Below are 144,179 nucleotides of genomic sequence, written 5' to 3'. Positions count from 1 at the left end.
TGATGTTATTGTGGTAGATATCTAGCCTATTAGATAAAAAGACTATAGAGGTCATCATTACAACATAAATGTTTATTAGAAAAAATGAGATACCAGGAAATTTCTGCTTGACACAGAGAGATGAACAGATATTCTTCCAATAATATTCTTCATTATTTCGTTGGGCGCTCGTAACTCTTCAACCCCTCATCTGATCAGAGCGAAACTTGGCACACATATAAACCTATATGACATCTAATATGTCTGTAAAGCACGCTCTTATATTCCACCCCTGGTCGTCACAACGGTCCTTCAAAATTTAGCGAAAATATACTTTCAACTTGTGATATAAGCCGGGGTTTGGGCTGAAATTGACATATATGAACTATATTTGAGTGTTATTCTATTTTTAGGACGAGGGGAAGCTAGATTCTAAATATTTGAGGAGTAATGAATTTTCAAATCTCTTATCACTAACAACTTGGAAAATTTAGCCATCACATTTTTTAATAAGAAAAAATCAGCGCGAAATTATGTGTACTAGATGTAGAATTGCATTGCAAACATTTTTTAATCAGTACATATTTTTGATTAGAGCCATAGTTTTTGAGTAAAAAGCATTTTTGCTATTTTTGTACATTATTCAATTGAATCAAACAAAAACCATTAAAATTCCATATAGCTTACTTGACTTTCGGTGTACAAAATTGTACTTCTCACTTTTCTACTTAATTCTGTCAATTTGGAAACTTGCCATCTAATATTTTCGAAGTATTCGTCATCAATCAACTGTACAGAGTGATCAAATACCGGTATTTCACTTTTCAAGAAAAAAAAGTTGTATAAATTGAAAACATTGGTTTTGAAAGTCGCGCTACTCGTCTGCGTATGACATCCGACATCAAGTACCAACTGATAAAATGTCTGTAATTACATTCTTCTAATGTAACTTGATAATAGATAAAACTCAAATTTGGTCAATATTCTTGATTAATGTTCAGCTGCTGATCTATTATTTATCTAATCAGTGTTTTTATAATATGAAACGAGTTTGAGTTAGACTTCTGGTTCTGATTTTAATTTTCATTCCTGCTAAATCATGCTACTCTACTGCCATCTACTGCCAGCCACACCAAACACGACCAAACGATCAAACACTACGTCACTACGTGTATTGTGTATTGTGTTTACGGTTGTGTTTTCAAGTTCAAGGTAAGTTTATAATAATTATAATAATATCTATGTTGAATAGTCATTATATTCGAGTAAATAGGCCTATAGGTATTCTATTGAAGCTGATACAATTATATTAAAACGTAATTAAGTACTTTAATCTAAGTACATAATTAATTTATTGGTCTTGCACGTTTGAACATAAGATGTTGCTAAGAAAGGATTATTATTTAGAACCTTTTCTAAATTGTTGCCTCATTTTTTTATTACTTTAATAATAGGCTACCATACTCAAATAGTTTAGTTATTCAACAGTTGATTGGCCTCAGCTTCAATATCTTTTATTATAAAGAAATGTGTCAGGTTAGGCATAATAATTATGGTTAAATAGAATCAATTTCAGTGTTAGGAAGTGATATTTATCTTAGTAATCAGAATTTGAATAAGTTTTATCCTCCGGTGAAGTTGGGCTAAAAGTTACTTGAATAGTCACTTCAGAATAACCTTTAATTATCAATATTATTGGAGAAAAGCATAAGGTTATGTTGTTAGAAAAAGCCAAGGTAAGCTAAAGGTTAGTTTAGTATTAGTTGGGTACCGTATTTTGAATATTAGTTGAGTCGAATTAATTCTCAACTCATCCTTCAGCTTAACATAACCTTACGCATTTTTGCAATAATTTATTGTTGATTTAAGGTTAATATCACTTTTTGACACTCAAATTGATCAACAAGTGAATCAACAATTATTGTAAAAATGCGCAAGGTTATGTTATTAGGATAAGCTGAAGGATGAGTTTAGAATTAATTCGACTCAACTAATATTCAAAATACGGTATACCCAACTTATACTAAACTAGTCTAACCTAACACCTATATTTCTTTATATAAAAAATTGGTGGTGAGACCACTCAACTGTAGGATTACCAAAGGGGGGCTAAATTATCCTTTACTGGCCAGTTTAAAGTAAAATATGTAATTGCAATCAATTTAGAATCTTATTCAGATAATTAAACCACATAACTTACTTTTTTAACATAGGCCTACACTTTCAACTTAGGCCCTAGGCTATTATTTTTTAAATGGTCCAAGTTATTGAAATTATTACTTATAACTGCGCTTCAACTATTAGCAGGCTGCGCCATGCATGTGTTTTTCTGTAATGAGAAAAAAGTTAAATCTGTCCTTTATTAGGCGTTAGTTTATTTGACAGGGTGACTTACTTCAGTCCGGGAATTGTTCAGGATTTTTATACTGGCGTGAAATCAATTGGAAATTTCCAGGAATTTATAATTATAATTGAGCCTCCTGGAATGTAAGCAGAACTTGATCTTCCTTGAGTGTATTTTCCACAGAAAATGTGTAAATTTAAAAAATACACAATTCCATTCTTGCAATTTTTAAGTAGGCAGCATTACTTTTAAAACATTAAATTAGTGATAAAGATGTGAAATCACCTGAAAGGACATGTTTTGATGAAATTCTATGCTCTCTATTCGATTTATAGTAGCATAGCCACCTCTAACACAAGGCCCCGGCCTATGATATTGCAACGTCGCAGTGTGGGTCTAGAATCTAATACATGATTGGTGAAAAAGATCAGCTGGTATTTTTTTAAATCTTTTTCACCAATGAAGTATTAGATTCTAGGCCTACACTGCAACGTTGCAATATCGTAGGTCGGGGCCTTGTATTAGAGGTGGCTATGATATTAGTTTTGATAGATTTTTGACCATCAGCAAATCAACATATGTGTATGTAACATATTCAGCTCTGTATAAAAATTACTTAAGTAAACTAATTATTTTTCATTTTTCAGGTTTGCGAAAAACTGTGATTTAAGAGGCTGCTTTCAACTACAAGAAACAAAATTATGTCTACTTGAATTTGAATCATATTGCACTTAAATTTCAATCATACTGCACTTATAATAATGAAATTATCTTTTATTTGAAAAATCTATTTCTAATAGGTACTGTACATTTTACAATGTTTTGTAAATAAAGTTTTTTGTAATCATTATAAATGATCTTTGATTTCATTCAAATCTCAAATATTCCATCTATTATAAAGTTTTGAATTAATTAATATTATTATAATTTTTAATAATGACTAAAACTCATATAATTTCAATCCAAAATTGGAATATATTCAATATATAAAGCCAATTACTCCATAATAACTATATATTACATAACATTCATTATCTATTCATTTTCATACAGTACACAATTCCAATTGAATGCAGTAATTTTTTAATACAGTATTATGTTTTCAGTCAGTACAGAATAAGGAAATTGTTGAATCCTCAATTTCAAATATAACACTAACAAAAGTCTCAAACATTAAAAAATCACTGCATTCATTGCAATTGTGTAATGTATCCTATCCTATACGGTACTATTAAACGAGCAATTCATGTTTATATATTTTTATTATACCGGATCTCAAAATGGCTCTAATGATACTCAAGAAATTTGTATTATTATTATATTATAAGTTATAATAATATATAAAATTATATCGCACTAGGTCTCATCCCTGGGACAACTCGCTGAAGGACATGAAAAGGATAATAATTATTCATCATTGGAAAAAGCTGATAATTTCGTAGTCTGTGGATAATGGAAGTGAGCGAGTGAGTGTGTCTGTGGAAAATCAAAATATCTCATCCCCGAAATTCACAAGCTGACATATAGGCAGCTGTAAAATATAAGCTTGACCTAAAAGATAAAGAAACCTTAAGGGTTTGAAAGATAAAATTAATCATTATTAATAAAAAAAAACAATAATCATATTCAAAATAAAAACATATCTTTGCAATGTTTTTGAATTCATCAAAAAAGTTAAATTCTCATTTAGCCCATCAAATCTATTTTTTTTAAAAGATGCACTCAGCTGCTGGGGTGGGCTCTTTGCATGTTTATTATTTTGTTTAAAAAGTGGTGAGACCATTTTCAGTGTTCATAGGTTATAAATAACTGTGTTCCAGGGACATTTCAAGGCACATATAGAATTTTCTCAGGATGCCCGCCAACTTCTAGAGAGCATCCCTTGAAGACTTACTGAGAATGTCTTAAGAATGTTCCACAACACCCCTGGGATGTGCTCTGAGAATGTCCCTGGAACCTGCTAATTTTGGACATTCGCTCCTTCCAGGGACATCCCCAGGACATTCCAAGGTACATACAGAACGTTCTGGGTGTCCCTAAACTTCTTAGAGAACGTTCCTAGAAAATACTCAGAACATACTTGTGCTGTGTGGGCGTGCGTACAGATTTCGCGCCGCGAACATGAGCAATTCCACTTTTAATCAGCTGACGATATCTATATTTTTACAGAACGCTAAGATACAGAATATAAAAGCTTGACATCAGCTGATCAAAAGTGAATGCTCTGTCGTGGCGCGTAATCTGTACGCACCTTAACGTTGACCTCCTACAGACGGCGTTGTGTATAGTGAGGTCCCGTTATAATGGCAGTGGAGAAATCTGAGACAACTGGCCGATCCTCACTGCCTTGTCAACGCCTTCTTGACGGTAGCCGATGATACAGGTTTATTAATGAAATATTAATAATTATTGTTTTTCTCGATTAAAATAATCAATTATATTTTATTAAGCAATGAATATATTTTTCCATAATTGAATAATGAACTTTCATAATTAAGATAAAATATTTTGTTAATAATACATTGTTAAAAGCCGATCTGGCAATAGAGCAAAGCGAGAGAGAGATATCCGCTTTGTGATAGACAAGGATAGCAATAGCATTGCTATTCAAAAATTGCCATTATAACGTGGACCTCACTATAGGCGAGCGGTGGCAGAGTAGCTCTAATACCTAGTACACACGTTAGCCCAGTCGCTAGCCTAATGGCTTGCCAAGTCCACTGTCCGCGTTGGTCTTGCCATAAGAGCCAATGAGCCATCCACACTGCAATTTGACCAGTGTATCATCAAGGCCAGCGGTAGCAAGCGAGACGTAGGCCCGGTAGCACAAAAGCCGGTTCAATTTTAACCATGATTAATTTTACGAGAACCAATCAAGAAAGGCCTTTTTGAAAAGACTGCTTCTCTGTTAGTAGGTTTTTGTGGAATTAATCAGGATTAAAATCAAACTTCCATTCCCTCAATCTTCTATCCTTTTTTTGCACCACTTTCTTTTTATTTTGTTTTAACCCTTTCTATCCCACTGTTGTTCCTGAACAACATGACTTTCTATGATGTCTATTGGATCAGTGATTGAATGAATCTGCCATCTACTGGCCTGTTTGAAAGCTACATTAGTCTAGTTTAGTATTATACCACTAGAGAGCACTCAAATGCAGTCTAATTTCTGAAAAAGCAGCTGTCATATCCAATTGTACCAACACTTCAATGTGACAATTTTCTTCGGTTTTTATAATTTTTATAAAATTCTAAAGAACTGAAAATAAGAATAAAAAATATCCATATAATTGTTTATTATTTCATGATGAAATATCAGTCTAGGAATAGAAACTTGAACAAAAATATCATTTATATTCAAAATTTTTATGTCTGTTGTTTTAGAACACATTGGGCCGTTAGAGGAGTCACATGTGAGGAGACTTTGAGGTTATGTTATTGTGTTTCTCTCAGTTTTCAAACGCGTTCGTGGAGTTATTGTTTATTGAATTATTGTGGATGATTGTTTTTCGTTATAATGTACAAATCTTGGATAATGAAGATTTAGACAAACTCATGAACCTTCCTGAAGATGAGTTGAATAGTTTTTAGAAATCAAGATACCGGACAGTAATATTATTGCTGATCCTCTACAAGAGATGTACAGGTAAGATTCTCTCCATTTATTTTCAAAAGTCTGTTTCACATGTGCAATCTAAATCATTACCTGAGTCAGCAGTTCTGTATTACAGGACTCATTGGTATGAAAGCAAATAGCCTAAAGCTACGTTTACACTATATGTAGTTGCACACTATAGTACATTATACATTACATTATAGTAGTGTACACTATATGTAGCGGGGAGCTATATGAAATTTGAGCTACATATAGCTCTGCTATAAGGAGATCTATGCAATTTCATGTAGCAGAGCTACATATAGTTTGGAATAAACCACTATTCACTGCTTAGTTATCCCAACCAGATGCCAAAGAAGAATGTATTTCTTGCAGCAGCCACTGCTTTCAGCGAAGCTACTGTGATGCTTTCAGCACAGAGAAAGAGAGAAGATATTGGATAATTTTGTAAATTTTGGATAGCTCATTTTCTGCTATATAGCTGAGAAAATAGGCTCAACTGCTATATAGCATATCTCCAAAGTCACTCTTTGAACTTGTAGCAGAGCTTTATAGCTGAGCTACATGTAGCTCTGCTACATAGTGTAACCTAGCTTCATAATTCCCTTTTTCTCCAGACACTGGAAGAAATATTGGGCACGAACATGGGTATTTTGCAAAACAAGGTGCAAGCTGTGTAAGACTGTGTACACCAAGGTGTATTGCACAAAATGTGGAGTACGTCTTTGCTCAGTCCCAAACAGAATGTGCTTCAATGATTACCATAGATAAAATAAAAAAATCCAATAGGCTACAAGAAACAACTTGTTCTACAAAAATAGTAAATATGATAAGTAGTAGATGTAAGTAGATGTAGTAAAGTAGTAAATTTATAATATAATAAACCCCAATTTCCAGTTTTTAGTTTGTTTCATATTATGTAAGTATGTATCAGTTAGATTTAACATAATTTAATTTCTGTATTAATATTAGTTAATTCTATTTTAATCAATCTCTTTCACATGCTTTCCATTCACTATGCTTTTATTTATACCTTATGTGAACTGCTTCACAGCATACACTGTATGAATGTAGTATCATAATTATCTTCCATATCTTTCATTGTATTACCATTTTTTTCATTTCTTACACGTTCAATTTGTTGGTAAATATTAGTGAAGACTGATTTGGGCGTAATGCCTGTAGTCTTCCTTGTAAATTGTAAATAAATAACTAAATAAATACATCTTTTTATATGTACAATATTGTAATAAATGTCTAATACAAACAGTTTAATAATTATGGTGTTGTCATTGAACTATATCAGTCCAGAACCACAAATCTAACTCTCAATACATGATTTTACTTGTTTCTTTTACCACTGAACTATGCAGCATTGTCATGTATAATAGGCTACAATTACTTTTAGTGTATGTAATTTGCAATCCAGCCTCTTGTGTACCACACAACACATCAATTTGTATTTTCGAGTGATAAACAAGGATAGCATTGAATACATACTATGGATCATTAATGTGTAATCAAATACTGTCATTATAAAGGTGCGTACAGATTTACACGCCGCGAACATAAGCAATTCACTTTTAATCAGCTGACTATATCTGTATTTTTACAGAAACGTTAAGATACAGATATAAAAAGCTTGGCATCAGCTGATTAAAAGTGAATTGCTCATGTTTGCGGCGCGTAAATCTGTACGCACCGTAACATGGACCTCACTACAGACGGGCGGTGTGTATAGTGAGGTCCACGTTATAATGGCTGTGGAGAAAGATATGAGAACAACGTGGCCGATCCTCACTGTCTTGTCAAGGCCTTCTTGACGGTAGCCGATGATACAGGTTTATTAATGAAATATTAATAATTATTGTTCTTTCTCGATTAAAATAATCAATTATATTTTATTGAGCAATGAATATATTTTTCAATAATTGAATAATGAACTTTCATAATTAGGATAAAATATTTTGTTAATACTACATTGTTAAAAGCTGATCTGGCAATAGAGCAAAGCGAGAGAGAGATATCCGCTTTGTGATAGACAAGGATAGCAATACCATTGCTATTCAAAAATTGCTATTATAACATGGACCTCACTATAATAGGCGAGCGGTGGCAGAGTAGCTCTAATACCTAGTACACACGTTAGCCCAGTCGCTAGCCTAATGGCTTGCCAAGTCCACTGTCCGCGTTGGTCTTGCCATAAGAGCCAATGAGCCATCCACACTGCAATGTGACCAGTGTATCATCAAGGCCAGCGGTAGCAAGCGAGACGTAGGCCCGGTAGCACAAAAGCCGGTTCAATTTTAACCATGATTAATTTTACGAGAACCAATCAGAGAAGGCCTTTTTGAAAAGACTGCTTCTCTGTTAGTAGGTTTTTGTGGAATTAATCAGGATTAAAATCAAACTTCCATTCCCTCAATCTTCTATCCTTTTTTTGCACCACTTTCTTTTTATTTTGTTTTAATGTGTATTGTTGTTGTTGTTTGCATGTATTTTTTGACGTGACAACGTTTTATAAATTGGTTTGCCGGGAGACACTTCAAGAAACTGCGTTATGTTCCCACGTTATGCGCTCACAATGAGAGCGAGTGAGAGCGTTCGTTACGGTTCACGGTCGTCTGGAAAGAGCACGAATAGGAGCAGTGGCGAGCAATGCCGCACCAACCCGAAGGCATTCACCTGGAGAGAGAGAGTGAAACGGAGCAGTCAACCTGCGCAGGCGCCGCAAGCAATCTCCTGCGACTGCGCCACCAATTCAAAATGTCAAGTCAATGGTTGTCTCTCTCGCTCTTAGTTGGGCGCGGGCTAACCATGCCCGAGTGGAAGGGACGCGTGCCTCTCACTCACTCTCATTGTGAGTTATTATTTCATCCTTCTTCCTACTATCTTCTTCCTACGAATGAATATTCACATTTAAATTATTTTACCACTCAAAGTCGTTGTCACGTAAAACTTTCGCCCGTATACCGACTTTACAGGCAACCATGCAATTTTTTTAGATTAATTTTTATGCTCAGAAGGAACACATATTAAACATGAGTAGCTACTAACTTGTAAAAGTATAGAAAATCGTAAAAAAGAGGAGCGTTCTAATGCAACTGCATGAAAGAATTTGGAGAATAGAGATTGAATTTAAGTAATTCTTTGAAAATTTGAAACTGTAGAAATATTATGGAAAGTGGACGTTTTCAACAAATAGAAACGAGTTCCAATGCAACTACATGAATAAATTGGGACAATCTTTTTTTTTGTAAATGTCTGTATTAAACTTGTATGTGTGTAAATTTAACTGGCTTTTGTGCAACCGGCACATAGGATTTTATTTGCGGTATAGGATCTAAAAATATTATCTAAAATGGAAACAATAAGCTATAGAAGAAATACAATATACAAGTTACACTATACAAATTAGGCCTATAGCAACACAATACACAGAAAAAACAACTCAGCAGAACATCAAAAACTGGAAACATCACACATTGGTTGACAAGAGTGTGGATTTGCCAGTGCTTGTGTCTTTTTTTGTTGTTCATTTTTCCTTCGCCGCTCAATTTAAGGTTAAATTTTCTATTAGAATAAGTTGTAATTTTCAGTGATTTATTTATTCATATTGGTTGTCTATTCCATGTTGGAAGCCTCTTTCCGATTACAAAACATGCATGATAAACCTGCATGTCCTACCGTTGGTGGCCAGCCACATGTTGGACAAAAAATGAAGGCCAATGTGTGAATATATTATATATCAGGTGCTTTGCCAACGCTGGCCTTCATTAAACACTGGTCACATTAGTGCGCTACCAAAGGATAGCGCTATCTGCTTTGTTGGATGATAGACAAGGAAAGCAACACCGAGGATGTTCACTACCGTTTAAACATGCATGCTACTATAGTGAGGTCCACGTTATAATGACAGTATTTGTTCAACTTTGGTTTTGTTATCCTTGTCTATCATTCGACAAAGCCGGTGGTACTATCCTTTAGTAGGTTCACAACGATGCCAATTATGTTTTTGAGTGTAGAAATATAATTAATTAATGCAGAGAATCGGCATCGCTATTCTCCTATCTTTATCCACTGCCATTATAAAGTGGACCTTACTATAAGTAGTTTTGAATCGTTTTGCCATCACAGTGAAACCCTTTGAGCAAAACGTTTTTGCGGTTAGGTTTTTGTATTTTTTTTCCTCGCTGCTATATTAATTTGAGGTTGGATTATTTTTCTATCATTATAATTTTTAATGATTTGCTTATTGAGATTTGTTGTTCATGTTAGAAGCTCTTGCTGATGATGAACATGTGTGTAACTGTGTATGTCAGTGGCCAGTCTAATGTTAATCAAATACTGCTATTCAAGCCTCTCGTGCTCGTCAAGATTTGTACGCACTTGGCAAGAGTGTGGAAGCAAAAGCAAAAAGCTTATTTATGCCACGGTGCTAATACTATTATAATATTACTATTTATAACTACTATTAGCTCACAGGAGAAAACACGGCGTTTTCTTCTTCTGTGCTTATGCAGCATAGTCCACATGTTGGCCCTGCCTGGTCAGAGTAACTCAATGAGGGCAAACCACCCATCCACTCACTGGCGCTGGTCGTCATTGGCTTTCATTGGACCAACTTGTGGATAGCAAATTACATCTCACTTTCACTCTTCTCAGTGTCAGTATTCTCAGTTCTCACATGCAATGCATTAGACTTGCTGTGTACTGCGTCGATCATTCTAGTTATTATTTATTTCTGACGTTTTTATTTTGTATTTTATTTCTGTATCACTTTATTCTTTCTTAGAAAACGGGAAAATCATGAATATATCTTTTATTTAGATTTTAATTTTCCTGTTTCATTATTCAACTAAAAATTTTCGGTACGTTAAGTAAAATAATTATTGATTACTGTAGTAGTTATTTATATTTTGTCAAATGTGATGATTTTAAATCAAATTACTGTTTGCAATAGCCTGATTTTACTGCTTTTGTTTCTGAATGTCTTTTTAAGTCTGTTTTTATCTAAACTATTGATTAAAGTTCGTTGAGTTAACCTTCAATTTTTAAAAAATTGACAAAGCTTATAATTATTTGGTTAGTGAGTTACAGATATTTTGACTTGATAACAATATTATTAGACGTTATTTATAATATTAGATAGGCCTAACACCTAGCTATTTTTGTTGATGCTGTTATTGCAATATCAATGAAAAATATTTTTAATCAATAGCATGAAATAAGTTAATCTATGTTAAAATTTACCACGTGTAATGAAATAAATTAAATGATAAGTGATAGGCTATTTGTAGATTATTTGGTCTTGAACTAATTATAAGATCGTTCTTATTTTCATTCCAAGTGAACTACTATTTGTTCACTTTTTGACAAAATCAGCAAAGCTTCTCTTATGTAAAGCAGTGTTTTTAATAAGGGTATTTAAGGGTTAGTATTGATGATTTAAATCGAACAGGTTTTGAATAACCGGGCTCTAATTGTCTCTCAGTAATTATTGTCTCTGATAATTAATGTCTCTTAGTAAACCTATTATAGTCTCAGTAATTTCCATCTATGACCTGGGCAATCGTCTGAGGGATTTCGTTAGGAAGTAAAATAAAAAAGAGACTAATGATATTGCTGTAGGTAGCGGTTTCATGTTTTTCAGCCCAACCAACACTTCCAGTCCAGCATCCGGTATGAAACAGTCTCGAAATTGTTCCACAAGGTCAACTATATTATTCCTTTCTTGGGTCCGGTTGCACAAAAGCCTGTTGAATTTTAATATTAAATGCCACGACAATCAATCAGGAAAAGAATTTTTGAAGAGAAAGCTTCTCTGATTGGCTCTCGTTGCATTTAATTTTTTACTTTTTTTTTACTTCCTAGGTCCTCCCGACGGTCGTGTGTCCGTGGAGTCGTCATAGTTGTCCCGGGTTAGTCCAGGTGTGTAGCAGTGTGTTCCCCAACATACTCTGCTATGTCAGAGTATTGAGTATTTCAGAGTATTTCAATCAAGGTTGAAATTTAATTCAAATTTTATACAATCGAGTATAAAGACAAGCAATCAACGTGCGTTTTTCGGAGAATTCCAGATCAACGGCTAAACTCTTAGAAGTGAAAACAAATGTCAAGTTGAGTATAGGATATATTAATGTCCAGTGCCTGCACACGAAGTTTAATCTTGTTGACCTGTTTGTTTGTTCTGTTTGCTATTATTATTATGTGCATAAGTGAGCATTGGCTGAAGTCTGAGGAGATACCATTCTACAGCTCCATAGGTGATCTGGTATTGGCTAACTCTTTATGCCGCACAGCGCATTGTCATGGTGGTGTTGCTATCTACGTCAATAAGGAACTGAATTTCAAAGAGTTAAATCTACAAGCTTTTTGTAGGGAGTTCGTAATTGAAATTACTGGCATAGTTCTGACTCACCATAGTACTATTGTTTTGGTTGTGTACCATACTGGAAATGAACTTGAAGAGTTCTTGAGTCGGTTGGATGACTGTCTTGCTTATATAGCAAATTTTAACATACAGATTATTGAGGGTGGTGATTTTAATATTCATTTCAATCAGTCTACCAGCGCAGTACAGACTTTGCTCCGGAGTTTCAACCTATATTTTTGCAATAGACTCCCAACTAGAGGTCCAAATTGCATCGACAATGTTGCAACTAATCTAAGCAGTGGTGCTTTTGATGTCAGTGTGGTGAATTCCCAGGTTGCGGATCATCTTGCCATTGTTGTGAAACTGCTTGTTGGTAGCCTACTCAGGTCGAGAAAGTCACTGATTGGCATGCTGATTATGAGCTCTGTTACAGAAAAATCAATCTAGGTGTTGTTCATCATTTCATTCAGATTTTAAAAAATGAGATTGTGCCCATTTTACATGATGACCAGGTGTCTACTGTAAAAATTGATAAATTTTTCTTTGAAATTATCAGTGTTTTTGATTCTATTTTTCCAGTCAAGTCAAGAAGTGGCCGGATGAGTTCTCATGCCCACACCAGGAGAACTAGAAGGAAAAATGTTGGAGACTGGTTCTCACATGAATTGAACGTGTTCAGGTTTGCTGTATCTCTTCTGTACCAGAACTATGAGTCAACTCAGGACAGGATGGCTAAAGAAGTAGCATTTAGCAGGTATTTAAGGGCACGGAAGCTTCTCAATCAGGAGGTGGACCGAGCAGTTAAGAGGAATAATGCTGATGCTATACTTGACACACAGAACCCATGTAAATCGGCTTGGAAGCTTATTAACAAGTGCAGAGCGTCTACACAGCCTCAATGTGATTTCAGTCCAGATGTTATGAACATTCACTATCTGAACGTGGAGGCCATTCTTCAACAGATTCCAGTGACTCAGCCGAATGGTGTTGGAGATATAGAAGCACAACCCGCTGTTTTATCTGTATGGAGGAGAGTCTCAAGGAATGATGTATTGAAAATAGTGACTGCTTTTAAAAATTCACCTTCTCAGGACCAATTCATCTATGGCACCTCATCTTGCCAGTGTCTTTAGTCAATGTCTTAAACTGGGCTACTTTCCGAATTGTTTGAGGTTGGGTAAAACTGTACCTATATACAAAAAGGGAGATGAGAAGGACAAGAATAACTTCCGACCAATTACTGTTACCCCCTTATTCGGAAAAATCTTAGAGGTTGCCATGAAGGATCAGCTAATGGACCATCTGGAGAGGAATAGTCTGCTGTCTGATAGACAACATGGCTTTAGAAAGTCCAAATCCACACAAACCGCCTTGCTAGCCCTGATCAATGAAGTCATTGATGCATTTGAGAGTGGAGATTCTGTGGCAGTGAGACTGTGTGACCTGTCACGTGCTTTTGACTGTGTGTTTCATAAGCTTCTCCTTGGAAAGTTGAGTCTGTATGGTATAACAGACATTGTTGCTGACACTTTCAAGTCCTATCTGTCTGACAGAAGGCAGATATTGAATGTTCGGGGTGCATCATCTGGCGAGCTGCATGTTCGGCATGGGGTACCGCAGGGCTCTGTGTTGGGGCCGGTCCTGTTCATCCTGCATATGAACGATTTGAGAGTCGGCGGAAGTGAGCTGCTGTTTGTGGACGACACAACCCTTGTTGGCAGAGGATCCTCGCCTGCAGCTGCCACCCTTGAGTTGGAGGAGTCGTTCGCTTGTGCAGAACACTGGTTTCAGGAGAACAAGCTGTTGCTCAACATCAGCAAGATACAGAATATCATGTGCACTCTGAGAAACCACATTCATTGGATGAACCGGTGAAGCTTCTGGGATTTAACATCGATCCAAAGTTAATATGGAGTGTTCATGTGGATGCTGTATGCAGAAGATTGTCTCGTGTGATCTACCTGCTGAGAAGACTGAGGTGCTTGCTGATGGAGGAGCATGCTGATGGAGGAGCATTTGATTATGGCCTATTATTCACTGTTCCACAGTCACATCTATGGAATACTGCTGTGGGGACACTCTTCACACTGTGAGAGTATTCTTCTGCTGCAGAAGAAGGCAGTTCGGATATTTTCATCCAGTGGTCATCTGGAGCACTGTAGGCCACTCTTCGCCAGACTCGGGATTCTCACAGTTTTTAGCCAGTTTATCTTTGCTTTCCTGGTTGGTATTAGGAATACCAATCTGACAGTGAATTTGAGGGGGTTGCAGAGTGCCTACTCACTTCGAAATGCTCTCAACTTTAATGGTTCCTCGATGTAGGCTAAGTAAGGCTCAAAACTGTTATCTGAATATCGCTATTAAAATGTTTAATATGCTACCTCCATCTGTGCGTCATTTGAGTGACAGTGAGTTTAAGAGGAGACTCAAGTCCTGGCTGTGTGCCAGACCATACTACTCCTTGAGTGAATTCAGGAGTCTATAGTTGACATTTAGCGGCCATCACCGTTTTTAGCCATCCATGCCATCATGTTTTATTTTTTGACGTGACAGTGTTGTCAAAAACTTTTGTTTGAAATTGTATATTGACGTGATGACCTACCCAGCTCATCTGGCTGGTTAATGGTCCTACAAATGAAGATTGAAGATTGAGTGTTAATTAGACATGGGCAAATTGAGTAGTCTCTCACGAAGGAGCCTATGGAAACTCCCGATCTCCATCTCACGAATGCTTGTGGTAGTTTGTTGAAGATCTTCAGAATAAGCATGAGGTAACAGTCATGCGTCCTTGAAAGTCTGAAGTAAGCCAGGTCAACAGTATCTCACCTACTTGCCTTTATCAGCTTATAATCAGTGACAGAAAAATAAATGTCTTGCTGTAATTTTTCTCTTGTAAAGGGTGCAGAGGAAACTAATGTTTTTTGAACCACTAGTACTCGGCGATGGGAGGGGGTATTGACCTGGAACAAATGTTTGCAGACGGCCCATACTATGTCATTTCAGTCTCTATGGAGCTTTGAAACGTATAACATCATGTGTTCACTGTCAAGCAGTTTTTTTAGAAACAACAAATTTGTAGTCACAGTGCAACATCTACCGAACCAGTAAAATTGTTGGGGTTTTGGCTTGACAGGAAATTGAAATGGGACTCGCACATTTCAAAGACATGCTTTCAAAGACCTGAATGTACCTCGAAGCAGAATCACAGCAACTCGAAAAAGTTTTGAAATATCAGCACTGCGACTGTAAAATAAACTCCCTAAATATATAAATATTGGGAAGCCAGAAAGTTCAAACAAATATTGAAGGATTACAACGGCCATTATACACATTGGCAGAACTAGTGGATGAGCCCTTATACTCCAACATGAACTGCCGCCATTCCAGAGTTTAATGAGGGGTGACCCCCTGAACTCACTGACACAGTCTATCCGGTTGTCCCGGTCAAGGACTTAGAATTCAAGTATCAAGTAAGTAAGTCTTTTCCTTTCAATATTTTAGAGTTGGACGTCAAGTTGCAGTGCTTGATCGAAATACTGTACTCCGATGGGTTGCAGCGTTTAGAAGTAATGGTTCTGTGATGAAAAAGCTACCACCCAGTCTTCCCAGTTCAGTTCGTACTCCGGAAAATGTGGATCGAGTCAGAATATTGACGGAAGAATAAAACGTTGCACTGTGACTACAGATTCATTGTTTCTAAAAAAAACTTCTCTACAGCGAACACACGATGTTGTAAGTTTCAACGCTCCATAGCGACTGAAATGGCATGGTATAGGCCGCACATTTGTTCACTTCAATACCCTCTCCCGTCGCCGAGTACTAGCGGTTCGAAAAACATGCGTTTCCTCTCCACCACACTATATTCGCTAGATTGTACTAACTAATTTACTGTTGATATTATAAATTGATTATTCACGAAAACAGATAGGCTTACCTGCTATGAAATGATATAAAAGAAAACCCCAATTTAAGTTATAGTCAAAAGCAATTTTCATTATAGTAGCCTACCCCACTATGAAAATATGAAATTATATTTCAACATGTGACGTTTCTCATTATAAATGAAATAATTCTTATGGTATTATTTGACTTGAATTTCTAAGAAGAAAGTCTTTTTTCTTTTTTTTTAGATTAAAATGGACTTCTCGCGGCAAAAAGATGAAATCGAAGTTATTGAAAGTATATTTGACGCCGAAGAACTGAGTACATTCGTTGTGCAATCTCAACACTATTTGAAATTCAATGCTTTCCAAACAGCTCCTCAACCAGTTACTCTATCGTTTAAAAAACTGGAAAGCAACAGTGAGTCATAATAATTATTAAGTTTTGTATTTCTTGAGAAATGATTTTTATTTGTTTCAGTTTTTTACCTTTCATTTAATTTTAAGTTTTTTGCTTGTGCCCACCTATCTCTCAACTTACAGGGCTTCAACCAATCAAAAGAGCCTCATTATTGGGGGACATCTTGAATATTAGGGAATTTTCAGCTGTTACAATGTCGATCAATCGCCTGGTTTCATTGTTTTTAGACACAAACTTATTAAGCATGTGCCAAGCAAGTTGAATTATTCGTTAGTAACTCACTCTTTCATTCATTTATTTCTCTTGTAGGCAATCCACATACTTTGAGACAGAATTGTTCTCTACTAGATAACAGGATTACACCAATTTCTACATTCTAAACACAGATTGCATCAATTCTACATAAAATTAGTTGACTTGTTGGATTAAGCAATACGTGTTATATTGAATCTTATTTATTATTTTTAATCTTTATAGCATGGATATAATTGGTTATATTCCTCTTTTAAAATGTTGATGTATAGTGGAATAATAATTTTAGAAAATAATTCTGCAACTTTGTAGGCTGCCAGATAGTTTTCAGTGAATTGTGATGAAGGCTTGAATACTCTTTATAATCTCGATTCACATTTTTCCAGATGCGTGTGGAAGTACTGAAGTTGAAAGAAGTCTATCTGTTTCTTATCTTCCTCCAATTGAACTAGATCTTGAGTTGCCAAAAGATTATCCTTCCAAGTCACCGCCTTGCTACAGTATTTCTTGTATGTGGCTGTCATCTGAGGATGTGAGTTGCACCATTTGTTTTCGACTATTTTATTTGTAGGAGATTGATCTTCCTGATTATTATGTTACACAACTCAGTGAAAGACTTTGTTATTTTGACACAGAATTTATTGGACAATAGACATACAAGACCGAACAAAACAGTTACGCATTCCCGACGCCCTTTCATGTCACATGACATTGTCTATCCAGGGCTACCAACACAACACTGCCCTCCCCTTACAAAGGGTAGGGGAAAATCCTATAACTCATACAATAGTACATAAATAAAGCTTACAAACTATATTCAACAATAATTTGAATCAGAGTATCGTCTGGGCACCCTGATTTTCCTTTCTGACCGTCTCATTTGTAATGCTTCCTGAACCGGCTCAATATCATTTCTATCCCTCCCCCATTTCATCATGCCCAACTTCAGGAATTTGTGCGGCCAATGCAGCACTTAGCTTGGCGTTTGAGTAAAACTCACGAATCTGATTGACATGTACTTTGAAGATTTTATGGTTCTCATCTTTGACCATATATACAAAATTACTGATCTTACTTACTATCCTTCCTAATACAAAACGAACCCCAGAAACATCATCCTTCTTATTTGGATTAATCATCCATACTATTTCATCAACATGAAATTCTTTGACACAGTTGAAAGAAGTTTTTACAGATTCATTTTTCTCAAAATCATCCTTGAAAGTAACTTTTTTTTTGTAAATTGGACAAAGGCATTGTAGGTACAAAATTTAATAGTACTGACATAGGCGATTCACCTGTCACTGAGGAAGAAGTACTCCTGTATGCAAATAAATACTTTTGCTAGTTTAGAATAACACTGTTTTGAAATCACTTCGATCTCTCAAGAGGAAACACTCTATCCACTTGGAGTATGAATCACGAACTACAAGGTATTTAGCACTACGAAAATAAAATAAATCAATGTGAACCCTTTCCCAAGGAAACCGAGCAGGTGGCCAAGGATTGCGGTACTTATTGCTTGACCGGTTTCTAGTAGACTGGCAAATTTCACAAGACATAATATTGTGATAGATATCATTATCTAGACCTGGCCACCATACGTAAGACCTAGCAAATAACTTACGTACAACCCCCACATGACCTGAGTGGATTATATCCAAAACCTTTTCCTCAAATTTCTTGGTATTACTAATCTTTTACAAAATACAAACAACCCTTAACTACAGACAGCAAAAACTTTTTATGGTCATAGACTTATTGTTTATTATCAATTACATTTGGAAAACCATACAATATATATTCAATTACTTTGCTCAAAATTTCGTCTTTACGTGATAATTCACACACTTCAGTTACATTAATTAATGGAGTTTACTAATAGGTAAACATTACAGCATGCTCTTCAATACAAGAATTGGATGATAAACGAGAGAAAACATCAGCATGAGGAATTAAAACACCTTTTTTGTGAACAATACGATACTGATAAGCTTAAAGAGTTATCGCCCACCTTATCAATATAGCTGAAGCTATTACAGGTATTTTCTTACTCTCACCGAATATTGTTTTTAAGGGCAGGTGATCACTGCAAAATGTAAAATTTCTTCCCCATAAATATTTATCGAATTTCTGAACCCCGAAAATTATTGCAAGAGCCTCCTTATCCAATTAAGAATAATTATTTTGTGCTGGAGATAAGGTCGCGGACTCAAAAGCAATGGGGTGTTCTTCACCATCAATAAATTTGACTTAGAATAGCGCCCACTCCGAACGAGCTTGAGTCTACTGACAAAACTAGATCTTTACTGGGATCATATATTGTAAGTATTGATGCTTCAGACAAAGCAGTTTAACATTTAAAAAAAGCCAACATACAATCAGAAGACCGAACCCAAGGCTCATCTTTACACATCAGCTTATTTAATGGCTCTAAGATATCCGGACACATATGTACAAAATTTCTATAATAATTAAACATAGATACAAATGCTTTCAGTTGTGTCGAGTTTTCAGGTTTCAGGACAATATTTTTTCAACCTTAGCAGAACTTGGAACTCTACATTTGGCTGACAATTCTTGGCTTTGAAAGACTAACGATTTTACAAAAAATTCTGACTTGTCTACATTTAATTTGACATTGTATTCTTCCAAACGACCCATGACTTTATGCAAAGTTACTTTACATGACTCAAAATATTTACATCCGATCAAAATATCGTCCAGATATGGAGCAACATGATCAATCCCTACCAGAATAGATTCTATGACTGATTGAAAAAATGCACAAGCAGATGACTGTCCAAAACATAGGCGGTTATATATGTTTAGCCCCTTAATAGTATTAACAACTAATAAATGTTTACTTGATTCATGAACTTCTAATTGCAGGTATGCTTCTGTCAAATCGAGTCTACAAAATATATCACATCCGGGAAAACAATAGAAAATATCATCTGGAATAGGCATAGAATGTTGGTCAACAGCTAAATACTTATTTAATGTAACCTTAGAATCTGCTCACATCCTAATCTTACCATTGGGTTCTGGTACAATAACCATAGGACTCGCCCAATCAGACGTTTGCACCTTGCTTATGATACCTCTGGATTCTAACCTATTCAACTTATTGCTGACTCCATCTCGCAAGGCATACGGCACAGTATATGCTTTATTAAATACAGGTTGTATATCATCTGCCTTCAAATCTAGACTTACTTTGAAATTTGAAACAGGTTTATCATGCATGATCTTTGGGTAAAACCTATCTGGATGGGGGCATGGAATGGTCAAGAGAGAACAATACCCTTCCTCCAACACTGGTTGTATGGGAAACAATAACTGTCAACGCATGTCAATGCTCAACCAATTTAAACAATAGATTTCTTAATGCCCCCATCCAGATAGGTTTAGCAGCATAAAATATATTTTCAAAACATTCTCCAAAATCCACTACTCTGGTCCGCAACTTACAACTCGACATAATATGTATCGTTTGAAAAATATCAATTAGCACAAGGAAATCAGTTCTTTAATAATATTAGAATAGACTCAACATTGTATTCCATAATGATTGAATTCAACTAATTTTCTAAATGTAATAGGAATGACTTGAAAATTCTGTTTTGAAACAATATGTACATCTCTGATAACCTGATACGAGGTATAAAATCGTTATATTTTATTATACTAAAATCATTTATTGCGTGAAACACACCATTCAATTGCAGGGTTTGGTTTTTACCACACGACGAACATAATATCCTTTGATTCGCAATTCGATTGTACATCAATAAAAACGAGGTATATGCCTTCACGGTTTAGATCTTTGTCGCATCTTGATAAGCTCTTCAGGAACTCCATATTACACCAAAAGTTACAGAGTATAGACTGTCTAATACTTAAATATTATAACTTTGACGGACATGTACAGAACACGGAAATGGGAATCATATTTAATTATATGGGGGAAAGCCCCTGTTTTCATGGAAAATGACAGTTTATTCTAACTTAATATTCGATTTACAGTTGCAGTCAATCTGTGAACAGTTGGATCAGATGTGGAGTAACAACACCGAAGTTCTGTTCCAATGGGCTCAGTTCTTGAAAGATGACGCATTGAATTTACTGACAAACAACTTTCAATATGCTGTCAAGCCGCAGCCAGAAAAGGTGGAAGATTTGCAAAACGATCAAAAACAATCTTCTCCTGTAACTGAAAATAGCAAGTTGGAAGTCAACAATAATAGAAAATCTGATCCTAGAACCTTCAAAAGAAACTCTTTAGTATTCTATAACAAGAAATTTGATGGGCAAATTTGCAACCTAGATGGAGATGTGCAGGGACCAGAAAACAGTCGCCGATGGTACAGAAAGTCGCCGAGATGGACGCGACGGCCCAAGAGGGATGCAAGTGTCGCATCCACCTCGGCAAATGTCGTCAGTGTTCCGTCCAACCAAACAAGGCTGTGCAATCAGCAAGCTATGCAAGCTCACCAATCCAATGGCTCAGTCAAGCAAGCTCAATCAAGACTTGATGAATCTAAGATTAAGAAGTGCTCTGAAAACTACAACGAAAAGTACCTGATAAAACATTTAGAAAGTTATAATGTTGAGAGAGAATTGTCTGAGTTTAGAAAAACATATTTCACGTGCTACATTTGTTTCGAGGTTAGTACATTTTTATTTCAACATCTTTTTTATAAAGAATTGGAAAGTTTCTCATGTATGGGCTAAAATAGCTGCAATTTTATGAACCTGTAGCTGAATTTATTGTAACTAGTGAATTCTATTTTTAGGCCCGGTTACACAAAATCATGTTGAATCAAGATTAAATTCTAAGAGAACCAGAGACAGTTGTTTTCTTAAAAAGAAGGCTTCCCTGATTGGTTCTCGTGAATTTTAATCGGAATAAAAAGTTAACAGTCGTTTGTGCAACCAGGTTTTAGTCTTAAAGTTACATAATACGGTCTCTTTGTCCTTGTATCTTTTCAACCACTGCGAATAACTTTATAAAATGCCGGGAAATTCACAACTTGATATATATCCCTACATTAAGGATCCTTATAAGATAAGCTTGACATTTTTATCCTAAGACATTCTTACGTTTTGGAAAATGACTGGATAACAAAATTGAAATCATCCATTGTTTCCGGCGATTTTAATAGATGTGGCTTGAGCTTCATAAAATTTGAATCAGTCTTGAGTCAATTCATTTTATTGTCCAGTAATTCAATTCCTGAACTCAGATTAGTAAACATAAAAAAGCTCTTTTGAAGTTCAGATCAACTACTTCTTGGGGTGGGAAGTGATGTACTCTAGAATCTCATCAGTTATTCAGATGATGCAGTGATTGCATCGTTCAACTGCGTTATTATTTTAAATTATTTGTCAGTTTTATTTCATTAGAAAATGTGTGTGCACATAAATTACTGAATGCAATGTAGTAAGAAAGAGAATAGAAGTAGAAATTACTACAGATAAAGTAAGAATTCTAATCAGAATGTTTAACCCCAATATATTAGAAAAATTGAATTGTAATTTAAAGATTAATCAATCTCAGATCACGAACGTAGATTATCACTTGTAACATGTAATAAACACCGAACATCCATAACAAATTATTTTTCATTTCAAATAAGGTTAGAAGTTGTGCATTCAATTTTATGCATTAAAAGTAATTTGGTTATAGGCCAGGCTTGGTAGTTTATAAATGAAATAAATTTATAAATAAAATATTTTATTACAATTGTCAATGTGAGTTGAATTGATTCATAGTTTCCAAAAGGTTAACAAACTCTTAGAAAAAATCTTTTGGAAGTTGTGACACATTTATCTTAAAAATTGATGCTTTATTTTGGTTTATTCGGTGCCTTTTATTGATGATTCATGTTCTATTTCAGGATAAATTTGGTCTAAGCTGTGTCAGGTTTCAACCTTGCCGCCATGTATACTGTCGGGATTGCATCCGATCCTATCTGCAGACACGGATTGCCGAAGGATCAGTGCAGATGATCAAGTGTCCCAACACCGACTGTGATAGTATCATACTACCCGTGCAGGTACATACATTAGGCTGGCCACTAACGACACAACATGCATGATGAACATGTTTGAACATGCATGTTCGTCATGCATGTTTATTTATTCATTCATTTATTTATACATTGAAACATACACTATCATTCTCAACTATGAATGATTGGGAAAGGAACAACAGGCTTGAAGCCCAAAACTGTTCCTTTCCCAAATTTAGATAGAAATTGTTTGTGGCCATTTTAACAGTTTATTTATTTCAATAGGTCTATTGTAAAGTTCAATATTACAAATAATTACCAGTACCCCCACTACAAAAATAAGGGTACGATAGTCTGTTCAAACTTTAGCTTGCAGTATTGCCTTATGGGTTTCAGTGCTGCCAGATTTCATAGAATCCAGAGAGCCTGTGAGCTTATTGTATGAGAGAAAAAGAGAGCGTATGCCTTTTTGATAGAATCTGCATAAAACCGGTGGCAACAGTTGTTCCCAATTTTTTATTGAAATAAAAATAATATTGACCTTAAAGCCCCGTGCTGCAAACTATGGTTTGCACAAACTATAGTAGTAGCATATGTAATTAACAATCATAATTCATTCATATGATGGAAGGAATCCACTTCCATTTTATATTGTAATTACAGTAGAACCTCGCTTACCCTACTTATTAATTAATCCGTCCATTTCGTCGGGTCAATATAAGCGGAGAGATCATAGGATAATCCAATCTAACCAACCAAGCTATCAAATTCTAATGTTTTTGACATTTCCTGTGCATCATTCCGTTGATGATAATCTGGTATCTGATGATACATTCTGTACCTCAGAAGTCGCACTTTGTACAAAATCATGTTTTTAGTGAGTCTTATTAAGAGTTTTTTCAACTCTATAGATCCAAGATAACGCAAATCCTCTACAGTTGATAGTTTTCAAGAAAGCTAGAGTTGACGTCTAATCAGTATTAAAACTTAAGTTGAATCATAAAAATTTAACGAGACTATTATATGGCCAGTGACTACCCGCTGATCAACATCTACCGCTTTTCTCATTGGTTTCACTAGGTGTCGAAATTTACAGGTCAGCCTATAAATGGGATTGGCCAAGCCAAGCCATACGTTGGGCTGGGTCTGTCACAGCAATAACCCAGTTGTCGTTCAACCATGGAAAACGCTACCTAAATTCTGTGAGATATTACTTTCAACATGAAGAGGAGAAACCCATTTCTCCTTCCACAGTTTGTAGCGTAGACACAGACAGACATCCTGCGCACAATTGGATGCGCCGTGTCATTTTGCTTCATGTTCTTGTGATGAAAACATCTCTGTAACATACACAAACCAATATACCTGCTGACCAGTAAACGACTTGGAACATTGCCAGCAATAGCTGGAGGGGAGTGTTGGAGCGTCGCGTTGCAAAGCTCTATCACACAGACACAAAAGAAGGAGAATGCTGCTAGGTATTGGGTGTGATTAGTGGAGGATAGAGCATCGGACCTCTCCGTCTTCGAGAAAGAGCCGTGTTAAAAGTAATTTCTCACGGACTTTAGAGACAAAGCTGACAGAGTAGTTGACCATAGTTGTGCACATGCGTAGTAACCATCTTTGAACAAGACTGATCCACGATCCGAGAAAACTGTGAAATATTCACAAAAAGAACGACGCGTGGATGTTTACTTAGGCTGTCCACCAACGGTAGAACATGCATGATACACAGTCGTCATACATTGTTTTGTCATCACAGGAAAACGCTTCAAGAAACATTTTTTAAGGTTAGTTTTTTGTATCTCCGGTTTTTGTTTTGTTTATTTCTCTGCTCTATTTGAGGTAAAATTTTCCTGTGGTTTATTGATTTTTATTGGTTGTTTATTTCATGTTAGTTAGAAGTCTCTCGCTGATGATGAAACATATATTGATGAACATGTGTATGTGCATGATAAACATCCATGTTCTACAGATAGTGGCCAGCCTTAGTGGATTGTGCTAGGCTGGATGCAGATTGCAGTGCAGCATTGCCAATAAAACATCCCACGGCGTGGTTTGGATGTAGTTTGCGGCGGGCCATAATCACATGTATAAATTATTAGTGAATGCTACCGAGAGTTTGTTGTTTTAGGTTTGTAAAATGGTGGTTAAGGATAGTTATCCGTTGATTAATGATGTCTTCGGCTTCTCTCATCGGTTACGCTAGATGTCGTTAGGTTTAGATTTGTGAATGCAACCCGTATTGTTTTAATTATTTACTCCATGGTGCTACAGCCCATCCAGGGCCTTGGCCTCCTCTAGAATGCATCTAAAATAGGCTGTCAAACTTCATCATTGATTTCCTTACAACAAGGTATGGAAATATAATGGTATGGAAATACTACTCCTCTCTGTCGACAGCCTTGCGTCTCCAACCCCTAACGCCTATTTTCCGAAGACCATCTTCTACATCCTTTCAGCCTTCTTCCACCTGGGTTTTCTCTGAAGACTCTTTTAACGGCTCTTGAATCGCTCATTCTTTCGACATGACCTAACCAGCTCAAGCGTCTCACTTTTATCTCATGTAAAATAGGTGGCTTTCTGTACAGGTCACGCAGCCCTTGATTCAAACATATTGTTTTAGGTTCGTGAAATAGTTGGCAAGGAAGAGTTTTCCAAGTACGACCAGCTGTTGCTGACTGCGATGCTGGATACGCAGAGCGACATGGTGCGCTGTCCGCGAATCGCCTGCCAGTACCCGGTCACCAAGGAGCCCGACGAGAAGATGGCGCTGTGTCCCGGCTGCAGCTACGCCTTCTGTGTTCAATGCAAGATGGGCTACCATGGTGTCGAGCCTTGTCGATTCAAGCATCGTAAGTACCTCCAACTATAGTGAGGTTCACGTTATAATGACAGTGCAGAAAGATATAACAACGTTGCCGATCCTCTGTCTTGTCAATGCCATCTATAGACGGTAGCTGATACAGGTTCATTGATGTAATATTAACTGTTCATTCTCGTTTAAAATAATCAATTATATTTTATTAAGCGAAAAATTATATTTTTCAATAATTTTATAATTGAGATAAAATATTTTGTTAATTATCAATTCTACATTGTTAAGATGCGAACTGGCAACAGAGCAAAGCGAGAAAGAGATAGAGCTATCCGCTCTGTTGAATGATAGACAAGGATAGCAATATCATTGCTAATCAAACACTGCTATTATTACATGAACCTTTGTTCTATACAGGGTGTCGAGCCCTGTCGCTTAAAACATCTTAAGTACCTCCCTTCGACTAGTGGTTCTATATAGGGTGTCCCACGAAAGGTGTAACATCCGAACACCATAGATTCTACATGAAATTTGCAACAAAAATTTCCAGTAAAATTTTCGTATTACCTTGTTACCTTACTTTTCGAGATTTATCTATTTTTTGGGAAAACCTCAATAACTAGAAAACTCTGTCAAAATCTAATTATGAAGATAAGGTTGGGAAGTTGAAGAAATTTCCTTGATCCGTATAATTTGACGTTTTTAAACTTCCTATGTGCATTTAAAATTTAAAAAAGTACATTAGTTGAGTTCAAAGACAAATTTCAAACATTTTGAACGCTCATGTAGATTTTACGTGAAAATTTACAACTAACATCAGTAAAATTTTCTTTTATCGACCTTACTTTTCGAGATATTTCGGTTTTTAGATATTTTCGAAAAACGTCAATATCTAGAAAACTATCAGTCAACATCTAATTCGAAGGATATGGCTGAAAAGAAATTTCCAATAACTTTTAAATAATTTGTTCCTTTGACGTTTCTGAACTTTTTATGTGCGTTCAGAATTTAAAAAAGTACATTAGTCGAGTTCAAAACCAAATTCTATATAGTTTGAACGCTCATAAAAAGTTCAAAAACGTCATGCCAAGGATCAAAATATTAGTTATGGATCATATTATAAATTTCTTATTCTTTCCAACCATATCATTAGAATTAGTGTAAAACTGATAGTTTTCTAATTATTTACCGTTATTCAAAAATATCGAAAAATGTATGTATCTCGAAGGTCGCTTTATGAAAATTTAGCTAGACATTTTTTGTTACAAACTTCATGTATAATCTAATGTCTTCGGCTGTTACACCTTTCGCGAGACACTCTGTATTTGTATTTAGGAATCTGCACCTTCCTCAGAGTGATATACTTAAACATGAAAATAGTAGGCTACTACAAATTTGGAAAATTTGAAAAAAACTGATTATTGAAAATTTTGAATATGAGTTCTACTACTTTTTTCTCCGAGTTCTATTTTAGTTTAGCCCTGGTTCAGTTTGCCCACTGAAATTGTACGCCAAAAAGGTGAAGTAGATTTATCTTCAGATTCATATCAACTGGGTTTCAAATAATAGTTGTTTGTATCGGTTAGTTGATGTATGAAATATATATATATATTTTACAGATGAGAAGGAAGCCTTATTGAAGGAGTATCTGAATGGTGATGAAGAGGTCAGACGGAAAATGGAACAGAAATATGGGAAAACAAGACTTGGTAACTTGGTCCAAACATCGTTGTCTGAAAAATGGATTGACAACAATAGTAAAAACTGTCCTAACTGTAATGCGTCGATTGAGGTAAGTAATAGTCAATTATGTTTATTGATTAAATCTAGTTATTTATTTATTCATCTTTTTCATTATTTGATTTATTTGATTTTACATTCCATTTATTCGCATTTTATACAAAGGTAATATAGACTACATTATTTATTAGTTTTGTACTATTGCAGAACCAGGTTTCCATCCAAGCCACTACTAAATCCTATGCTATAGTGAGGTCCATGTTATAATGGCAAGTAGAGAAAGATAGGGGAACAGCGTTGCCGATTCTCTGCCTTGTCACTGCCTTCTATAGAGGATAGCCGATACCAGTATATCTGATGTAATATTAATTGTTCATTCTTGTTTGTAATGATCAATTATATTTTATTCATCAAGAAAGATATTTTTCAATGATCAAATAAGCAGCGTTGCAGAGCTAGAAAAGCTTAGCGGTATATGCTCTGTTGAATGATAGTCAAGGATAGCAACATCAATTTTAATCAAATACAGTCATTATGTCGTGGACCTCACTATATAATATCTAATTGCTAAATGCAATTGGAATCTTGAAGTTTTATGGATAACATGATAACTCTAATTCTGAACAATTATCGGCACCATTTTTATAATTATTGTAGAGCCTGATTTAAATTGAACTTGCTAACATGGAATTGAATTCCATATACAATTAATTGTCAATTTCTAATTGTTCTCAAGTTCTCAAAATACCTGTTATGCGCAACTACTCTTCCTCGACTCAAATCGTAACTGCAGTGGAGGATACTCGACTCTAGTCGAGGTTTCTCGACTTTACGACTTTCTTGGTCATTGTCACTACTTCGGTTCCATGCTACTTCATTTTTACCTCACATTATTAAAAATATGAGATCAAATCCATCATTTCTGGGCATGTAACAAATTTTATAATAATTATTGTGAATATATTGTCTTATCCAATTCTTAAGTGTTATCTAAAATGATAAAACATAACCTCACTTTCATTGAAAATGCACGGTAGGCCTACTACGCAACTCAAGTCGAGGCTCGCCTCGAGTCAGTCTCACAGTCGGTCGTGAAGTCGCGGAGACTAGAGTCGACTGTTCTGAGTGTCACCATTTGAAAACACATAATGCGTCGAGAAGAGACTAGAGTCGGAGTCTCTTCTCGACTTGAGTCGCGTAAGTGTGAGTTGAGCCTTATAGTCACCGTATGTCAGTCACGATAATGTGTTTCAAATAGTGTAATGGAGTCTCAGTTGTTACCGTCAGGACCCTTTCTAATTATACGTGTTATCTTTACCAATCGTGTCCTATCATTTCGACGTAATTTATTAAATAAATTTTGATGTTTTATTTACAGAAATCGGAAGGATGCAACAAAATGCTGTGCTGGCGCTGCAGTACCTATTTCTGTTGGAATTGCCTTACTCGGTTGGATGTGAAAGCACCATATGCTCACTATTACGACAGAAATTCTCCCTGCTACAACAGGCTGTTCGAAGGTGCTCCTAATGAAGACGACGATGAAGTTTTTGTAGTTCTTGATGGTTTCGACGACGAAGAAGAAGATGATGAAGACTTTTTTGATGATTATGATGATATTCTTGAAGATTAATTTAATCCTTTAATCCAAATCAACCACAAATAAATTATTCAATTCGCTGTCATAATAATGGCCTTAGCATAGTTTGTTTTATAGTTATCGTAATTTGTTTTTACTATTCCTCATTTTATCTGAAATGGCTAGTTGTGTCATAAACAAGAAGTTTTTGTTATTCAACTCATTTTTGAAGCTGATAAGTATTCAACAGTATTTTTTATTTGAAGCCAATAAATATTCAGCTGTATTGCTATCTTGAAATTCGAGAGAGAATTACTAACGTTTATTTATCTTTTATCCATTAATTGTTCCATTTTTTACATCGTTATTTTACCACTTTCAAAATACACGTGTTTTAGAATTCACATTATGTTCAGTAAAATGTATTTCATTCCTAAAATTATTTGTTGAAATTAAATACTTGTTTTCGAAGACAATCCATGTCTCTTGTTTTTCCTATTGTGTTTTTTAATCTAGTTATCCAAATTTCTGACTACATAAACAGAAAAGATGTGCTCTCCAATTAATTCTACTCAGTCAGGGACACCAGTAGATTCTCTTATAATGTTAACACAGACAAGATCAACCTGAGCGTGTAGATTTGAATTGAAATCTTTAATTTCAAAAAATGAACCGGAGCGGGAAGATTTGAATTGAAATTATATTCTTAAGAATATAAACCAAAAATATTACAATACGAACTCGAAACCCAGTGCTTGAAGTACTCAAGTAGAGCTAGTTTAGTACTCGAAGCTCCAAATCATGAAAATGCTCAACATGTCAGGCCAAAATTATAATGCCACTTGCCGAGTCACTCGCCAAATGGCCAACACGAGCAGTTCGCCATCCACACTACAACGTGATCAGAAGACGAGCGCCCCATCAAGATGTAGATGCTCAGTGGTAGGGAGCCACTTGACAAAACTCTGAGCGAAGGCGAGCTGTGGCATAGATTATGTTCATGGGAGGTTGCGGTGCATGTACGACTTCGACCAAAGACAGTGAAATGCGTTCGGTGGGAGCTTTTGTCAGTTCAGGTACCGGTCGCTATCTTGGAACAGAGTTGAGTGGTGCATGCTCACTTGCACCGCTCGAAAAGTATGTTCCACAAAACCGGTACCTGGATCAACGCTTCTTATTGGTCGAGAGTTAAAGCGTTAGTTGTCTCCTGTTCTGTTAGGTTATGTCTTCACATCCAGAATTTATAGACTAAAAAAGGATGAGTATTTTACTCCATTGATAGAATTAATTACAGAATAGTCGAAAAGCAAGAAATTCATTCATTATTGGCTGGTAAGATTATTATTTTTTAGCTTTATCTATACTAAGATGTATCTATACTAGATAGATAGATTTATCTATACTAAGATCTTTATCTACTATACTAAGATGTGTTTATGTTATCTATTAGTTGTAATCCTATATATTTTTTTATTTATTCCTAGGCCAGGATCTATCCAAATAAATGTCTTGTAGTAGACATAAATCAAGAAACTTCAATTATTAACATTTTGCTAATATTCCATAAAACGTGTTATTCATTAACACTAATTGCATAGAAAAAGTATTTGATGGCAGCACGAGCCGTCATTAATTATTAGAAAAACTTTAAAGTGAAAAAATGATTAGCCTAGTGCTTTTATAAGAACTAATAAATACTCCAGCTTTGTTGTGATAAGATAACATATGTCTAAAATGGTAGTATTCACCTGATGTAGCCAACATTACATTTTTGATAAGGTCTGTTGCAACCTACATAAAAATAATATTGACTTGGACAAGCTTGTATAATAAATTTAAAAAAATAATATTTTTTCAAATTATAAATATTAATAATTATTACCGTATTGATTTAATAATAATAAATAATAACTGGAATGATTATACTGATCACCTTTATTATTTCAAAAGTGCGCGCCAAAAACTGTGAACCAGAATTCGATTTTCGTTCGGAGGGAGCAAGTTAGTAGTGATGCACCAGTCACGTGGTTTCTGGTTACAGATCACTTGCTCGAAGCCGTACATGCACCGCAACCTCCCATGGACACAATCATAGTTAAGTACCCATCCATACTCTCGCGCTCATCATCATTTATACGCACTCGGCAAGAGTGTGGCGCCGGCATAAAATTTGATAATATATATGCTTCATGGTTTGGTTGGTACGTGAGAGTGAGATCCCAGGGCACAGAATGGAAACTTGTAATCAGTCGCCTATCTAACCAATGCTTTTTACATGACGCCAATACTAAACACGTCACTTGACCTTGCGAAGTTCCAATCCTGGTCTTCTAATTGGCTCGTGGCTGTTAATGAGATCAACTGATCCGGATCATTAAAGTGATCCGAACCTACCATCAATACTATTACAATGCGGCGCTTCCTAACAAGATGGCGGATTTTAGCGTCAGGGTACTAGCCAAGTTTTCATACTGTATGTATACTGTGCCCAGGGTTCCAGTTTGTGGAGTTTCCACAAATAATGTGAAAAAGGTCGAGTAATAATTTACGTTACAAGTTGCAGTAGAAGTGAGAGATAGTCAAACATATTAGCTTTCAGCATTTGAAATTAAGCCTGAGGCCCAATTCACACTAAAGTGACGTGGCAGAGCGCCACTTCTGTTTGCATTGTACCATATGTTTATATGAGAGTGGCGTGGAAATGGCAAAACGTCAGTGCCACCTGTCATCCCACTGCCACTTCAGTGTGAATTGGGCCTTGGGGTCCACATCAAGAGATTGGGTACTTGCCAACAGTCTGCAGATAGTGACATGAGGACAAAATAATTAACTAATATAATATTGTTTTAACATGTTACTTTAATTATTTGTTTTCTAAAGGAAGAACAACTAGAAGTTCTGTAAAAATAACATATCACCATTCAAATAAAAACGTAGCATTGTAATAAATTATGATTACTCAAGTATGAAAGCACTAACAAAATCAGCTAAAATACACAAGGTAATAAAATAAAAAGATCAAATCACAGGATCAACAAACAACAGAATACTACTGGGAATTCTCTAATCACAAATTAAAAGATGAAAAAGAAATTACAATTTTGATACTGTTCAAAAGATTGAAAATCTCACTAAAAAAAGTAGATCTCATCTACCGCTTCTTTTAGCTCTCATTTCCTTTTCTTTTTCAAACTGTCTTAAATCTGCTCTCTGCAAAAAGTCTTGTCTCTCCAAATATCTGAAAAAATAGAATACAAAATGATTAGAGCTTTCAATAACCTAGAGCAGTTGAAATAGTTTTACAAAGTTGAGGTACAATTTTCTAAGAACGACAGAACATTTTCATCCATCATTTGCGTTGACGATAATTCAGTTGAAGCATAGCAGTACTGTTCTATCTTTGTCTATATTATGATGCCAATATGATAAACAATAGTGTAATGTTTCTATGTGTAATATTTATGCTATTGTTTCTCTATGATCATACTTTCTAGAGAATATGCTTCCAATAATTTTTGCTGTAATGAAGGAAAGCAAGAACGATGAAGCAAGTATCAGAAGGATAACTTTCGAAGGAACACGATGGACTCGAAACAATTTTTTACAACTAAAATGAGAGAAGCAAGTGGACTTACAAATAGAAAAAGCTTGTAACTTGAAAACATCTACACTTGCCGATTTCTCATCAACACGAAATCATCCCGATTCTAGCCTGATGTCATGGGGGTTGAAATAACATGTTGTCAAATGAAACAACTCTCACCAAAGGTGTCGGTACAGAATAAATACAGAATGGAAAGTATCAATCAATCGCCTATCCAACCAATGCTTTTTATTACATGTCGTCAATACTTGAGTGGTGCACCAAGACCACGTCACATGACTGTGCCATCTTGTTAGAAATTACAATTTCCGCTATCCGGGTCTTTTGATTGGCTCGCGGCAGTGAACGAGATCAATTGATCCGGATCCGAACCTTCCATCAATACTATTACAATGCTGAACTTTCTTTCAAGATGGCGTATTTTTGCGACAGGATACTAGCCAACTTTCCGTTCTGTGGTGTCGGTCTGTTATCGGCCGACATAGTTCTATTCTATTCCGATAGCATACACAGTCATCCCGAATTCTACAAACATAATATACAGAAAAATGATTCATTTATAGTATTTCTTCTAATTTACATGACATTTATTGACAATCTATTTTATTTCTATGGTAGAAGAAAATCGATCCACATACCCGTCTTTTCCTTTATTAAAGGTTTTCAGATCGTCTTCAATTCCTTCTTCTTTTTTGAAGCTGTCCCAGTCGAGCTTTGACTTTTCCAGCATGCTGAGTTTGTTCTTCTTGCCCAGCTGACCGACAAAGGCACTGAGGGCGCCCCCCATTCCACCTCCCCTACCTCCCCCCCTACCACGCCCAGTCCCCCTCATTCCCGTCCCCAGACTGCCCCCACTGCCTGCTGCCACCGGCACTTCTTTTTCAACTCTGCAAAATTAACACAAAACATAAATTTCTTAAAAAACAAAATATAAGCTGCACAAAGTAAAAAGTTGGCATATGAAGTGTAATGTTAGGAAAGCGAAACGTTGCGACAGGTCATTTATGTTCGAAATTTCAAGCCGATTTTTGTTAACTCAAGCAGATTACTGTCGACTACTGTCTATTATTACTGTTTTGGCCGGATTGATTGAGTACTTTATTTATGTAGATTACAATATATACTGGCTTATACACTTATATACAATAGCTTACAATACAGCAAAATTATAGATGAATTTACATAATATAGACTAAGAAAATAATTATTGAACTGTATATGATATGAAAAAGCAATTTGTAATATAATAACTGTAGATAATTATATTGTTATGCATCTACATAAATTGGCGGAGCTTTGGACATATCAATGTCCATTCTTCGGAAAGAATATTAAAAATATCCTCCCCACTAACTCTCTACCGGATGAGAGTGTAAGTATGGCACAGTATGAGAGACTACCATCGTCACATTTATTTATAATTTTTACAAAGAAGCACTGATGGGAGAGAAAAACTAAGGATACTCATTGTACTATTTCTCTCCCAAATTTAGATAACATTTTAAAAGTCCGAAATAGGGTTATGATTTCACTTGAAACATAGCTTCACTAAAAAGAATTACTAGGACTATCGGCTTGAGTTAACATTGAAATTTAGAACATAAACGCCCTATGCCATGGAATATCTTCTTATGCTAAATTTTCTCTACGATATTATTTACAATATCAGAAATAACTATACAGATTATACAAGTTTTCAGCATATCTAAAAGGATATTGTGGTGATTAATCAACTCATATACTAGAGTAGGCCTATAAAATATGTAATGACAGTACACGAAATAATGTAAAAATGTCGTGAGTAGTTGTGATGATAAGAAATAAATTGATAGAAAATAGTATTGGATGAATGAGCTCACATTATTATTCCATGGGATATTTACTGTAAGATTAATAAAAACAAAATATAAAACTTGTAGTAAGCAACCCTTATTTAAAACTTTGAAACAATTCAACGACTAGTTTCGACCTACTTTGGACATTTTTAAGTTAAAATGAAAATGGCCAGAGTAGGTCGATACTAGTCGTTGAATTGTTTTAAAGTTTGAAAAGTTTTAAATAAAAGGGTACTACAAGTTTTATATTGTTTTTATTAATTTGAATAAAGTAGCCCATATAAGTGAAGTGATTCTACTGTACGATGTCTTCGTGAGTTAAAGTAAATTTGTATGGCTTTTGTTGGTGGGGAGTCCGTTGCAGGAAGGTCCACCTCGCCTAAATACATCTTTTAAGCCGTCAATGAGCCTCACGACTGTCATACTTCAGCCGGGACGACAGTTTAACGTGCTCATCCGATAAGACGGGAGTGCTAGGCAAGCTCTCTATCCACTAGACCACTCCACTTCATGTGTTTATTATCTATCTTTGAGCAACGGTTTTGTCTTTTCTTGCGAGTGCTAACTTATAATTAAAGGAAGTAGATTTTAGAGTTCTGGTTAAACTGTCTATGATGCAGTGCCTTTCTAACAACGTTCGTGATAGTAAGATTTCTATTTCTTTTGTTGTGATTGTGGTTGTTTGTTGAAAGTTTTCTGTATTTTTGTGCAGTCTGCTGAGAGTAGAGCTGCCTTGCGTCCAGCACACCAAACTCCTGGCAAAACTAGTCTGATGGCTTCTTGTTGGTATTTTCCTTCTGACTACCCTCGTATAATATCAAGTCACAATGGACTTACAAAAAGTTGGAGATTCTAAGATAACTTTTGTTAAATATTATTTTACTTACTTAATTTTCTCACCAGCAAACTCAAATATTTGTGTAACGGTCACTTTATTCTCTTTCTCATTTGTCTGAAGTGTTTTAGAAGAACCAATTGTTCCGTTTGTTGTTTCATTGCTTTTAATGTCTGGAATGTTGGACGACTGAGTTCTACTCGAAGACGCTATTCTTCCTCCAGTATCTTTCAAGAAATCTGCAAAATGACAACTCAAGATCAGATGTTTATAAAAAATACATCAACCCCAAAGTACATGGGAAAACCACTACCGGTAGACGAGCAATCTATTACACAGCAAGAAATTCCAGTTACACAGCGAGAAGTGGGCAATTTTCTCCTGTTATACATAACTTAAATTACTTCTAAACTTTCATTGAAGATTCGGAGATTGGAAAATATCTCTTAAATTTAGAAGGAAACTTATTTGTGTACAAATCAACTTATATCAATTTCAACAAAGATTTCTTATCACGCCAAATAACGAATGATAATATTAAAGATAGTGGCCTAATAATAAATTATTACAGCATAACGGATTGTCTAGCAATTCATGAAATTCCTATGATCATACATTCTTAAATTTACATTTAGTTCTCAATTTCATGTTTTAGCAGCTTCTAAAAAATGTACTTAAGCTCAAAGAATAAAATCATGCTTACCTTCCCACAGAGCATCAGCTTTTTTCTTTTCTTCTTCTACCGATAACTTTTTTTCTTCTGGTTCTTCTGGGCTTTCATTTTTTTCAGAACTCTCCTCAACTATTTTTCTTTTTCTGCTCTTTCTAGAAATCATTGAATGGCATTAATATGTTATATATTTTTTCAAATAAATTTTTGTTATCATAGATCAAATTGCAATAATTTATTATCTATTTGGATTTGTAGGCAGTTCATCACAAACCAGTCTGTCTTCCAAAATAAATTTATAGTTCAACGAGTGAATGGTTCAACGTGTCAAACACAAGAACGATTGATCAAATACTAGGAATATCCACAATCCCGTAGAAGCTCTTCCCGATAAGGTAAACTTTGACAGGGAGTTCTTGAACATATTCATCCATTTTATTTTATTTATTTGCAATACAAATGTAACTAAGTAATGTAATAACATTGGTAGATAAAATAATAAGGTAGTCCTTGTGCTATTTTTCTTCCAAAAGTTATAAGTGATGACAAAGTCCAAGATAGGGTTAGAATTTCACGTGTACATTTTTTATAAAATTTTAGTCCAAAATAAAAATGAACTATAAATTTTGAATTTAGATTTTTTATTGAGCGCTCCTTTACTGAGAACGGCAAGAGTTGAACATAGTATCAAGAAAACTAAATTAAATACTTATGATCACAGGCCTACTATTAATTAAAATATTTTACTTGAAATTACCTTTTAGCTCCGGGTTTTCGAGCAACTTTCTTTTTATTATTGGTTTCAGATTCGATTTCTTCATCCTGAGCAGCATTTTTATCTTCGTCATCTCCAGATTCGTCTTCTTCAGATACCTCACAGTGTTCTTCGTCTAGAACATCAGATGAATTAATAACCAAGAATTATAAAAAACAGCCCGTTCACCAAATACGGTACAATATTGACAGACACCAAATCCAACTGTTTAAATCATGTCAGTTTCAAAATCATAAACCAGAACTTTGAACAACTCAAAACATTCTTGCCTTTTTTGTTTAAATAATATATAAAACAGTAATTAACATTATTATAAAAATATTTTTATAAAATTGATAAAAAATACATGCTTATGCCTCATCTGACATGATTTTTCATTATGAAAAATTATTAGAACCTTATAAATTTCTCAAATGTAGCCTACATTAACGTTCCTACATTTAATTGAGAACGATTTGATAATAGCCTACAATAATAATTAGGCTAACCATAGGTTGAGATTATAAAACAAACATTACTGTAAATATTCTGGTGAATTTTTTTTTTAATAATCAGTCATAATTAATCAGTTATCAATAGAAAAAAATAATAGAGCTTATTACAGCTTATTATTTTAGAGCTTTTAGGGGTATGATAACATTGGATGCACATATGTGCAAGAGCATGCGATACCATGCGTGCAGATGAGAAACAAAATCTGGAAAGAGCCATAGGAACACTCACACTGAACACGTGCACTTGCTGGTGGCAAGACAAGTCAAACCGTCTTTCTAAGACTCTTTCTAGATTTTGTTTCTAATCTGCACGCGTGGTCAAGCATACGTGCACTTGCACATACGTGCATCCAATGAAATCATACCCTATATTGACACCCACACCCTTCTAACTCACCTGATGGCTTATATTCAAGATCACTCTCGTCACTATCTGATGGCAGATCTTGTTCATTCATGGTATATCTGAAATGAAAATGACATGGGTTTATTGATATTTCATTTCCTCTTTCATCTTTGAGCCACATGTGGCCTTAAAAACAGACATTCCCACAAAGGGCTGTGATTTTGGCTAAATGATTGCACATATAATAGAGGACAGTCCAAGCGAGCAACAATATTTAATTTGCAGACTTGAATGTTATCCAATCCAAATATCAAAAGTTGTGATCCAGGCCAGGTCTCCTGGATAGGTCGTGTCGAAGTAGTCAAATAATGAAAGAAATACATAGAGTGTATGCAGCGTCACATCCCAGTAAAAATATTGAAATTTTGCACATTCTGAATTTAAAGAAGATAGTTATAAGCCATTTTTAGATCTGAAGGAAGATTCCTCAACTCAGGAAGCTTGAGGGCATTGATTGGTTGATTGGTATGACGTCTTTGGTCTCACAAGGCGGGAGTACATGTTGGACAGCTGTTGGTGGGTTATGTTCATGTCTTCGACTGTGTATTCCCACGGACAATGAGAAAGTTTCAAGGAACTTTGAAAGGAAAACTCAACCTGTAACTGGAATTAGGCCTTGGCTTGAACCTGGTTGTTCTGCTTCACCATAAGCATAAAACATCAGCTACACCTAAAGAGAAAACTCACTGGTTGAAAAAGTATCTAAAACAAAAGAAAATCTACAGGACTCATGTAAGACTGGCTAAGAAGGAACACACATCAAAGATAATCTTGAGAAGTTTGATAGGTCAAAGATCAACTTTTCAAACAAAAGCGTGTTGCAAGTAAGCTTGTATCAACTGTAGGGCGGTCTGGTAAATCACCAACAGCCATCGTCCCAAGAGAACACAAATGGGATCACCACTCACCCCTGATGACTTCAACAACTATTTCGACAGTGCAGTTGATGACATAACTTAGTCAAGGAGCAGCCAAACTGTGGCTGCGATCTAGTGGACAATCGTGGTCAGGTGCAGCAGCAGATGGAGGATTGGGAACCAGTAAATGCAAAACGGGTTACCAACATTACTTCAGTCCAGGTCACAGGACATTCATGTACTCTCCACATTTGGGCTGAAGGCAACAGCAAAACAAATTATAGCTGAATCAATGGCCAATAACAGTGTTTTGAGGTTTCAAAAGAGAGACTAATAATCCTGCTAACTTTAGGCCGATTTCAATTTTGTTACCATTTTCTCAAAGGTGTTTGAAACAGAGATGAAGGTACAGATGACTCAATTTTTCGAGGGAGACAGCCTGATATCTCCATCGCAGCATCGATTCAGAAATAAACGATCCAAAAAAGTGCTCTATTGGCATTGGCCGCCAACATCCAGAGCGCTTTTGAGGACGGAAAATCCCTTGTCCTCACATTAAGGTGCGTATAGATATATGCGCTACGAACACGCTCAGATCATGAACGTTACGCGAAGGTGCGTACCGACTTACGCTTTGCTCTGCAAACGAACGTTACACGAGCAGATCACAAGATGATCGCAGGTTGAGCAAGAGCAGAACGCGAACAGAGCGCGAGCTTGGCAAGTTCCTAGGATCATCTTGCGATCTGCTCGTGCAACGTTCGTTTGCGGAGCAGAGCGTAAGTCTGTACGCACCTCAATGCGACCTCAGTAAAGCCATAGACTGTGTACCCCGTGAAATATTGGTTGGTGAACTCAAGAGATACATGGCTTGAGTGGCACGGTTCTCACGACAGTGGCATCGTACTTGGAGAATTGGATGCAGGTGTTCCAACCGAGAGGTGCAAATTCTCAATTGAAAGGTGCGGTGCTTGGATGCCATAAGGATCGCTTCTTGGCCCTCTTTTGTTTCTCATGAACGACTCTAACAGCAGTCAGGTTGCAGTATTCATTGCAGATGACATCACCTTGATTTCAAGAGCCACCATGGAACTAGCAAGGGAGGAGTCTGTCAGACTCATTGAGGCGGCTAAGTTATGGTTATTCGGAAACAAACTGAACTGAAACAATGAGTTTAAAAGAGTTATCCTGGTTTGCTCATTGAAGAGAACAGAATCTTTAGAACCAGTTAAGCCGCTGGGATTCTAAATGGACGAGAGGTCAAGCTCAAGTCATCATGTGCACCATGATGTTCTACAAGTTGTAGACCTTCTCAAAAAATGAAGAACTTGGTTGATCACAGCACCCTCATTATGGCCTTATAGAGCAACATAATTTAATGTTACTATTGTTGGGTACGACAGCCGTCTAGTATGTGCTGCTCCAACAGAAGATTGCTCTAAGGATAGTGCCTTTGCAGACTAGGAATCATTGCCGGCAACTCTTCTGGAGTCATGAAATTCTCACATTGCACAGTAAATTATACAATGTGCTCGCTATTGTAGGTGATGAAAAACCTGGAGCAGCTGAAGGAAATGTTTGTTTTTGGATCAAGTGGATTAATGATGTGTGAGATTCTGGTAGGGAAGGTGCAGCCTACCCGGTTCAAACCCAGTCAAAAACAATATTTTTTACCAAGAATGTAAAACATATTCAAGTAGTTTTGTAATTTAAACCTATTCTGCAGTACAAGTTATACAATCTCATAGTTAAAATAAGATGTTGTACTTGATTCACAAAAACTTGACACTTTAAATTGACATAACCTCACTTTTGATGACACATGTTGGTTGATTTAACATCTAGAACAAAGATAAGCGTTTGTAATCTGTAAGATTATTATTACAATATTTGTCGAATAGCTAGTTATTTGAATTAAAAAGTTACAGTTAGCTGTTAGCAATACTGAGTATAACCTTACAAATTACACAATCATAATAATAATAGTGGTTACTAGAATCTCCAATTTGAAAATAAAATACTTCATATTAAGGAATAGTTGATTCATCAATTCGACATTGAAAACTTACCAACTATTATAGTTTTGCGTGATAGAAAATTGAATTAATAATTAACTAAATTGTTTTTAACTTCTTTCGTGCAATTCTTGAATTTTAACGAATCAGGACAGAACAGGAGACAGGCACAGGACTAAAATCTAAACTTCTTTAGATTTTGATCTTCCGGTTGAAGCTGATGTTGAAAATAGGTGGGACCGCAACAAACAACGACAAGTTGACGACAATGCGAGACAAGCTGGGACTATTCATAATTCAGTCTTTGGAATATTACGACAAAGTGGGATAAAGGTAATTTATTTACACAAATAAATTGTCCCAGTCTGTCGCTGCACGCACACAATAAACTGGGGCTTCAGAAATGTGACTCTTTCTAATCGTATTCCAAAACTATCCGTGTGTGAGGGACGTTTCCTCAACAGACTATAGTGTGGTCCACGTTATAATGGCAAAGATAAAGATAGAAGAATAGCGATACCGATTCTCTGCATTAATTAATTATATTTCTACACTGTCAAAAACATAATTGTCATCGTTGTGGACCTAGAAAAGGAAAGTATCACCCGCTTTGTCGAATGATAGACAAGGATAGCTAAACTAAAGTTGATCAAATACTGTCATTATAACGTGGACCTCACTATAGCTTGATAGGAGCATGAAAGATGAAGCATTCAACAATTAAAACATATGATCACTTGAATAAAATCAGTGAAGACTTCGATTTGACATTATACAATCATTCATCACGATTTATTCATGTGGAAGCTTCTTGATTATAGCACACTTGTTGGGTCAACCTCTATTCATAGCCGGAATATCAACAAAATCTGCAAGATTTCCATTTTTCATGAATCCATAATGAATTTTTGTAAAAATTGTCAGAAATTGAAATAACCCTCAGGAATGATAGTACTTGACGAGAGGAACAATAACATGTCATCACATTGGCGAAATTCACTCCTATATTTTGAGTTATGAGCATTTGAAGATGAGTGATTTTCCTGATCTGTGAGTGGAGGAATGATTCTATGTTTCAATGAATAACTCACCCTGTATTGTAGCGAAACGTCTCATATTATAGCACAACACTTGTTAGGTCAACCTCTTTCCATAGCCCGAATATCAACCAAATCTACATTTTTCATGAATCATGGATTTTTGCAGAAATGGTCAAAAATTAAAATTTCTCCAGCTCTCAGGAATGATAGTACTCAGGGATTCAATCATCTACACTCCCGTAAGGCCCATGGACACAGCTCCCTAAAAATTCCAAAATTTAGCTTCCACCCCCCTTTCATAAATTGTGAAACCAAGAAGATTTCTTCGGTAGTCATTTTGAGCACTGCTGACCTTTTCTGGGACGGCCAGAAGATTTAAGACCACCCCCACATGACTTTCTGTGGGCACCCCCGATTTCCTTTAAATCCAAATTCGAATACTATAACATACTCTTGGGCCATCAAGATGTCTTCAGTCCATTTCTCAGCAGATTTCCCTCACTTTACAGTCTTTCAGATTTTAATAACAAGGAACTTCCCCTTCTTTGAATGTTCTTTTCGATTAGTAGTTACAGAGCTAAAAACTAGTTGTTGATTAATGCAATGAATTATTGAAAGAGTGAGGGGCGCCTGCGGAAATAGAGTTAGACTAGCAATCGATACAGGAGTGCTTTGCTGGTTGCATGCTAGATGTTTTGAAGGCAGTTGTCGTCCAACTTCACCCCAAGTCAGTGGTGCTCTGCTATCTTCATCTTCATATAAGGTTAGAATTACACGTAAACAAAACATTACAGGAAACAGACGATGTCTTGCTTTCATTTGTGTATTATTTTTTATGAGATACAGTTCTAGTAACTTCTTCCAATTATTTTGGTAACAAAATTCGTACAATAAATATTTTATACTCTTAGATTAATTTATTTGTAGCTTAAGACCTGCAAAGCAGATTTTGTTCTAAAAATAACTAAACTTCACCACTTTCATCAAATAATATGAAAGCAGAACATAACTAATAAATATTTTCCAACAAAATAAATTGCTCAAATAAATTGAAATTGCAATCAATTATACTGAGAACAATATAAATATGTCAGGCACATACTAAAAATAAAGTTTATGAGCTCACTCTCATTAACTTTGTTTATTAATTTACATTAACCATGCACGAATCAAATACATGATTAGAAAATGTGTCTCAGTGGAAATTATGATGAAGTAATGTGGTATCATATTCTAAGCCAAAAATCATATATTTTTCTATCTCAATAAATTCGATTACTCTGTGATCAGAGCCTTCCCGATTATTTTCTTAGGTGAATACATTTTCGGGTAAATTTTCACTAATAGATATTTCGCTGATGAGCGCTGATGGAGCTTTTGAAGTAAATATTATTTTTACGTTAGTTGTGAATAGTTTATTCTCATTTGATGACATTTTTTGTGTTTTCTTTCAAACTATAATATTATTCCTAAAGTATAAAAAATGCTGGTTTTATGGAAAACTTGATGTTGAATAGAGTAAGATTTTTTTATAGGTTCAGTAGCTACTAGCTTAATTGAGATATCAAAACCCATTTCATTCAGATCACTTGTTGATGAGCTCAAATTCTAAACTTAAACCGCCCCCCTCCAAACACCAAGACGAATTCCACTATTCTCTTGAAAGGCGAAACCTAGCAAGAAATTCTGCAGTTAAAAGTGAAAATTCTCGGAAAATCTTTGTTGGAAACTTGGAATGGATGATACTGTGAGCTTATAGAAATAAGCTAATAAACTATCATGCGATAAACTAAAAAAATTACCTTTCCCTACAGCCGTTTAAGATACAAAATCTGTATAGGCCTAATTCTCAGTGTAACTACTTCTCCTGTCATTTTGAATGTAGACTACCAGTGAGTATAGAATGTAGACAACACGGTTTTTTGTTGTAGCTTGGAAAAACGTGCTCATGTGTGAATCGATCTTAAGGTCAATCTCCTCATGAAAAGTGCGTGCATTGCGTTAATCGTGCTGTTCTGGTTTTAAATTTCAACCGAGTTTATAATATTGTTGCCAACAGAAAAAGGCATTCTGCAATCTGAACCCAACTTTGACTTGTGTCAACATTGTAGAGGAACATTTTCTAAAACGTTTCAGGCGCTATGCTATATATGCTGTATATGACGTTTTGCGAAAATAACTAGAAGTGACTGAACTGTTAATAAACAGTTCAGTGTCTTATTCATGATAATTTCTCACTCAACTTTTAGTATTAGGTTATAATAATAACAATCAAGAGTAAACGAAGCTTGATCCTGGGGAAAAAGGTCAGAAACTGCTGAGCTGGAAGAGGATAGCGCTATTAGCTTTGTCGAATGATAGACAAGGATAGCAATACACCAAATCTATCATTATAACGTGGTACTTACTATAGTACTTACCTAGTACATCTCTGTCTGGTGTACTATAACGATAACTGCTGTATGGTATAAGCTACACTTTTTATATAAAGATACTAAGGCCCGGTTGCACAAAAGCCGATTAAATTTTAATCATGATTAATTTCACGTCCTTTCAAAAAAGCCTTCTCCGATTGGTTCTGGTGAAATTAGTCACGGTTAAAATTTAACCGGTTTTTGTGCAACCAGGCCTAAGATACTTTGTAGTTTGAGGGCCATATGCATCACCTAAATTTAACGCTAAACCACGTTTACTTGTAGATATGGTTGCATTTATCATAATGTGTTTCATACGGGGTTTGAATGAACAGCTAACATTTCTTCGTTTAAACTGAGTATCTCCATCTCCATAGTCCATACGGGCCTAACTGTGTAGTTTTAGCTGGTAGTTTGCCAAGCATGCCAAGGTGCGTATAAAAGTGCGTATTCGTAAGTAATGAGAAGAAAACTAAGAAGAAGTTGTCTATCGATCGCTGAGTCCCTACTGGCGACTGACACACAAATCATGCCAGCTGAGAGCTGAAAACTACGCACCACGCACCTAATCAATGGGCTAACTGCCATTGTGACGAAAACTTCGTTTTTGCAGTTCACTTATATAGTGAGGTCCACGTTTGAATGGCAGTATTTGATTAAAATTGGTGTTACTATCCTTGTCTATCATTCGACAAAGCAGATAGCGCTATCCTTTTATAGATCCACATGGTTGTTTGATCGTTTTTCAAAACGTAGAAGTATAATTGATTTACAAAATATTTAATTCAATTTTGAAAATGATTACTTAGGCCCATATTCAGATACTCGGTTTGAACGGAGAAATGTCTGCTGTTGGTTTTTTAAACCCCGAATGAAACACATTATGATAAATGCAACCTTATCTATAAGTAAACGTGGTTTAGCGTTAAACGTAGATGGTGCATATGGCCCTAAACCATTGAAAAAAATATTTTCTTGACGAGGGAAATATAATTGATTATTTGAAACAAGAATGAACAGTTGATATCACTTCAGATGTACTGGTGTCAGTGATATACCTATATAGAAAGCAGTGACAAGGCAGTGAATTGGCAAGGCTGTACTCCTATTTTTCTCCACTGCCATTTTAACGTGGACTTGACTATAGGTTCATGAATTGGCTCCGTGAACTTGTAGTGCACAAGTCCGAAAAAAATTGACACGTAGCTCAATGAGCTTTCACGGAGCTCCATGAATTACAAGAAAATAGCAGTGACGTTTCCAGATAATGGCCATTTTCATACTTGCCGATTTCTCGACGACACAGCACGGCACGACAGGACAGGAAGCTCTCCGATTGGCTGATTGGGTTGGCGTATTGAAACTCAGCCAATTGAAGAAGAAGAAGAAGAATAAGAAGAAGAAGAAGAAGAAGAAGAAGAAGAAGAAGAAGAAGAAGAAGAAGAGAAGAAGAAGAAGAAGAAGAAGAAGAAGAAGAAAAGAAGAAGAAGAGAAGAAGAAGAAGAAGAAGAAGAAGAAGAAGAAGAAGAAGAAGAAGAAGAAAGGAGAATGCTGATTGGGTTGGCGTATTGTCAGCCAATTGGAGAGCTTCCTGTCCTGTCGTGCCGTGTCGTCGAGAAATTGGTAAGTTTGAAAACGGCAATTCTCTGTCTTTCGAGAAACTGAGATGCCCTGATAGAATGGTTCATTTTTAAAACTGGTTAAAATCATAGTCGGAATTGTAAATTAGGTGTACTATTTTTGAACGGAATGTATTACTCTTATTCGAAACTAGAAAAAAATCATGTTTAGATGTTTATAGTCTGTGGGATGTTCACCAGTCCAAGAGGTTCACTACAGTATAGATAGATATGAGAAAATATAAGGGCAAGACTGTTGTGTGAGAGAAATTTATCTGGTTGATGTTTCTCCATTATTCTTGTAATTTCCTTTAATTACTTCAATTTCGGCTCCTCCTTTGCGCCCTATATTCGCATCAAGGCAGGAAATCGGCTCTTATCAAAACATGCAGATTCTTTGGTCTGATTATCTGATGAAGAAATATTATCATACAGTGAAGAACAACTCTATCTTTTGTTGTGTGGTAAGGGGGGTTGTGAATATACAAGTTTGAGAGGCCTATATAAAATAAGGGTCAATTATTGAGGTATTTTCAGGCTGGGTCGTGTTGAAAAAGGAAAACGTGTTTGTTTTATCCTTTCCACAACTTCCCAGTTTACTAGTGAGGGAGTTTACCCGTTTACTCACTGCTCACAACTTACTATTCTCTCTCTCTCTCTCTCTCTGTCTCTCTCTATGGCACACACTCTTTATCTCTTCTCCTCTTTCTTTCTCTATCACTCTCTCTTTCTCTCTCTGGTACACACTCATTCTCTCTTTCTCTCTCTTTCTTCCTGGCTCGCACACGCTCTTTCAATCTCTCTCTCACTTTCCTCTCTTTTGCTTTCTACTTTAACTACCCCCTCAATCACCTCCTCTCAATTCATCAGTTTTCGACCGAGTAGTTTACTGGAAAGCGTTTCTGTTGAAGAATCTTGACTGGACATGCAATGGGTTAAAGTCATGTAATGCATCATGTAGAGTTTTAGAGCATTCTAGAATTAAGTAGAGCATCATACCATATTCCTGGTAGAGTTCTTTGGGCAAGTACTAACTATCTTGTGAACTTTCCCAATGAAAACGTTCATGGTAGAGTAGAGTCATTGTAGAGTACGGTACCAATTTTTAGTAGAATAGGAGTGGGATAGCATCGTGGGATAGTACTCTACCACTTGCCTTCCCCCACCACCGCTTCCCACTCTACTCTACCACTAATATGCTAATGAAAACAGTATGCAGCTAGTAGACTAGAGTCGTGCCGTAGGCTATCAAGTTTAAAAAGTATTGTTATTCATCAAAAAGTATTAATTTATTGAATTTATTAAAAAGAGCTAATTTATTAAAAAGTATTGACATTGTAAGGTTAGTCCTGTTCACTAGACAACACACTTTACCTACTATCCTCAATTGTAGTGAAAACAGTTAGTTACTCGACCAAGTAAGTAGAGTAGAGTTTGCTCAGTAGAGTTAGTATGCCACTTACTCAACCACTAACTCTACTTGTGAAAACCAGGCTATAGTCAGAGTAATCACGTCGATAAAACAGTAGAGTTGAAACACTTGTTAAAATCGTAAATTTATCCTGGTGGCAGATTGATGTTATTTAGATAGCATAATAAGACGATATCCAGCTAAAATCATGTATGTATCCTGATGGAAGATAGGGCCCAGATGTTATATTTGAATTTAAAAATAAGATGATACTATGGCTACATCTGGACATACATACATATTGAAATCTGGACATTTTTCCAGTTGAAATGATTCTCTATACTTGAAAAAAGTGAAATTTCCACATGGATCTGGCTGACAGACTATTTTTCTCATTTCAGATCGAAGAAGTGTACGGTATACATTGTATGGAAAAATCCTCAACACAAATGAACATGAGTAAAGTAGGATGTAACTGTACAAATCTATTAACCTTCCTATTTTTCAGGAGAGTAGCCCCAATCTTCAGGGAAACATTCTTTAATATTGATTTACAAATTACTTCTAGGAAAACTAAATTATTTTTGAGGACCTATCAGGAATCGGGATTAGACAATTCGGAAATTGAAAGTTGGGCAGGGTAAAAGTGGAGATAACAATGATAAAACTGATATTGAAGGAAAAAGAAGTATACTCGAAAAATAATAGGATGTGAAGATAATAATGCCTACTGCAGTCAGAAAATAAAATGATAGAAGAATCAGACCTTCATGTAGAAAAATTTGAAAGGCCAGTGAACAGTAGATGTTTTTCCTGTCGAAGGTTGTAGAGAGAGAAAAATTGATTCCAATTGTTCTGTCAGCAATGATATCGTGACATCTGAATTGATGATTCATTCTAGAACTGATTCATACATTCAGCAATCTATACAACATTGATATGTTGACCTTGAAACGATTGTCATAGACCTAGTGTTGGAGGAGAATTAAGGCTTCGTGTTCAACGGCGACATCGTTCGCTCTATAATATTCTCCTATTTGCCATTTTTTTTTTCAAATATAATATTCAATCTCTAACTATAATTACTTGTAACAGTTATAAAACTGTGGATAATTTTATTGGAATCAGTTGTAGTGTAAGTAAGAATTAGGTACTTAGAATATTACGCACATAGCAACAGATGGACGAAGAAAAAATCAAATGTCTGCATAAAGAGGTGAGAAGAATAAGCAGACAGACGGTCGTCTTTGTAAGTTGCAACCAATGATCTATAATTATATACTAAATAATATAATAACTCTTAGTATATATAGATCATTGGTTGCAACACTCGAACACCTGGAGAAAATTTTTCCTCAGTCTGTCTGCAAACGTCTGTCTTTAGGCCTGTATTATTTTGGTATAATTCGATTAACTCACTATAAGAGCCAGCTGCAATGAGAATGATAACTAGTTTTTTTTTAGATTTTATGACCACAAGAATCACTGTAGTCTCTTTCTTTGTTTATTCGCTTCAATTCTCTTCTTTTATTCCCATCACCTTTTCATTCTGTCAGATCTTTCTTTTCTCAATTCATCTAGGTTTCATTTTTTCTTAACTAGGTTTACTATACACTGAATCAATTTATCGATTAAGGCCTTCAGTTTCAATTTTATTCTCAAGCAAAAACTTTCAAATAGAGTAAAGCTGGTTACATACACACATCGATTTTTGAACGTTCAATTTTTTGCTTTCCTTATGAATTCTAGCAGATTAAACGGAACTTGACAAATATAAAAATTTGGAAAGGAAACAGTTTTGGGCTAGACCTGTTGATCCTTTTCTAATCATGTATTTGATGTGTGTGTTGTTAAATGTGAAAATAAATAAAATGAAATGTGAAATATCATCTGTTTAATCTGATCGTACGTCGAAAAATCGATGTGTGTATGTAACTGACTTTGAGGTAAAACAGAATCAGCTACTGACTTAGTGATTAACGATTTGGGGAGGGTGGATTTAGTGATTTATGATAGTTTGTCTACTAGAGGGACCACTCCATCAGGAAAGGCTCAAAGTTGAACACATCCGGGTGAGACATGTGAGGAAGATGGGAGAAGCTGCTGTCACTCCATCTGAAAACAGGCAATTGGTTATAGGTGCCAGTTGTGGGCCCAGCCACAGCCACAAACTGCAGTTTCGCCAACAATTCGCGATTAGTCAACTTGGCGTCGATTGCGCCATGCGCCGAACGCTTGTTCACTCCAACACCATCCTCCGGATTCAAATCCTCCCTACCAGCTATTGCTCCTCTACCACTGTAGGCCGGAAGACAGTTACAAACTGCCAGAGAATCGTTCCTGAAATCGTTGGATCTCATCAGTTTCATAAAACTTTCCATATCGGTAACTGTTTCATGATCACGTTTGAAAATCTTCGCTCTGGGGGTTTCAGTGTAGGAGTACCATGGTCCATCGGGACCTAACATCTTCTCATTATAACCACCAATCCTACGTATCTCTTCAGTGTATGGAACATTGTAGCTACTCCAGTACCCTCTCTCATTCAGTACGTCTGTGACGTCCATCCTAACTATCTTCCCAGGCATCTGTTCACTGATCCACAACGCCCCCGCTGGTAGTTTTTCACCTGGTTTGAGTTTATTGTAGTCGAAAACCATCCATTGATTGTTGCTGGTACCACTGTTGAATCGAGAAAACACCTCATGCCAGGTTTCACCATCTGTCGCCAGTCTGTTGGCAATCATAGCTCGCAAACCTTGCCAGACAATCTTCCCAATATCACTTGTAATTTCTTTAAACAGCGCTTTGTTGTGGACTGTGTTTGTTGTTTCAGTGACCGCTAACCCAGATGATGTCAGGTAGAAATCGTCGACAGACCATACCACTCCAGGATAGGATGACATGCTAACTTGAGATCCTGGAACTATAGTTGTGTCATTTTTAGAAATCGAGTACGGAAAAACGTACTTTTTCAGTATTCTCAACATTGCACTGTATTGAATCCAGGTATTTTGTCCAAAATAAACATCTTTGTTCCCTGGCATTAATTTGATGAGCGCAGAACAATGATCGGAATCTCCTGTAACAAATAGAAATGAATGATCTTGATTGACAAAAAATGTTGATCTTTTTTCCGATGGAAATTCTATGGATATGGAATTTTATTCCCTTTTTTGAAAAACTAGCAAGTCGATGGAAACAATAGAAAAAAAATTCACATAGGTTATTGTGATACAGAGTCTTATGGAATGACGTTTTCTTTTTGTTCAAAACGTTTATTACGGTCATTTACGGTATATGTAATATGGTAATATGTACGGTAATTTAAAAGAAAACATCAATTGCTATGAAAGCCGTCTGGTGGTAACGCTCTACAACTTTTCAAGTTTTCAACTTCCCAATATGTAATTTAAAAGAAAACATCAATTACCATGAAAGCTGGTAACGCTCTTCAACTTTCAAGTTTGCAATGTGCAAAATAATATATTCTATAATTATTTTCAATGTTTGTAATGATCCAACTGCTGGTTTAGGTCAAATGATATAGACTCTTCACTTTATCTATTCAAATGTGCCATCGATCACTTTTTCTCAATTTATAACATTTTACTGTACATTATGCTGATCTAAGAGAACTTGAAGGGTATTATTACTTATTTTATCTAGAAAGCTTGCAGTAAAAGAGCGTATAATTTTGTAGGATGGGAACCATTCTTCTGCAAATTATATAGACGTGACCAGCAGTATTTCACGTTTTTTTCCAACATTACCAACATATCATGAAATATGAAAGTTACATTCATAGGACTGCTATCCTTAGATTTTGAGCAAACTTTAATTGTTCCGGTAGGCTGGAAACGGTGATGGTTGCCAGCCAATTGGAATGTATTCCAATTTACAAGGATAAGCCGATGAATATAATAATTTCTTCACAAGGATACTTTTCATTCAAGAACTATTGAAAAAGAGTGAATAATAGAATGAGCTAAATAAATAATATAAAAATAAACTCACCAGTTGTTGACGGTCCGGTTTCTGTTGTATTTGAATAGATGATACTCTGTATATCTGGCAACTCATAGAAGAGATTCATCATCCAAATATCATCAACAAGCAACTTTGGAAGGTGATCTGGGCGTTTTTTATTGTATGCCAATGTTATTCCTGCTAGTTGAAAGTGGATGAGTTTCAACTGGTACCAGTAAGAATCGCGGGATGAGTTCCATGTCGTCCATAACCTATTCTCCCTCAAGAATCCCTTGATAAGAGAGCAGTTGTGAGATTTGCAGAAGGGTCCAACCACATTGAACCAATGACTGTAGATCAAGTTTCTAGTTAGCTTTCCTTCCAAGTAACCTGCGTGGAAAGCTTGAGTTTCGGCACTATAGAAGGCGTTTGTTTCAATTTCTAGATTACCGAAACCTGTTCTGTTTATACTGTCATTGAAATAACCCTTCGCGATCCAATTATCTCCAAGAATTGGAGAAAAAAGGTTTTCCTTCGATGAATAATAATATATTTGACAATTTATACCACAAACATTCATGAAAATGAATAGTGGGACCAAAATATTCAACGACATGCTATCTATAGTACACTCTGTAATGACGACCGCAAATTTTGACGGAACACTTAGCTATCAAAACTCTGGAACCGTAACTAATGGAGCAAAAGGATATTTCACACTCTACTCACTCACTTCAATAATGTGTGTGCCAGTTTGAAGAATTCAGGTGGAAAACTTTAATCTCTTGATAGGACAGAATGATACAAAACAATACTAATGAGATGATGCTACAGAATTTAGGTACCGGTTTACCTTTGTAGATATAGCTATGATATATATATATACACGTATACGATACACCTATAAATACCTATATCTCTAATACACTCTGATGAAAAATAATTAACTCCTATCAACACCTATGGTCAGAGGGCGATGACATCGATCATTTTTATGAATTCAATTAAGTTAACGTTCTGAACTCATTCCTTTATCATTGAATTCTTTTGATCTACGTATATAAAGGCTGTTTTATTCAATTTCTTGAAAATTTCTCCTTTATAGTTGCGTGAGATAGACATAATACTTGAAAGCTCAAACTTAGAAGCAATTCGTTGAACTAACAGGAAACTAAAAATGAAATCACAAATCACCATCCAAGAGGCTGAGGACAGCCTGAAAAGCTATATCTTTCAGTATGTAAGAAAATTGTGATGGAGATACTATTTTAGCTACAACAATAACAATATTGCACATCAATTCGTGAGATTGACTAAGGCTTGTGTTTTGGCATGACCTTATTCTTCAGGTTTATTTTAGGCCTAATAATTTAGAAACGGGGATCAGTTGCGTGGGGGTGGGCTGATCCACCCTCTCCCTCCCAGTACACTCAAGGGTTGTGCTCCATGGCGCTTATAGGGGATGTCGCGGAAGTTTTCATGTTCTCTGATCTTTCAGGGTTTCTCCCTCACTCCAACATTCTCTTGGTTCTCCTCTATAGTTTCGTATTCGGCTTTCAATCTATTTCTACTCGAAACAGTCATGTCTACGGCCACAGGCTTCTTCTCCGCTGAGCATTGTTTCATTCGTCATTGATATGTTTGCAAATGCCTGTTGTGTTTTGCTCCTGGATCTTAGCTATCTTTAGTTTTGTATCATCTGGAGAATACGGCTTGAAAATGTGTTTGGAAGCGAGTGATATATGTGACTAGATTGAATTGTTTGTGGTTGATCGTAATAGAATGTCTGTTTTGATTGTTGGATAACAGAGGGTAACTAGATGATATTTCCAGTTCTCTTTTAGTAGTTTTGATAATACAGTACAGTATTATGTTCTCATAGACATCAAAATTGGATCACTGAAAATTATGCAAATTTGACAGATTATACGATTAATTTTTCCTACGTCTTTACACAGTGAAATATTTTTGCAAATCTCTGCTAATCTTCTTCAGAAGTTTTCCAATAACGTGTCCATGAAGTGTGATTGACCCGTGCTTTGCACTGGGGAAGATTTTGTGTTCTAAAATGCACAATCTCCTTATGTCCGGGGAACATAAACATTAAAATCGTTATTCATTATTTTGTCCAAATCACGTGGATAATCGTCATCAGATTTGAATATTCAAAAAGATGAGTTTGATTGGTCTCGAACTTGCAACTTTTGATTCATAATCCTCGCGTTCTACCAATAAAAAATTCAGTTCATCCAGTTTTGATTTATTTTTTATAGACTGGAAAAAATAGCCACCGAGTTCGCAACTCAGATAGAAATGTTTTGCCGCCTTTCGAACGCTTCAAGTTCTCGACTTGGAAACTAATCTCGATCCGAAAAACACACATTTGCCGCCCTTTAGTGATGTCCACCTTATATTGTCAGTATTTGATTAATATTGGCGTTGCAATATTAATTCGTCAAAGCAGACAGCGCTTTCCTTTTCTAGCTCTGAGACTTCGCCCGATCGTTTATAACAAAGTAGAAATATAATTGATTAAGCAAGTATATAGTCTCAATCAATCATTGACAAATATTTTTTCTTTACGTATGGAATATTATTGATTATTTGAGACCAGAATGAACAGTTGATATTACATGAGATATACTGTTATCAGCTATCCTCTATTTTGTTGTTTCAGAGGCCAGCTGGTGACACAATGACTCACGACATGAACACCACGCTACGGAGTGAGCTTGCTGCTCTCCAATATAAACGAGATCGACTGCTTGCTGAGGTACCCAATGCTTTTTCATAGATTTCATTCCAAATAAAACTACTTTCATTCACTTTATTGTACAATTCTCACAAAACAATAATAAAATAGAAAACAATCGAGAGCGCTCCTCTTTAGTCTAGGCCTGCTACGATAATTTACAATATTAATATATTATTATCAATAAAAACCCTTAAGGTCAAGCCACATGAAGCGTTTTTTTCGAGGCGTTTATGCACTGGCGGCGGAAGATTTGGCAGAGCAGGAAGCCCTGATTGGCTGATTTTCAGCTGATTCCCGAACGCCAACCCAATCAGCCAATCGGAGAGCTTCCTGCCCTGCCGACTAGTCCTCCGCCAGTGCAAAAACGCTTCTTGTGGCTTGGCCCTCGATCTGTTGAGAAACTATAATTTTATGTGAATCACAAGGTATTTTATTAAATTTTTATTGAAATGTTCAATGTTTTGTGATTGAAGTAATATTATAGTATTTGAATTATATCTCCTAGGTTCTATAGAGGACTTCTCAATAATATACTTTTATCAATTAATTAATCAGTTGATTGTAATTTTAAATATAGCTTGATATAATTATTGCAATGCGAATTTCTGTGGATGCATTTTATGTAGTTTGGTGAGAAAATTAGAATTGAAAACAATATTGAACAAATAAATTATACGATGTAAAAAATCTTGGACAGGATATCAACACCTAGATCTAATGCAATTACCTACTTCTTCTATCTATGAGATGTTTCTCTTCAAAGTTTACTCTTCTGACTTGTGTGCTTGCTTATTCTGCAATCCTTCGTAATTCATCTAGTACTTCAAATCTTTTTTTAACACCTGGTCCTATCGGTTTCTTTTTTCCATCCTTTCCCTTATCATTCTTCCCCCATCTCATCCTTTCATATCTACCGTCTATTTACTTATCCTGATACCTTTTTCACCTTCTCAAGGATTGAAGGTTTTCCTAGTACATGGATATCAATAGTTGGAAAACCCCTTCAATCTTTCATCCTTTTTTTGCACCACTTTCTTTTTATTTTGTTTTAATGTGTATTGGTGTTGTTTGCTTTTGTTAATTTCTGTATGAAACTTGTATGTGTGTGTAAAAAGAAATAAATTTAAAAAAAATCACTTTATCTATAGATATTTGAAAAAAATATATAAATGTTATGGTGTTAAGGCTGTGCAAAGGATAAAAATAAACTTTCCACTGGTGATATTTTTCAAAGTTTTTCTATTTGTATACTATCAAGCTATCAAAATGAGAATGTTTTCTCAGGAAAACATTTTTTTCCGATCATTACTTTTTGAGATATGAGCGCCTAAAGTTTAAATTTTTGGGACAGAAAATTTCAAGTTCGGTATGGGATAAATCCATGAGATTTAGAGGATAGATTCTTCATGTTATTGTTGATCTAATAGAACAAAGATTTTTTGAAAATATCAATTTTTGAGAAAGTTATTCAATTTACCAAAAATGACCGGAAATAACTCAACTAAAAGTTATTTTTGGTAATTTTTAGTAAATTGAATAACTTTCTCAAAAAATGATATTTTCAGAATATTTTTGTTTTATTAGATCAACAATACCATGAAGAGTCTATCCTCTAAATCTCGGTATGGTTGGAAAGCTATCCAACGATGAAGACTTTCAAATGTGGAAATTTAAAATTAAAATTTTGTTCGACTCTCAAGGACTTAGTGATATTGTTAATGGAAAAGAATTAAAACCAAACGACCCTAGTAAAGAAAAAGAACTTTCTATTTTCAATTTGAAGGACGCTAAAGCCGCAAGAAAATAATAATAACTACAATTGACTCAAAACCTTTGAATCACATTTTGAACTGTGAAACTTCATGTGAAATGTTTAAAAAACTGTGTCAAATCTACGAACGTGATGAAAAACAACAGAAATTTTCTCTAATGCAGGACTTTTTCAATTTTACACTAGAGGCTAATGAAGACATTGCTAGTTTCTTCAGCCGTCTGGAAAATTTGACCCATAAATTGAAATCTGTTGGACACGAAATCGATGACGAGATGGTTATTGGCAAAATATTCAGCTCCCTGCCCAGGAAATACACCCACTTTCAAACTTCGTGGGAAGCAACCGCAATTTGTGACAGAAATCTCACAAACCTAACCTCCCGGTTGGTGAATGAAGAACGCAGACTATCTACTGATAAAGGTGATTCTGTGCAACCAGTGGTATTCAAAACATCGGAAATCCAGTGCTACAGATGCAAAAATTATGGACATATTTCCCGTGAATGCAGAAATAAAATGAAACAGAAAAGTGGTCTATTCTGTAGTATTTGCAAGAAGAATAATCATGAAGACAAAGACTGTTACTTTCGTAAAAAACAGAATGATAAGAAGAAGAACCAAGTATCCTTTTTAACTACTAATTCTAATGTAAAATACTATGACACTTTCGTAATTGACTCAGGGTCTACTTCACATATGGTAAAATCTAAATCACTATTTGATAGTTCCATTCCAATTAGTTGTAAAGTAGGAGTAGCCAAGGAAAATGAATCAATGTTTGCTCTTGAGGTAGGAAACATCAAATCAGACAAATGCAACTTAAATAATGTTTTATATGTTCCAGAACTTTCTAAAAATTTGTTATCTGTAAGTGCTATCACTGAGAACGATGGTAAGGTCTTATTTAGTGGAAATAGGGTTGAGGTGTTGAAAGACAATGAAGTCATTATGGAAGGCATGAAAAATTCGAATGGTTTGTTTGAAGTTGACTTGAAAATGCATAATTCAAATTCAGTCCATCATGTAATGACTAGCACTATTTCACCCAAGTCTAATGAGTCTAATGAAGTAGAATTATGGCACAGGAAGCTAGGCCACCTTGGTGTAGATAACATGAAAAAGCTCATAAATCTTAGTGAGGGAATGAATATTAAAACTAAAATTGATGACTTTTCCAAAAACCCATGTGAAATATGCTTGTCTGCTCGCCAAACAAGGCAACCTTTTAAAACAGTCAGGGAAAGGGCAACAAGACCCCTTGAAATAGTACATACTGATGTTTGTGGGCCTATTACCCCGGTAAGTTGGGACAATAAAAGATACATGGTTACTTTTCTAGATGATTTCACACATTTTGTCATGGTATTTCTTATTCAAAATAAAAGTGAGGTATTTGATATAATGAAACAATTTGTAGCTGAAGTAGAGGCAAAATGGCATTCTAAAATTTCAAAATTTCGGTGTGATAATGGTGGGGAATATTCTAGTAATAAAATCAAGGATTGGTGTCAAAATAGAGGGATTTTCATGGATTTCACCATTCCATACACTCCAGAATTAAATGGAAAGGCAGAAAGAATCAATAGGACATTGCTAGAAAAGGTTGGGGCACTTTTGTTTGATTCAGGATTGAAAAAGGAAATGTGGGGTGAGGCTGTAAGGACAGCAGCTTATATTGTTAATAGAAGCCCCAACATGTACTCTTGATTGTACTCCAGCTGAAAAGTGGTACGGTAAAAAACCAGATCTATCAAGACTACAGATTTTTGGAAGTATAGCATACAGTCATGTTGCAGGTAATCTTAAGAAACTTGACAGTAGAACCAAGAATATAACGTTTGTAGGATATTTGCAAAATGGTTATCGGTTGTGGGATGCTGATAAGAGGAAAATAATTGTTTCTAGGGATGTAATTTTTTCAAATGTTGAGCAATCTAACCAAGGTGAAAAGTATTCTGACCCCAAAGTATTCAAGATAAATCAAGGCTTTGACATTGAGGGAATCGCAAAAGGTAATGATCCAAACAATGTATTTGAAGAAATTGAAAATGATGGAGTACAAGAAACTGAAATAAATGAAGTTGAAGAAATTGAAAATAATGAAGTAGAAGAAACTGATACAAGTGAAGCTGAGGGTATTGAGATTGAAACAAATGATATTGAAGATGGAATCAATGAAGTAGAAGTAAATGAAGAAAGTGGAGAAGAAATGATGGATGAAAATAATGAAATAAGAGGGAGAGAGAAAAGAGTGATTAAAAAACCAGTGTGGTTGAAAGACTATGAAACCAGTTATCTTAGTCTACAAGTAGATGAGCCTCTTACATTTTCTGAAGCTATGAAATCAAACAATTCTGTAAAGTGGTTGGAGGCAGTAAAAACTGAACTAAATGCTTTGAAAGAGAATAATATTTGGACAGAGGTAGATACTGTACCAGAAAACAAAGAAATTATTGATAGCAAATGGGTATTTAAAATTAAAAATGATGAGAAGGATAACATTCAGTACAAGGCTAGATTAGTTGCTAGGGGGTTTCAACAAAAGGATAGCATAGATTTAAATGACATTTATGCCCCTGTGGCCAAATTGCCAACTTTTCGGATTTTCATGAGTGTTGCAAATAAATTAGGGTTTCCTGTATATCAGATGGATGTGAAAAATGCTTTCCTTAATGGTGATATCAAAGAAGACGTTTATATGTCATTACCAGAGGGAGTAGAAGGATTTAGGAATAAGGTTTGTAAACTTAAGAAGTCAATTTATGGTCTGAAGAAATCTCCAAAAGATTGGAATTCTAAATTTGATTCTGTAATGAAAATGAACAATTTTACTAGGTCTAAAAATGATTATTGCTTGTATTCTAAAATTGTGGAGGGTAAAAAGGTATTTCTATTATTGTATGTAGATGACTTACTTATTTTTGGTTCAGATGAGAATGATGTTTCAAGATTGAAATCAGTCTTACAAGAAAATTTCAAGATGAAAGACTTGGGCTTAGTTTCTAATTTCTTGGGAATTAATGTCAAACAAGATATTGAGAAGGGGGTAACTGTTATTAGTCAGAAGGAGTATCTCAAACATGTATTGGAAAAGTTCAACATGCAGGATTGTAAGCCAATGGACACTCCCATGGATAAAAATTTCAACTTTGAATTATTGACTAGAGATAAGTCAGAGTCTGTAGAAATAGAAAAGAAATGTCGTAGACTAATTGGTTGTCTTATGTATGCTGTTGTAGGATCTAGACCTGATTTGTGTTGTACTGTATCTTTCTTGAGTCGATTCCAAAGTTGTGCCAGTGAAATGTTGTATAAAAATTTAAAACGTGTATTGAGATATGTAAAATGTACTTTAGATTTAGAGCTAGTATATAAGAGAGAATTGAATGATGATATGATTGTAGGCTATGTAGATGCAAACTGGGGTGGTGATTTAGAGAGAAGATCAACCTCAGGTTATTGCTTCAAGGTTTTTGGTAATACTATTTCTTGGTGTACCAAGAAGCAACAGAGTGTTTCATTATCTAGCACAGAAGCTGAGTATGTTGCTTTGAGCCAAGCTGCAAGCGAGGCTTGTTGGATAAAAGGAATTTTAATTGATTTTTGTGTTGTTGAAAATAAGAAAACTTGTATTTTGTTGTTTGAAGACAATCAGTCTGCTATCAAAATAGCTCATAATCCTGAGCATCATAAAAAAATGAAACATGTAGATATATAAGGTATCATTTTGTAAGAGAGAAAATTTCTGAAGGTGTTATTCAAGTTGAGTATTTAAAATCCTCAGATCAGATTGCTGACATTTTCACAAAACCCTTGGGAAAGGAACTTTTTGTCAAGTTTAGAAATAATATTTTTTAATAATTAAGATGTTTTTGAACTATCTTAATTTTCCTATAACTTACTTTGTTTTTTGATTGATAAATTTTTTTGGGTTATTTCATTGAGGGGGCGTGTTGTTTGACAATGAAATAGACTAAATAATCATATGTGTGATTGGCAAGGCACTGGTGACTCTGTACTGAACTCTGTCTCTGTGAAGTGTGTGTAACATGCCTTAAGTAAAACGTTTGAGTTCAATGTATTGGTTTGACTTTAAAGTAAAAATAAAATCAGTAATAATGTTCAAATAATCGTAATATTTTATTTCTTCACCGATATAACCTTCAACAATGGATTTATCCCATACCGAACTTGAAATTTTCTGTCCCAAAAATTTAAACTTTAGGCGCTCATATCTCAAAAAGTAATGATCGGAAAAAAATGTTTTCCTGAGAAAACTTTCTCATTTTGATAGCTTGATAGTATACAAATAGAAAAACTTTGAAAAATATCACCAGTAGAAAGTTTATTTTTAGCCTTTCCACAGCCTTAAGTGATATATAAAACCCATATTGTTCAAGTGCATTTGTGAAGATCTCGCAATGTCTTTTTGGTATAAGCATGGACTTTTTCATAATACATTCTTTGTTAGATAGGTACAATATATTCTAGTCTCTATTCAATTGATTTAATGTTGATTAACAGCTGCAGGACATGAAGAGTCAGCTACGCAGCCGAGACCAGCGGACAGCCGAGCTGCAGGTGGAGACAGAGCAGCTCAAAGAGCAGGCAGCAAGACAGAATGCCATCATTGCATCACTCCGCCAACGCATTCAGGTGTGTTCATCCATACTTAACTAAATCTCAATCAATTTTGCCTCCAGTAATGAAATACTTGTTGAAAACTCTATTATAGACTCCTCATTCAATTCATCACTTTTTGGTATTCAGCTGTATTCATCCTAAACTACTTAATCTTAATCTCATTTGATTTACTCTCCAATAACGAAATACTTGTTGAAAAATCAATAATATTATCGACTCCTAATTCATCATTCGATTCATCAATTTAATGCATTTTGTGCCTGAGAATCAGTTTCATAGCCTGTTGGACTTCATCAGAAGATCTCCTAGTAATTCACATATTTCTTATTGCGGCATTTCGATTGGTGAGGGAGTTTCATCAACCCTTCTAATGGACTTTTGTCAAAAGTTAAATTCATCGAAAATTATAGTCCAAAAACGTTAGTGAGTATTATCAGCCCTTTCTGATGAAGATTTTTCAGGTTGAAGAAGCTTATTATTTCCTGAGATGAAAATAAATATTTAAAAGATCCACTAACAATATAAACGAAAATTAATGACTAGGGGCCGGTTTATGAGCTCCGGGTTAATAGTCCAGGATTAATAACCGATTTTTGCGCTGTAGTCTAAAAATCGGCTTTATGAGCCGCGAGCTAAAGTTGAGCCGTTCTAAAAATAATATGTGCTTACGCCCTGTTCCATAAGCCTATTTTTTAGTCCTGGTCTACGTTAGGCGGCGTACCAAGAAATCCGCGGACTATGAAAACTCGAGCTCATAAACCGGCCCTAGGTCATCAACTTGTCGTTTATTAGGCTTACAGAAATTCAGTGATTGAATTATATTTATTGATAGGCCTATAGTCTCGTCAGTATTATAGAAATACTGGTAACGAATTCAATCATTGAAAAATATATTCCCTTGGAGAGTTAAATATAACTGATTATTCTATAAACAAGATAGAACAGTATGTTAATCAGATAACGCTGTCTTCCTATCTTTTTCCTACTTTCCTCTGGCACTGCCATTATAATGTGGACCTCACTAAAGGGATGAACAAAACTGTATAATTTGAAATTTCACCGAATTCACAAAAGTAAATGCACCATTTTCAATTCAATTCATTTTATTAATGACTGTATTTTTTACAATTTCAGCGATGTGTGAATGATTGAAATAAATAGTGATTAAATGGAATTGAATAAATTAATTTATGGTGATTGTGGAGGTAGGAGCTGGAGGAATCGGAGCGGTCTTTGAACAGCTTGCATGGGAGGTCAGAGATGGCTCTCAATACACTACAACGAGACCACCGTTACCAGGAGGAGAGGTCACGTGACCTTGAACGCAAAGTGGCGAGGCTTGAGTTGGACTGCAGTGCCGAACAACAGGGCAAAGTAAGCGCCATCTTATTTAAATTTTATTTATCTCGTTACTCAACAATGCATTTCACTGTATTTATTAGGCTATGATAAACACTCAAGAGTTTTATATTGCTATAAATAGATTGGGAATCAGGATTAGGGCCGAGACTAAAGAGGTCAAAACAGTCTATTTCTTGCAGATCAGGATAGAAGCGTTATCTAATTTTGCGCTTGCAAGGGCCAAGACACACGAGGCGTTTTTTCAGACGAGTCGACATGGCACGACAGGACAGGAAGCACTCCGAGTGGGTGATTCTCGATATCGTATGCAAACTCAACCATCCAGCCGTAGAGATTCTGTCGTGCCATGACGAATCGTCTGAAAAAACGCCTCGTGTGTTTTGGCCCTTGCGAGCGCAAAGGATAGATAACGCTTCCACCCAGATCTGCAAAAAATAGACTGTTTGATCAGATAAAAAAATTTTGTGTGGCACAAATAACAAAAAGTAGAAATACTGGACAATATTTCAAATACCTGTCAGCGGTGTGAGGCCGAACGAGCCACCCGTGCAATCGCAGCTATTTTTCACGCCACTTGAAGTCTCTGCTCGAATTCAACATTTTTTAATGTAATTTGAGTAGGATTTGTCACAAAAGCTTTTTTCAGGCTTTAGCAGACGCGTTTTCAAGTCACTCGCTGCGTTTATTTCCACGCTGAGAAAAACAACTGAGTGGTGGAAGGAATACATAGCCAACTAAAATACTATAGGGCACCAAAAACAAATTTGTCCACTTGTCTGAACATAGCGTGAATACAAACTGTGTTTGAACCTGAAAAACGCTGGCACACTATCCCTCTACCGTAATTTAGAATTTATAGCTTCTACAGAACTTATTGGAATTTATAAAACTTCTTCACATTTCAGTTGTTCACCTATCTACTCCATTTAACATCTTCCAACACTTAAATCCCCTCTGTTCTCAAAACTCAAATACATGTGATGACTTCTCGATTTAGTCTATAATTTCTCAAATACGATTGGAAAAGGTTTAGATTAATGATTAATCACTTGATTTGTTTTTATTGATAATTTACTTTCAATTTCCTTCTCATACTATTTTATTGTAGCATGCATATTACCAATTAGGGCGAAAAACATCAAGAAGAATAGTCCTTTATCTTATTATTTTTGGCCTCGTATTCCCTGTAAAACAATCAAACATTTATTTTTATCCTGGTGCCAATATTAAATATTTGCAATAGAAATTTTCTCAAAATTAGGTTATTGTAATAAGAATCATATTTGGAGAATTCTGGAAAAGTTCAAAAGCATACTCTATACGGTTATTTCAGAGACGGCATGTGGCCCATCTCTCGATCTCTGAATGGAAAATTTAATTTGGTTAGAGCAAAAAAAAATAATAATAATTCAAATTTCAACAGCAGCTATAGTTCCAAGTTACATAAATCAATCAAGCTTCAGGAACACTATGAGTTACGTTAAGAGCGTTAATACTTCTTCTAGAAAGGATATCTCTCCTATTCAAGTCTTTGGTATATTCGTGCCGTAGAAATGAGTGCACATTCCCTCAAGAACACCTGAATTTTTACTTCCATGATCACTTCATCTGAAATATTGAGAAAATAATTGTTCTCTGAGAGAGAGGCTGTAACATTTCCTAACCCCGTTTGATGGTTTATCTACTCTTACTTTATACAAATTCTACGATACTAAACGCATTTTTTAAATGTTGAAAGAAATATTTTAATATTAATTTTACTCTATAATTTGTTTTCAATAGGTACTGTATTCCCTAGTAATACTCAGTAATCCTGGTCCTTACTCACTTGCTGAGTGTTTTGTGGTGTTCTGTTGAGGGAGTCTTGGCTAGAGAGTGGGCTGTCTCAAAGCAATGTTTCTTTGAAATGTAAGATTATACAATTCTGACGTGTCACATGCTGTGCGAGCACTGCTCGATTATACAGCTTTATGTGACAAAAATTAAACTAAACTAATGCTCACTATTATTTAGAACAGTAATAAGAATCAGAATTCTAGAATTTAGAACTTCTGATAACAGCAAGACTATATACTGCTGAAGAATCTACATAAAACACTTGAAAAAACAACAAGAATCACAAAACCTTCACGCTAGATGAATGAACTGATCATTATGACAGCAAGTTAATCAATCAATAATTAGGATAAGTAGTTGAAAATATTGGATTCATCAAATTCTTACACTGTATATTCAATGGCGTCTGCTTCATCTCTGTTTTCATCTTGATTTATTAGATGTAATACTCCACCTGAAAGTTATATGGAAATCTCAAAAATCAAATAATTCATCAATACTATCAAGCATGAATGGACCAATAAGGAATTTCCAACCACTGGTTTTAGTTTCATTATTGTATTCTACCTACAATTAGATTGTAAATTGATAAATGATAGATTGAATAAATGAATTTACTCACTAAATTTAATATATTGGTCCATTTGATCTGGTCTGCAGTAGTGAATGCTTCTGATCTTCACACTATCATCATTGCCATTCATTGAATATTTCCAGACACTTATCCCATCATAATGTTCGACTTTCCTTATTGGTTTTCGTCCAATCAACTCTGTTACAATTCTTGAAAACTTTTTCGTGCTCTGTTAGGAAATGATATAAGTTTTAAGTTGTCTTCTTCTCTCAATTTTAGCTCAAATTCGAATTCTACATTAAATCTACACATATAAGTACAAAGCTACTTTTATCGTGAAATCATAAATTGAACCAGAAAAAGTATTAGATTGAACAGTATATCATCGATATAGAATTATATAACACTAGCAGGTAACTCGTGCTTTTTGCACTGGGGAAAATTTCACATGTGAAAAATGAAAATAAGCTATATATTGGAATAATATGCTTTGATTTTCATCAAATATTAGTCCTATATATGCAATAATCGGATATAAATCATTTTTATTCCTAAAATGTATGAATTCAGGGCTACTTATTTCTATTTATAAAATAGAATTATTATAGTAGCCTATCCTTCTTTGAAATTAATAAAATAATAGGTTGTTATAATTTGTATTTTTAATCTATTAGCTTATTAATTTCAAAAAAGGGTACTATGATTCTATTTTATAAACATTTTTATTCCGTTTGCATTTACCTATTCTCACTGTTTCTTTTCCACTTATTTACTTTCTTTATTTATTGAAAAAAGTAATTGTCGCCACCACCCGTTCATTCTTTATCTACGGCAGGGGTCTCCAACCTTTTTTATCCAAGGGCCACATTGTTAATTCTTGGGAGGCTTAGAGGACCAATAGCAAGGATGTACGTGGAATTTGACTTGTGGGGACACACACGACGGGGGATTTGGGGGGTGTAAAATTATTATATTTCCATTAAAATAATCTGAGGAGTTTTAAGTACGTTTAATTAAAACACAAAAAGAAACAAACCAATTCATTTCATTTTAATACAAAGTCCAATTTATTGTGTGTAAAAAGGTCATAAGAAAACTTGAAAACATACGAATTTACAAAAAGTTACCAAGCTAAAAGAGAATACTTATTTTTGATGAGAAGATTGCATTTGTTTTCCACTTAAAATGTCCGCCCATTTAGGATCAAACTTTGTGGTTCCGATCATTAAAATTTATTACAAATGTTCATCTGACAAAGAAGCTCTGTATTTGGATTTACCAAACATTATTTTTGAAAATTTCTGCTCACACTTATAGGTAGATCCAAAAAGCTGCTTGTTTACAGCTAATTTTACACTAATTAAGAAATTTATTTATTTATTTACATACAAAATAATACAAATTACATACAAATGGAGTGGCTAGTAAGAGAAGAGTATTGAACTCATATTTGTTGTCAAAAATGTGAATGAATAATATTTTTTTAAAATCTGTTGCTATAACTCTCGGCGGGCCGGACAAAATCCATCCGCGGGCCGGATGTGGCCCGCGGGCCGTAGGTTGGAGAGCCCTGATCTACGGTATACATAGTTTTCTACTTTTGGCCAAGCATTTATTTTAAGATGGAAAACCCATTTGAATACGTACATTTTCAATCTCACAATCCCAGAATTCGTGTCTGGTAACAGTGAAATACTCTGCTAGAATTGGAATGTCATAGTTCTTGAACTCATTGTTTTTATTCCGTACCAGTAATAGCTTGGGATCAACTGTCCATAGTTGACACTCTGGCAGAAGTGTGCTTGTATGAAGTCGGTCATCATTCAAGATTCTGATACATCTTTAGGAACAAATTAGGATAACAATTTTGTTATTGGAAAAAAGTTTTTGAAATTCTAATAGAAGAATGTGAGGTTTATTATGTGTAATTTGAAGAAATATATTGTAGTATCACAGTGAACCAAATCATATACCGGTAAGCTATGTTGAAATACAACTATAAGTGAAACTTTCAAAGGACTTTGAAATAGTGAATAATCAATACACAAAACATCTACCGGACCAAAATATCACCTCTTAACTCCCATAAAACGATTTTCTCCATTTTAACTTCTACATAGTTTATGAACTTCAATTTTAATTTGTTTATTAATTACATGATCAATCAATCAATCAAGTTTTATTGAACAAAATATTTACATTGGAGGTCCCACTACACCCGAAGATTTTCCAGTAGGTGCCTTCATAGTAAATCATAGAATGGTACATTACAAAGGAATAAATTAACAAATTTGATAAAAGGAAGAGAAAAACATTTTTTGCATGCAAAGGGAAGTTGGGAACTAAGAAGAGGATGTAAAGGAAGGATCGTGGTGAGGAAGGTAAACTTATCTAGGAACTAGAATAATTAAATTTAAGAAAATAAATTATATAAACTACTCAAGTAGAAGAAAAATATCAATTAAATCAAATCATAAATCATGAAAGATGAGTATTCACTATTTATGAGAACAAAAATTATACATGGGGGAAAAATTGAGGAATGAAAGTTAAATTTCAAGAAATAATTATAAGTGGTCGCTGTGGCTGGCGGCAGTGACTCAATAAAATTAATGTACCAGCAAAATCTCTGCTAGCTGTTTCTTTATATGAGGTTATTTTTATTTATTATAAGAACATCACTTTTTGATAATTTGATTGTTTTACTGATAACTCACGTGGCTTCATCTCCTTGAGAGCCTATCTCATCATACCAAGTTTGACCTATTCTTAGGACACCTCCATTGGTTCCAATCTCTGAGACACGGAAATCTTGTTTCTCAAGCCATTCTGCAATATCTATATAGTAGTAGCTCCACTTCTCATTTGGCAAATGAACGTTATGTTCTTCATTCAAGAAGACAGTTTCGAACATACTGCAAAAAATCACATAATTTATCACAAGCTATGCCAGCAGTGCCATTTTGTAAGAAAATATGTTATATATCAAGTTTGTGTTTGTGGCAATACAAATTTTTCCTCACTTTAGAAATTAATGACAGGATATTTAAATATTAATTTAGGGGAATCATGAAAAAGTTATAGGTAATTAACTCAAGAGTTTCTATCTAAGGGTAGGTATCTACCTTTTTGTGTATTGAGCCGTTCTCATACATCTCACACTTTCTCATTTTTTACTTTCCTTGCCCTATTACCTACCATAGGTAAGGAAAGTATTGCTTTAAAAAAAATTAAGGTACCCTAATTTCAAGTTTTCTATACGTTTCAAGGTCCCCTGAGTCCAAAAACATGATTTTTGGGTGTGTGTGTGTGTGTGTGTGTGTGTGTGTGTGTGTGTGTGTGTGTGTGTGTATGTCTGTGAACACGATAACTCCATTCCTAATCAACCGATTGACTCGAAATTCTAAACTTATTATCCATGTCCTTATACCATGAGGATCCGACAATAAGAAATTCAATAAAATTGAATTCAAAATGGCGGATAATTACTAAAAAACCATGTTTTAACGGTTTTCTCTAAAACGGCTCTAACGATTTTCTTCAAATTTATACCATGGATAGCTATTTATAAGCTCTATCAACTGAAATGAGTCTCATTTCTTGGAAAATTTTAGGAGCTCCGTAATATTCTTGAGAAAAATGGCGGATAATGACTAAAAAAACATGTTATTCACGGTTTTATCGAAAGCGGCTCTAAAGATTTTCTTCAAATTTATACCATATGGATAGCTATTTATAAGCCCTATCAACTGACACGAATCTCATTTCTGGGAAAATCGCAGGAGCTCCGTAATATTCTTGAGAAAAATGGCGGACAATTACTAAAAAACCATGTTTTTCACGATTTTCTCAAAAATAACTTGACCGATTTTTTTTCAAATTCATACTCTGTATAGTTATTCATCAGCTCTATCAACTGGCATGAGTCTCCTTTCTGGGAAACTAATGGGGGTCCACCCCATCCTTGAGAAATGAACTTAGTAACCTCCTTCTCATGCATGAGGTAGGTAGGTAGCGCAGTTCATAAAAAGAACACATAGTCGAGTTATGTCATCTGTAGAACAGCTGTTTAGACGACTTTGAAAAAATGACGACTAAAAAATCATCGAATTTAGTAATTTACACAAAGGAAAAAGTACTCTGAAAACAATTATATTATATACACATAATATACAGAAGTCTGATCGTAGTTTCAAATATGAGCAAGGAAAGTTGTGTGAGTGTACCATACCAGATTTTTTGGAAAGCAATACTTTCCTTACCTATGGTAGTAGGGCAAGGAAAGTAAAAATTCGTTTGCACCATGTCTCATCTTTGGGAGAAAACTCCCTGAACGACATTAAAGGGATAATTCATCCTTGGCTGAAACAGCTATGGATAATAATACAATAAGGTGATTGAGCGAGTGAGTACCGTATGTGAAATATCAAAATATCGCATCCCCAAAATTCATAACATGACATATCGATATCGCCAGCTGTGGAATTTAATCACGATCATTTTAGAGAATTCTGTTATATATAATTAAATTATAAATAAACAGAACACAATTTATAAATTTTTAATAAAATAGAAATAACGAGCGAAGCTTGGTACCCCGATATTAACAGTGATATTGATATTAACATTTAATGGACATGACTTTACATTACAATCATAGTCATGCCTTCCAAAAAAAGTAGAATTGTTTCTTACATTAAAATGTATACATTATAAATACTTATCCCACGGATGGATGGGTTATTAAATGTTCACATGAAACTCTGGCGAGAGTTGGGTAAGAGAATGCCAATTTTACTCATTTATCCCAATAGTTATTAACTAATTTGCTCTCAGATAAGTGGAACATACGTTTCATCACCAGTTAATAGATCCAAAACATTGATAACTCGTCAATTATATTGATAAATTGATATAAAATCGACTCTTCAATTTTTCAAGTTTGGGCTGGAATAGCTTACACAGTTGGCTAACAGATAGCGTTGTTGATTTCTTAGTGTCTCAAGGTCTATAAATACAGGCACAGAATTACAAGGCACAGAATTATAGGAGTTTTCTCTGATACAGGTCATGATACTCGTGTTCCTTATGGAGCGGCCATTATGTGGGGTCTTTATTGCGGTACATTTGAAATATTCCAATCTGCTCATAACAAAATAATGCATTATGCTTTTTAAAAACAATAATCTGGTTCAGATAATATGTAAATTCGGGTTTTTGATTTTTTAATAATGAAATTTCAATAATAAATGGTTTATAATTCATTATTTTCTTATTAAAGATTGTTCTTATTCTTGTAACTTGTTATGTTTCATAAGGAATTGGGACAAAAGTCAAACCTCAAAAAGAATTTAAAGTCCCCAATCTGAAAATAAACAATTCAGTTCCTAGTTGGAATCTAAATAATAGACCTATTATTATTCTGTAAGAAGAATTTATTTTACAATTCAAAGCCAAACATTATTCCTTGAACAATATAGCAAAATAACACATAATGTTGTTTAATCTATAATGATAACAGCTGATGAATTTGAAAATTGGTGAACTAGAACCCCATAAAATGGCGATTTTGCAATGCATCACGCGATTGTGTCATGACCTGTATTTATATTTGGAGTGTCTAAAGATATATGGTGTAGACTACAAGCTGTCTGAACAGTGTGGACAATGATGATGATTTTACTTTCCTTGCCCTATCACCATAGGTAAGGAAAGTATTGCTTTCCGAAAAAAATTGGTACCCCAATTTCTATACGTTTCAATGTCCCCTGAGTTCGAAAAAGTGTTTTTTTGAGTATTGGTCTGTATGTGTGTGTGGGTGTGTATAAGTTGTTATGTGTGTCTGTGTAAACGATATATTTCTTCTCCTAATTAATGGGATCACTTGAAATTTGGAACTTGTCCTTACAATATAAGGATCCGAAACGAAAAATTTCGATCAAATGTAATTCAAGATGGCAAAAATGTTGTCAAAGACAGGGTTTTTCGCGATTTTCTCTCAACGATTTTGATAAAATTTATACCTAAAATAGTCATTATGATAAGCTCTATCAACTGCCACAAGTAAAAACATTTATCTGTAAAAATTTCAGGAGCTCCGCTCCATCTATGCAAAGTTTGATTTTAGATTTCCAATTATCAGGCTACAGATACAATTTAAACAAAAAAATTCAAGTGGAAAAGATTCAGCATGAAAACCTCTACAATTCATGTTCATTAACATTAAACCTAAAATTGAAAATAAGCTCGAAATTCGAGAAAATTTGATTATTCAATAATTGCAAACTGTTGATTCAATTAAATCATTCACTATGAAGAGATAGCAGACCTCGTGTCTCCAGCGTTATTGTCCTGTCACCAGCTGGCTTAGATCTTTGAATAGCAGACTTGAGATGCGCGTGAACACTAGCGTCAGGTGATCAATTTTCATAACAGCAAGGAAAGTTGTGTGAGTGTGCCACACCAGATTTTTAATAATAATTATTATTATGTATTCAGACTTGGATGCATAATTACCTCAACTTGTGATTTGTGGGACCATCATTAGGAAAATAATATTCCATGCTTCCTTCTGAAAATCAATAAGGAATGACAGATACTCAACATTAAGAATAATTGTTGAACAGGTTAATAAATTATTCATAATTATGTACACAATTTTTTTCCTAAAAGAATATCATCGCATATCCTTTTTCTAGAATTTATTATTCAATCATAAAAAATAGATATATTTTTGTCGGATTAATATAATAATTATTGATCACTTTTAATAAGAATGAACAGTTAATATTACATCAGATATACCGGTATCGGCTATTCGGTATTCAGAAGGCAGTGGCAAGGCAGAGAATCGGCAACACTGTTCCCCTATCTTTCTCCACTGACAATATAACGTGGACCTCACTATAGCAAATGATTTTTGGATAGTAGCACCCATCGAATTTTCTTCTAGCTGTTTTCCCCGTTGTCAATATTTGCATTAGTAGAAGTCAAAGATGGCTGTCAGAATTAATTTGGATTCTTGTTCAATAATTATTATAATCTAGCAGGTAGCCCGTGCTCCAAAAGGGTCTAATTGGAAACTTGACAAACTGAAAACTTGACGAAATAAAACCTTGAAGAATTAAAAATAGGCCTATAACCATCCTTGGTAAATCAAGAATCTATATGCAAAATTTCAAGTTGATCAGTTCGTCAGACGTGGTGATGCGTCATTCGTGAATTTCCTATCCTATATTTTTGTATAAGCCGATTATTTTCTTTATTATATTAGAGATTATTCATTTTAGAAGTTATGTAATATATTCATTTATAAATGGATGCAAATATATAATTATTTATTCCCGCCTAGTCTACAATAATAATAATAATAATAATAATAATTAGTACTAGACTAATTCGTTCTATTACAGACTGAATCCAACTATATTTGGATGAGCCTAAAATTAACATAAGCCAAAATTCACAAGAAAACATTTAATGCTTCACCATTCGCTAAGAAACCTAATGAATTATTCTATCAAATACATTATCTCACCATATTTCAGTTGTTTTAAATCGTTCAATTGCAAATACTTGACTTCTCTCAAAACAGCAGTCACTGGTGTGTGTAGTACGGCTGAATCCAAAGCCGGCAAGTTGAATTTTCGCACCACTTCTATCCCATCAAAGTAGTAAAGTTTATAGATTCCATAGTTACCTTGCATTACATTGACAACTCTATAGAAACTGAAGGAAGGTGAAACCTGTTCAGGAAAAAATATGAAAATTATCGATTATTCTAGATTAAATTTTTATCATACTGCAAATAAATCACTGAAACGGGCAGTACCGTGATAATAGGTAATTGTAATCGGGAATGAAGAGAAAATTTAGAATATAAATGCAAAATTTTAAAGGTAGGATGAAATAAAATTAGTTTTGACATCGTTTGAGTTTGAAGGAGATAGATCTTCATTCATTATTTTCTCTCGGTACAGCTTCTAGCATATGCTCGTTCATATATTCACGTTTTTTTATTCTTTATATTCATATTCTTCTTATTAAAATTGTCATTCTAAATTAAGAGCTTTTTGACCGAGCGAAGTGAGGTCTAAGATTCAAGTCGACGGTTTGGCATTTCTCTTAATGTTTAAATGTTTAAAATGTTTAAATGTTTAAATGTTTAAATGCTTGAATGTTTAAATGTTTATATGTTGCACGTTTACGGCGAAACGCGGTAATAGGATTTTCATGAAATTTGACAGGTATGTTCTTTTTTTAATTGCGCGTCGACGTATACGGTATACAAGGTTTTTGGAAATTTTGCATTTCAAGGATGATATAAAAGGAAAAACGAGCCTCCTTCATACGCCAATATTAGAGTAAAAATCACACTATAGAATTATTCATCATAAATTAGCTGACAAGTGATTACACAGATGTGAAGAGAAGCCAGTCTATTGCTGTATTTCCATGAGGTCTATAGTTTCAATCAGGTACTTGTGGATGAGAATACTGCGTGAGGTCTACTGTTCACAGAACTACTAGTAGAATTAGATTAAATTTTACGTACGGTACTATTCATTCCACGATCCCCCAGCTTCAATCCATGCCAGTACTTGAGGAGTGTATATAATATATGATATGAGGAGTATATGTAGGATATGATAAAATCAGCTCCTGCTCTTCTAAATGATGTTGTTTCCCGCAGTGCTGATTTCAAGTCCAGGCATCCAGCTCTAGCAGCATAAAGAATTGCATATTCACCGGAAACTTGAATCTTTTCGTTTATCAGGTTGATTGTATTAAATCCTACTACACTCCTCAAGTACCAGGTACTGGCATGTAGATTAACTTCATTTTTCAAAGTGTAACTTCTGTATTTTAACAAAGAATTTACTAAATTATAGAATCATAAGAATAATCCTAAACAGGTTCTTAAAAGCAAAACGTCTCACCCCATCCTTATTGACACATTTCCAAACTTCTCTGTCAGTTAATACAAAATAATTGTAGAACTCTTCATTTTTCAGTTCAATAAGTTTATCAGAGCATAATAATGCTATTCCAGTTCGGAATTCATCTTTGTATTGGTTCCCCATGAGTCGTGTGCATCTTCAAAAACAAATGAATTCGTGTTCAATTCAAATTAAAATTCATTGACCACAAATTCAATTTCCAGATAGATGACAACACAACGTGATTCAGTAATATTCAGTATATTTAGTCCATGACTGGCAGTCGCCAGACAGACCTCGTCAAAATATAAAACAATTAATACACAAATAACTATAGATATATATGCAGATAGGTTGTTTTGTGTGGCTCTGTAGATGGACTGCAATACTAAATCATGAAGCAATCTCAAACTGGTTCACAAGTCCACTGGTTTCATCATCTCTCAGTGAGTACAAAGGGTAGTTGATGAGTTTCTCACGTACCAGCCTACAAAACTTCCCATACTCCAGCTCACGAACACAAATCGGCAGTCTACTGTTAAAAAAATGTTATCGTCCGTAAGGGATAGCATTCATGTGCTTTCGATAGTCTGGAGTAGGGCAATGTTGTCCCGTCTCCTGGTATTGTAGCTGGCCCCTCTCCTGGTAGGCATGAACCTCACTCCTTAGGAGGCGTAGGGAGCTATACATGCACTGACTGTACATTGTCAGTATTTTCAAACGTTTGAAGATTGGCCGGCAGTGCTCCAGGTAACTATAACGTGTATAACAACATGACAACGTATTGAGTTATCAATGTAATAATGGCACAATCTTCTAGAAAATCTTTCAAAACTGTTGAGTTTTATGTTATTCTTAAAAATGACAATAATTCACAAAACATTTTCAATTCTTAGGTAATTTCCGAATTTATTCAATTGACTTCTGAAAACAATGTTACATTTTTATGCTACAATAGTGATCAACATATATTATCTTACTAAAATTTACCAATCTTATTTGAAAATTACAATTCTAATTCAGACTTACTTTGCCGTATCTCCTTTACTTCCTATAGATTTCTTCCAAGCTCTGCCAACTCGAAAAGTTGTTGCGAACTTGTTGAAAGAGATTTTCTCTCCAAATAGAAAATTTTTTGGAAGTTTGTAATCAATTTCGCCGTTAAATTCCTCAGAGTCGATTGTTTTTGTAGAAGAGGTCGACTTACCAAGCAATGCCATAAAATTCATAGCAGCTATCCTATATTCACATATTGCAAAACAACATATACAAATATACTCAACTCAAATCAAAAGCACACACATTACTACAATACAATTTAACATAACATAGCATACGGTAGGCCTACAGTAAAACATCAAACATACAACAGAAATCAATTTTATTCAAGAGCATGTAGTCGAGGCTAATATATACTGTTTATAATTTAATACTGTGCAACGGATAATTCGATCAACTCAAATGAAAAAAAAAACACAATAAACTGAACTGTTTAAGCAAACAAAATAGTAATAAGCATGACAATAGTCTCATGTAACCTACATTAAAAACATGAAAATATACGATAACATTCATATAAAAAACTGGTGGCGGTTGCACAACAGCCGGTTAAATTTTTTACCGTGATTAATTCCACGAGAACCAATCAGAGAAGCCGTCTTTTCAAAAATGCCTTCTCTGATTGGTTCTTGTGAAATTAATCACGGTTATATTTAACCAACTTTTGTGCAACCGGGCCTTAGACTTAAGAACTATTTAACATGGTCAAAAATATAATTCAAAAAACTAATAAATATGTCAGTTACATATCAAGATAATATGAAGATAATTTATTATGAATTTGTGAATAATAAATTGCAGACCATCATTTAATATAAAATTGAAATTTAATATGGTGTCTTGATAAAAATACGACTTGAACATGATTGTAGACGAATATAGACTATTATGCAACTTTATTTATAAAACTATTCAAGTGTAATATTTCTATGGTATGCACTTTTTCTATTAAAGTGATTCCTTTGAAAAATACAGATTCTCTTGCATTTTGATTTTTTTCAATAATTGATAATGCAGAATCATTTCGAGGACAATATTTGGGTTTCACATACCGTGAAATAATATTGATGAAATTTTGACGAATAATTATTCAGATTTAAAACAAAACTTGAATTGGGAAAAATGAATTTCGTATTGATTTGGTGATGTGCTCTAAAGAAGCAGTACATACCGTATTATACTGCTAATGAATAATACGTATCTTATTCAGAAAAAATGCTTAATATTGATGTTTCAGTTCCAATAGATCTATTACCAGTACCTACTCACCCTTCTATAATAACAAACAGTATTAATATGATGGTGCATAACACTGTTAATATCAAACTCATTATATTTCATATAATATAATAAACGAATGAACTATATAATAATATTATAGAGAAGATGTAAGTCGTTATAGGCGTTCTAAGAAAAGAATGATACATACTGATCGAAGTATTCAGTATGGATAACTTATCAATAGTTCAAACCGGTAACGATTAAATTGAGTTCAATAATTCTCGACAACTGATGTCATGTGAATTATCGTTTAAACACCGCAGTATCAATTAATTAGTGAATTATGAACACATAAGAGAATCAATAAGTTTTAGAATTGGAACTTGTCAGCAAATAGAGAAGTTACTCATTGACATAATTGTTTACATACTTTATTAATACTACCATATCATACGTAGTTTGGAATTAATGAATAAAAATTGACAAATTGGTACTCGTTCATAATGAAGTAAATTTCCAAGCAGACAGGATATCATTCACATACGCGGTGTATACCTAAGTGTAACTTACTTATATGTTCAGACTATATCATGTAATTTGATGTATCCTTACAAAAATGAATTAAGTTGGATCAGTCATCCAGCACAACTAAAATTATTGTTACGTAATATTAAAATGTTAATATTTGAATATATTTATTTATTGCCACACTCAATGAACACTATACTGTACATTTTGTATCGGCCACGTCAAAATACAAGATATTCATAGTCAATAATACCATAGAGAAATATAGCGCTTACGCTATTGTTTCTCTATGATAATACGGTACTCTACAATCATAGAGACAACACATCACAATAAAATATCAAAAATTACATACAAATCCAAGTCAAAATCACGATTGAAATATATATCTATTTTTTATTCTTTTTTTACAATGAAGCACAGATTGAATAGAATTATTATAAAATCCTATAATATACAACGAAGAATATTGAAAAGAAAGAATGAACAGTAGCTGTGTCTGGTTCATAACTTGGAATGCAAGAATCAACGAAAGAGTCAACAATGCAAGAGGGACGAAACAAGAGTCACAGAGATGCAGTATTCTCTGAGATTATATTTTATTAATGTTGAATTAATTATTCAAAAACACTCTTTTATTAAACATAATATGTTTTGATTTAATCCAAATAAGGAGCGAAACTTTCATAATGAGAGTCGAATGTTGTATTTCAAGCCTGTGTGTTTGAAACTGTATTTCAATTGTATTAAATTATGGTTATATCTTGTTTTATACTTGCAAATAATAGGTATTAAATTTATGATTTTAATTGAATGTTATGAAATTGTAATAGTCTTTGCATACTTTGCATATTGATGGTTTTTTTTTGTTTTTTAATGTTTATAGGAGGTGGCACGCAAAGCGATGTCAGACTTTGTGCGACGCCTGGGTAGCGCCCTAGGCGCTAAAGATGTATCTCCCGAGTCCATGGCACAGGACGCCCTTGTGCACAAAGCGTCTGAACTTGTTCAGGTAAAATAAAACTCAGCTTTAAACAGAGCATAATATAGACTCAATAGTGAGATAGCCTAATCCTAATGAAATATGGGGTTGTCAACTAAGGCCTTCAATGATATTCAGTATATAATAGTGGACTACAGCTGTTAATAAAGCGCGGCCAGAGTCGCCGCTTGGAAATTGGACCTCAAAAAATTCAAAAACTTTATTTTTAGTTTGAAAATAATGAATAATTTGCTTGAAAATGATTGCAGGAGACATCTCTGCTACGGAGCAGATCTGCTAATATGGTGGACACCCTGTCGAAAGTGGAGGTGGAGCTGAGAAGTTGTCGCGATGCTCTGGAGAGAGCGCTCACCGAACGAGAGACCTTCCAGAGGCAGGCCGCATCGCATATGATGGAGATTGACAGGCTCAGACAGGTAGGTTCAAAAATGACAGTTGAATATAAAACAAATCTGGAGGCTCAGACATCAGGTAGGTTCAAAACAACAGTTGAATAGAAAAAAATGAAAAAAAATCTTCTCAGGTAGGCTTAGTAGTACTACTGAAGAATTGAAATTGATCTGGAAATAATAGTCAATAATAATTGACGGAATTTTGTCTATACGATAAAAGCTACTAGACTTTTATATTAACTATACCGTATGTATAAACAATATAAACTATACTGTAATAACGTATGTAATAATTATCTTCTGACATGAGGAATTTATTTATATATTCATCAAGAAACCCACAAATAATAAAATACAATAAGATTGGGAGAGGACTGTTTCTCTCCAAATCAAGTACTCCTTGTGCTGAAGATGGAAACCAGTGCCTTTGTTCGGGTACAGAATTTGAATAAAGTACGATAACTGACTATTAAAATTATTGTAAACGTTTATAGACCATCTAGCTTTATGCAATCAAACGGTACCGGTAGTTGAAAAAGTTGAAGAATTTGTGAAAACAATCCTATGAGTTTGATAATTAATGGTTTTAGTATCAAAAATGAAGCTCGATAGAAAGGTGACAATATTTGCCAACTATTTCATGATAAAGTGCGTATTCTTTCATATAATACAGCATAGATTCAAAGTGGGTAGCATATAGGTAGCCTACAACATTAATTGCCCTAGGTCTACAACAAAAAGTTGAAAGCAAAAATCCACTTTCAATAGAAAAACTCACTCCATAATAAAAATAAATATAAGCTAACCCTGTGTGTTGGAGAAAATTATTTGTAGCAAACTGTTTAAAAATTTGATTCGAGTAGATTTGGTAAGAGTTTTATAAAATCCTATATTTTATTCTATTTTACATTTCTCCACTATTATATTATTTTGGGAACAAAAAGGAATGAAATGGCATGTCTTCAAAATTTTCCTTCCAATTATAGGAGAAAGAAACATTGGAGATTCAGCAGAGAGCAGCTGAAAGAGAACTACAAGAACTGCGTGATAAGCTGGCTTCAGTCAACAGAAGTCTGGGAACTGCCACTGGGACACTCACGGCTCAAGAGGCCACAATATCTACTCTTAGAGGTAGGTATAAATAAATAAATATAATTTTATTGACATCACATTCATAGAACAAAAGACAACGTCAATACAAAAAAAATACAACATACTAATAAAAGTAAGATATCACTGCTTACAGCATGAGCTGTGACCCTTGCGGAGCCCGGGTTACCTGCTGATAGTATTAGATACGAATATTAATCATTAATCCTGTACAGTAATTAAAATATTTATAACAATAATTCACTCATAAAAAATAGTGTCTGATTCCGGATCCACACTATCGCACAATGCGTACAAATGATGACGAGCGTCATAGAGATGGCTGCTTTGCCAGCGCTCGGGCCAGTCGCCTCTATTGGCCTTCGCTTGCCATTGCTCCGTTTTTTGTCGAGCGAAAACGAGTAGCTAGTTAGTCGAGCATCCACAAAAAATAGTAAAATTGCAGTGTGGATGGCAAGACCAACGTGGCCAAGCTGGACCAACGTGTGGACTAGGCATTATTATATGCTACATGCAATACAAATTACTCAACAAAAGGTACCATACCTTTCACCACAAAACAATGGAAAGATTTCATTATTATAAGAGATCCTCTCTTAAGTCTGATAACAGAACATTAATCATCAACGATGCTGTACTCAGCATGTTTTTGCTTGACATGAATTTGAAAACATGGAACTTATTTTTAAAAAATTTATATTTTTAATAAATTAGAAAATAAAAGGGGAAATTTTGTATCTGTTATCGCTAGCTCTATTAAAAATCGTATCAAAATAATAATTTTTTATTGTCAAAATTAATACATGTTACAATTCATAGTAGATATAGTATAAAATCATTCTATTAATTCCTTAGAAATAATTAAAAGTCTTTAAATTAAATTTATTTTGAGAAAAACAAAGTAAGCTTCCCATTTTCTCAAAGGTGTTTGAAACAGAGATGAAGGTACAAATGACTGAATTTTTCGAGGGAGGCAGCCTGATATCACCATCGCAGCATGGATTCAGAAATCAACGATCTACAAAAAGTGCTCTATTGGCATTGACCGCCAACATCCAGAGTGCTTTTGAGGGTGACAAATCCCTTGCCCTCACATTATGCGAACTCAGCAAAGCCATTGACTGTGTCCCCCATAAAATATTGGTTGGTGAACTCAAGAGATATTGCTTGTGAGGCACTGTTCTCACGAAAGTGGCATCGTACTTGGAGAATCGGAGGCAGGTGGACAACTGAGAGGTGTAAATTCTCAATTGAAAGGTGCAGTGATTGGATGCCATAAGGATCGCTTCTTGGCCCTCTTTTGTTTCTCATGAACGACTCTACCAGCAGTCAGGTTGCAGTATTCATTGCAGATGACATCACCTTGATTTCAAGAGCCACCATGGAACTAGCGAGGGAGGAGTCTGTCAGACTCATTGAGGCATCAATGGTGATAAGTCATTAAATTAAATTTATTTTGAGAAAAACAAAGTAAGCACATATATTGTCGACAATTGTTCGTGTTGTTAATCTAGCCAAGACAGAAGTTTCTCATACCTTATGAAATCCATTCAATAATTGCATTCATCAGTGAGAAAAAATTGATATACAACAGATTTGTTTTTTACGATTACAGACGATCTGAAACAACGAGAAGAGAAGGGAAACAGACTACAAAACGAGCTGAGGCATTTGATAGAGTCTCTGGCGATTCTGTTGAGTACGCCGGTCAGATTTGTAGAGTCCCATGAGTCCTGTGTAAAGGAGAGGATACGAGAAATCATTTGTGAAAATCAGGATAAATCAGCGGTAATTCATAAAAACTCCATTAAAACTATTCTAGTTACTACTACTATTATAGTTGTATTTCATCTTATCATAGTTAGGCTACTATTCTTGAAATTTTCACTCTAGCACACAACATGATCATAAGCCCAAACATACTACTGTATTGTACATTTCTATAGGCAAACGATAAACATATCAAATCAGAAAGCTCGATTAATGAATAAAATATTTTTCAAATTGTAAGTTACTGATAATAAGGCTACTAGCTATTTCATTTTTGTGTTTGGGAGAATTTGCACATCTTTAAATTAAGTGTGAATTCATAATATCATTACAAAACAACAAAATATTCAAAGTCCCAGGATCAGAGAAAAGAAAAACGTATTTAATTAGGAATATTAAATACAATTGAAATTTAACAGACGTTTGTGCAACCGGGCCCTGTATAGTTTTTACACTTAACAGAGATTTTGTAGAATTTCTCCATTTTAAGGTGAAATAAAAGCGATATTGTCAGTTCCACATAATTTAATGATACCACATAACTTAAATATAAGTGGAACCATTTAATTATGTGGAACTGGTAATACCCTATCGCTTTTATTTCACCTTAGTATAGTTTTCAATAGTATATATTATTTTATTGAATAGTTGTTCTCATGTTCACAAAATTAATAGAGTTATTATAGTAAATGAATTTATTTGAATAATCATGAATTATTTTTGCAGCAAGTTGAAAACCTGAAAGACAAAATAGCCAGTCTGAACTCCCAACTGAACCGCAATCTGGAATCTGCGGATATGATGACCTTGAAGCTTCGGAACCTTGAGGAAGACAAGGCAGTTCTGGAGTCGCGCCTTGGCAAAGCGGAAGTGGAGCTGACCGCCTGTGACGTCACCAAGGAGAGTCTGCGTAGAGATAAGTCCATTGTAAGTACTGTAAAACGATGCAAATACCTATAGTTTGTTTTTGTTTACGGATGATGCCCACATGAGCGTTTTGCTTGTGCGTGTGTAAAGGGAAGTGCCTGGGTGATTTATGAGATGATCAAACGTCCATGCCTATTCGATGCGATTCGGCGGGATTCGAACCCGCGACCAGGTAGCACTAGCAGACTAAAGGGTGCAACGCCTTGGTCGTCTCGATTATCCGGCCGGCCAAAGGATATGTAATGAGGTCCACGTTATGATGGAAGTATTTGATTAACATTGGTGTTGCTATATCCTTGTCTATCACTCGACAAAGCAGATAGCTCTATGTATTTCTACCTCTTAAAAGTTTTCAATAATGTGGAAATATATAATTCATTAGAAAGAAATTCAACCTCAATAACTATGGAAATGTATTACTAAATTATTGCAAAATATATTATCTTGACAAATAAAATATAATTGATTGTTTTCAACAAGAATTAATAGTTAATATTACATCAGATATACTGTACCAGTATCTATATAGTATAAATGAAGTAATGAGAACACTGAGATGTTGTCAGAAATATCCAGTGACAAGATCCCAGTGTTTTCATTATGGATAGATATCACAACATCTCATCAACAACAGAATCTAAAGTTAAATGAAGCAACTTTTCACTCCGGATAGGATTACAGTGTAAATAAAAAAAAGAACATAAAGAAGATACAAAGTAAATCACTTTACAATATTGTAAATATTTCAGTCTCTATCTAGACTCTATAGATTCTGCAGTCTAGACGGATTGAGAGACGTGACTCAGCCACTGAACTACGTATTTCCAATAATCTAAGTTAAGTTTCCTTCATGTTTTTAATCTTCACAGTATCATCTGAATTGTCGTATCGGAAGCATAATAGTTATGGTACCGGTATTGAGAATTTATATTACAATTTATTTTATACAGTTCAATCTGAATTCTATAGAATGAACAAGTACAATTGCAAATATATTAGTAGGCCTACTGCTCTTTTGTTGAATCCAATTTTGTATTGAACTGATGAATTGTGAGCCAAAATTGCTGGGAAAATCGTTAAAAATAATTTATGAACATTATCTAGATCTTATATTATCTCATCATTAGTATAGATCTACTGCACACCCTGAATATAGGGTTTTAGGGCTGAATATAGGGTTGGATAAAGGATTGTTCAATCCAATCTCATTTGTTCATTTCAACTTATAAGGAAATCCAATTTGGAATTGAATTCAATTGTATTTGAAAATACTTGAATGTTTACCTGTAGAGTCTTAGTATACTACTCGATTTTCTTTCATGAAAAACGACTCTGTTATGATCCTTTTGATTTAATAATGAATTTAGGTCAAACAAAGACTTGATGGAAAGTTATATCAAGAAAGGCTATAACGCTATGCTGAAGGGTGCAGCATAGATAATTTTTAGCTATGATATAAATATTTTTTTCAAAAAATGAAGGGGTTGTGGATTGCTTCTAGACTATGATTAATTGTTTTTTGGTAAAACGCAATTATAAAGTTCTAACTCTTTATCCAAAACTAGCATCATAGCATGGGGATAAAAGTGTGCAGTAAATTTATTGAAACGTGTGATACACTTTTGTCTGGTGTTTTATATTTATTGTAATCATTGTTATGTAAAAAGTATTGCTACACTATTTTGTCTGGTGTAGGCTATGTGTATCCATTGAAATCGTTGTCATGTAAAAAGTATTGTGAGTGGTGTGTGAAAGTATTGTTACACTATTTTGTCTGGTGTCTGTGTATTTTTTGTAATCGTTGTTATGTAAAAAGTATTATGTGAGTGGTGTGTGATGTTTGTAAAATATTTAAAAGTAGTTTTGTTGTAATTGTTTTGTGTGGCATGCTTACTTTGTTGCATGTACAGATCTGTTGTGTATGCTACGGCACCATACCACGTCTGCGCCGTGAGAGGTCTTGCTGTGATATACCCGTCAGAGAAGTAAGACTATAAAATAGCAAATGTATAGTGAGGTACACGTTATAATGGCAGTGTTTGATTAGCAATTGTATTGCTATCCTTGTCTATCAGTTAACAAAGCGGACAGCGCTATCTCTTTCTCGATTTGCTCTGTTGCCAGATCGTTTTTTAACAATGTATAATTAATAGTTAATCAAAAAATATTTCATCTTAATCATCAAAAAATCATTATGAAATTATTGAAAAATATAATTTTTTGTGTGATAAAATATAATTGATTATTTTAAACGAGAATGAACAGTTAATATTACATCAATAAACCTGTACCAGCTACCGTCTATAGAGGGCATTGACAAGACAGAGGTTCGGCAACGTTGTTCGCCTATCGTTCTCCACTGCCATTATAACGTGGACCTTACTATAGAAAGAAAACTGTCATTAGCTGCTTAATTCTAGAGCACAAATTTTTAAGAAAAAGAACTTTTAAAACAAACATTTATTTATTATTTAATCCAATATCAAAATTTATCATGATCCTCGGTAGCTTTCTACTTTGTATACGGTACGGTTTCATTTAATTGATGGGACTTTTTTCTAAGGCAAAGAAACCAATTTAGCAGTAAAGTAAAGTATAGATGAAGTGTCATCAACATATGGATTCTGCTATTAAATGGATGGCTATTAATAGGTTCTACTAATAAAATTACTGTAGTTGAATAATTTACTATCCGATTTAAGGTAGGCGCACACAGATCGTCATCGGACGGACGGCACGCATCGGACGGATCGTACTTTTTTTGGGTGCTGCGCACACTTGTCGTCATCGGAGCATTGGCATATTTTAGTGCATTGCGACGTATGTCGAGTCGTGTGCGAATTAAGATTCAACAAACAAATATTACAGAATATAAGTCTCCTATTCAATCATTCCTGCTTTCAATATTAGCTCAACTATTTGCTCTGTTGGTTTTATCTTTCTAATAAAATAGGCTACTTATTGTCGATATGCTTTTACATTACTGTAGGCTATTTGTCTGTAAAACTGGTAAAATGTTTACCGAGATTAATATTTTATTATTGCCTAGCTAAATTAATTCTATTTTATGAAATCACTTTACTTATAAAAGTTTAAAAGTTTTCAAAATGTTTTAATTAAAAAGGGTACCTACTACAAGTTTTATATTGTTTTTATTTTGTTCAAGGAGGCAATAAGGCTTATAAGAAATCATATTCCTCCATAGAGAAAAAAACGAATAATTTATTGAAAAAATGATAATATATTGAATTTTGATTTTCGGTTCATTTTGAGTTTAAGCCACCAGCTAATTAGATTCAGTTTAAGCTTTGACTGTGCAAACGGCCCTAAATCTATCAATGAGGTATTAGTTCATCATTAAACTTTGACATTATTTTAACTTATGTTATTTTCAATTTGTAGTCGGCTGTTGTTTACAATCTGCAAAGAAGAGTTAGAAACCTGAGAGATCAGCTGCAGAGGAGAGATTTGCACCTGGATCTTCTGAGGAGGAAGCTCACCCTGCATGAGGACAGCACAAGGATGAGATCTCTGCTGGAAGCTGAGAAGGATGAAGCCAACCAAAGGTAACTTTATAATATTTCAATTTTAATTTATTCCAGACAACTTATATGTATAACATAAGTATTCCAAGTCTAGTATGAGCTGTATGATAATGATGTTGGTGCTAGAGATGAAGAGTGAGTTACATTACAACACTTATATCATTAATGAAATTTAACATAATCATTAAGTCTAGTTAGTAATCATCAAGTTAATAAGTCTAGTAGTCCAGTCAAGGAAAGGTTATAGAGGGAAAAGTTGGGAAGACAATTTTCGACCCCATAGTTCTGTTGAGGGTAGTAAAGAGGTAAACATATCAAAAGTCCCCACCCCTAGACACTGTGATAAGGGGGTGGGGGTGGTTTAAAGGTGCCATTTTTTGGTTTATCGCATGAAACTCAAAAACTATGTACCCTAAGGACTTGACTGTCATATAATAAATTAAAGCTTACATAATTTCCTACAATATACATTATAGAACTTTTTCTATATCTCCTCTAGTTTTCGAGATATCCGCCATTGAACGTGTGACATCTTTGAAAAAAAGCACCAATTTTTTTATATTTTTGCTCTTATAACTTTTTAAAAATCGATGGAAAAAATCCATGTTGATTATGAGCTTATATAGAGCATTAAATTCTCTCCAATTTGATGTATAATTTCACACTTTTATGGATTTTTCTTCACCTTTTGCAGCAGCTTTAGTGTTGAGTGTGAAATCTTAATTTTTGCAACAATAGACCAATTGACAACGGAATTTAGAGGGAATGTTTTAAACAAATTTTTTTACTTTGCAGCTCTGTTGAGACTACGTAGGAGGAGTACATATCAAAAGTCCCCATTGTTAACTCATGTGCTAAGGGGATGAGGGTAGTTTAAAAGTTGCATTTTTCAGCGTTTTGCTTTCACGTTCATATCTTGAGAACAATGCGTTCAACAGACATAACTAACCATTGAAAAATAAAGCTTGATAAATTCTTTACACTTTTTGTTCAGTGGAATCATGTGATATTCCCAACAGTTACCGAGATATTCGCTCTTGAAGATGTGTAATTGTTGAAATAAGAGGGTTTTATCTAATGTTTTGCTCTTTCAGGGCTTATAGGCCTAACTCTCCAACCATGCAACATGCAACATTTATTCAATCGCTCTTGGTTGCTCCTGCACCAATTCTGCGAAGAGTTGCAGTTTTCAACAGGCAACAGCAGTCTTGCTGATGCTTTTTAGCAGCATATTGGCAGTTGGCACGGTTGCTGTTGGAAATTGCAACTGTTCTCAAAATTTGCGCTGGAACAACAAGATCAATTGATTATGATAAATCACTTCAAGCAAATCTCACTCCATCTTACCCCTTGGCTATAGGAGGGTCTAGCAAGCAACCTTGCTGATGCTTTTCAGCAGCATATTGTCACGGTTGCTGTTAGTGTTGCTTGAATCAGCATTATTGGCACTGGAACAGCAACTACATTGGATAACGCCAAATTGCCTCAAAAAAATCACATCATAATAATATACTTCTGTAGTCCACGTTATAATTGCAGTAGATGAAGATAGGAGAGCAGCGTTGCTGCTGCCTTTTATAGAGGATAAATGATACCGAATTACAATTGAGCCAAATTAAGTTGTTGATTCTCAGCTTACTTGAACCATAGAGAAAAAATAGCATAAGCTGTTGGCTTATGCTATTGTTTGTCTATGCTTGATCCACAAAAAAGAGAATAAATTCTTTCTTCCTGTGTTTTCTTTCCTCAGTGGTTGTACATTTCTGTATTTGAAGTTTCTGAACTGATGGGTTTCAGAGCGAAGAAATTTAGCAAACAAGTGGATAGGCTACAACTGCAGTTGGCGGAAGTACGCTCATTGAACAGAGATCTGAAAGAGCAGCTCACATTGGCTGGTGATTACAAGGTAAAAAATATCATCATTCTTCACTAGACTTGGGATGCAAGTCACGGAGTGATCCGTGGTCTAGTAGATAGAGTGCTTGCGTAGCAGCTAGAGATTCCTGGTTCAAACCCGCTCATCACCAAAAGTTTTTGAACAACAGGTCACTCCCGTGTTATCAGATGGGTTTACGTTAAATTGTCGGTCCCGGCTGAAGTATGAAGAGACATAAGGTCCAAATGATAAGTGGTAAAATGATGACAGCTTTAATGATATATTCAGGCGAGGTGTAACGTCCGTCAGGAACTCCCCACCAATAATAAAGCCATACGAATATTAAATTATTATTGAAATTGAAGTTGCTTTCCATGACGAAACACTATATAATAGCTTTGTTGAAGCTCTGACACTGTGTTACTTGCAAATATTTGAAAAACACTTACTTTTGTTGGAGTAGTGAGGAATGCATTTCACTCCTGAAGAGGAGCTTCATCAGCCTGACACCAGGGGCGCTTTCTCTTATGGGTTGGACTGTGTGGCCAAAATGTGGGAAAATATTACATTTGATTTGAAATTAAGTTGATCATTTAATAAGTTGGATTTGTCATAGTGGAGGTGTTTGAAAATTTCGTATTGTTTAAACACCTCCACTATGACAAATCCAACTTATTAAATGATCAACTTAATTTCAAATCAAATGTAATATTTTCCCACATTTTGGCCACACAGTCCAACCCATAAGAGCAAGCGCCCCTGGTCTCAGGCTGATGAAGCTCCTCTCCAGGAGTGAAATGCATTCCTCAACACTCCAACAAAAGTAAGTGTTTTTTCAAATATTTACAAGTAACACAGTGTCAGAACTTCAACAAAGTTATTATTATTACTTGGCATGCAACACATTCATGCATTATAATATTAATTTATATTTGAGAGCTATATAGGTACTCTCATTTATCTGGAAATTAAAAAATCCAAGTAACCAAAAACCAAAGGCCTACTTTTTTGTAAAACTTTACTTTAATCTTATATTCACCACATGCTTTGACATATTAATTCAATTTTCAAGTGAAAGACTCACTTTGATGCCGTTAATATGTCATTTTCAGTTTAGATTTGTTATTATGTTTTAGATTTTTATAATTTCTCAGATTATAATATTATTTTGTGGGGAATGGTAGGGTAGTTCACAAATAATTTTATATCGGAGTTACAATATCTCATAGTTAAATAAGTCCGAAAAATGAATTTTAATAGTCAAATCTCAAAAATAGCATAACTGAACTAATTAATCCATTATTATTATTATTATTATTATTATTATTATTATTATTATTATTAGTCGTAGAGCTCCCAAAGTGGAAGACGCTGAGTAAAATCATGATCATCGATTTTTATTAGACTTGGCGGTTTTCTTGTTCGCCCACCAGCTTTTCATTCTCTGAGAAAATGCAGCTTTTCTTTCTTCACTCCATCTTGTGCCAACTCTTGGTGCTTTTATCTCTGGAATAATTTCCCATTTGTTCACTTTTGTTTTGAAATTATTTCTATTTTTAATTTCATCATCAGTAATTCCTGCCAAAACTAGATCTTTCTTACCATTCCTAATCCATTCTCCTCCATAGGCAAGCGAAGCTACATATTTTACTATTTTTTTTTGTGATTCTATGGTCAGGGAGCCTCATGATATGACCATAGAATAATTTTAGACGTCTTTTTCTCATGTCTGTTACAATATTTGAATGTTGCTCAACTGTGCTATTTTTCTGTAATCTATAACCATTCTCAGTTAATCTCGGACTTAGAATTTTTCGAATTATTTTCCTTTCTTCTTTCTTCAAATTTTCTAGATCAGCTTTCCTGTTGAGATTTAGGGTCTCACTGGCATATTGCATTGATGGCTTTATTACTGTATTATAATGTCTAATTTTAGTGTGAAGAGACAAGCATTTTTTATTGTAAATGGATTGCACTAGCCCTAGGCCTTTACGAGCTTTCTTTATTCTATCCTGCTGTGATAATCTCTCCGAAATAACCTCTCCTAAATATTTAAAACCTGGAACCCTGTTGATTGTTCCATATTTAGTTTGTAGTCTGGTAACTTCTAGGTTTGTGGTTGTGAACACTGTTTTTTTGAAGGATATTTGTAAGCCAACTTTTTCTGCACATTCTTTCAAAGTTTCTATTTGTTTTATTGCAACTTCGCCCGAGTCTGCCATTATTGCAAGATCATCCGCAAAAGCCATTATTTTATACATGCAGTATTTTATTTTTCGAGAAATCCGGTCCTTCCCAAAAATTTTGATAAATGATAACTGATATTCTTAAGTAGATCAACTAACGAACTATCCTAATCCACTGTAACAGATAGCCTACAATTTATTTAGGCATTTACTTGTCATTATTTCTATTTACTGGTTTTATGTGATTTTCAGTTGGTTCTGCTTTCTATATTCAATTAAGATTACTACGCCTAATCAACTGTTACTTTCCTTTAAAATTTTAGCTGACTGCATTGGAAAGAGGGAAGAAAATAGATGAACTGCAGAAGCGCCTCCTGGATTCTGAAATGCTGAGAACTCGTTGTACCAGAAAAGTTACACTTCTGAAAGACCAGGTAAATATTGCTCACAGATTTTAAAATACCGTACCGTATGAGTTTTAAGAGCTGATTTTAAACTTCTTTTAGTAATTACATTTATTTATATTCGTGTAATAGTTCTATTCTTATACTGTACTAGATCTATTTTCAAATTTAATCGAAAGCTGTGACTGGTCATTTAACAATATTAGCCTACTACTATTTTCTAATTCCAAGTTAAGAAATTTGTTGTGTGTTACTTCAAGATACCTGTACGGTATTATTACTATATTGACGTTAATGGTCCACGTTAATGGCAGTATTTGATCAGCATTGCTGCTATCCTTGTCTATCAATCAATCAATCAATCAATCAATAATCCTTTATTGTCATAAAACACAAAGTGTTGCAACAAACATACAAATAAAATAAAAACAGTCAGAGAAATTAGTACAACAAAATATAAAATTATATAGAATTGGCAAATAGTAATATCATTCGACAAAACGGCTATCCTTTTCTAGATCCGCAATGTTGCCAGATCGTTTTTTAACAATGTAGAAATATAATCAACTAACAGAATATATCTATTCTCAAAGAAATTAATATTCAAAGATTGAAAAATATTTTTTCTTGACGACTAAAAATATGATTGGTCATTTTAAACAAATATAAACAGTTATATTATATACCGGTATCAGCTACCCTCTATAGAAGGCAGTGGCAAGGCAGGGAATCGGTAAAGCGGTTCTCCTGTCTTCCTCCACCTCACTATAGTATGATAAAATATTACAGAATTCTAATATTTTCAATTTGTAAATTATGAAATTTGTTGGGTCACTTCAAGTATGGTATTATTACTAGGCATATAATGCTGGGAATATTATTTTTGCTATTTCATAATTCAGTTGAACTTTCATTTTGATTGAAGGTTCGCACAACGAGTGAATCAGCTGATCAGGAGAGATCCATGTGTGAGAACTCTATGCACATTCTGCGAGACGATCTCAATAACACCAAAGCCAGTCTGGCCGATTGCATCAGGAGAGAGAATCAGGTGGCTCACTCATGCAATACACTTCCTACAATATTCTCATCTTCCTCTTCTTTCATTTTATTTCCCATTCATCGTCTTATGTACATTCTATATTTCAGTATAAATATTGTCAGAACCTGTGCCTCCTTCGGTGTTACTGCGTTAAGGTTTTTTTCAGTATCGGGTTGAGGTTGTTTTAAAATTCTTAATTCCAAGTTCACTTTTGCAATATCCTCCTCCTTCTCTTTTTTATTTAATTGTGTATATTATTAGCTTTCTTACATTCTATATTTTAGTATAAACTGTCAGAGCAGGAGCATCTCTGTTATTGTTACCCTCTTCAGGCTTTTATTGTGTAAAATTGTTTTAAAATTCTTAATTCCATGTTCACTGTTGCAATAATGTTCTCCTCCTATTCTCTCATTCCAATTTTTATATAATTGGCGCATATATATTTTTGTATAAACTGTCAGAACAGGTGCCTTGTCATCTCTGTTTTATTTGTTTGCTTCAATGATTTTTACACCGCTCAGGCGAAATTTTTTACTGCTTGTATTGGGTTTAAGTTATTAAAAATATTCTACTTCTATGATATAATGTTGTACAATTTGTTGTTTGTATATGATAGTGAAGCCTTAAATTATATAATCAAAAGTATTTCACAGTAATGATTGCAATAATATTTTTTCTACAAAATAATATCATCGTGTGTTAATCAAGTAGCCGTTATAAACCTTATTCAAATTTGGGAAATTTCACTTCTTTGTATATTTATAGTGAATATTTTGATAACCACTGCATTCACACAGATATTTGACTTACTTTATTAACTTATTTATTACTAGCATTTTTGTGTTTTTATCATTTTCTTGCTTTTTGTAGCATAATATATTGTGTTTACTTTTCATAATTGAGTTTTATTAAGACCTATGGTCTTAAAAATGTAAAATGTATTTTATTAATCTAATTTATAACACTGTGTATCTAACTCTCATTCGCGAAGAGATCGTGGTTTCTTGGCTTCACCAGCCACATTTTCAAATAATCTTCAAATTTCTATTTGTGTTTTTCATAAACTATTTGTTTTGTAGCTGGTTAGCCTGCGCACATCAGTTTGCAGCCTGCTCTCACTGGACGTGTCAGTGCCAGACTACGAGATCATCTCGAAGCTGACCAAGATGGCGAACGCGCACCGCGAGTTCACATTGGTGTCGCGTCGCTATGACGACCCGCTACAGTTGCCGCACGTTGCGACTGCGCGCAGTCCGCGCGCCAGTCCCGTGCACAAGACGTGCACGCCGCGTTTTGGCGCGCCACCCCATTCCCCGCACAACGACTCGGGGTTCCTCGATCCGATTCTCGACGACTGCGACTCGGACATCAACACCGTCTACAATAAACGACCGATGCGCGGGGCTTTATGACATTGCTAAGCCAGGTAGAATACACAATATAGATATAAAAATCTATATATTTTATCTGTTAACAAAAAATATTTCAACAACAATCGATGTAAGGGCTACATGGAAATCGGCTAGTTTCTTCCAAGGTTTTCATTCTAACTTGAATTATTGCATTTCAAGAGGAGTCATTATGTATGGGAACCCCTCAATAAGTTGGAGACTGTTGTAGATATAATACTGTAACTTTCAGGATAAGTTATTAGTCTAATACTTCCTTTTGACGCACAGCTGAATTTCAACTCCTTATAAGGAGGAGTCTTATAGGGGTTGTAACTCGAATACTTTAAATGTAAACACCCATTGTGTGGTACATAATTTTCAAGGCCTTCTTGAAACAAGAAAAATTGCATCAATAAAAATGTTCTATGATACTTGTAACCAAAATGGCAGCTGATTAAATGTAGGCATTTTGCGAAATCTCAAAGTGAGGACAAAGAAGTTGGTGATAATGGTTGAAGCTAAAAATTTGGTGTTTTTCAAAGATAGTACAAGGAGCATTTGTTGTCAGGTGTACCTGGAAATCTATATGAGACAGAGCGCTCCACCTGATCTAAGATTGTAGAGCACAAAATTACGCCCAGAGGGATAGTGAATCTTAAATTTAAATGGTGAATACTATAATTAATAATACTGCATGATAACTCAAATATCAACTGTAGATCATTTCTGTAAGTGGATAAAGATACGGTAATATTAGGCTATCACGTGAGCAGAGCAGCTAGTCACACACATCACACATAAAGCCGTCCAATGTAATAATTATTATATAAAAAATCGTGTAGATAGTTAAACATTAATTTCATATTGTAATTTCTTGCTTTCAGGTTGCAGGAGGTATACCATCAACAGATGATGTAATTCTAATAATATTTCTGTAAACTCTAAGGTTCAACTTTAAGAAATTTATATTGATTTTAAATTGGTAATCAATAATTTTGATGTAAAGTGGACTGTATTGAATAGAAAAGAAACAAGTGATATCTCTACAGAAACAAGTACATGCAATGAAAATATAAAAGAACAACTCACCGAAAATCTGCAGAGTACCTAATGTAATATTTATATTCGGCTTTAGTTGCCATACAGACAAAAAGACAAATGTACGATTTAAATATGAAAGGATTCCGACGCCTGGCCATGGTGATTCGAATGGGTCCACCATAATCAACTCCACATTGGACGAATGGTTTAGACGACAGAGTTCTACAGGCTGGCAGATTGCCCATTTTCGGCGGTGTAAGAGTGGGACGATAGTGAAAACACTTGTTACATTTTCGTACATGACTCCTTATAAGGACACGGGCTGATAAAATTCAATATTTTTGTCTCAAAATAGACGCCAATAAATGAGGTCCAGCGTGACAGTGCTTTTCATGAAAATAATCAATCAAAAGCGTGACCAATGGATCATTTTTCGGTAATATAATCGGATGACAGCTGTCATAATTCAACTCAGAATTTTGTAAACGTCCACCCACACGAATAATATCTTGATCAAGAAAGGGTGACAGTTGTTGAAGATGAGAAGTACATTCTTTCCCAGCTTTCAATTCCAGTAATTCTTTCGAAAAATGAATTTTTTGTACGACTTTACACAAGTGTTTTTCCGCCAAATCGAAATCTAATTCATGAGGTTTAGGCAATAGACGAAGTACTTTCAATATTAACACCATGATACGCAATAGACGTTGGTAGTTGGAACAACGAGCAATTAAAAGATGAATCGAATTAATAGATGAATTTTCCGACTGTACTACAGTGACAATTGAGTGAACCTTGACCTCAGGTAGACACTTATAGGTTCCAGATCGACCTTGACGGGCCAATCACTCTCTTCTAACATTAGCCAAGAGGGGCCAGACCACCACAAATCATGATTAATTATTTCAGAAGGGGATAAACCTCTCGAAATGGGATCAGCTGGGTTTGAATTTCCTGCCACGTGTAACCAGTCGTTGATAGGACAGTCTTGAATTTTCGTAACTCGATTAGCGACGAAAGATTGCCATCTAGATGGACAGCCCCTGATCCAATGTAAGACAACAGTAGAATCCGATAATGCAACAACGCGAGTCACGTGACAACGAAGGCTCAAAACAGAGACAACAACCTGTATTAATTCAGCGAGCAAGAGCGCCGCGCATAATTCAAGCCTAGGTATGGATAAAGTCATAGATGGCGCGACTTTTGATTTAGCGCACAACAATGTGATAGTTGCAGGTTGCATATCCATTTGAGATTTTATGTAGATCACACCACCATAACCTAAAGTCGATGCATCACAGAAACCAATGACAGTAATTTTCGAATCATTCATCACTCCTAAATGACGTGGTATGAAGAGATTGGACAATAAAGGGAACTCCTTCTGACATGTCTCCCATTGAAGCGCAATAGAGGGAGGTACTGAATCGTCCCAATCAAGACCAGCATTCCATAATTGTTTAATTAAACATTTAAGAAACAAAGTTGGGGGTGACAAGAGTCCCAAAGGATCGAAAATGCGTGCTACTACCGATAAAATGTGACGTTTGGTAGGAACAGACTGATTAGGATTCACTGAAAAACAAAACGAATCACTACCAGGTTGCCATTTCAAACCTAGGACAGCCAACAAATTTCCCATCTCGAAATCTTTAGACAAGGTCGATTTTTCATCTTCCGAGAAATCATTCATCAATTCAGGTGAATTGGAACTCCATTTTGTAAGTTCGAATCCGCCTCTCTCGAACAATTCTTTAGCCTGACTACAAAGACGATTTGCTTCACCTAAAGAAGACACACTTGTCACCAAATCATCCATAAACATGTCACTCGGAATACGAGCTTTAGCATCAGGGAAATTTTCACCTTCTTCTTGAACAAGTTGATGGACAGTTCTGAGAGCTAGAAACGGTGACTCACTCAGACCAAATACGACAGTTTTTAATTCAAAAATTTGTATGGGATCATTGGACGAAAATCTCCATAACAAACGCTGAAATTTGCGACACGATTCATCGACAAGAATCTGTCTATACATCTGCTTTATATCAGCAGTTACAGCGATAGAAAATAACCGAAAATTGACTAACAGAACGAAAATATCCGTTTGCAACTTGGGGCCGATATGAAGTATATCATTCAATGATACTCCAGTAGTAGTTTTCGCGCCTGCGTCAAAGACAATACGCAAAGGCGTTGATTGACTCTGAGTTTTGATTACAGCATGATGAGGTATAAAATAACCACTTTTATCACTCTGATTTTTTATCAATTCCATGTGTCCTTGTTTGAGATAATCCAAGAGGACATCGTGATACACTAAACGCATGTTTGGATCACGTGCCAGTCGTTTCTCCAAACTGATGAGTCGACGTTCTGACATAGCATAAGAATCACCAAGACAATCAGGGGATTTTGAAAACGATAATGAGACAACGAATCTACCCGAATTTTCACGACGAACGGACGATGCAAAATCCTTCTCGCATTCCAACTCATCAGCAGTGAGTTGTTTTCCTACATCTGGAACGCTTTCCACTTCCCAAAATTTTCGAACTAACTTATCCAACGGTGATGTTAGACAAGTCATCAAACACGTTGAATTTTCTGAAGATTGAGTTAAAATAGGGGCTCTACCCATCAAAATATAACCGAAAACACTTTCCAAGGCCATCAAATAATTCGAATCAATTTCCACACGACCATTTCGGAAAATATGGGGCACTAATTCAGCTCCTATAATAGCGTCAATTTCGCTGGGAATGTGATAACTTTCATCAGCAAGTCGAAGACCAAACAAATTTGATAATTTAGAATTATCAATTTTACTAGTGGGAAGCTGTTCCATGATGTTTTCGACAACTAATGGTTCAATGGAAAATTTAACACTAGAATCGAGTCGAGATTGAAGCGTGACAAAAGTACGACCAAAAACTGATTGCGAATTTCCGCCAAAACCATTCACAATTAATTGGAAAGGAGAAATCGATAGTTGCAATTTACGACAAAGTTTACGAGTAATGAAATGACTTTGACTAGCTGAATCAACTAAAACTCTTATTTTGTGCAATCTACCTCTCTTATCAGGTACCTCGACTTGAGCAGTTGATAGTAGAACACTATACGGTGCCGACTTCGAATCGATAGAACAACAGGTAATAGTATTATTTTCTACCTTTTTCGCATCCGAATTTGATGACGAATTTGAAGCATTTCCGAAATGTAAAAGCGAATTATGCTTCTGACTACATTCCTCGCAGTTGGAAGAAGTACAATCTTTACTACGATGGGCTGGCGAGAAACATTTCAAACAGCAACCCTTCTCCTTAACAAAACGAAAACGGTCCCAAGGTGATAACTGACGAAAAAGACGACAATTGATCAATTTATGATTTGTCATCGAACATTTCAGACATTCTGATATTTTTACCGGTGATTTGGTCACTTGCGAATTCGATTGAACAACCAACACTTTGGAATTTGGTATTGGTTTCACTACTGGCTTGCATTGTTTAGACGATTTGTCATGCGGTAACGATTTAATCTGCCTTTCGATGAATGAAACAAAATCAGTATATGTGGGGTCATCCTTAATATGAACTGAAGCTTCAAATGCCTTTCGAGAAACAGGATCTAAAATTTTCAACGCTTGGAACAGAAATATTGCATCAGATACATCTTCACCTCGTAGGCGTTTTAAAGCAGTAATTGAACCACAGAACTGATCGACTATAGAAACTAAACCTGCACGAGACTCAGATTTTAGACAATTGAATTCGAAAATTTGTTTCAAGTACACATTTGAGAGTGAGCGGGGGTCATTGAACCGCTTAATTAATGCATCCCAAATAATTTCATAATTATTAGCAATAGGTGGTAGATGACGTGAAATATTAGCCGCTTCTCCAGATAGTTTGGACACCAGATATTGGACCTTTTGTTGATTTGGAATCGATTTGTTGTCATGAATCATGCATTTAAACATTTCGTAGAATACCGCCCATTTTGATTGATCTCCGTCGAACACAGGAATTTCAATTTTCGGTAAAATATTAGACGAATCCTTATTGGAAGATACAGGTTGAGCCGGGGTAGAAACACTAGGTACAACCTGACTGCGTTTTTTCAATTCACTAGCAATTGCTTCCATATGTTCGAACATTTCCATATGTGAACTACTAAATTTGGGTACAAATTCCGGGTCTTTTTCCATTTCAAGCTCCTGTATTTCCATTTCAACAGCTTCATAATCCTGAACAGTTTTAAGAGTGGAACTATAGAGAATTAGAAATTGTTTAGCACTAGCTTCTTCTTTTAAAGCCTTTTTCGACAAATCGAAAGTACGTTGAATACGATAGAAATATTGCTCAAGTTTAGCTTGTTTGAGCTTTAACTTATTTTCACTCATGATTGGATATTGGAAAGGACTTAATGATTTTCATTTACTAATTTTCGAATAAAATTACGAATGCAACAATGAACGATTTTCATTGATGATTCAAGCAAGCAAAATGATAATGTTAGTACAAATTGAACAGAGAAAGCTCAATAGACGAAGCAAGCTAAGCGATAACGTTATCAGCATTGCAAAGTAACGGTTCCGATCGGACAATAGAGATAAGAGTGAACCAACTTGATCGGCTCAATTCATAATGTACAAACAGGTTTGAACCCTAGCATGCACAAACGATTTACAATAAAATTGGATAAGTGCTTGCCAAATATTTGAATAAAAATAGCCAATAAAATCTGGCCTGGTGGACCAATGTAAACTCTAAGGTTCAACTTTAAGAAATTTATATTGATTTTAAATTGGTAATCAATAATTTTGATGTAAAGTGGACTGTATTGAATAGAAAAGAAACAAGTGATATCTCTACAGAAACAAGTACATGCAATGAAAATATAAAAGAACAACTCACCGAAAATCTGCAGAGTACCTAATGTAATATTTATATTATTGAGCTTACAACTCCCAGGTAAGGTATTCAGGTGTCCCCGAGGTAGGAGATGAATCAAGGATGGTGAAAAGGCAAGCTTAATTGTCATCTACTGTTGGTAAATTCGGCTTCCATCATATAACGTTGCACATATATTTCTGACGAGATATTTACAATGTCTTTAAAGACTATAGATCGGTGAACTTTCCAATCGAAAAATAATAGTTTAAAACTTTCAACTAAAGGGAGTTTGGCAAACACTCTTCCAAACGTAGGTTTATGGTGTACGATTTAACATTAACGAAAAAATAATAATTTGAAGAACGATTTTCTTCTGGGAATGATCGACGAATAATAATTATCAATTCCCGACTCGAGGCAAGCTATTACAAAGCGAGACTGCAACTGAAAAAGACTGCCTACCGGCTAGTGAGCGCGACGCACTCAAGTGAAAGAAATACGAACTGAACGAGGAGCGCGCGTCCAATTCAAAAACGAAAAATGAAAACTAGAGCTGGCTCCAACAATTTCTATGGGAAATCTTGAAACATTAAGGGCCGGTTTCCGAGCTCGGGATTTAGATAAGTCTTAGACTTTAAACAGCTGGAGTCAGAAAATTGGCTTTCCAAAACAGGGCGTAGTCGCAGCTTTTATAACAGTACGGTACCGTAGTGGTAGTTTTATTTTCTCATTTCTATTATTGGAAACGTTTTACCTTAACGAAATTAGACATTCCCAAATAATTCAAAGTAGCTGAAACTTTACACTATTTTTCACTATTTTATTTTGTGTTCTAATTACTAGTTTTTTTCGAAATTTAATTCAAACGTGACTATGACAATGACTGCGACTACGCCCCGTTTTAGAAAACCAATTTTCTGACTCCAGCTGTTTAATGTCTAGGACTTAGCTAAATCCCGAGCTCGGAAACCGGCCCTAAAATAACTTTTCGATGATGTATTCAAGACAAGAAATTTCAATAGCTTCACAGGCAAAGACTCATCCAATCCTGAAAATGCAAAGACAGGAGCTATTTATAGCTCATTATTTCCATCATTCTACCAAGAACGCAATAATATTTTTTTAATATTGTGAATATAATAGCTTGCAATATAGGCCTAGTTATGTGAAAGCTTTCAACCACAATGTAGTTCATTTGTGGACCAAGACAATAAAATTTATAAAATCAAAGAAAATAATCCATTTTTAAAAACGTGTTGAAGCATAAATTCAAAATCATCTCATTCACCAAAATTTATGAGTGTTACGTTATCTGAAAGTAGACGAATAGGCCTTGTTAGTATTATAATGGAAAGATTCTTTCCATTCATCGATCCAACTAGAAAAAACACTTATCAGAGCAAATAAACTGAAAATAACTATTTAAAATTGGTGTAATGAATGGAATTATTTCCAGTGATTATATTTTGGGCAGGTATTAGATGATCAATTACCTTCTATTCATTCAGTAGAAATCTATGAGAGTTTGAATAATTCTTTGGAAGAGATTCCTCTAGATTACCTGGTATGTTTGAGATGTGTAGCAGAGAAATGTAGTTTAGAAGGAATATCAAGATTTTTAGCTGACATTGATGTTTGCATGCTTCTTGAAATTATTGTTGATTCATTTCTACAAAGTTGAAAACTTCAATATTAGGTCAACACGTTTTATTTCAATACTATTGAAAAATAGAGTCAATCAATCAATATCTTCATTCAAAATGTACATGAATGGGCCCTTCATTATTAAATTTATTATTCCCAAGAAAATAATAAAATAAATACAATTACTTTACGAAATTTATCTCAAGCTTTTTGCCAAACCAAAAATGTTCAATTATAGATTGCTTAAATTGTGTAAAAAGTGGTACCGTATTTAGTAAATGTATAGTAGATAGCATATATATGATCTATAAATAGCATTATCTATGATCTGTGTAATATATTATGAGATCTATTTTATGATCTTAATGTCAATCATTGTATGTGTATAATAACCGTAATGTGAATCAATTTTACTTTTAAGTTTAGCTGTATTAAAAATTAAAATTTGAAATTTGAAGTTTACTGTGAATATTAAAACTGTGAAAGATTTTTGAAGTGAGTTTATTTAATATCCTTATACTCAAACACCAGAGAAACAGAAAAATAGAAGAGATATAATATTCATTGAGCTGCCTCACTTTGTCACTACATAGGAGAGGGTGGGTGGTGGTACTCAGTTTGTCAAGTTACAATCTGATATCTTGAAATGAATGGTAATATGCTGGTATTATAATATTTTCATGATTCTAAAATTGAGTATTATAAGATACTGTACACAAGAAGAATTGGTCACAAATGTCAATAAGTGCTGTTCAGTGTGTATTTTATAATGGAAAAGCAATTCAACGCTGGGATATGACAGGTATGAGGTGGGTTTTTTAGTGCAGTCATAGAAAGGAATACCACACTTTCAGTCATAGAGAGATGCCAAAATCTGAATGGAGCCTTTGCTATGCTTTTTACCATCTCTAAAAAAATACTGCACCCACTTAACTGTTTGAAAGCAACTTGTCAGACGTCAAATCTGAAAACTTGACAAACTGAGATTGCCTTCTCAGGCTGATTCTTCATAATTTGAGATCTTAATATAGTAGATGTGATCTATATCACCATGAAGAATCGCATAGGAAGGACCTAATCCTAATTCTTCCGTGAGATAGAATTTAGAATCAAGACATTTGAAATAATTAAAGTTAACAAAGAAACTCACCTGGAGCGCTAAATGACGCATGCGCATCACAATTCAATACTCTCGAGAGAGTTGTCAAATATCGATATAACAATTTCATATCAAATTTCAATGATCGATATATCGTGATCGACATATCAATCAAAGTCAAACATGTGATGACGCATGAATCATGAACTGTTGATGTAAACAAAATTGGTTTGCTGATTATTTTTTTTGTAAATTCTTTGTCATTTTAGTTTTTCAACTTTAGATGTAAAATAAAAATTTGGTTTAAAAATGGTTGTAGTATCTGTGGTTCTACTTGGCGACATAGGGAGAAGTCCGAGAATGCAATATCATGTTGTGTCGCTAACTTCAGAAGGTTATAATGTTGATTTCATTGGATTTGATGATTCAAAACCAATAAAGAAAATTCTAGATAATGACAGAGTAAAAATAAGACCTATGTATCAGTGTCCTTCTTTTCAAAAGCGTAAGTACATTCAACAATTTCTTCTATTTTTCTATTTCTATTATTGAGTTCTTTTGGGCAATTACCGCCACTGTTGAAAGTGTTTGCACAAACTAATTGTGCATTTTGTAAATCATTTGAATACTTGAATTTGTTCCCATGAACTGGGGTCTCCAGAAAGGCAGTGTCAAAAAACTTCTGTCACATACATTTAGAAAAACTGTAGATATTACAGGCAGCATGTATAAATCACCTTTTCTTTGTAAAAGGTTTTTTCTTTATTTACTGTATTCAGTGAACACAGTACATACTGGCCGTACACAATGAGGATTCCAAGACACTTGAAGAGAGGCCGACAATAATCCCTGATGTCTAAGAAGGACACTATCCTCAGAACTTTTTTCTTAGGAGCAGAACATCATGGACGGCTGGTGAATCACCCCCTAGCAGTAACCCTTAGTTAATGTGGCTCTGGAAAGGTGAATACTATGCCACAATGAGGCTGCTGTGGTCAACCAGGTGTCTCAGTTTTCTAAGGTTTTCTAATATTCTTGTAAGTTTCCTGCACACCAGTTGAACAAGATGGTTTCAGCTTCCTGTCCATCTAGAAACCTAGTTGCTTCATTGCTTCCAGTTGACTCTTCAATGAGCAGACTCATAGGTTTTATCTTCATTGGGCTTTAATTTGTTAGCTAGAAAACATCCTCAATAAGACTGGCAGACCTTCTCCTCACCTATTCGATGGTGGTGCCTGTGGATAACAAGGTGATTTAATCCGCAAGAAGTAATAACCCCTGTCTGAAAGCTTATAAAAAACAAAATGCCTGAGTTGATTGATTGATTGAAAAAATCTTTATTCATAAACATGTACAGGTACATTAGGAACAGCGTCAAAACACAAACAACATAAACATAAAATGTAGTAGAAGAGTAAGTCACATCACAATTACAAACGCAAAGTGCTATCTGCAAACTCTTGCAGGGAGTACAGACACAATGATATTAAAAACTCCTTGAGTTTTATACTTAATTTTTTAATGTTCTCTATTGCCTGTAATTCTAAAGGCAGCATTGTGAAGTATTTTCTTCCCATGTAGTGCGTCTTTTTCTTAAAGAATTCTAACCTATGTCTTTCCGTTATCCTCCCAAATCTAGTATTGTACCCATGAGTCTCATTCCGTAGCTCTTCTACATGGTAATTCCTAACATACATGATTACATCAAATAAATATTGTCCGTAAACTGTAAGAATGCCAAGCTGCGAAAAAACTAGTTTTACAGAGTCCATTCTTTTTAGATTCATCATTATTCTGAGTGCTTTTTTCTGTTGAATGAGAATTCTATCAAGATTGCTTTTGGTCGTGGCTCCGTAGATGCATAAACCATAGGCCAAATGGGAGTGTACCAATGAATGATAAAGCGTTTTCATGGTTGGAAGACTTCATTTATTTGACATTTGTCTTAAAGCATACAGTTCGCGGCGCAAACGTCTGTACGCACCTTAATATAGTGTATTCTTGGATTTGCGAAAGACTTGGCGTTGCGGAACACTTGATGAAATGAGTACCATATCTTATGATTTGATCTTCAGATCTAGCCTGATAAAATAAGTACCGTATCTAATGAGTTATTTGTGATTTTTCCCCAGATCTTCCCCGTCTGATCGGCTACATTTTCAAAGCGGTGTGGCAAGCAATGATACTGCTCATGAGTCTAGTTTTTAAGCGTCGCTCGGACGTGGTTCTAGTTCAATCGCCACCCGCCGTCCCGACGCTGGTCGTCTGCTGGCTGTACTGTCGGCTGGCCTGCGCCAAACTGGTCATAGACTGGCACAACTATGCGCACACCAATATGGCGTTCACGCTGGGTAGTGATGAGCATGCGCTGGTTAAAGTCACCGAGTGGGTGGAGGCTACGTTTGGTCGCCGTGCTGACCACAGTCTCTGTGTCACCAAAGCAATGAAGGAGGACTTGCGTACCAAGTGGGGAGTACAGTAAGTGAAGCTGCAATCAATCTCATGATTCAAGACATATAAGGGTAATTTTTATTCAACCTCCAAATTACCATAAATAAAAGACTAATTTATGTGAAATAATAATTTTTTCACTTAAAGTTACTTATAGGTATGATATATATATATATATATATACTTACATCATTCTTCAACACAATTGCCGTGAAAATCAAGGCATTCGTCATACCAGTGAACCAGTGAATAATTTTTATTATCATACCAGTTAATAATTATTACTTTTAAACGGCTAAATTACGACATAGCAGTCAAGTATTTATAAATAAAAGTTATTAGCTTATACTCACATTAGTGGAGCGCTTTCGGACACTAGGCCCTTCATCAACACTGGTTGACAAGGATGATTAAGGATGTTGTGGGGGTCTCTTTTGGTATAAACATACCCCCACAACATCCTTAATGAGCAAACTAACTTCAAATCACACAGCCTCTTCAACATCCTACTCCAATAACCTGCAAATTCAAATATTCCCGCCGTCCCCGCCGCCAACCATTCAAAAATTCCCGCCACTCCCACAACCCACGCTGCTTACTAACCATATGTATTCCACAACGGAAGTGTCAGTTAGTGTTGATGAAGGTCCTAGAGTCCGAAAGCGCTCCATTAATGTGAGTATAAGCTAATAGCTTTTATTTATAAATACCTGACTGATATGTCGTAATTTAGTTGTTTAAAAGTGATTATTAACAAGCAGTTCGTAATGGAAACAAACATTGAAGTGAATAATTATTATAAAATTTGTTAAATGCGCAGTAGTGACGAATTGGATCTTATATTTTCAATAATGTGCGTTTAGAAATGGAGTAGCATGGAACTGGAGTAATGACAATGAGCAAGAAAGTTGTGAGACTGGAGTATTCTCCGCTGGAATCATATGATTTGAGTCGAGATAGTGTGAGTTGAGCTCAAGTTCTCCTCATTAGTTTGGAAGTTCGGCCCTCAAAGTCATGTATCGAGTTTGGGGAAAGAGAGTTTAAGCTACTAGTGACCAAGGCAAGTTTGTGTGGTGGGTGATCAAAATTATTCAATTTGATTTGCTGGAGAAATCGTTTAGTTGCACCAGCACTGTGAGGCCGAGTTGTCATGGATCACGTCGATTCCGGAAGTCATTTCAACTTACGTCATTAATTGTTTTACACCATTCAAGCACAAAATCATCACTTATAATGTTTCCTGCGTAAATTTGAATTATTTTTTTGTAAATTTATGCCTTTTAATTGTAAAAACAAGTAACGCTATGCAACTTGCACTTGGTGGTAGGCCCAAGTGAGGCGGCTGTTTCTCGATCTATTTCTCGACAGAAATTGAAGATCTGACATCGATTACAGGGCGTTTGGTGGGGGGACAATAAGCTGTTCACCTCTGTAAAAATCTCCCCCCCCCCACCACTTTCTGTGTCTAAGATATATGATCGGAGGTTGAAAAAATGACCCTCGTACAATGCATATTGTATAAGAATGCGTTATTTGAATTACATTATAATTATAATTTGTAAAACATTTAACAAAGAAGGAAAGAAGCTTAACAAAACAGACCCAATAACAGCCACAGTATTCTTAGAGTACCAGACTTGAAATTCAATACTTTCAGGGCTGGCTGTATTTATAAACGAACTTGGACAAACCCTTAGGGCTATATCACAGAATAATATTCTCACATATTATGTATTCTGAGGCTATATGCACCATCTACGATTACATGAAGTTATGTTCGCATCTATTATAATGTGATTTATTATATTCCTTGAGGTAGCCTGCTAATGACTTCACTTTCTCAATTATTTTACAGAGCATCAGTCCTGTATGATCGGCCATTTGAGTCGTTCCAAGCGACCCCGATTGATGTGAAGCATAACCTCTATATGAAACTAGGAAAACAATATAAGGCTTTCGCCGGTGAAACGACCAGCTCTGATAAGTCAGCCACTGCATTCACGAAGGAGGTAATTATCATAAATTAATGTACAACTTGGATTGGTCAAGAATTATTATATTTATCAGTTATTGTTATGATATTTATCTCTTCAATGTTTGTTTCCATTACGAACTGCTTGTTAATAATCACTTTTGAACAACTAGATCACGACATAGCAGTCAGGTATTTATATATAAAAACTATTAGCTTCACTCAGTGTTGATGAAGGGCCTAGTGTCCGAAAGCGCTCCACCAATGTGAGTAGAAGCTAATAGCTTCTCCCTGACTGCTATGTCGTAATTTAGTTGTTCAAAAGTGATTATATTTATCTGTCAATTCAAAGTAACTTGAGAGCTCGGCTCCTTGACAATTCTCGATAAAATAATTCTTAATAATCTTCAGCTTTCCAAGCTGCTAATTATTCATCGATAAAAATAATTCTCAGTAGATCCTCAGCTTATCAAGCTACAAATTATTAAAATGTTACTGTTGTTTGTGTTATATAGCAAACATAAATATATATGCAAATGAAACTTCTGCTTTCAGTTTTTATGCATACTCACATTAATTTTTCGGACTACTGAGAGTATTGAAACACAATAGATTATATCATCTACCCTTTATTTTATCACAACACAGTTACTTCCAACTCTTCAAGAGCCATTCATTAATAATAATAATTAATAAACATTCATACCTGTTGAATTCAAGTATCTTGGCTCTCCACGTTATAACGGCAGTATTTGATTAACATTGGTGTTGCTATCCTTGTCTATCATTCGATAAAACAGAGTGCTATCTTTTTCTACCCCCGAAAATCTGCTTTTTAACAATGTCGAAAATCGGTTTTTAACAATGTAGAAAAATAATTTATTCAAATCCAATTATACAAAAATCAGTTTTCAATAATCGAAAAATGAAATTTCTCTTGACGAATGAAATATAATTGATTATTTAAAACAAGAATGAACAGTTAACATCACATCAGATGTACCGGTATCAGCTATCCTCTATAAAAGGCAGAGAATTGGCAACGCTGCTCTCCTATCTTTTTCCACTGCCATTATAACGTGGACCTCACTATACCAGTTCTAATCGGGCTCATGCTTATTCAGCCCATTTTATTTACAAACTGATTTGTGAGTCAACGTACTTTATCAGATTAATTTAGTGAATGTCGTGGCTAATCGATAGCAATTTGTAGTTTAAACTTGTATTGAATTGGAAAAATATTTCTTCATAATCATGTACAGGTTCAAGTTAGGTTCATCAATCAGGTATATGTTTCAAGTTGCATTTGGACTGTCGTATAGATTAGAATGGAATAGTTTTGGGCTTAAGCCTGTGGTACTTTACTGGAAGTTGTGTTATGTTTAATGCTTGAATAAATAAATGTATTTGTTTTCAAATGTTTGTTAATATTGATTTGATTTTTAAACTTGTAGGATGCAGATGGCAATATTACTCTACGTGATGACCGACCTGCAATTCTTATATCGAGCACCAGTTGGACAGAAGATGAAGATTTTGGAATCCTATTGTCAGCTCTACTAGGTAGATCCAAGAATACTGTTATCTAAAACTTGGTCTAAATACTAACAGCATCCTAGTACTCTGAGGTCGGGTTGCACAAAAGCCCGTTAAATTTTAAACGTGATTAAATCACACGAGAAACAATCCGAGAAAACTTCGTTCGAAGAAGAGAAAGCGTTTTCTGATTGTTCTCGTAACAGTAATTTATTCATCTTAGCCTATCTCCAAGATGGTTTAGTCACAAGGAAACGCATGAAATTGCAGCGACCTCAGTGGGGACCGATATTTTTGTTTGAATGAATCAACCATAGATTTTAGTCGTGAGGTCATGTCAGTGGCCCTGAAATTGATCAGGTGCGACCTGAAAACTCCCATAAATGACACCAGACCTGAGCCAGCTATAGTAAACCAGCTTGCCTGAAACCAGCATAGACCTGCAAGGCTGTACAACCGCTGAAGCCATATAGGCATAATAACTTCAAGAAAGGGCGCCATAACATTCACTAATTTATTGACTTGGACTCTATTATGCGTGTTGTTGTTCTAATATATTGACGTGATCTCGCTCAGCGAGGGTTTGCCAAAAATGTCTATAGATAATGATAGTATCGAGTGACCTATAGTAAACGCAAATTAGAGAGGCGGGTGGTGGTAAAAAAATAGAAATCTGGTATGGCGCACTCACACAACTTTCCTTGCGGTTATGAAAATTTATCACCTGACGCTAATGTTCCCGCGCATCTCAAGTCTACTATGCAAAGATCTAAGCCAGCTGGTGACAGGAATATAACGCTGGGTACACACGAGGTCTGCTATCTCTTCATAGTGAATGATTTAATAGAATCAACAGTTGCCAACAGTTTGCAATTGAAATAATAACATTTTCTCGAATTTCGAGCTTATTTTAAATTTTAGGTGAAAATGTTACTGAACAATTTCATGATTAATTGTAGAGATTTTCATGCTCAATCTTTTCCATTGTTTAAATTGTATCTGAAGCCTGATAATTGGAAATCTAAAATCAAACTTTACCTAGATGGGGCGGAGCTCCTGAAATTTCTACAGATATGGGACTTGTGGCAGTTGATAAAGCTTAACAATGACTATTTTAGGTATAAATTTGATCAAAATCGTTGGAGCCATCTTCGAGAAAATCGCAAAAAACCCTGTTTCTGACAACATTTTCGTCATTTTAGCCGCCATCTTGAACTGCATTTGATCGAAATTGTTCGTGTCGGATCCTTATAGGGGAAGGACCTTAAGTTCCAAATTTCAAGTCATTCCGTTAATTGGGAGATGAGATATCGTGTACACAGACGCACATACACTCATACACACACACACACACACACACACACACACACACACACACACACACACACACACACACACACACACACACACACACACACACACACACACACACACCACACACACACACACACACACCACACACACACACACACACACCACACACACACACACACCACACACACACACACCACACACACACACACATACAGACCAATACCCAAAAACCACTTTTTTGGACTCAGGGGACCTCGAAACGTATAGAAATTTACAAATTGGGGTACCTTAATTTTTTCCGGAAAGCAATAACTTCCTTACCTATGGTAATAGGGCAAGAAAGTAAAAAACGATTAGCATCAATTTAAGCCTTCACTGAACCGTTGTAATTGGACAAGTGACGAGTATTTGTTTGCTTTTCTCTAAAACATAAATAAAACCTGATTTCAATATCGTCATATGATTGACACATTTCCAATATTTAGAATAACACAATGTAATTTAAAGATTGAAATTTACGAATTTCACTCAGCGATGGTGCCACCATCACCCCCCTCACCAATTTGCGTTTATTATATAGTGAGGTCCACGTTATAATGGCAGCGGATAAAGATAGAAGAATAGCGATGCCGATTGTCTGCATTAATTATATTTCTACATTGTCAAAAACATAATTGGCATCGTTGAGGACCTAGAAAAGGATAGTACCACCGGCTTTGTCGAATGATAGACAAGGATAGCAAAACCAAAGTTGATCAAATACTGTCATTATAAAGTGGACCTCACTATAGGTCACTCGATACTATCATTATCTATAGAAATCTTTGACAAACCCTCGCAAAGCGAGATTACGTCAAAATATTAGAACAACATGCGTAATAGAGTCCAAGTCAATAAGTTGGTAAATGATATGGTCAATAAGTTATTATGCCTATATGGTTTCAGTGGTTGTACAGCCTTGCAGGTCTATGCTGGTTTCAGGCAGCTGAAAAATCTCTTCAACATCATGAAAAGGGTTTAAGGAGAGCCACGTATTTAGAGTTTTTTTAATTCCCAGGTTCTGATGTTTCTAAATTTGAGGGGTAATTTATTAAATAAACGTCTCCTTTTGATTAGATGACTGGACCCCAGCCTTTACAGACGAACATTCGGCTAGTTTTAAATCTAGTTTATAATCTGTATGGGCAACCGAGTATTGTTACTGAAATCAGAAGAGCACGTATTCGTTGGTTGGCCAATGTGGAACGTATGCCGGAAACCCGTACAGCACGTATGTCTCTGTATCAGCAACCAGGGGGACAAAGAAAGCGAGGCCGACCACGCAAGAGATGGTTTGATGACGTGCAGGCAGACTTTCAATCCTTGGGCGTGAGAAGGTAGATACAGCGAGAACAGGACAGAGAGACATGGAAAAGGCTTGTGGAGGAGGCCAAGGCTCTTCAAGGGCCTTAGAGTCAATTAGTAGTAGTATTCGGCTAGTTTTGTTTTCTATCTCAACTTGAGCGGCTGTGCTGGTCATTGTTAGCTATATAAGATTTATAAATTTTCTTGCTATTCCATTTGCATGTAATATTTGTATGAATCTGCTCTCCTATTAAGCACTGACGCAGCATAATTTGCAGATTACGACGAATCGGATGACGACAGTCTGCCGCGACTGGTGTGCGTGATCACCGGCAAGGGGCCGATGAAGGAGCAGTACGCGGCCAAGATGGCGGCGGTGCAGTGGCGGCGCACAAGTGTGGTGCTGCCCTGGCTGGAGGCTGAAGACTACCCGCTGGTGCTGGGCAGCGCCGACCTCGGTGTCAGTCTGCATTTGTCCACCAGTGGCCTTGACCTGCCCATGAAGGTCGTCGATATGTTCGGATGCGGACTGCCCGTTGCCGCTTACAAGTTTTCGGCGTCAGTATTTTCGTTCAATAATCAATCTATTCTTCATTTTTCTGTGTCATCCTAGAGAAAAGATAGCATAAGAAGATATCCCATGGTATAGGTCGTTTTTGCTCCAAATATCAAACCGATGTTTTTTTAACTTAAGCCAATACTTTCTATTATAACTGTTTTAGCCGGGTAAGAGTGAAAGAACGGCACAGTATGAGAGACTACCAACGTCACATAGCTTTACGAAAAAACAAACTACTAGGACGATCGGTTTGTGTTAACAGTGAAATTGTGAACATAAACACCCTTTACCATTCTATCTTTTCTCTATGATACAATCCAATATAATATACAGTAAGATGAAAACGACTTGTCATATGAAATACGACTTATTTATAAAAAAATTGAGATTGCAATTCCACATTCATGATCTCTCACTAGCTCGTTGTCATTTGTACGCATTGTGTGATTGTGTGGATGCGGTATTAAAGTTTTCTCGTCGTGTGCTAACTAGAGATGGCATTGGCAATCAATAAAAAGTCTGATTTTTCGCTTATATAACTTGGTAAAGGTAAAAATCAAATATTATAAAATGATCAGGAGAGAAAAACTGGCTAAGCCCACTAATTATTGAAAATATTGTTTCTCTCTCCAAGCTAGACGATAAGTAACATGTTTAAAGTTAACGGATAATTTTCTTTATTGTTATAGATTGATGTTCTTGTTTAAATATTCTCGTGTAATATTTATAGCTGTTGTATAATGTTTCATTGAAATTTTGTTTTAAATTTCAGGTTGCCTGAATTGGTTGAAGAGGGTAAAACAGGAATGGTGTTCGAAACATCCAACCAGCTGGCTGATAAAATCAAGGACTGGTTCAGAGACTTCCCTGAAGCGCAAGCAAGAGCTAACAAGTACCGCAAAAACATTGAAACTAATTTTCAAAATTTACGGTGGCATGAGAATTGGGTGCTCAATGCCAGCAAAGTTTTCCAAATTCAAGACTGAACATTATTAAAAAAAATAATAAATTGTAATATTAGACCAAGTGACAACAATTTTCCCGGTGTTTAGAAACTTCAGTGTGCCTGCGATGTTCTTGCTAATGATGATTTTACTATCTTTATTTCCCTGTCACACTGTTCAGATTTTATTATATTGTATTTATTTTCTGTTACATGACTACCCTTGTCTACTTATTTGTTCTATATTTTACTCACAATCGGAGCCCAATTACAATTGTATCCCGCTTGCATGAACACATCTATTAAATTTAACCGTGATTAAATTTTGCTTACATGACATGAGAACCAATAAAAGGAGCTGATGACATCTTTAATCAATCGTTTAGTTTATGTACATGCAACCAGGCCTGTATCTCTTCTTCATCTAATTTTAGATTTAGATGAATCATGTTATTTTGTCCAAAATTCTAGTTGGAGTATACATTTATAAATTCTCTTACTTAGAATGCCTTTTGTGTCAAAATTATTGTACATTTACTGTACTATATTCTTCGAGAAATTGTTGATTGATAAAATATTTCTGTTGTTTACATTCTTTACTAGAAGAGCGATTGATGAGAGAATTAAAATACACCATTAATGAAATTTGTCGAATAAATTTTAATATCATTATTTATTGTCATTTTCCATGATTCATAAATAGGTACTTTATTAAAATACTCCATTATGAAATAGATCCATACAATTTATAAAAGGGCATACCGTACCGGCACGTTTTTCGAGTGAATAAAAATACATGTTAACAGGTACTACTTATTGGGACTTCTTTGATTTTTCATGAAACTATGAGCTTCAAACTAATCATGTAGGTATTGTGTAATTTATAAGGGGTAGCCCAGTCTGCTATTGAAGAGTGGGGCTTCCGGAGTCGCTATCCTCATCCTCGGTTACCTAGGGTGACCGACCTGTCCTAGAACATCCAATCTATGTTAGATTCAGGCTTGAAGTGATTCCGAAGTGTATCGGAAGAGGGCAGCAGGGCGGAGACAGCTAACACCGGCCTAATATCCATCCTGACCACGTCACATCCCAACGGGCAGTTTCAAAAAAGGGGAAATTTTCCTATCTCTCCAAGAGACCGCGAGGTAGTCTCCCCGACGACTGGAAGCCTGTATCACCACGAGGAGGCCAACTTACCACAAAAGGGCACTCACCTCATTATTCCAACCATGTTTGGACAAGATATTAATATATCATGATATTGTAGTTCTTTTAGAATAGTATATTTCCAATTATTGTATTGTATGTGTGACATTTGCTGTACATTGTGACGGAGGTAATGCTTCTGAAGACCTCAGAAGCGGTTACATTAAAACTTATTCTATTCTATTCCACCGGCAAGAGCCAGGCGGGTTGTTGGCAGGCACCCCACCAAGAGCCGTGGCCCGTAGTACGGCCCGCCCAAGACGCTGAATGAGTTTGGCAGGGCGACCTAGGGAGCTCTAGTAGAAAGCATATAGAGGATAGTGTGCGGGCCTGAGTCTACTCGCAGAGTTTAATAATTATTGTACTTTACTGAATGTATTAGAATGATTTACAAAATCAATACGGTAGCAGTTTTTAAAATAATTGTACGTTCCCTTGATAAGGATTTACACTGTTTTTTTTTTTCAACAGAACAATATGAATGTAGAAGGGGTAATTTAGTATTATTTTAAAATAATAAATACTGTCATAGAGAAACAATAGCGTAACTTACGCTATTGTTTCTCTATGATACTGTTCTACTGCAATCTATCTGGGGGTTTTGAACTTTGGCGCTTTGCAGGCTTTACAAGACAGATTTCCAATTTCATTCAAATTATCAAAATAGATTGAATAAAAATTATACTTTCCATTGATATTTTGATATAATATTCATGAGTAAACAAGTTCGTCAGTTATTTTGAATTTGAATGAAATTTGTACTTGACAAATAAATATATTTCTAGTTGGTAAACTGATCAGCTGCATTCGGGTAGAAATTAGTTTGTAGTAGTGGTAGAACTGTATTGAAGGCTGGAATTGGATAAAGACTGTCGTCTGCTAAGTGCTCGCTGTAACAGTGTACTTTGTGTTTCTTGTATGATGTTAGTTCAATTTTTAATTATTACTAATTATTCCTCATTCAAAGAGGAGTAAATTTCCAAAGTAATGAATCAAAAATATAGAATACATCTATATTAGGCCAAACATTTACCAGTATTATGAACATTGATTGTGATTTCATGTCACCCAAATTAAGAGAAATGCAGTGGCAGAGGTAAGTTTCTTGTTGAAATAATTTCTGAATTTTTTAAAAGTTAGAATTGAATAATTTAGTACGCTATTTACATTATCAATAATTAAAATTGGTATGAGTCTAGTTTTTTTATTATGAGTTGCTTTTTTCCATCTTCCCAATTACTATTGCCTAACTTGTTAGAGTACGGTACTATATAGTTTTAGTTGCAATTGAAATAGTAATTTAAATATATGATACTATAGATTAGTGGTTCCTGAAATGACGTCTTCAAATGTTTTTATTACTATACCCTCCTAGACTAATTAAGTCTACCTCCTTGAAGAATTCATATAGATTTGATGAAGACGTTCTCAAAGTTGATAGCCTATATTCATTTACAAATCGCCAGGATATCATCCATTCAAGCATAATTTCTAAATATTTTGAATCATTTTTTATCCTTAAAATATCCAACTAACATTCTTACTTTAGTCTTTATAGAATTATTAACCCATTTTCAATGTTTTTAGTTTAGTAGATTTGCTGATGGATGAATTAGCTATATTAGTAGATATGTTACGTTTATCTAGAATGTGCATAAGTTTATACCTAAGTGTAAATGTTGATTACGGTATGATCAATGGGCAATTGTATGATATAAAAATTTAAGAAATAGCGAGAAGTTTGAGTACCGGTATGTACCTACTTTTATCGTCTTAGGTAACCCTCTCAACAAAATTCAACCGCAAAAATATGTTTCAACTACTAATAATGGTTTTATTAGAAACTCCGTCCATGGGAGTAACCTGGTCTGTACGGTCAGGTTAAGGGTTCAGACTATTAGAGGTCACCTAGACTTTCCGTCTCTGGGAGAAGCTGGGCCCAGTGAAGCCTCTGGCGGAGTTTCGGGGTTTTTGTGGAGTTTCAGACTATGTGAATCAGTTGTACGGTATGTCCCCGTCTCTGGAAGTAGCAGGCATTTCAAATATCCCAGACTGTGAGATCCGTGAGCAACGCCTCCGTCTCTGGGAGTGACATCATAGTATGTCAAGAATCACCCCACTTGTCTCTCTTTCCGAAACGCTCGCGTACCCTCTTGTGCACCTGCTCGGTGGACGTGCAAGCGCCTTCCTTAAAGACGTATACAATTGAGGACCACGAATATTTTTAAGGTTTCTAGGCAATTTGAAGAATGAGTCCGGGTCGTAACTGACTCAAGTACCGCTGGAACTGCAGCAGTGTCACGTCCGGGATGACTGGACTGGAATGCTTCTGGCAGGTCTATAAAGAGTCCAGCGGCTGTTTTGTGTGTTTCCCATTTTATGCTATTTATGTTGTTGCATAGTTCTGATATAGCTGTAGTAGTGCTAAGACCCATCCAAAATCCATGTCTCGCAGTCAGTAAATTGTTTCCAGGTGAGTCATCAGTTGGTTGTATATTGCCCGCTCTATGATCTTAGATGTCACTGTTAGATTAGCAATCGGTCTAAAATTCTTTGCGTCATTTTTATTTCTACATTTAAATTTTGGGTAGATCTTGGCAATTTTGAGTTTTTTTTGGGGGGAATGTAGCCTTTTCCATAGACGAATTTACTATAATATCCAGTAGTAGTGTAGTAAGATGAATTTATATCCAATTCACACCGCGACCCACCAGTTGAGAACCTGTCTTTTCTTAGGAGTAGCCGAATAATAATTTATAATATAATAAAGGAAAGAATTGACTTATACCATTACAGGGTAGGAAATTCACGAATGACGTATCATCACGTCTGAATTATTGGACTGATTAAAATTTTGCATATAGATTCTCCATTTACTGAGAATGATTATAGACCTATTTAACATTTTTCATGACTTCAGTAGGTAAAGTTTTCAGTTTGTCAAGTTTTTAATTAGAACCTTGAGGAGCACAGATTACCTGCTAGTCTTCTGAATAAAGATCTCGGCAAATGAAAAGGAAGTTACATTGATTTATACCATCAAAAAGTCACGAACTGCTAATCAGATATGCTAATTGAAGAAAGACTTGAAAATATGCATGCAAGATTCGCTTCTTTGTATTGGAAAGCAGGCTCATTTCACGTTTTCTCACTATAGTTTCAAAGTGAAAATGATTAGAATGTAAAAAAAATCTATTATCAGCTATATCAGCTATATCTATAATCTATATATCAGTATCAGCTATAGAAGGCAGAGAATCGGCAACGTTGTTCTCATATCTTTCCCCACTGCCATTATAACGTGGACCTCACTATAGAAGTGTAGTAACATCCCAGAATTAATTGTTTGTGGTAATTCATAATTACACCTACATTATTAAATGTATACATAGGGTTCGTAAGATCGTGGCACTTTACTTCTTGAAATATTCATTGAAGAAAGTGTAAGTTACGATAAATATTTTTAGTTCCATATTTTTTAAAATGTATGAATTCAGGGCTACTTTCTTGTATTAAATACAAGACTATACTATTAAATACAATTATAATACAATACTATTTATAAAATAGAAAATACAATTTGTATTCTTGTTTTAGTATTTTATTAATTTCAAAGGGTACTATAATTCTATTTTATAAATTTTTAGTCCCATTTGACTGTAATATCAACTAATTGTGATCTGTAACTCTTAACTAAGCTTGCAGTATGATGTAAGCCAATTTTTGTATGGAGTACCCAAAACATGATCGATTACCTTGACTCTAATCTTGTTTGCCACCCTTGAAGCTTTACCGTACATCCATCCATGTGTGAAGAATCACATCAATCGACCTCAATCTCTTAATACCATACATTGAAAGAGCAAGACCAATGTCAAGTTTTCAATTATTCTTATCCTTGCCTTACGCTATTGATCAATGTATACAAACATGCCCTTGTCCTACACTATTCTTCACCTCGTTCACATAATATACCAACAAACAATCCATAAAACTGTGAAAAAGTGAGAAGTTTGCTCGTTCAGATTTGGCCATTTCTGTGTTCTAACCTTCACTTGTTTCGTTGGGCTTCGCTCGTTTTATACAGTTTTTTTTTCCTGAGGATGATACCCACATATAAACAGCACTAGGCTTGTGCGTGGGTAATGAGGCGGATGATGATGAGAGATGAATGGACCTACAATTTTAGGTGGGTCCCGAACAACCGGGAAGCGATTTTACCCCTACCTGCATACCCTACTTTTAACCTTCCATTTAGTTAGTTTTCACAACATCTAACTGCTGGTTTGAAACAGACCTGAAACCGTTACTTTCGGGAACTCTATAATTTTCTTATGAAGTATTTTGTCAAGATGGTATTAACCCATTATAATCCTCCCACTAAATAAATTATTGGCATATTATTTAACCATTACATGATTTCTATTGGTGGAGCACCCAACATACTCTGATAAAAATATCAATATTTTATGACTCATGCAATGGATTAATCCGGGTTTCAGTAGTCAAACGGCTTAATATGGTGGCAGACTGTAGTAAAAATATTACTCTCACTATCAAAAGAGCGATTTTGAGTTTTTTTAGAACACTTGTTATAACAGAGCGATTGATCGTTGATATTTATCAGTCAATCCATTCATAATATTCAACTATTAACTGTAACTTTTAAAGTTTTAACATACATCAACGTTATAGGACTTGAAGAGTATTGAAACTTGATAGCATTCAAGATTTTCTGTGCCACATGTGAATAGTTATTGATATTTCCAACTCTTATCTATACTTTTCAGCATCTGTACAAATAATATTTCAATGTTCTCTTATCATTTTCAAGTTTTAATCACGTTATTATTATACAGTCTCACATATATTTCAATATAAGTTTTTAAACTACTGTTTTTAAAAACGATAGATATTTAACTTTCAATAAATTATGTAAACACAAAAAGATCATCCCCTCCTAGGGAGTACAACACCTTGTCGTTGGGGGAGGGGCTTGCGTACTCCTGTGATCCAGAGAGCTATGCCGGCGGTAGTGTAACTACCAGCAGGGCCACCCAAGCCGGACAGGTCGAAGGGTAGGAGGCAGACAAAGAAGTACTCCAAAGAAGAAGTCGTTGGGCTAATCCCCCACACGCTGGATAACCTCAGATTCAGAGAAATCAAATCAGCCTCGGAACAGGACCGGACTCAAGGACAAATAAAAGGAACAAGACTAAAATCAGATTCGGAACATGGAACGTGACTACTTTGAATGGAAAGGAGGTGGAATTGGTGGAGGAGATGAGAAAATACAGGGTGCAACTGATGTGACTGAGTGAGACGAAAAGGAAGGGCCAAGGGGAAGTGCAATTGGACGACACCTCACTAGAATGCAAGAATGTCGCCCAGTAAAGGAAGTGGTGGAGGCTAGGAGGGAAGGAAAGAGACGGAGAGGTAGACCTAGGATGAACTGGGAAGGCTATCTGGAGGAATTGGGGAGGGAGAGAGGCAAGACAATGAGAGATATGAGAAGAATGGCTGAGGATAGGACTGCATGGAGGAGATGGACCGAGGCTGGTACCCCTACGCTGTAACGGCAGAGGGGGACAAGAAAAAGAAGAAGAAGACAAAAAGATCATAAGAAATTGTTCTAGAAATATATCCCCTAAAACAATATTCAAAATCAAATGAAGTTCATGTTATTCACGTAAATCCGTTGAAAGTTGAAAATTTCAAAGTTTACAGATGCATTTTATGGTAAGAAAGCCTTGCTCAGGAACATTCGCTTGATATTAGAAAACTCCAATCCTTTGCACACAGTACAGTTGTAATCAGAAATTCAGTTGCAGAATCAGAAATTCCACGTTTATAGTATAATTGTACTCGAATTAATGAAGTTTTGAGCTGAAGAACATTAGAAGCTACTCCTCCTTCTAAAGTTCCAGTAGAAAAGCTTTTTTAAGCTTTTTTAATATGAGTATAGTTGACTAGCAACTAGACTTTCCCCTACAGTGAGGACCACGTTATAATGGCAGTTTTATTAACATTGGTGTTGCTATCCTTGTCTATCACTCGACAAAGCAGACAGCGCTATCCTTATCTAGCTCCGGAACGTTGCCAGATTGATTTTGACAATATAGAAATATGTACTAGTAGCTCTATGAACAGTAGACCTCACGCAGTTTTCTCATCTACAAGAGTATCTGGTGTCAAATTTTCATCGGCTTCTCCAGGCATCTGTATAATGCATGCAATGAATCCACTTATCAGCTGATTGATTATAAATAATTCTATAATCTGCTTAATCCTATATTCAGAGTAGATTATATTATAGTGATATCGGAGTATGGAGGAAATTCCTTTTCTTTCATAATATCTTTAAAATTCAAAATTTCAAAGAAACTTTGTGTATACATCGACGCGCAGTTAAAAAATGAATATTCCTGCCAAATCTCGTAGAATACTATGAACGCGTTTGGCCGTAAATACGTTACATCAGTATTACATCGGTATCAGCTATCAGTGACAAAGCAGAGAATCGGCCAAGCTGTTCTATCTTTCTTCACTGACATTATAACGAGGACTTCACTATAGGATTGTGCTAGCGTGCCTTAAGTTATTCGATTAAATTATCGCCGAACGTGAAAGTTGTAAAATATAGTAAAGTTATGCAAAACCAAAACTCAATCAATTATTGTGGCAGAGCGTGCTGCGATGAAGTCATTGACAAGCAACACTCTACACTCGTACTTGTCAAGTCTCAATTATTCAGTTCTAATCAAACTTCTCCACTGCTTCACTTACAACTAATCACAATCAAGCGCCTCGAATGCTACGCAACTTTCCTGCTCCTCCCGAATTCCAACATCGATATTTTTTCTCACTTCCTAAGATAATCTGATATATTCAAAATTATAGAAGATACATTTTTTTGGACTCAAAATAGTGTGTGAATTAAGTACATTTACATAACCTTTAGACTGTGTATTCCAAATTGAGGTTTTGAACAGTTTTGGGCGAATGCCTGTTGTTTATACCTTAATCGTATTTGTATATCAATAAATAGATAAATAAATAATTCAATCTTTCTGTTAGGATTTTATTCTTCCCAAGCAGGTTCACCTTAGTGAGGTCCACGTTATAATGACAGTATTTGATTATCCTTGTTGTTGCTATCCTTGTCTATCACTCGACAAAGCAGATCCTTTTCTAGCTCTAGAACATTGTCAGATCAATTTTAACAATGTATAAATATAATTAATCAACACAATATCTAATGTCGATTATAAGAAATCATTATTTACTCTTTGAAGAATATTTTTTCTTGACGAATATACACCGTGTCCCATGAAGAGGTTCATGTACCGAACTTTTTTAAATTTTACACAGTTTACAAAGTAGGTTCTGAAAATATTCTGGGAAAATTTCAGCTCCCTAATCTTCGTAGAAGCAAAAGGGCGCCATATTGAAAATTTTACCAATTCACTTTCTATAAAAACTACTTTCATGAGTTATCTGATTTGTTTACTACGTTGCGATAGTCTTGGCTCATTTGATGGTACCAGAAATGGATCAAGCAATCTTCCAATAATATGGTGCTCCACCTCATTTCGCAAATCATGTCAAGCAATTACTGAATAACAAACTTCATGGCCGTAGGAGTGGTCGTGGGAGTGATTTTTCAGATTGGCCAACCCGATTACCAGATTTGATTTAACTGTTTGTGACTTCTTTTTATGGGGTTACTTGAAGGAAAAAGTTTATACCCATAGCTTCAATAATAATGATGAGGAACTAAAACTATCGATAAAATAGGAACTTCTCCGGATACCGCGGAGTTTATTTTTAAGAGCTTACAAATCATTTCTTAAACACTGTTATCAGTGATTTGCTGTGGTTGGATTTCAATTTGAATAATTTTAGACTTTGAAGTTTTTCATTATGCTATGTTCTAGGTTTTTTTTATTCAAAAGTCATATTGCCCTAAAGTGCAACAAGAAACATATTTTATAAAACCAAAAACACTTTTTTAATGTTTTTAAGGAATCGTTTTTCAATATTCCGCCATTTTGTTTCTAAGTTTAGGGAGTTGAAATTTTCCCAGAATATTTTTAGAACCTACTTTGTAAACTGTGTAAAATTTGAAAAGTTCGGTGCATGAATGGGCACGTAATATAAAATTAAACGTGTAAACCTCTTCGTGGGACACGATGAATATAATTCGTTATTTGAAACAAGAATGAACAATTGATATTACATCAGATATACCGGTATATCAATATATATATACCGGTATATATACCTCAATAGGAACCGATTTGGGCCTATAAGCCTGTTGTACTTTTCTGTAAGTTGTGTAATATTCTGAATGATTAAATAGATAATTACCTAGATATGAGTCGGAACAGGCTATAACCTAATCCTTGTTTGTAAGAAGAAAAATATGAAGACAAGATTGGTGGTGTTGTATTGTTTGTGATCAATCTAATTGCTTAAACTTATCCTTTTAGAAGGCAGTGACAAGGCTGAGAATCGGCACTATCTTCCTCTTATGCCATTATAACGTGGACCTCTCTATAAAGAGAAATGTTATGCAAATATAGCTTATAAAGTTTTCATGTCTAATAAATATTGTTTATGTTTGATTGCTATATATTTTGAGGTGAAATGAAGTTATAGTCTAGTGGCAAGGCAGTGCCAAGGCATCGCTGTTCTCCTACCTTTCTCTACTGTCATTATAACGTGAACCTCACTATAAGGAGAGATTTTATGGAAATATAACTTATTACGTTTTTATGTCTTCAATCAATATTATTGTTTGTGTTTGATTGCTATGTATTTCGAGGTGGAATTACGTGTACATTTTATTGTTAGGGTGTGATCACATTGAATGCGTATAATATATCATGCGTATATTATATTATAACATTGTATGCAAGTGCACGTGAGAAACAAAATCTGGGAAGAGCAATAGGAACACTCACATTGAAAGCGTGTACTTGCTGGTTGCGTTCAGTGTGAGCAGCTACATGCAAGTAATAACGTGTTTCAATGGCACGTTTCAAATTTTTTACTTTCCTTGTCCTATTACCATAGGTAAGAATCCTTGCCCTATTACCATAGGTAAGGAAAGTATTGCTCTCCGAAAAAATATTAGCGATTTTCTCGAAAACGGCTCCAACGATTTTGATCAAATTAATACCTAAAATAGTCATTAATAAGCTCTATCAACTGCCACAAGTCTCATATCTGTAAAAATTCCAGGAGCTCCGCAAAGGTTGATTTGAGATTCCCAATTATCAGGCTTCAGATACAATTTAAACAAAAAATTCCAAGTGGAAAAGATTAAGCATGAAAATCTCTATAATTAATGTTCATTAACATTTTCACCTAAAATTTAAAATAAGCTCAAAGTTTGAGAAAATGTTATTATTTCAATTGCAAACTGTTGGCAACTGTTGATTCTATTGAATTATTCACTATGAAGAGATAGCAGACTTCGTGTGGCTCCAGTGTTATTGTCCTGTCACCAGCTGGCTTGGATCTTTGAATAGTAAACTTGAGGTGCGCGTGAACACTAGCGTCAGGATTTTTGTTTTTTTGCTCCTGCATGATCTGACACTGCATTTGCTCATATACGCATTCATTGTGATCACACCCTTATTGTTATGTGCCTGTCTACGCATGCTTGACCTTTATTTTGAGCAACCTTATCCTAATTTTGATGTGGCCCCAATTGACCTTTTTCAGAATGATGCCGGGGTTCACTGCCCCACGATGAGTGAGCTGCAAGCCACTGTCGAGTTCTCTGTTGAGCTCTACAAGTTTTACAACGTTGACCTTTTTCAAAGAGGGTGAGCAAATCTACATTATATCTACCTTCATTCGATCATGGCACCTATACTTCACTTTAATATTTTAACTCTTGAAGTGATAGTTTGTGTCTCATTTAACCGGTAGAGAAAATAATTCGAAAGATCTTTACTGATATTGTCATTTTAAAATGACATTATTTCTGTGCAGATCTTTTGTATTATTCTCTCTACTGGTTAAGGGTAACCGTCCACTGGAACCGTATTCAACCGATCCGCTCGGCCGTTGGATCGGACGAATCTGCCGGCCGTTAACTCGGCCGAATATAGTCGTCTATTGGAACCGTTTACGTCAGTCTAGTTGCCAATTATTGAATTAACCACTATCATAGCGACCAAAATTTTTCATAAATAATGATTATTTTCTAAATGAAAATGAAATTTTCTAAATTAGTTACTCATTACAATAATTTTACCTTCAAAATATATCCACTAAATTAGTTATTCATTACTAAGCAATCTTTGTTCACAGATTCCTTTGAACATCACAACGATGATATCTTTTGTCTCGCATATCCCACAATGGAACATGCTCTTGAATCAAACTTATCAACTTTTCATTACAACTTTATAAAACAGAACAACTTCAAAAAACAAAAACAAACAGACGTGAAACAATTTAGGTTAGGAAAACTTTGTTGTCAGCTCGACTAGTTAATTCGGCCGGATAGAGCCGGAAAATCCCATTCAATTCGGATCGAAAAATTGATCAGCCGGAGACGGCCGTATGAGCCTGTTGCAATGGACGAGCATCTATTCCTTTCTTTGTTGGGGGATCGTTCGGTCGCGTTCGGTAGTTTTCGGCCGATGCTAGTTCGGACGAAAAAAGAGGTTCTAGTGGACGGCCCACCTTAATGTGATACAAATTGTCACTATTCTTTCTACTCACTAGGCCTATTCTTGAGTAAATTCAAGATTAATATGTCTAAGGACCATTGTAGACTAATATATCATATTTTCACTTCCTTACTGTTCTTCCATTGAATTATAAAAGTCTAGTTTCATGTTTGTATATTTTTGATTGTGATTGTTCGTGTGACAATAGACACTAATAAATATCAGTGTTTAATGTAGTGCATTATGAAATCTAAATTTCTTTAATGTAGTGCAGTATGGAATCTAAATTTCTTTAAACAGCCCATTGTAAAAGGATCTTTGGCCAACGGTATGAATGTAAAGTAGGCCATGAATTGAGGGTTTCATCTGATAACTTTAGAACTGTTGGGAGAAAACAATAACATAAACCATCAGATTCTCAATATTAATAGTATTAGTATTTTCTTAATGGTGTCTGCAAATAAAAATAGTGATGTTTAGCTTAAGGGTTCACTACCTAACTGCGATAAAATCTGAAGAATAACGCTAATTAACATTTATGAAACGAACTGATCCGGGTATGGATGTACAAATACTGTATTTATTTGTTCTGACGGAATCTTCAACCCTCAATAATAATTACTGTTACAATCAATTTTGTAACCAAACTTTGTATTTTTCTCAGATTCTATCAAGTCCGAGTAGCGTTACGCGTATCTCCCAAGCTACCGGTGAAAATTGAAGTCACCTTACCTAGGAATCAGAGTGAGTTAATGCACACTGTGATCACCAAATTCATTTCTGCATTTCTCAAACTTGCTTGGAATTATTTTCCCATTACGCTGCTGAGCCGCATGATGCTAATTTATTTTGCTGATTTAGTAACTTTTATTAAAAGTGTTTGCCAACCTTTTGCCCAGTAATTTGTTTTTCTCAGTAATTTAACTATTTTTTTCAATATTTTGCTCCATCTTCAGTTCAGCTTGACATTATATCGACTACTAAAAGTATTTGAGATATTAAAAATGTCTGCCTAAATAATATCCTCAATAAAGTGCGTGAATCCCACAATATTGCATATTTTGAAAACATCAATTTAATTTTGTGCATTGATATGTTAAACAAATCTCTATTCGCTTTATTTTAGACTGCTTACATAGTTATTTATTGCATCAAAATAATTTCCTAAACAAGCCACGAAAATATATTTATATTTAATATATCATTTTTAGGATCTTACTTATTCATTACTGTTTTATGGACTGCCTTTAGTAAGTTTCTGACTGCATAAGTTTCGATTTTTGTATCATAGTCTATTTTTCATACATTTTAAAGTTTTGTTTTTAGCTGAACGTGTTTTTCTTGCTTTTTCTAGGAGCTGATCTTGAATGTTATGATTACAGGCTACTTCCATAATTTATTGCTAACTTATATAGTTTTCATTTTTATTTTCTGTTCAATCTTGGCTGGATCATTAATAATTATTGTTGTTTCTCATCTTGTTTTCAGGAACTGATTTAGTTTTCCCAGCATGCGTTGTGAATGGTTCAGGAGTTAGCAAGACTTTTCAAATACTCTATCGAAATGAAGAAGTCTGTCTCGACGATGCTATTATGTTCAGGGCGCATCTACTCGTCGACAGCCATAAGGTGAATTTATTAAACAAATAATACATTTTTTTCATAATTATAAAATTTGAAAAAATCATTTTCCGTACAATAAATGTACCCATCTATACAGAAATAATAAATCAATAGTGTAGACTCAATGAAAGGTTGAAATTCATTCTAGAGCACAATCCAAAATGAAATGATCTATACATTTTTATACATGCTGAAAATTTGTGTGGAAACCTACGGAGAAGATATTTATTGGAGTATATTCTATGCTAGTTCGAATCCTCCCACCATAGAAATTATTACTAATTATTAGTGATTTTCACTCATGCCGCCAGTTGTTACATTTCCACTACTTGTGTCTTAGTGGAAGGGCAGAAAGCTCTCCAATTGGCTGATTCTCGAACACCACCCCAATCAGCTGATAATCAGCCAATTGGAGAGCTTTCTGCCCTGCCGACTCGTCCTCCACCAGTGCAAAAACGCCTGGAAAACGCTTCATGTGTCTTGGCCCATAGGGCTATGCCAGTTTTTCCCACCACTAAGTATTTTTTTCCAAGATAATATGATTTGCCAAAATAACATTCGTAAAAGGAAACGTACAATAATTTCAATTTTTCAATACAATCAAATCAAATAAGTTTTTTACAATAGAATAAAATAAATATTACTTGTTGGCACAGCCAGCAAGGAAACTCTGAGAGCCTGCTGCGAGTTCAAAACTAAAAATTAACCTTTACATTATTTTGTGGAGACAATTAAAAAATATGATGTAATACTAACATCGGTTTTAACACAGATTACAATATGTATTATTATATATTATTATTGTATATTCTGTTTTATTGAATGCTTTGTGGTCTTACATAATATTGTGGCTATTACATAATGGTTATTAGACTTTTGGTAATGAGAAGTAAATGTGCTGTTCAGTCCAGTGATTTATCTTGATTTTTGTCTTCAAGGCCCATATGCAGATACTTGGTTTAAACGGAGAAATGTCAGCTGTCGTTTAATCCTCTTATGAAACACATTATTATAAATGCAGCCATATCTACAAGTAAACGTAGTTCAGCGTTAAACGTAGTGTTAGCTCATGACCCTAAGGGCCGTTTGCACAGTCAAAGCTTAAACTCGATTTAATCAGCTGGTGGCTTAAAGTCAAAATGAAACACATTACAACAAACTAGACTTCATACGGATTTGATCCAGTTTAAAATGAAATTTAGTTTAAACTGTCACTGTGCAAACGTCCCTAAATGTGATAAATAAAATTATAACGGTTTTTTGTCAGATCGAAGAAGCCCTGGAACGCGCCGACTTTGCGCTGTCGGTCGAGCTGTGGTTCACGGATCAGACATTCGGCTGCGCGGACCCGTCGCTGGCGGGCGGCGGTGGAGGTGGCGGCATTGGGGCCGGGGGTGGTGGAGGGGGTGGCCCTCCCGCCCCCACCATCGCCTGTGTCAGCAGCCGTCTCCTGCAGTTGTGTGGCTTCTCGGCGACCCGCGGCCTCCACTACCATCTGCCCGTGCTGTTCGACTACTTCCATTTGGCTGCCGTCACACTAACCGTGCACGCCAGTCTGGTCGCCCTGCATCAGCCCTACATCAAGTTAGTACCATAGAGGAAAGGTAGCCCATGGTATTGGTCGTTTATGTTCCCAACTCCACTGTTAACTCAAGCCTAAGTTATGTATTAAATTACGCTGTTGAGTATCAAGTTGGGATGATACTGTAACATATTGTGTTGATACTGTATCATTTATGATGATACCTTAGAAAAAAGATAACATAAAAAGATATCCAATGGTATTGGTCGTTTATGTTCCCAACTCCACTGTTAACTCAAGCCGAAGTTATATATCAAATTACGCTGTTGTGTATCAAGTTGAGATGATACTGTATCATATTGTGTTGATCTTATTCTTCTTCTTCTGGCATTACAGCTCGATGTGAGCTTTAGCCTCTCGCACTAGAGCCCTCCACACATCACGGTCACATGCCTTTCGTCTCCATGCCACAACTCCCATCATCCGGAGATCATCCTCCACTTCATCACTCCATCGATTGCGTGGCCTCCCTTGTCGTCTTCTACCCTCCATCCGGACCTTATAAATTGCTTTTGGCATTCGTTGGTCTGCTATTCTCTCAACATGACCCGCCCAGCGCAATCTTTGTGATTTGATGAATCGTACCACATCCTCACCCTTTAGGATTTCATTTATTTCATCATTTGACCGTCTCCTCCAGACTTCATTGTCATTGATGCCTCCATTTATGTGCCTAATAATCTTCCTTTCGAAAACTCTCAGTTTGGTGGCATCAACTGCAGTTAAATTCCAGGTTTCTGAACCGTATTTGATTATTAGTCTTACCAGTGTCTTGTAAATTTTGAGCTTGGTTGCTCTAGATAGTGATCGAGAGGTAATTAATTTAACATTCGCAAAGTAGGCACGATTTCCAGCTATCAATCTCTGTCTTATCTCGTCACTCACTTTATTAGCACTATTCACGTCAAAACCCAGGTATGAGAAATGTTGTATGCTTTTGAAGGACCATTCTCCAGCTTCGAAGTAATTTACTCTTCGGGCAGCATTTCTTGTTATTATATTGTGTTGATACTGTATCATTCATGGTGATACCTTAGAGAAAATATAGCATAAGAAGATATCCCATGGTATTGGTCGTTTATCTTCTAAATTTCACTGTTAACTCAAGCCCAAGTTTTGTTTCAAATTGCGCTGTTGTGTATCAAGTTGAGATGATACTGTATCATATTGTGTTGATACTGTATCATGTTTGGTGAAATATGTGGGAAGATATCCCATGGTATAGGTCGTTTATGTTCTAAATGTCAACCCGATTTTTTGTTAACTCGAGCTGATTTCTGTCAACTACTGTTTATTATTACTATTTTGTTGGTGTGAGAGTGTGAGAACGGCACAGAATGAGAGATTACCAGCGACTCACAACTTCACCAAAATTAACTAAATATAATACTTGTTAATCTTGTTAATATATTCAGCTTATCAAATTACTTGGTTATATGGATTCCTTCAATCTTTAAATATTTGAAATGCTCAACTTATGAGAACTATAATACTAGTAAAATTGTAATGTTTTTTGATAGGATACGACGTGATTGGTATTCGAAGCATACTCAGCTAAGAAATATTCCCATTGGAATGATTCTTTGGAATCTTTCATTGTGTTAAATTTGGTAGAATTTGAAGTTTACGTTTGAGTTCAAAGACCATAAATTGAAACCAAGAGAAACTTCAAGAGGATGGAAACGTTGATATACAGAAATATGAATTGAATGAAGATTTTGACAAAATAGGTCAGTTGGGAAAATATATTTCTTGTTTGAAGAACTTACCAGGAATAACTTTGCTGGCCGTAGAAAACTAAACCTGTACTTGTATTAAGCTGGATTCGCACACAACAGTGAGTGAGCAGTGAAATCATATAATTCCTATAAAATATAATGACATTATTCATACTCATTCGGCCGGGCTGAATATGAATAGTCCAATTAAAACTCGTAGGAATTATATCTTCACTGTCGTGAGCGAATCCAGCTTTAGGCTGCATTCATATTTCATGATCAAAAGGCGTAATGTGTAAATTGATCCATAACTATGAATAATCTTCGTCTATCATCTCCAGTACAGTGTTAACGAATGAAAATGTAATACAAAGTAATAGTCTAATGAATTTTAAAAGCAACCATTTCTCTTAATTGTTGAAAATGTATTGTAATATTTATTATTCACAAATCTCTCATGAAATCATGTTTTTTATTAATCTGCCTGCCAGGAAAAGCATATTGCATCTTGTTCAAAGCTGGTGAGCTATTCATTTTTTATTTATCAATTTATTATTCAGATGTCAATTCGACATAGAATCTTACATTTATTTTTGGGAAAGTATAGTTTTTAAGAATAATAACTCCATGCATTAATAATACCTTCTCCATTGGTAGATAGATAGATATTTTATTTTACAATTGTTACTAGGCTTGTCGCATATGGTAACATGGTTACAATAATAATTACAGTTTTACACATAATCTTGAATGATAACACGGCTACATAACATGATTTTATTACATTCTTATAATAATAATACAACATGATCATATAATTATTCATAATAATGTAGTGAAATAAAAAAAATAAATTTGGTGTACTATTTAAGGAATGAATTCAAGTATCCTATCCTAGTCTAGTCTAGTACTGACCTAACCCATCAGTGAAAGTAATATTTGTGCCAAAGTAGGCCTAATGTTGGCTCTAAGTTCAAAATTAGCTTTTTCTTAGGTCGTTAACCAGATTGAGACGTTGGCTTGATGTTGCCAAGAAATTGCATTCTCGGATTGGAATGTATTATGTGCAACAGTTCTAATTTTACTTATTTTACTTTCATTTGTGGGGTTTTCAGGATATGCTGCATGGTGAATAGTATAATAAATAGTATAGTAAATAATATTTAATCATTAAAAATGATGATCAAAGTATCAAAAAACAAGAGAAGGAATGTCAGTAAGATTTTGCAAATTAATGTGAACTTTGAATTATTGATTGTTACTTCAAGACAGAATTACAATTTTCACAACGAGTTGTTGAATACTCGATAGCTCTCTTATTCTATTTTGCATTCAAACCTATAGGTAAAGTTTAATGGAACTCTCTATTCAGTTGTTTTGTAGAATGTCTATCTTATCTATATACAACTAGAGTAATATGATTCTTTTCAATTCTATTAATGTTATATTGAGTTTAAAGTTGAGCTAGATTAATATTATATTACAACAAGAATAAAGTTAATTTTATTCAAATAGTTTCTTGATACTGTACTATTACAATAATTAATTATTGACTGATGTAATATTGAGCTCAGTTATGTGGTGAACCTATAATTGTCTATTACTCAACGTAGAAATTCATACTCTGAAATGAAATGAAAAAAATCTTTATTAGGCGGAGTTAGGACTTTCAAGTCCTCTCTACCACTCAACCTTGACTATTCTATACACAGCGTAGAATTTGATGAATTTTATTATTTAATTTTTATTTAATACTCTGAGAATCTTATAAGCTCTGAAAGGTTATTTGGGGCATTAATATTAGAAAATTAGCAAATATAGATTGAATTGTTGTGTTAACAGTTCAATTTGCATAAATATCACCTTATTCTATAACTTTTCTTATGCTATTCATTCTAAACATGCAACAGCTATTAAAAGCATATGCCGTACTAAAATTAAATTTGTGAAGCTGTAAATACTTGTAAAATACTCGAAAGATCGTAAAATGTAGAAATAGAAAATATAATTGTTTATAAAAACAGCAAATTCATATTTCTCTATGATTGTGATTAATGTTATTTAAATTTCACTTCTTATTTTTCATAATATTGAGTGAAAAAGCTTACTTGTCTTTTCGATTGAAGTGCCTCTATTATCACAATCTTCTTGTTGATCAAAATCTGCTATCAAATATAAATTGGATGATTGACAACTAATTCTAGTGAATGTGTTTGCAGTACACCAAGAAGTGGTAAAACATGGTTGGGAAACTCTCAAAGGCTAAACTTCCGTCAATCACAGTCTACCATGGAAACTGTCTTCTTCGGAAATTTGGTGAGTTTTCTTTATTTATTTCTCTATAATGTTCGGAAATACTGTACTTTGAAAAAAAAACTAGAAAATCCTTTCAAATGGAAAGAATTGCTGTACACAAGACAGGGAGTTCACTAAAATAACTTGCTCAAATATGTTTTAAGAAACAAGTCTATACTGTATTATAGTTAGGTTCGCTACAGACAGTTGGAATCGACTGAAAGGGGAGCATGAAGCCATGTATAAGGAATACTGACAGATTCAAGTGAATGTCAATATCATTATATACTATACTGTGATATCATACACTCTCCCTGTTGAACAAAAGTTAAATTCGTATCATGATTATATTTTTGGTTCATATTTTTGCTCTATTACGCCTATAATCATCCTCAACATATTAAAAAACTATATGCAAAATATCAAGTTAATCAGTTGAGTAGTTCAGACGTGATGATGCGTCATTCGTGTATTTCCTATCCCGTACATGTATAAGCCAGTTCTTTTCTTTATAATATTGAAGATAGATTGAGTATTTTAATAGTGTTTCTGTTTGATAATTGTGAAAGAATTTGATTTGTATTTTGAATGTATCCCAATAGAAACAGATTGCATATAAATTTCAATTTCCCCGTTTAAGTAATTCTATCCAACTCGGAAACTGTTTTCATTTAGCCCCTTGGCTTTACCGTAATGTACCGGCTGAGATTTCAACTACTGAGGGGGTTAGCGTTGCCGTTCACAAGCGGAGAGTGAGCAGGTGGCTGCTCTGCATCGGTTCTGATGCTGCAGAGGCTCTTTAACACTCACCATATAGATGAATATTGCTATTTTGAAACACAAAATACCATTCAAATATCACACACAATACCACGCTAATTCTCCCAACTCAGACCTCGAACTCAAACGCCGTCGAGCTGAAACTCTTAGTTTTTATCTTCAGTTTTAATATTATTTATCATTATAATAAACATTGTTATTCTTTTAAATTTCATTATTATTCATAGTTTGTTATTTTTTTTATTATTTCCAGTGTTTTGCTCTGATAATTTGTGACTCCTCTCTGCACACAGACAAATCATCCATTCAGGGAGAATTTTCATGTAATCAATAACATTGTTATATTTTGTAAATATGTAATTTTTTATGAATAAACTAATTTGAATTTGAATCGTTTTTGTGTTGAATTGAATAAATTGATTGATTTGACAGTCGGGAAGCACAAGCAGCACCAAATGCGTGAGTTCGTCGGGAGGCAGCGGACAACGTCTGGCGCATGCGCGTCATGTGCATCGCGAAGTGTGCAGTCTGCTTCTGTCGGCCTACGAGACACTGCAGGCCACTCTGCACGAGTACACACGGTTACTGCCCCCGGCCTCCGCCTCCGCTGCCGCCTCCACCGCCCCCTGGAACCACCCCTTGGGGGGCGGCGCCAACGGCACCAAACCTGACTGCTTCCAGCGGCTCACTGATCTCAGTGATCTTGCTAAAGTAAGTCACCACAATATCGAACTATTGCCTCATAGTCATTTTTAAACCTTCGATCACATATTTTTCGTATTCGTATAAAATGATATTCGTATTTCGGCTTCGTATAAAATGAGCGCTGCTATCCAGAGATTGTCAGTTTGGTAGAAGGGTAAGCATTAGGAGGTACTGTGTTCGATTCCCGGGCTGACTAATAATTTTTGAATAGTAGCGCTCATCAAATTTCCATCTAGCTGTTTTACCCTGTTGTCAATATTTGCAGTAGCAGAAGTCTTCGGGATGATTTACAGCATTTAATTTGGATTTTCGTTTATAATATTATTAATTCATTAGCATTTGAATAATCGAAATATGTCAGTAATTTTCATCTGTGGACTGGCTGGCCGCTATGGCTTCGTATAAAATGAGCGCTGCTATCCAAAGATTGTCAGTTTGGTGTAAGGGTAAGCATTCCTGACCGGCAATTAGGAGGTACTGGGTTCAATTCCCGGGCTGACAAATAATTTTTGAATAGTAGTGCTCATCGAATTTTCATCTAGCTGTTTACCTTGTTGTCAATATTTGCAGTAGCAGAAGTTTTCGGGGTGATTTACAGCATTTAATTTGGATTTTCGTTTAATAATTATTATTTTTAATTCTTTAATACTTTGGACAACATTAACTTCTTATCAAAATTTTGAATTGAAATTGTACAGGCTAAGCCTAGTTTTCCCTCCATAGTCATAATTATATTATGTTTTGTACAATAAATTAAATGATAAGAAATATATATCATAAGACACAGACATGAGGTAGTGGGGTGATTTTCACAGAGCTTAATAGCTTGTCATCCCCACCAAAAGCCCTGTGATCGGTGCGGTAAGATTGTCAATTGTTGTCGATTTATAGACTCACAAACATTCTCGTCTCAATTGACAATGGACGATGATAAAAAATAAACGATGATTATAAAAATATATTAAATAAAAAGTGATGCACAAAAGGATAGACGAACTTGTACAAATGTTGTCAATGTGCTATCAAGTGGCTGATTACTGATGAGCGTTACACATGAACTGCCCTTGGCCCAAAAATGACTGCTGAATAAGAATATTTTATAAGAATTCAGAAGCCCTGTAATATTGGGTCAAGGCTTCGACTCTCTCTTCATATGATTCCATTATTTTATTTAAAATCCAATAATAATTATAAGAATATTTTATTACTATAGTTTATAAGAATTGAGAAGCCCCGTAATATAGGGTGAAGGCTCCGATACTCTATATGATTTCATAATTTTATTCAAAATCGAATAATTAAATGATAATAACGACTTGTGATGAGTCATTGTTTATCATTATCTGTGATAGGCCTACGTTTTAATTTATTTGGCAGCGGGTAGGACCAATTTCTACACTTATGTCAATCGTCTATACTCTATAATCTGCCATGTTTGATAAAATGCTACCGTATCTTATATTTGTTTTTACTACATAATTTGTAATAGAATACAATCTTAATTCCTTATGAAGCAAGTATGAACTACATTGAACATTTGAAAGAAACATTCATGATTCATCATTTTTGAAGGAAATATTGTGATGAGAAATAATAAGATAGTTCGGACTTTCATTATTAAATGCTTCATTCTTCTTGTTTAATCCATTATTTTGAAAGAGTTCAGAATAAAAACCCAACTAAAATCAAGTTACTGAAACATTTTCAACTTTTTCCAAAAGGATGGCCATCGAAATCTGTTGAACGCTTTGAGTCAGCGGACAGCGAAACTTCGTTCAGAAGGACATTGGGACAGACTTAGGGTAACCAAACGTCTAATTTATATCTAAATTAAACGAAAAATACCATTCAATTTGGGTTTTGACAGCCTCGCCTAACATGCATGGCAGTAACTGTGCATGACTCCAGCTAACGCAGTAATAAGCTATTCTTGCCAACTGATAGCTTTCAAATGCATAATATCCATTGACTCTAGGATATTGAGTTTTCAAATACATAATATCCATTGTCTCTAAGATATTGTGTGATTATATGCATTGTAAAATAACAGTTTGTGTAGGCATTTTTAACAGTATTGTGTATAATTGCAATCAAAATTAGAACTTTCTGTGTTGAACTTGTAAAATACTGTATCGTAAAAGTAGGTTGATTTTTTTATATTGTTGTTGTAGATATCTCGCACTACTTGCATTATGAGTTACTCTCTGGGATTGTAAATTTGTAATTACTTAATGCAAATAGATTCTATTGTCAAATAATGTATCATCGAAACATCATTGATTATTTCTCATTATTCTCTTCATGTTTAGTGATTGAAGTATTAATTGAATGAAGTGATTAGTTGTGATGTTTTCAAAAGATAATCGTTGGTAGATTATCAAGTAAGTCGTAATTTAGTAAAACATTACAGATTAAAACATTTAGCATATTATTCTAAACATTTCAGCCTCACATCGCTTGATTGACAACATTGGAAATTATTTGGATGCTTTTAATTTTAAACATGAGCTTACTTCGTTGATTTTAGAGATTTTTAATATTTTTGATTCAACATAACTGCTATTAAACATGATGTTCATTATTTCAATTGTCATACTACACAAGATGAAATTCATATAATGTACTCATAATTCCAATTTATACAAAAGCATTGATATTCACAAAAAAAACTGGTATTTCAGTTTCCATTATATTGAAATAATAGCATACTCCATTGCTCGCTATTCTATAATATATGAAAATGAAAGTTATTACCCCTCGGTATTTGATTACAGTAATTATAATTTGAAGATTTCATTGTGAGCTGTACAATTGTAGTGAAAAATAATTTCTACTTGCATGTGCTTACTTCATGCTTACAAGACAAGTCTATTCCAGTTTCGGATTTCCAAATGGTTCACTATGTAGAGCACGCTTATAGAGCAATAAAATATCTAGATAATTCTACACGAGCCAAGAGACAAGAGAATCTTGTCCACACTAAGTATATTATCGTAAAAAGCTTTTAGTCTATAATTGATTTATCGAACGCACCAAAAGAAAATAGAGACAAGAGTCTGTTTACATCGAAAAGAGATAGGAGTACAATAGCATAACGTTTGGGCTTGTGTGTATAAAAGTAATGACTTATAACTCATTGACTCGCAAATACCAGTTCACAATGTTGACTTCACACTGAATCATGTAGTGTGCTTTGAGTTGATTCTATGACAAAGTTGCTAGTTGACTACTGTGAATCGGTTTTACTGCTTCAAGAACCACTTTCACACGCGCATGTTTTACGTCGTCTCTCGGCTTCTAGAATCTGGTAAAATTTTACAATTCCAGACAAATTCTGACATCTCATTAGTTTGCACTGTGTGTTTTTATGAACTTTATAATATTAATTAGCTGTTTCAATTAGTAAATAATCAATTAGCTACTTAACTGTACCTTCATTGAATAGTAATTTATACAATGAATCAATTAAGGACTGAAAATCCAGCTGTAACAGCTGTGCCTAGTTGAAAGTTGTGTGTATATTTCTGGCTTCAAAATTTTCTGAAATAACTTAATTTATTCAAAGTGCGGTAATATTAAGTGCAAAATTTGACTATAATTTGGTATTTTAATAATTCTGAATTCAAAATTTCTAGCTGATATATATTCTTGGACAGAACTTTGAACTTTAAATTTCCTCAGTAAGAACATAACCTATTTTTTCGGACATTTCATTATTTATCAAAATTTGGGAACAGAATAGTTTTGGGCTATGCCTGTTGTTCTATCCCGATCATATTCATATGATTTTTGTAATTATATCAACGAATAAATAAATAAATAAATAAAATGTTGTGAACGTGAACAAAAACATGACCTATCTCTGATTATGTGTAACTTTATTTAAATTTGGGAGAGGAATAGCAAAAGGTTACCTTATTTTTTCTCTCCCTATCATTTTACTGATGTAAATATTGTATGAATCAATAAAGAATAAATAATACAACAGCTTTATAAGGGTCTTCAACGCACGAGTTAGATGTAGAGTTGAGGCAGAAGTTGGTGAGCGAGCTAAAACTACTATTATGTTACTATGTAATGTACTGTATTCACAATCATTTTGTTGAGTTTATTTTACTATAATGTAATGGTTACAGATGGTGGAAGTGGAGGAAGAATTTGTTGCATTGGCCAACAGTGATATTGCTCAGTTATGTGCGGAGAATATTCTTCTCTGGCAGCGATTTCTTGAAGCCTTCTCCTGCAAGGATCCCGTTCACCAGCATTTGGCAAGACACCATCATCATCTAAGGGTTTGTCATCCTTTTATTATATTAGCCTTTACTCAAACTGGTATATTTCGTACCTAGGGCGGAAAATGTGTGTTTGCCGGCTGAGATCGCAGTCTCCAAGTCGAGCACTTGAAGGGTTTGAGAGCCGACAACACATTTTTGCCCGCTTTGCAAACCCTAAATAAGTTATTGAAAAGTTTATCACCCAGCTGCACAAAAGTGTGTTAACTTTCAATCCCAATTAAATGCTACAATAACCGATCAGAGAAGCATTCTTCCCAGAAAACCCTTCTCTGATAGGTTCTCGTAAAATGTAATAATTAAAATTTAACAGGCTTTTGAGCAACCGGGGTTGTGTAATGGCGGAGCGATTCTCGAGTTCAATAAGATGATATCAAGTAAAATTATAGTTGAAATTGAGATTAACTCCAATCCCACCACCAAAATCAATAGCTTGATTAGAGATAAGTTGAACACCACCACCAAATTATTTAACAAGAAGGAAACTAAGTATCTAACAGTTATGAATCCATATCCACCTAGACTTTTCGGTCAACCTAAATTACACAAGACTAATGTTCCTATAAGACCAGTGGTATCTTTTGTTAATTCCCCCTGCTCCAAATTAGCTCACAAACTGAATAGCACCTTTCGGTCATTAACAGGTTTTCAACCAAAGTTTAGTATTAGAAATTCATTGGAGTTGGTCAACAATATAAAGCATATTCCTGTTCTATCATCTTATAAACTTGTGTCATTTGATGTTACTAATTTATTCACTAATATTCCGGTGGGAGAAAGTCTTGAAAGAGCTGAGGAAATAATGAAAGCCTCTATAAATGATCATACACTCAGAGAAGAACTGATAGGATTGATGAAGTTATGCACTCAGCATAATTATTTCAAATTTAACAATAGATTTTTTGAACAAAGAGAGGGGTTGGCAATGGGGTCGCCCCTCTCACCACTCCTAGCTGAATTATTTATGGATAAGTTAGAAAGTAGAATCATTGAAAATAGTCATTTCAAAGATAAAATTGTTTACTGGTTTCGATATGTTGATGATATTATTTGCTTATGGAAAGGAAGTAACAGACAACTAGACAATTTTCTTTCCTATCTGAATGGATTACATCAGAGTATAAAATTCACTGTAGAGGTAGAACAGGATTGTGTATTGAATTTTCTAGATTTAAGAATAGATCATAGCACTGGTTTTCACAAGTTTTCCATTTTCAGAAAACCAACCCATACCGATGTTATCATTCCTCTTCATTCTTGTCATCCTATTTCTCACAAACTTGCTGCTTTCAATAGCATGGTCTATAGAGCACTAACAATACCTATGAGCAATCATGATTTTGATATTGAGATCACTAAAATTAAACAGATAGCTGTCACAAATGGGTATGAAGGAAGTATGGTGGACAGATTATTGAGTAAAATTAATAGACAAATTTCAATCAATTCTAGCTTTGTAGGCTCAAACTGTGAGGAGAAGACTTGGATAACAATCCCATATTTAGGCCTTGTATCTGATAAGATAGGTAGGGAATTGAAGAGGAATGGATTCCATGTTGCTTTCAAGACCAAACCGATTTTAAATAGTCTATTTAGCTGGATTAAAGACAGAATTGATATTTGGGATAAAAGCGGCGTGTACAAACTTAAATGTGATGATTGTAATGCTTGTTACGTGGGTCAGACTGGTAGAAGTTTCAAAAGTAGAATTAAAGAACACATCAGAGATTGGAATAAACAAAATGGGTAATCTAACTTTGCAGAACATTTGATAACAAATAATCACAAGTTCACAGTTAAGGAGAATGTTGAGTTTCTGCATGTTATTAACAAAGGCAGATCTTTGAATATTCTAGAGGCTTTAGAAATAACAAGAGTAATTAATGAAAATCCCCAGTATAGTTTAAATGACCAGATTCATTTCAACCAGTACAACACTACGAATTTAGTTTTATCATAAACATGTAAGCATTCATTAGTCAATAGTTTTTCCATTTACATATTTATTTCATTATCTTTCACATTTGTTTTCTTGGTTCTTATTTTGTACTGAAAGTAAATTTTATTATCATGGCGATTCTGTTGCTTAAGCCGCCATTTTGTCACACCGTGTAGGGGGAGGAGACTGTCTAGCTAGGCCAATGGCAGGCGTTCATGCCCTCGACCAATAGCAGTACTCGCCTACTAGTATAAATTCTGCTGCTCTTGTATTTAGTTTTAGTTTATCAGAGATTGACAATGGTGTAATAACCGAAACCGGTCTTTCTAATTATCAATAAATCAGTGGTTTTTTGACAATTTCTTAGTCTTTTTCATTCAATATGAATAATTACCACAATATCAACTTCTCAACTACACAAAAAGTGGCCAAAATACTCTGCCAAGATATTGAAGTAATGTTGATAGTAATCATTAACATGCTGTATTTTCTGCGAAATAAATTTGATTTATGTGAATTTGGTTGATTTTAGGTAAAACGGTTTGCTGAGGCGTTTTTTGTGCTGGACAATCCTCGACAATCAGCGGCTGGCTGTTACGACCAGAACTATCAGAACTACCTTCAGGTGATTGAATAAAATTTTATTTATTTATGCAGATTATAATATATTATGCTGACTTCATTTCTCTCAATAGGGCTACTAGAAATTTAATTAAACAGTAATTCTATGTAATTTTTGTTCTACTAAGTTGTTTTGTTCTAAACTGATGTAAACAATTTGATTTTGAAATACAGTACGCGTCCAACAATTATAATTGATCATTTTAAACGAGAATAAACAGTCAATATCACATCAATAAACCTGTATCAGCTACCTTCTATAGAATTGACAAGACAGAGGATCGGCAACGTTTTTCTCCTACCTTTCTCCACTGCCACTATAACGTTGACCTCACTATAGATGGAGGAAGCTCCCTACAGAGACGTCTTGGAGGAAGCTCCCTACACAGAGAGATTCTTCATGAAAAAGGAAGAGTTGCAACACATCACCAGAGGTCCAGAGACTAATAAATGAAATTTAATTTGAACAGTATCTTTACTCTATGGTATATCCAACAATGAAAAGAACATGTTGAACGTATGTCAGCTGATAGGCTGTGTCGTGCTAAAAGAACATAACTCCAAAAAACTTTTCGTATCTTTTCGGATGAAACACGTTGCTTTTGAGAAGATACAAAAGAGCAGCTGTTGCTTATGGAGAGATACATGAAAGCTCCTTGTGTATATTTTTGGATGCAACACGTTGCTTTTGAGAAGATACAAAAGAACATCTGTTGCTTATGGAAAGATACATTAAAGCTCTTTGTGTATCTTTTCGGATGCAACACTTTGGTGAAGATACAAGTAGCAGCTGCAGCTTATGGAAAGATACCTTAAAGCTCCTTGTGTATTTTTTCGGATGCAACACGTTGCTTTTGATAAGATACAAAAGAGCATATGTTGGTTATGGAAAGATACATTAAAGCTCCTGGTGTATTTTTTCGGATGCAACACGTTGGAGAAGATACAAAATAGCAGCTTCTGCTTATGGAAAGATACATTAAAGCTCCTTGTGTATTTTTTCGGATGCAACACGTTGATTTTGAGAAGATACAAAAGAGCATCTGTTGGTTATGGGGAGATACATTTTCAGAAATGTTGGATGTTTTTGAACGGGTAGTATGTAGTCTAGTGGCCTCCACCGATAGGACCCGGACTGTAATAGTACTTTACGTCACAAGTCTGAAGTCCGGTAACGATAATTTACCCCATAAGTATGATTGTTTCTGTCCGAAACGTAGTTGAAGGCAGATTTATCATACGAATGCGGTAAATACGCTACCGTACAATATTTTTTGTCATATTTATCTGAGAAAGAATAATATTGCTGAGAAACAGAAACCATTACCTGCTGATGCTCGAGTTACTGAATTTTATCATTTTATAAACATGACCTAGCCAGTAGCGCCTAGTTCATAACAGACAGACCCATCGAGCTCAAATAAAATATTAAAGGCCTATATTATAAGATTTCAGATGAGCTCTTATAACTTGAAACTTCTTAGATGAGTTCTTAAATTATTTGAGTTATTATATTAATTACTCAGATGTTATTAGGACTCAGTGGACAGTGTCTCCTAAAGCTATTTGAAGCACACACTGAGACACTGTTAGGAATTTGAATCTGAATCAGTTTGATTGGGATAAGAAACGTATTCAGATGTTTTCTGATCATGCGGCAATGAAGGTAAGGTCTTCTCACTAAAGTTCTTAACAATAAGAAGTTTAAATTGTTGTTACCATGTGAACTATACTGCTACCTGCAGGTCATTATGCGACCTATTTTGGAATAAGGAATATTGTGGTTGTAGTTGACAAAACTCTCACCTGGAGCGCAGAAGGCAGTTGTTTAAATGTTCCTATTTCGGAACTAGGAAACATACTCGACTGTAAAGAAAAACATATGATCTCTTTACAGTATAGTATGCTGTAATGAAAATCAGGTGTTTTCTTTTTCTGCAAACAGTTGTTTAACGGCTTGATTTAATGCATGGAAAACAGCTGCAATTGAGTATGACAAAAATGAATTTGAACGGATGTTTGTTTGACAGGTGACAGAGATGGCGCGCCGCTCACGCTACCTGGCCGCACTTCCGCCGCTGCCCGTGCACTGCGCCGACCTGGACGGCGACCTGCACTCGCTGCCCGTCATCTTCGAGGACCAGTACCAGGAGGTGGCCGAGTTTGCGCGCCGACGCTCGGTCGCCGGTCGCAAGGCTGGTAGTGGTAAGCCCAATTGCAATTCTATTTCAATAAATACCATTCGAATTATGCTGCTGTATCTACTGCACTTTCTGAACTGAGAGCAACTTGATGAACTGAGATTTTGACAAAATGAGATCCTCCCAACCAGCCTATTCGTGATCAACTACTGAAATCCGTGATGAAGTGAATTGGAGCAGTAGTGTCACAAATGAAAATCGTTCACAATGATAAGTTGGAAAATATCTTCCTTGGAATGTCATCCTTCACAATGTATAGTACTTGGAGATACAAAGTATTTGATTCATGACTCATGGTTACTTACATACATAGGCCTACTTTTAAATTGAAGGACTTATTTAGAATTTATGTAGAATTTATTTTAATTGGTTAGAGATTGAGTAAAAAATGTGAATGGTACAAATTAATGGTGCTGAGAAGAAAAGGAATCTAACCCATATTCGAAGCCTACCTATAGAAAGCTAGTGGATCAAGTGCTTGCTTGGCAAATAAAGTCCCGAGTTCAATAATTGTATTTAAAACCAAAAGTTATAATCTAGGTAAATCATGAGTTAATTGCTGTTTTTTATTGGCGACAGTCTGTTGCAGTATTATCCTTTTTAAACTGCATGATATTTATAAAAAAGGAACCCACAACATACTAGAGGTTGGGGTTAGCTGTTCAGTATTAAAAATGTTGAACATTCAAGAGTTCTAAACATTAACAAAAGCAATTAGAAGAAGGTAATGTTGGCGAGGCCAATAATTATTTGACTCAAATTCTAATGTGAATGAAACATAACCTACTTTTTGGACTGAGTATTAATCGAAATTCGGGGAAGGAACAGTTTTGGGCTGTGCCTTTGGGTCCTTCCCCAATCATTTTAATGGATTGTGTTTTGTGTATCATTGAATAAATAAATAAAACTTATTTGAATTTGATATTTTAGATCCGTTCCTAAATACATGCGGAGTGAGCGAATCCAGCAAGGTGACCGTTGAAGGGCAGGAAGATTGCAGCTGTGGAATAGCCGCCATTTTGGAATCCAGAACACAGCGTCAAATTAACCAAAGCAAACTGTCGTCGGGCGTCACCTCATTGTCTTTCGGTTGGTACTTTCATATGCATTCCTTTTAAGGTGCAATTTCTCACTCGAGCCGCTTGGTTAGTAGAGCCGCCGCGGCTACAGCGCATTAATTCATTAGACTTGATGATTCATTGAATTTTTATGTTGTATAAACGTTATGGCGGCAGATGAACTGGAATTGTTGGCTACTACATTGCTTTTGCGATTTATATCTAATGGATCATTAAAATTAAACAATCCTTAGATAATGATTTCCACAATTTCAATACATGATTTTACATCATAATTGAAATACTTGGTAGTCTGCATTAACAATTTTCAATATGGTTGGTTAACATGGAAATCCAAACATCCAGAGGTACAAACATCCTTAGCGACTACTCTAGCCGCGACTAGAGCGCATTAATTTATTAGATTTGATGATTCATTGAATTTTTATGTTGTATAAACGTTATGGCGGCAGATGAACTGGAAATGTTGGCTACTACATTGCTTTTACGTTTTATATCTAATGGATCATCGAATCTTAAGAATTTGTAGGTTATGTGCTCTAGTCGCGGCCGCTCTAACCATGAGGCTCGAATAGTCGCTAAGGAATTGTACCTTTGGATGTTTGGATTTCCATGTTAACCAACTATTAATGCAAACTACTAAGTATTTCAATTATGGATGAAAACCATGTATTGAATTGTGGAAATCATTCGACTGAGTCACTGTCAATCTTGTAGAACCGTTCCATAATGAAATAAAAACACATTTATAATCAAATTCAACAGTTTTATTTGGTACAGAATAAAAATAATGTGTTTTTTATTTCATTATGGAACACACATAATTATATAATCAAATTCTAGAGTTTTATTTGGTACAGAATTTGATTATATATGTGTGTTTTTATTTCATTGTGAAAATCATAATCTAAGGATTGTTTTCTTTTAATTAGGGGATAGGTATGGAAATGGTGGTCTGTTTCTATCCCCTATAAAGTTGGTGTTACCGCCAAGAAAAAAAAAATAAATTTGAACATGAGTAGCAGCATACTCCTTGAACTGAGCCATATAATTACTATTTACTCTGAATGGAGCCTTAGAATTACTATTTACTCTGAATGGAGCCATAGAATTACTATTCACTCTGAATGGAGCCAAAAATTGATAGTTGACGTACCTTTAAAGGTAAAAGTAGCATTGGCTAAGACAAGACACACCTATAGTGAGTGAATGGAGCATTCAAACTATAGCTAAGAGACATTGACATTGCATTGCTACCTTGGCTTTTATTGTTCTTTTTTTATGTTTCTTTCTATCCTTCTTGTTTATATGTTTTCAGATCTGTAATTTTTGTTTAATGCAGATGACGCGTTCATGTACAATATACCTGTACATTGTTTGTCTTGAATAAATTGATCGATTGATTGATCGATTTTTGAAAAGGATAGTCAATGACCATGATGAAGTAATAAAAACTGAACTAAGAGAAACATGATTAAACAGCAATAACTGATATGTGAAATGTCGTATCATCGTTGCTGCAATTGTTGTGTTTTGTTTCAGTGAACGGTGAGAAAGTGCTGAGACCGGGAGGCATTCTGGAGGCGTCTGTGATATTGGCGCCACAGGCGAGACACAGCAAATCATTGGACCAATTACTTCGTGCTCAGCCATCTGACACCCTCCATCCCCATCCCCACAATCCACTGCCCATTTGTCTAACTCAACCTCTCAAAAGGTATTGCTTGCTATATTTACACATCATCTCACTAAATTCTTATATTCAATTTCCATAGCAAGGTATTATTTTTCTGTAATAGATTGAAAAGCTAGTCAGGACTAGTCAGCCCCCCCTGGCTGAAAAACTCGCTGAAAATGCCGCCAATATTCTACAAGCTGTGCTATTGAGAGCAGTGGAAAGTCAATAGAAACCGTTCAAGTTGCATCCTTTATTCTTTATTGATTCATACAATAAGTACATCATCAAAATGCATTGAGTTATTAATTACATACATCGTTCCATACAATTTATAATGACTGGTGTAATGACAATAAATTACCAATGACTGGTGATTTGTGATTTGTAATGATTACAATAAACTACCACTTAAGCACAATGAATAAACTTCTTAAGCTCAGTTTCACCAAGGTCGTTCCATACATTTGAATATGGTCAAACCGGGTACACTTTATTTGTGGAATCATCGAAAGAAGTTATCACAATTACATAGAAATCATATGTTTCAGTGCTCTCGTTGTAAAGTGTACGGTATGCGATTTGACCATGTTCAAATTAATGCCTTCACTCAGCTTTGTGAAACCGGACATAAGAGGAGAGATGTAACATAATAATTTCTTCCTCTTTCCGGTGTTTTTGCCTCACCTACTGTACTCTTAGGGGCATTATTATAGACCCTAGTTACTGTAAAAAGAATTATTGAAACACTATTACTTGAGTAGTAATAAGCAGTTCCTGTATTTTCATGTATTTAAGTTATGTGTGTGATCACATTGGATGCGTGTATGTGCAAGTGCACGCTTGGTTATGCATGACCAAGCGTGCAGATGAGAAACGAAATCTGGAAAGAGCAATAAGAACACTCACACTGAAAGCGTGCATTTACTGGTGCGTTCTGTGTGAGCAGCTTCATGTAAGTTACGACGTGAATCAATGCACTTTTTAAAGAGATGAAAATTCTCCCTCTTCCGAGCTTGTACATCCTAGAGACCGTATGTTACATAGATAGGAACAAGAATAAATTCAGAACTGGCGCACATTTCCACAATTATAGAACAAGGCATAGGGAAGAGTTGCGAGATGATGCACACAGGACTACCATGTATGAGAGAGGAGTAAAGAGTGCTGGGATTCGACTGTACAATAAATTACCAGCTAACATAAGAGAAAATATGGGACGTAAATTCAGAGTATTGATGAAATAGCAGCTTTTGAGCATTTGTGCATACTCAATTGATGAATTTGAAGCACATTACGAGATGAGTTAGGCTGCTCAGTATTATAATGTACATATTTTTATGTAATTTTGCTATCTAAAATAATTGAAATATGACTTGATTTGAATACATATTATCGACTTATCCAAATACCCCTTCAGTGGCTGGTAAATTGGACGTATAATAATAATAATAATGGAACGTTTCAATTTTGTTTTTCGCCTCATGCATGTTTCGACTCGCACTTGCACAATCATATAATGTGATCACACTCTTTCTGGAAAATTGTTTTATTTTGTCTGAATAAATGCATCAATTTCTCTCTGTTGACAGAGATTCAGGCCAAACTCACTCGATAGTCGACTCGTCCACACTGCCAACACGCGGCCCCAAAAAGCAGGCGCCC

The 144,179-nt window shown here is 35.1% G+C and overlaps 7 protein-coding genes across 14 annotated transcripts in view; 4 read left to right on the top strand and 3 right to left on the bottom strand.

Moving 5' to 3' along the window:
- The first annotated feature begins 10,465 nt into the window (after positions 1 to 10,465).
- Positions 10,466 to 29,496, top strand: LOC111047465 (E3 ubiquitin-protein ligase RNF14). 3 transcript variants are annotated; one of them, XM_039428743.1, is made up of 8 exons: positions 10,466 to 10,602; positions 16,443 to 16,614; positions 17,253 to 17,398; positions 20,896 to 21,537; positions 22,770 to 22,928; positions 25,510 to 25,738; positions 27,321 to 27,493; positions 28,820 to 29,496. In XM_039428743.1, exons 2-8 carry the CDS (start codon positions 16,449 to 16,451, stop codon positions 29,072 to 29,074), a joined length of 1,770 nt encoding a protein of 589 aa, XP_039284677.1. In that variant the 5' UTR covers positions 10,466 to 10,602; positions 16,443 to 16,448; the 3' UTR covers positions 29,075 to 29,496. The 3 variants fall into 3 exon arrangements, with proteins under 3 accessions (XP_039284677.1, XP_039284675.1, XP_039284676.1); XM_039428741.1 differs by having other exon boundaries at positions 10,591 to 10,807; XM_039428742.1 differs by lacking the exon at positions 10,466 to 10,602 and adding an exon at positions 10,891 to 11,021.
- A 2,363-nt stretch (positions 29,497 to 31,859) lies between these two features.
- Positions 31,860 to 40,741, bottom strand: LOC111047458 (craniofacial development protein 1). Its single transcript, XM_022333216.2, has 7 exons — positions 40,566 to 40,741; positions 37,631 to 37,698; positions 36,722 to 36,854; positions 35,998 to 36,119; positions 35,347 to 35,533; positions 33,263 to 33,511; positions 31,860 to 32,258 (listed from the first exon to the last, which is right to left on the bottom strand). The coding sequence occupies exons 2-7, from the start codon at positions 37,689 to 37,691 to the stop codon at positions 32,168 to 32,170; spliced, it is 843 nt and encodes a 280-aa protein (XP_022188908.1). The 5' UTR covers positions 37,692 to 37,698; positions 40,566 to 40,741; the 3' UTR covers positions 31,860 to 32,167.
- Positions 40,742 to 48,093: 7,352 nt separating this feature from the next.
- LOC111047464 (putative phospholipase B-like 2) lies at positions 48,094 to 51,741 on the bottom strand. The gene is made up of 2 exons (XM_022333224.2): positions 51,013 to 51,741; positions 48,094 to 50,077 (listed from the first exon to the last, which is right to left on the bottom strand). Exons 1-2 carry the CDS (start codon positions 51,578 to 51,580, stop codon positions 49,020 to 49,022), a joined length of 1,626 nt encoding a protein of 541 aa, XP_022188916.2. The 5' UTR covers positions 51,581 to 51,741; the 3' UTR covers positions 48,094 to 49,019.
- A 1,116-nt stretch (positions 51,742 to 52,857) lies between these two features.
- On the top strand, positions 52,858 to 92,229 carry LOC111047443 (coiled-coil domain-containing protein 170). Its single transcript, XM_039429540.1, has 15 exons — positions 52,858 to 53,737; positions 60,017 to 60,148; positions 61,346 to 61,510; positions 76,542 to 76,667; positions 76,907 to 77,074; positions 78,037 to 78,181; positions 79,776 to 79,948; positions 80,657 to 80,876; positions 82,685 to 82,842; positions 84,260 to 84,423; positions 86,200 to 86,308; positions 88,788 to 88,898; positions 89,794 to 89,919; positions 90,990 to 91,336; positions 92,186 to 92,229. The coding sequence occupies exons 1-14, from the start codon at positions 53,660 to 53,662 to the stop codon at positions 91,320 to 91,322; spliced, it is 2,208 nt and encodes a 735-aa protein (XP_039285474.1). The 5' UTR covers positions 52,858 to 53,659; the 3' UTR covers positions 91,323 to 91,336; positions 92,186 to 92,229.
- On the bottom strand, positions 62,504 to 76,530 carry LOC120351426. Its single transcript, XM_039428744.1, has 10 exons — positions 75,176 to 76,530; positions 73,877 to 74,086; positions 72,848 to 73,004; positions 71,446 to 71,653; positions 70,425 to 70,479; positions 66,626 to 66,823; positions 65,556 to 65,748; positions 63,957 to 64,137; positions 63,722 to 63,788; positions 62,504 to 62,682 (listed from the first exon to the last, which is right to left on the bottom strand). Exons 1-10 carry the CDS (start codon positions 75,235 to 75,237, stop codon positions 62,637 to 62,639), a joined length of 1,377 nt encoding a protein of 458 aa, XP_039284678.1. The 5' UTR covers positions 75,238 to 76,530; the 3' UTR covers positions 62,504 to 62,636.
- Positions 92,230 to 100,143: 7,914 nt separating the features above from the next.
- On the top strand, positions 100,144 to 110,766 carry LOC111047467 (chitobiosyldiphosphodolichol beta-mannosyltransferase). The gene is made up of 6 exons (XM_022333226.2): positions 100,144 to 100,494; positions 102,122 to 102,467; positions 104,296 to 104,449; positions 105,867 to 105,975; positions 108,885 to 109,164; positions 109,938 to 110,766. Exons 1-6 carry the CDS (start codon positions 100,299 to 100,301, stop codon positions 110,149 to 110,151), a joined length of 1,299 nt encoding a protein of 432 aa, XP_022188918.2. The 5' UTR covers positions 100,144 to 100,298; the 3' UTR covers positions 110,152 to 110,766.
- Positions 110,767 to 112,173: 1,407 nt separating this feature from the next.
- Positions 112,174 to 144,179, top strand: part of LOC111047444 — a 61,806-nt gene continuing 29,800 nt past the window's right edge. For 2 of the 6 annotated variants that reach the window (XM_039428732.1, XM_039428731.1), the window contains exons 1-15: positions 112,192 to 112,410; positions 121,047 to 121,150; positions 122,670 to 122,749; positions 123,494 to 123,633; positions 124,895 to 125,211; positions 127,419 to 127,448; positions 129,147 to 129,243; positions 130,435 to 130,713; positions 132,429 to 132,509; positions 134,844 to 134,999; positions 137,471 to 137,563; positions 139,590 to 139,764; positions 140,691 to 140,849; positions 142,382 to 142,556; positions 144,107 to 144,179. The exon at positions 144,107 to 144,179 is cut by the window's right edge. In XM_039428732.1, coding sequence (XP_039284666.1) covers positions 121,074 to 121,150; positions 122,670 to 122,749; positions 123,494 to 123,633; positions 124,895 to 125,211; positions 127,419 to 127,448; positions 129,147 to 129,243; positions 130,435 to 130,713; positions 132,429 to 132,509; positions 134,844 to 134,999; positions 137,471 to 137,563; positions 139,590 to 139,764; positions 140,691 to 140,849; positions 142,382 to 142,556; positions 144,107 to 144,179 — 1,932 coding nt within the window. In that variant the 5' untranslated portion in view covers positions 112,192 to 112,410; positions 121,047 to 121,073. Of the gene's footprint in view, positions 112,411 to 121,046; positions 121,151 to 122,669; positions 122,750 to 123,493; positions 123,634 to 124,894; positions 125,212 to 127,418; positions 127,449 to 129,146; positions 129,244 to 130,434; positions 130,714 to 132,428; positions 132,510 to 134,843; positions 135,000 to 137,470; positions 137,564 to 139,589; positions 139,765 to 140,690; positions 140,850 to 142,381; positions 142,557 to 144,106 lie in introns of all 6 variants that reach the window. The other 4 variants (XM_039428733.1, XM_039428736.1, XM_039428734.1 and 1 more) reach the window with 4 other exon arrangements.

This window comes from Nilaparvata lugens, chromosome 5 (assembly GCF_014356525.2).
Source record: "Nilaparvata lugens isolate BPH chromosome 5, ASM1435652v1, whole genome shotgun sequence".
Taxonomy (NCBI): domain Eukaryota; kingdom Metazoa; phylum Arthropoda; class Insecta; order Hemiptera; family Delphacidae; genus Nilaparvata; species Nilaparvata lugens.
Note: the sequence above shows the minus strand (reverse complement) of the source record. Positions and strands in the feature narration are given on the sequence as shown.

Coding starts and splice junctions, on each gene's coding strand:
- LOC111047465 (XM_039428743.1), top strand. CDS start 16,449: ATGGACTTCTCGCGGCAAAAAGATGAAATCGAAGTTATTGAAAGTATA. Junction 17,399..20,895: donor TGTGGCTGTCATCTGAGGAT/GTGAGTTGCACC, acceptor TTCGATTTACAG/TTGCAGTCAATCTGTGAACA. Junction 21,538..22,769: donor CGTGCTACATTTGTTTCGAG/GTTAGTACATTT, acceptor GTTCTATTTCAG/GATAAATTTGGTCTAAGCTG.
- LOC111047458 (XM_022333216.2), bottom strand. CDS start 37,691: ATGAATGAACAAGATCTGCCATCAGATAGTGACGAGAGTGATCTTGAA. Junction 35,534..35,997: donor AGCTGATGCTCTGTGGGAAG/GTAAGCATGATT, acceptor GTCATTTTGCAG/ATTTCTTGAAAGATACTGGA. Junction 33,512..35,346: donor TTTGCTGGTGAGAAAATTAA/GTAAGTAAAATA, acceptor TTAATTTTGCAG/AGTTGAAAAAGAAGTGCCGG.
- LOC111047464 (XM_022333224.2), bottom strand. CDS start 51,580: ATGTCGTTGAATATTTTGGTCCCACTATTCATTTTCATGAATGTTTGT. Junction 50,078..51,012: donor AACCGGACCGTCAACAACTG/GTGAGTTTATTT, acceptor TATTTGTTACAG/GAGATTCCGATCATTGTTCT.
- LOC111047443 (XM_039429540.1), top strand. CDS start 53,660: ATGACTCACGACATGAACACCACGCTACGGAGTGAGCTTGCTGCTCTC. Junction 84,424..86,199: donor AAGGATGAAGCCAACCAAAG/GTAACTTTATAA, acceptor GATGGGTTTCAG/AGCGAAGAAATTTAGCAAAC. Junction 88,899..89,793: donor TTACACTTCTGAAAGACCAG/GTAAATATTGCT, acceptor TTTTGATTGAAG/GTTCGCACAACGAGTGAATC.
- LOC120351426 (XM_039428744.1), bottom strand. CDS start 75,237: ATGAGTTTGATATTAACAGTGTTATGCACCATCATATTAATACTGTTT. Junction 70,480..71,445: donor TTTAAAACAACTGAAATATG/GTGAGATAATGT, acceptor ATTGATTTTCAG/AAGGAAGCATGGAATATTAT. Junction 64,138..65,555: donor GGGATTGTGAGATTGAAAAT/GTACGTATTCAA, acceptor ATTTCCTAACAG/AGCACGAAAAAGTTTTCAAG.
- LOC111047467 (XM_022333226.2), top strand. CDS start 100,299: ATGGTTGTAGTATCTGTGGTTCTACTTGGCGACATAGGGAGAAGTCCG. Junction 100,495..102,121: donor GTGTCCTTCTTTTCAAAAGC/GTAAGTACATTC, acceptor ATTTTTCCCCAG/ATCTTCCCCGTCTGATCGGC. Junction 105,976..108,884: donor CCTATTGTCAGCTCTACTAG/GTAGATCCAAGA, acceptor CATAATTTGCAG/ATTACGACGAATCGGATGAC.